Raw genomic sequence first — 144,179 nt, 5'->3', positions numbered from 1 at the left:
CATGGAACTCACGCACAAGTTGGGGGCCTGTATGTGTTCAGCCTCCACCCACTCTTTGTCCCCTATGGGAAACTCTTGCAAATCAACAAGGTATTGAAGCTTTCCTTGGTGCAGTCTAGAGTCCAGAATTTGATGCACTTCATAATGGGTGTTCTCATCCACAAACGTAGGGATGGCGGACCCCAGCCCCAGGGCACTTACATGTATCGTGGGGGATGTCAAGGGGCAAACTGCTGGCAATGCTGGCAGAGAGCCCCTGGCCAGCTGGGTGGGCAGAGAGTGGGCATGGCCTGTCCAAGGCAGGGCCCAATCGGGACACCTTGGATAGGCCACACCCACTCTCCACCCACTTAGCCCTTTGTATGTTATTTTAACAGCAAATCTGCTTTTAAAGAGTGTCTTAACTCAAAAGAGCAAACAATGTGAAACGTTAGTTTAATAGTACCTAATTTGATGGTTTACTGAAGTATAATAGATGTCTTAGATAAAACTCTGAATTAAGGAATTTATCTGTATCTATCAGGCCTATTTTATGTTGCACGTACTCTTCTCTAAAATAATTAAAATATTTTTAAGAGTTAGTTTATTTATTTTTTATTTTATTTATTTCTTGGATTTATATACCGCCATTACCAACTGGGCTCAGGGTGGTTAACAGAGATAAAAGAATAAAATACAATAAAACCCCGTAAATTCCCCTTAATAATAAATATTATAATAAATTAATATTAATAGCAAGCAGCTTGGATATTTGACTCATAGATAATGACAGCTACCAAACATGGTAAGCTTCACTATTAGTTTACAACAATATTCATGGAATCTCTAACCGGCTGTCCCTGATGAACAAAAGGCACACCATACGAGGTAGGGATCTCTACTTACTTGTGGGGGACTGCACTAATATGCCTCACCAAACAACCTTGTTAATTCATTTAAGTAATTACAAAAGAAGGAAAACCCCTCATTATATGACCTGACGGTTGAAAATGCTTCAAAACGGGGCAGGAAATTCAGGGGCAGTGGGGTTACTTAGGGCCATGGCTTGGATTCTTCCTTAGTTACATTAGAGAGGCTTGCATGGCAGGAGCTCCATATAGAATCATAGAATCATAGAGTTGGAAGGGGCCATACAGGCCATCTAGTCCAACCCCCTGCTCAACGCAGGATCAGCCCTAAGCATCCTAAAGCATCCAAGAAAAGTGTGTATCCAACCTTTGCTTGAAGATATGACAAAGCTTTGCTTGAAGATATGACAAAGCTTGAGAATTCCTGTTGTGAGACCCTGGAGGCAGTCACAGCTCAGTGAGGGCACACATGCATCTCAAGGACAAATTCCTCATGTGTCCAGTTAAAAGCATCATAAACATGTCGATATTTCAGGAAAGGCTTTTTTCTGCCTGAAGACCGGAAAGCCCTTGCCTGTCAGAGCAGGTTTCATTAGACTAAATCAGCCTTTTCCAACCTTTTGACCATGGAGAAGCTCCTGAAATAATTTTTTCAGACTTCAGGGAGCCCCAAACATGTCAGCTGGCCACAGCCCCTACCATGCTCCCAGAAGTGACATCGCAACTCACACTTAGTCCTGCTTTTGCTCCCTCCCATCACCTTTACTACTACTGTAGCAGTTCTGCCTCATAAAGTTTGGAAAAAATAGTAGGATCTGAGAATACAGTTCAACTCCCCCCCCATACCATGCCACTTCAAAGCGCCTGCAGACCCCCCTCCGAACTCCCATGAACCCTCAACCACGGTTGGGAATGCCTGAGCTAGATGGGGTTCGGGTGGCATACTAGCCAAAAACTTGAACTTTTGTTTGGGAAGTTGTTCATTTGATTTTCACCTGAGCCACAAGTTCATTAGATGGTGTTTGCATGAACAACATCAGGATTGTAATATCATCTGTTGTAAAGGTGACTTTTCTATTATGGGAAGCTTGGGATGCTAACAGTGCTGCACAAATATTACATAGGATGATTATTAGTTGGACTTATCAATTCAATATGTCTTCAGACTTAATGAGCATCAAATACATTGAACCCAACCCAGATAACACCTGCAAGGTCTTATCTACCTGCCTGGCCAATTAGAGGATACTCAGATATAAAATTCAACATTTCTTTGCTGCAACAGTCTGCAAAATGGTTCTGTTTACATGTCTGTTATTCTTGCTAGGCATTCATGCATAATACATGACATTTTTGCATGCTCCATGTGCATTCGTTCTGTTATTTTCTTCCTCGCTTTCTGTGTATATATTAACATGCTTATGCATTGCTTGAAATGTAGTCTGGAGTTACTACTGCTGCATTCTTTGTTATTAGATGGGTTTTTTTATCGTGTTTTTATTGGGTGGTGGTGGGAGTTATATTGTACCCTGCCATGATTCTCCAGAGAGTGGTGGGATAAAAATCTAATAAAGAAACAAACAAACAAATAAAAGGCTTAGGGCAGTTCACATGGAATGAAAGCAAGAACAACACATCAAACTCAGTGACTACATCAAAGGAAAGTCAGCAGTGATAATAATAACAATAAACAGAGAAAATAACATTCCAACAGAGTAAACAGTCTGACAGACCCATGGTTGGTCAGTTCCATCATGTGGGTTCAAGGGAGGGTGGTTCGGAGGCCCAGGAGTAATTTTTTTAGCTTCGTTTCCTGGTGACATGTCAATTTCAGGGAGCATGGCAGGGAGGCATGGCCAGCTGACATAACTTTGGAGCTCCTCAAAATCAGATCAAAAAGGTTGAGAAAGGTTGGCCAAAAGGTTGCCAAAGGCTGCTCTAAGAAGTAGGCACATATCAACTGTGTAGTTCTCAGACCCGGCCCAGATCCATTTGCAATTTGGATTTGTAGCACATTTTCTTCCCCACCGTGGATGACAAATTGATCACAACATTGTTCTCCCCTTCTGTGCTTCATTTTCCTAGCTGCAATTCTGTGAGGTAATGTCATGCTGAGAGAAAGTAACTGGCAAATCCTATGGCAGGTGACATTACTAAGGAAATATTTGCCCTGGATTGTTCAATGATTCCTCTTTAAAATGTTGCTGAGGGACTACTCAGGTTGCTCTTTCTGTTGGACCAAAATCAGATGTTCCCAGATTGCCTATTGTCTGTATTCTGCAGAGGCAGTGACATTTTAAACTCCCATCAGTTTACTGTATCTCTGGCAAAAAAACCCCTGAATTTTGGTTCCTCCACACAGCATTCCCAGGTCCCTGGATTCATGCTCCATCTTTTCCTTCTTCCACTCCCCATATTTTAGTAAAAAAAATGCCAGTGTTGTGGTCATCCATATCCCATGGACTTCTGGCAGTGGTAGCATTGGGTCCAATGATATATGGCCTCAACATGTCATTGGTGTATTCCCTGAGCCTATTATGCTGTTATATATAATCAGAGATCCATCTCAGCCAAGACAGATTATAATTATATATCATTAGAGCAATGGCAAGATGGAACAGGAGTCCCAAAACAGGATTCTAAAAGTTTTATAAGGAGAGGGAGAGAGAGAGAGAGCCTTTACTGGCATAATAAAAATAAAGAATAAAATAGTAGCACCATAAGTGTACAAATAAGAAGAAAATCTATCATTTTAGAGGTGATATGAAAATGATTTTAATATAATGGATGAGTCTAGTACTTAATCTCTGCTGAGAGAGTGACATCAATATTATCGTAGCTTATAATTACCTGGGACGGCAGAAAGGTACTACTACTACTACTACTACTACTACTACTACTACTACTACTACTACTACTACTACTACTACTACTACTACTACTACTACTTTGATTTATTACCTGCCACTCCCAAATGGCTCGTGGTGGGTTACAATAGTCTAAATAAAATCCCAGTAAAAACCCCCATTAAAACCCCCAGACATTAAAAAAGAACAAAAAACGTAACACTGATCCAACCAATCACAATAACAAAAAAGAATATACGGCAGAAATAAACTAACTCAACATACTATCATTCCCCAAATAACAATCTCATAGAGAGGGGTGGGAAGAGGGGTACAGATGGAACCTGCAAGCTGCCACTCACACTGCTGTATCCTAGGAGTGGGGCCATACAGATCTTCCTTACTGTGCAGGGCTCAACCATAGTCCTGGTGGAACAGCTCCATTTTTCAGGCTCTTCAGAACGCTGGATGCTCCCTCTGAGAGTTTGTTCCACTAGGTAGGGGCCAGGACCAAAAAGGGCCAGGGCCATTTTTGGTCCTGGCCCCTGACCTGGTGGAATGGGCCCCCGGATGAGCTGTGGGCACTGCAGGAGCTGTTGGTATTCCGCAGGGCCTGCAAAACTGAGCTCTTCCACCAGGTCTGCGGTTAAGGCCAGGGGCAGTGAGGAAGATTGACAGGGCCCCACGGGTGTTAAACAACAATTATTGTGATCTTGACCTTTTCCTTCCCTCCAGAGGCAGGAATGGGGGGGGGGGGAAGTTGGAGGTATTTCACCATGTATTCTGTTACTGTGCTTTTGTGGTCCATTTCAATGGGGTTTTAATGGGATGTTTGTCAGACATTGTAACCTGCCATGAGCTGGCTTTGGAAGTGGCGGGAAATTAAAAATAAATTAAATTAAAATAAAATAATACTAAGACTGCACATCATTCTCCTGTCCTCCGTTTTATCTTCATGTGTGGGAGGTTCAGTTGAGTGTGTGGGACTGGCCCAAGGTCACCCAGCAAAGCGGCACTTTGGGAATCTGAACCTGGACTCCCCAGAGCCAATCTTTCACTCTAACCACTATACCAGACTGGTGCTTCAAATTACATGTTGTATATAAACATGAATGGACAGTGCAAGTAAACTCATAAAATCAACATAAATGTGAATTAACATAAAACTCGGGAATATTTCCTAATATCAGGAATATTACTAATAACATAACCACCGCAAGTGCCATTAGACTAGTGCGTTTGAGCTCCACATTGTTGCTTGTTTGCTGTCACTTCAGAATTTTGGAGTAGATTCATGTCTGAATGTGTCACTATGAATCTTATCCGAATGACTCTGCCATGCTCAAAGGCATGTTAACTGTCTAGTGAAGATGAAGCCCAGTAATAAAGCCCAGTCAATTAATCTATGTAAAAGACTTGATGATCGGTGCAATGAAAATGCAAATTATCATTAGAGGCTGTTTACTGCCTGTGTTGTACACATGGAAAATTGATGCATAATGAAAGCCAAGTCAATAGGAACAAGAACATGGGAAATTATTGTATGTTTTGACTGTGCCTAAATGAAGAATTGGTGATAAGCAAGAGTCTAGCATCCATTTTTATAACCATGTGTTAATGTAACCATTTATAACCATGTGTTAATGTCACATTTAACCATTTATTTCTGTTCCATGTGACTGTTGAGGTACACTTGGTCATGCTGAAAACATTTCCAGAATTCAAGTGACACCATCTGGTGGCCAGGTTGTAGGCTCCATTTCCTTCCTTCCTTCCTTCCTTCCTTCCTTCCTTCCTTCCTTCCTTCCTTCCTTCCTTCCTTCCTTCCTTCCTTCCTTCCTTCCTTCCTTCCTTCCTTCCTTCCTTCCTTCCTGATATATCAGCTTTGAGTGCCTCCTAAAACATACAACTTTTCCTCATTTCTGCAGATTGTAATCAAGAGTCTCTGTGGCAAGACAAATATTTTACTACAAAATGTTCTAATGAAGAACCAAAGCAGCAGAGCAAACACAAGGATGCCTGACTTTGTCCTATTTCTTTCTCAAAATATGAAATGGGGCATACAGTGAGACGGTCCGCTTGGCTATGCATCTTTGATTCATGATACATAGATTTTTGGGCCAACCTAGAGGCTACCAGGGAGATTACCCAGTCAATCTTCTGCTGTTTCCTTCATAAAGAAATTCAGTTTCAGGAGCCCTTAAATTGTTTGATCCAATTGTACTGGTTGGGGACAGTGGGGAGCTGTTTCATTGCCTCCTGCCATTCCAGTTCCAAAACCACCACCACTCACTACAATATTTTTCACCTCTTGTGATGTTTTCTTTTCAAGGGAAAAATACAGAATGATTTTGATTGAGGAAGTTGAGCTCGGGAAATGTTAAGCCCCTACTGGGATAGCATTGGGAGAGGTAAATTTTGCACAGAACTGCAAAATTTCTTTGCTCTTCTCTCTTGAAATTCTACTTGAGGGGGAGCCTTCAAATTAGAGTCAGTGTTCCATGGAGTAACGAGTCTGGCTGAAGTCCATTGTCAAGTTCTGAAACCATCCATCTGAGCCAACCTCTCCCTTTTCCAGCAAAGGATTCTTCAAACATATTTCTTCTTTACTTACTTTTATTTTCTGAAGATAATGGATTGACATCTAAAACTTTCAAAGACAGCCATAAAAAAATCCCCTTTTCATCTTTTCTAGGTGGGAGGGGGTTTCCCATTTGATTCTATATCAGCCTTTTAAAAATTAATTTTGTTTTGGTGTGACTCCAAAAGTATGTATTGTTCAGGATTTGCTGTCACTTGATGACAGCCACTCTTGATCTAATGCATAACTTGAGACAGTGCTGATAAACTGTAAAACTTTTGGCATCCCTTAAAAAATGGATAGTGAAGGTAACAAAACCTAGCAAAATGGGGAAAAATGATGGAAATTAGGCCAGGGCATTATCTCTTCACCTAATCACTTCCTAGACACCCAGAAGATATATGCAGTTTTGTACATTGGATATACTTTATATACTTCCTTGAATTTGTATGTATATGCTTGTATGTATATGCTTTCAGTACTTCCATACATTACAGGGGCTCACTCTAGATTATTATTGCTCCCCCCCACTCCTGCCTTTCCAGTTTCTTGTGGCAGCTATAAAACAATGCATGCCATTGACTTTTAAGTGGGTTTAAACTGGTAAAGTTCTATTTCATCTAGGGAGCTGGAGACAAAGTGCAGTTTTAACCTTTGTCTACTGGTGAGCTGCATGGAGTTCTGCCACATGGTTGTTTGCATTATCTCAAATGTGGTGTAAAAATATAGAATGCTGAACATTCTACTAAGTGGTACAAGTTGATAGCTTTGGCAAGTGGTAATCCATCTCCATATTTCTAGTATCCTTGGACAGACAGCTTTATAGTAGTCTGTGACTGATAGTGTCAGGATTTGGTAGGATGTGTCCCTTTCAGAGAATAATAATAATAACATCAGCTAGTTTTATGTACCATGCTTTTTATTACCCAAGGGGGTCTTGAAGTGCTTATAATCAACTACCATTCTTCTTATCACAATAGAAACCCTCAAGATAGGAGCTCTAAGAGAGCTCTTAGAGAATGGTAAGTGGCCTAAAGTCACCCAGCTGGCTGCATCTGGAGGGTAATCTAGAGAATTAAACCCAGTTTTCCAGATTAGAGACTGTTGCCCTGAAAAACTACACCAAGCTGATGATGGTGCTATTGTAGTTAACCCCATGAAGGTTGAATGTCTAGCAGACCCTGGGGTTCCTAGGATGGGATGAACACACAAACAAATGAAGCTACCTTATACTGAACTAGATGGTACCTTATACCTTTAGATGGTCAGGCCCTGACTGGCCCTTAACTAACCCCACAGATGGGGCCATACGTGTTAGTCATTCTGAATGTTCATTCTCAAGCACTGTTTTACACAGTGTCTCTGTTAGCACTGTTTTGCCTGCATAGCCTGCATACAGAAAGAGAAAGAGAAAGAGAAAGAGAAAGAGAAAGAGAAAGAGAAAGAGAAAGAGAAAGAGAAAGAGAAAGAGGGGGGGAGGAAGGAAGGAAGGAAGGAAGGAAGGAAGGAAGGAAGGAAGGAAGGAAGGAAGGAAGGAAGGAAGGAAGGAAGGAAGGAAGGAAGGAAGGAAAACTTGCTTCTGTCCCCACAGTTGGGGAGAGCACAGAGGGTACTTAAACTATGAAACACACTCCTCCTCCAAGGCCTAACCATGAATTTATAGTGGAACAGATATTCCTTTCCCCCAAAAAACTTCAAGCTGTTTCTTTTTATCTTTTCTGCTTGAACTTGTATTTTCATATTTTAATTAACTTCTTTACACTGTATTAAAAATCCCAAACAGAACCGACTTCTTCTATTGCCATAAGAAAAGTTGAAATCTCTGAAAAAAATATTGGATTAATATGTTAGTCTTGGTCTAACATGCCTCTTGTGTGATGTTTATAAGGATAAAATTGCTTGTAAGGATACAATTAAAGAGGAGAGTACTATATATGTCACCCTAAACTCCTTTGTAGAACAATGTGAAAAACCCAACACATAAATAATAAAGTTGATTTCCTAATTACAACCTTATTAGCTTAATGTAACATTTATTTTTATTTAGAAAATTTATCTGCTACTTTTCCAGAAACCGGTTGAGATGCATCACAAAGTACAAATAAATACAAATAATAATGCATTGTTTATTACATTTATGACATTTAAAAGTATAAAGCCTTACAACATCAGCCTGTGCATGTTTACTCAGAAGTAAATCCCACTGGTCTCAATGGGATTTACTCCCAGTAAAGTATGCATAGAAATGTATGTTTTCTAATAGCAAAATGGTTAAAATGATAACAAACTGCTATAGCCTTTACTATTTTAACATGCATGTCTTAAGTTTTTGCCACTTGCGACACATTTTTAAAGAAAATACTAAGCATAAATTTGAACAGAAACAGTTTCATATATTCGCAGGTCTAGCAGTAGCATTATATTTGGATATAAAAAAATATATATAACATTAAGCACATTTAACTCTTTAATGCTTTCCCTGTCAATGATCTTTTTCTTCAGTAATTCCAAATCCCTAAATTCCAATCAATAAATTTTCACTTTTGTAAAAAAAAAAAAAAACTTTAAATATATAAGTGACGATGGAATTTGTATACTAATGGAGGGGGAAGAACAACTAACATTCTGCTAATATGGATCCCTGAGAGTAAATAAGTTAACAAGACTTTTAATGCTTCCCCTTTCAATATCCCCCCCCCCAGCAATCTAAGGTTAGCAATAAACTCACAAATAGGCACATCCTGCTTGCAAACACGCCTTCTCCCCTCTACAATAGTAGAGCTTGTACACTGATGAATTGGGGAGAACCACTAGCATTCTGCTAAGACGGCTATCTGAAAGTAAATACAGCTTGAAGAATCTCTAGCTACTATTCCAAAAAAATATCCCCAGTGCAAAACTGGCCAATATGGAGAGACCAACCACACCACACAAAAGTTGAAATTTTGGTGCTGAAATATTATCCATTTTTTCTTATTGGCATGCGGAATATATACTCTGTGATTCCCAAGAGAATAATTTGAGGAGAGGAAAAATTTGGAGTGCAAGAACAGCATTCAAAACAAATTCCTACTGACTGGATATGCATAATAGGCCCCAATCACCAATGGCTGAGCATAGACTTGAACTGAATCTGCTTACAAATTCCTCTCCATTAGGGATTTTCCTAGGAATGTGTTTTTCTGATGCAAGTTGTCCATATAAGCTATAGATCGCACACAGCTATTAGAGGGGAAGAATATCACCACCATAGAAGTATGGCTATGGATGTATTGAATAAAATTGTAATATGTATCAAAGACATACCAACCATGTACAAAGAAAATCTCAGACAATGCATCATATAAACATTCACACAAATGAAGTTCAAAGAAAATGGCACTGGATGGTCAGAAGGATGAAGAATAGAACATCTGAAACAGGAAGATTCCAGAACTCATAGGAAGTTGAATGGGTGAGCTGTATCCAATTGAAATTTAAACTCCCCTGTCCAAGTCTAGCACTGTTAATAATACCCCTTTTGCTTTTCTCCTGTCATCTCATTTGTTCTTTCCATGTGCAGCCTTAAGACTGCAATATATGACATCTGTAATAGGTGGTATAATGGCCATTGGGAACAAGTTGGAAGCATAAAGCTGAAAAAAACATAAGACATAAATAAGCCCTTAATCACATTATTGAGATGAGATCTAAATAGAATTTCAAAAGCAAGAATGTTTCTCAGAAAGATTCAAATGATAACTGGCATCATTCTGCTATTCCTGCAATTTCTAATACGGTTATCTTTATTTGCAGTAGTCATTGCTAAGAAGGTTAACTTTTCTAATCCTTTGTCTGACTCTAATCAGTGATTGTATCTTCTCTGAGCCAAGCTATCTTTATCTAGCAATCCCAGTGCCTGCCATCTTTGCCTTTAGTGGATTTCTCAAGCAATTTAACATGACAGACCACCCATTCTGGAATGACAAGAGCTCATGAAAGCTACTTGTTCTCTTAATTTTTCCTTGTCACAGAAGTGAGGGGGTGATCCTAAAAGGAGAAAGGCAGCCATGATTTATCTAACTCTAAAAGTGGGAGTTGAGATATTCCAGTTATATGGCATATACAGTTGGGTTACAGCAGGTATCCCAATGCATGTTGGTCTCTGTTGGCTTCTGTAAGCACACGTTATGTCACATAAGAAAGCTGTCCCTCTAAAACTTTTGCTTAGGACAAATTGTTGTGTATCATTGTGTTGGTTCTAATAAAAGGTATTACATGCAGTATCTTCATCGGTATGTGAAATTAGTTTTTTGGATCAACATGGTCTTCTAGAAAAGCCATGTCAAACTGTACCAGGTACAGAGCAGAGTATCTCTGCTCCCTATGGGTGCATCCCAAAGCCCATAATATCCCTGCCCTGTTGGGTAGGCCAATCTGAAAAGGGTGTGAATGTGTGCACTGGCTCAAGCAACTTCCCTGTGTCCTATTGTCCCATATATGCCTGCTGGGTCAATGGCATGCTCCCTCTTGCTGAGGTGTGGGCATATAGGGTGGAAATAGCTGCAATATTTCCTCCCAGGTCATAGACAGGGGTGACACTAGGGAAGATAATCTCACAGCATCTTGCCCTTATGTATGAAGTTCTGTAGGGAGCTGTTCTCTCCCCAGTGTTGTTTAGCATCTATATGCATCCCCCTCACCCATTGATCCAGAGTTTTGGGCATGTTATGAAATCCCCAGATGATTATGAGCATTTTGCCACTGTGATACTATAACTACTACAATGACAGTATATTGGAAGAGCAACCACTGACGAAGATAAAACAGAAAGCGGGTCACTTAACCTAGGATCATATGTTTGACCATTTAGACTTTATGTTATAACCTTTTCACTTATAAACATAGAGAAGACTACGATATCATTGTGCGTCGTGATTTCCTTTTTTCTTCTGTTTTTGTTATTCAGCATCGGAAATCACTCCACTCTCCACGAAATTATGACAGAGACTCACATTCTAGCTGTACTCACATTCTAGCTGTATATGAGGAAGTGAGGAGTTAAGGTAATTCCTAAAAGCTCATACCCTACCACATATTGTAATGTTCTTTAAGTTTATACTGGATTCTTGACCTTTTCTAATGAACCATCTTGTTTCCAGTTTAATTTTGGAAATTCATCTTTCTTTGCATGTTCTGCCTCTTAGGCATGGATGGCCCTGCTCCCACCAGCCAAAAGGGAGAGAGTACAATAATGTGGCGGTGTCTATTGCGGTAGGTGACGAAAACTGTAAACATAACCAGACAAGTGCATCACTGCGCATCATGTGACTCCTTACATTTCAAGCAGAAAGCATCCCTAGTCTATAAGCTATTAACATTCTCACAGACTGGAATACGCAGTGCAAAGATAGGCTCACTTTTGCTTACATTTTGAGGAACATCAAAACTCAATGGAATTTCTGTTGTTTTACAAGAAAGGCTTTTGTCAAAATCTATCAGCTTGAATTGAGCCATTTGAGCTGTATCGATTTGTCAGAAGGAGAGCAAAAAGATCCCAGTTATTAATGGATACCACATGCTATGGAAAGTTCCCCCCATATCTTTATCAATGTAAAAAGGTAAAGGTAAAGCAAGCATGTCTGACCCTTGGGGTGACGCCCTCTAGCGTTTTCATGGCAGACTCAATATGGGGTGGTTTGCCAGTGCCTTCCCCAGTCATTACCGTTTACCCTCCAGCAAGCTGGGTACTCATTTTACCGACCTCAGAAGGATGGAAGGCTGAATCAACCTTGAGCCGGCTGCTGGGATCGAACTCTCAGCCTCATGGACAGACAGCTTCAGACAGCATGTCGCTGCCTTACCACTCTATCAATGTATTTTATTTTATTTCTTAGCATCTGCATTTATCTTAAGTTTTTTTTCCTTTTTTTTTTTTTTTGCTACAGAGCTTAAATTGGTGTCATGTTAAATACCTCAGAGGATTATTCCTTGTAGTATGTATGACAGCTATGCAGCACATATGGTCTGCAGATTTATTAGTTACATGGGTGGTTGAAAGGAAAGGGGGACAATGACAACTAGCAATGGACTGACAGTTGAACACCTGGCACTCACCTAAGAGTGCTGAAACCTTTATTTTAAGATCCATTTTAATCCATGTTTTGTAGCTTACAAACTGGAAGAAACTGGAGATGGAAGAGTTTTGGTGGTCTTGAAACAACTAGGAGGGGATATACCCAGAACCTATCCAGCAGCAAACTTTGCCCCTGGAGCATGTGAAAGATTAAAGAATGAGCACCATAATTTTAAAGCAGAGCAAAGCAGACATGGAGCATCCTGAGGCTATAAACCCCAAATTATTGTAGTGAATAGTTGCTCCATTTTGAATGTTAGGGTATACTGTGCCTGAACTGATATTCCAAATGAATCCAAAGGATTTCCCTATGCTGGGGTATCACATGGCAGACTTTCCAGGGTATTTATATTCAAGATGAATGAAGTTTGACACTGTCTAAGATGAAAGTACTTGAAACAAACAAACAGAGCCATAGGGAATCTATAGAAATCTAAATAAATAAATAAAATCCTTGGACTACTGAAATGTTCTTGAGCTCTTGACTAATTTGAAATCTCAGCAAGAAGCAGCTTAGTGATATCATAGCTACATTTACCGCTACATATACATATATATACATATACATTTACCGCTACATATACCGCTACACTCCGCCTTCTTAAATGTTGGTCTGTGCAGGCTCCATCCCACAAATCTCCATGTATTTCCCAATCCAGAGTTCACATCCCTAAGAAAATACCTAATCTTCTTCCATAGGGCATGCAGAAATGGTTTTTCAAAACTATAAAGCAATCTTTTGTTTTTATCCTCTTTTCGAAGGCATGTGTACTAACTGACAGAAATGGTTTAGTAATTTTTGCAAAAAGAGTAGAGTAAATAAGTACATAAATACAATTACAAAGTTCCAAAGTGCCTACAAAATGGCACTCTTCCACTGAGCATTTGGGTGAGGCTAGTCCTCTACCATCTGCTCCCCCCACCCACCCTGAGCAAGGAAGGACAGTAGAACATCTTTAATTTGTGTGGGTTTTTTTGTTTTGTTTTCCTGTGTGGGGTCTAAGTCCAGTGGTTTGTATAAGGTGGTATTTGAGAGTTGTCTTTGAGCCTCCTGGATGTAGTCTGATATATTCATGGTGACAACAGCTCCTCCTTTGTCTGTTTCTTTAATTATTATATTCATATTGTTCCTGAGGTTCTCTCCTTTCAGCATATCATCTTGTTTTCTGTCAGACAAGCTTTGTCATGCCTGCCTGATATCATTTTGGTCTTTCCAATCAATCCTGTGAGCAATGGTTCTGAATGTTCTCTTTGTGACTAACAGATTGTTCAGGGATGCTTCTCAATTCACACTGACAGACCCCATTTTGTTCCATGACACAAATAAAGAAGGCAGACAACATACCACTGAAATCACTGTTTTTCTTTTCCAGAGGGTAACTTTCACTGGCTTGGAAAGCATTACAAATGCTGGATATGCCTTTAACCAAAAAACTTTTGTTCAGCTGCTGCCAACAAGCTGAACAGGCAACAGTCAAGTCTTATGTTTTATATTTGGAGCAGCAGGTGGCTTTGTTCCTGGAAATAAAGCAAGTGTGAGGATTGTACCAAGAACGACAAACAGTTTAACTGATTCATGGATTCAAATGAATTCAGCAAGTAATGCCCTCTGATTATATAGTACATCTGTTGTTGCAATGCAAGTGAGAAGGGTGGACAGACGTTGGTTGTTGGAGACCCAAACACAGCAGACTTCATTTGAATGAAAAGTGCCACATCCCAAATATAGCCAAGGTGGTGCTGAATAAGGAGAGGAACAGAAATAACATCTCTAACACACAAAGGTCCTGGTATGTATATTTCTAGTCCAGGTGTAAGTTAGGGTTGCCAACTCTGGGTTGGGCGGGGTCACCAGTTATGGATAGGGAAATACCTGGAGATAGAGCCTGGTGAAGGCAGAGTGTGGGAAGGGGAGGGGCCTGAGCAGGAGCAGTCATTTACTCCAGGTAAAGTGACCTCTGTTGGCCTGGTAATACAGGGGGATTTCCAGGCTCCATAGAGGTCAGCAACAATAGGATTAGGAAATTCTTGGAGGTTGGGGGTTGAACCTGGGGTGAGGTCAGGAATTGGGAAGGGTGCATTGGCATAAAACAGTATAGAGTCTACCCTCCAAATCAGGGCACCTGATCTCACTTGTCTAGGCTTCAATTGTAATTCTTAGAGATCTCCAGATTCTCCCAAGATGTTGACAGCCCTCTGTAAGATGAGGGTTGCCAGTTTTCACTTGGACTCCATAACTTTGCTTTTTTAAAGTGGCATGAAACATTGATTTCTGCACCATGAGCTGTTGCAGATGTAGTAGCATATTGGGCCTCCTGGTTTTCCATACTAGAAACTGTAGGAACAAGACCATTTTAACTTTCCATTTGCAGTTAAATTTCAGGGCCATTCCGCACGACTTAAATGTAGCAGAAGCCTTACCTTTGGTAAACGCTCTTAATAAAACGTTCCGCATGACGTCATACACAATCTGCAACACTCCCGCAAAAATCGCTTTGCTGTAGCGCTTTTCAGGAAATCCAGAAAAGTGGCATACCTCTTTAAAAAACCCTGCAACAGATCCAAAAAAGACACGTGCGTTCTCAATGTAGTGGTAGAAAGAATGTCCCGCCCTCGCTCTCGCCCCCGAGCTTCCGGAGACACGATTGCCATTTTTTTTTCCCTTAGACCGTCAAAAGTAACGAACAAGCAAGGCTTCTCTGGCTAAAGTCCCTCCACATAAGTGTTTAACAGTAAAACAAAGCTCCCTACTGCAAGTGTCTTTAAAATTCCCAAGCACAATACAGCCCCCTGTTCAAGACTGCCCGTAATTTCGGCCACAAATCGCGCCCATGGGGGGGGATTATTTTTTTACTTGAAGAGCATGTAAACGATTAAGCGCCAGCTCCTACACCAGCAAAAAAGGTCTTTCTGAGACAATTAATGAACAAATATTCGTTGCGAGTGGTTTATTTGGGTTTTTAAAAAACAGTTTTTAAAGGGAAAGGGGCTTTTCGGGAGCACAAACACAACAGTTCATTGGCTGTTCTGTTGGACTGACAGTCGGGGGCGGGAAGAAGTGTGGAAAAATATCGCTTCCTTTGTTGCGATTCCAGTGAGACAGGAAACATGTGGGGAATGAATAGACCGCTACTGGAACTTCAATATTCCACTAGAATTAAAGGTATGTGTAATGATGAAATTTCACTATTAAATATAGCATTTCTGCATACTGAAAACATTCAGCAAAAATGGTCCTTGTGCGGAAAGCCCCTCACTCTTCTTAGCAACTAGTTTCAGGCCAAGATTTCTCTTTCTGGTTAAAATAAAGGTCTGCTTGCACTCGAAAGCTCATGCCTTGAATAAATCTTTGTTGGTCTTAAAGGTGCTACTGTACTCTGATTTTATTGTGCTACTTCAGACCAACACGGCTACTCATTTGAGTCTGGTTACATATTATTGTTGTTGTTATTGTTGTTGTTGTTATTAGATTTCTAGCCCGCAGCTCCCCTGAGGGTCGCAGCGGGTAACAACATGTAAAACCCTCATAAAACCCCTAGTATATAAAACACCTAAAACAATGCCCAACCCACCCAACCCATCCTACCTGATGGCGGCGGAACTATCCGAAAAACCAGGGGTCACTGCTGATGTAGATGTAAAGGGGGGGCCGATCTAAAAAAGGGGGGGGTGCCGGCCTCAACCATAGGCCTGGTTGGAAGAGCTCCATTTTGCAGGCCCTGCGGAAGCTCCTATGAGCCTTCTAGAGGGTAAAATCCGGAATGACATGGCACAGCCTGGAACAGGCATTAAACAAAGAAGAATACCACAAAAACTAGTAGCATGCATTATAGTCACTTGAGAACAATATTTTAAAAATTAAAATGAGGAAATACCATACCATTATTGACCTCAACCAGCCAAACTAAGGGGCTGAGTCAGGTCAAGTCCAGGACCATCCTTGGTCAGCAGTGACAACATGCAGAAGCAGGGTTTGATCCCTCAATTAGACAAGCAGTGAGCCGGGCTGAATTCCAGGGGCAGAAAAGGTCCTGGACTCTTCTTTGAGACAATGTTTCCTATGGTCAACTCAATCTTGGGCTGAAGAAAGTTGGTTATGTTCAGGCACTGAAGCAGCAACTATAGTAAAAAGAAAATGTAATCAGAGTGCTTATAAGGGTTTCTCCTTGTTTGTGGGGCTTTGCTGGGCAATCAAAAAAACCTTTCTAGATACAGAAAGTGCACTGGAGTCTAATTGAAAATTGGATAAAGGAATCCATAGGCAGCGATCAAAGAATCTCATCGCTATCATAAGGCCAGCAATTGTATAGCGCCTCATGCCAATGCTTTGATCTACAGCATTGGAAAATTGGGAAGGCAAGCCAATGACACATCACAAATGATTCTTATCTTGAACCACAAGGTAGGAGCGCAAAGATCGCTCTGGTTCCTTTCAAGACTGTTCTGTTTTTCCCTTTAGTGCATTTGAAGCAGTGTGCTGATGTCTACGCTAGCTGCCTCCTCATAATGAATGTGTAAATTCTGCCACACAAGTCAGTGAAAAGCGGCCTCATGACACCGCCTTTCAAGGTGACAGGGTTGTTTCTGGCTCTTTAACATGTAACATTGTTTAGTTGCTTTCAGAAATTCCATTCCCTTTTTTTTTTAGATAATGCTTTTTAAGCAGTTGAGATAATGCTTTTTAAGCAGTTAAGCAGTTTCTTTTCTCATCTGCTTATTCTTGCATATTCTCAGACTTCTGACTGTATGATCTAATGCTGCATAACATGTATGCTTTTATTGGGTGTTTACCAGCTTATTTTTGACCACTAGTCCCTAGGTAAAGGTAAAGGTATCCACCTGTGCAAGCACCGGGTCATGTCTGACCCTTGGGGTGCCGCCCTCTAGCGTTTTCATGGCAGACTCAATATGGGGTGGTCTTGCCAGTGCCTTCCCCAGTCATTACCGTTTACCCCCCAGCAAGCTTTTTTTTTTTTTTTTTACCGACCTCGGAAGGATGGAAGGCTGAGTCTACCTTGAGCCGGCTGCTGGGATCAAACTCCCAGCCTCATGAGCAGAGCTTCAGATAGCATGTCCGCTGCCTTACCACTCTTTGCCACAAGAGGCTCCTCTTTTCCCTACAGATATCTTAAAAGAAGGTGGGATGAAAATGTTTCTGCCGCTTCCTCCCCTGCACATAATGCCAGGGAGAGAACCCACTATTGAGAGAAACAGTTATGTCTGGGCTGCAGAGGATCTGGGCATTTCCTGAGTGCCCCTCCTGTAAGGAAAAGAAACTGGTTGTGAGAACTGCAATTTCTAAATAAGTAACCTCATAGAATGAAAGTTTCTTTATTTAAGAAAATTAAAGCATCTATTTTAAATGCATAGTCAGAACAAAGGGAAAAAGCAGGGGAAAAGCAATATAGGGGTTAGCTTTCCCCTCCCCTAGGAATTCGAACCAGGCCAAGTTCAAAGAAGTCTAAACAGCGAGATAACCATTTACCCATCCAGGATAACAGGTCTGGGAACTATTGGGAACTACCACAAGTGAGGAGAAGGAATGTAGAAGGAGAAAGGGAAGTAATAAAACATAGTGGCAGAAAACGACCGTTGCAATGCTTCCATCTTCCTTTCTCTTCCTTCAAACTCCCCTCTTGTCTTTAGTTCATCCAGCATATCTGCTCTATCCTGCTTGTTGTGATGATGTTACGCCTTATTAAGTCTTTCCGATTTTGGCTCCTGTTTTGTTCTCTGCAAATCCAAAATTGCATTCTCCATCCCCTGATTGTGCCCTTTCTCTCTTGCCGATCCCTTCCACTGTAACATTTTATCCAGCTTGGTATAGCAGCTAAAAGTGGCGGCTTCTAATCTGGCAAGCCGGGTTTGATTCCCTGCTTCTCCACAGGAAGCCAGGTGGGTGACCTTGGGCTCGCCATAGCCCTTATAGTGCTGTTCTGACCAAGCCGTAATATCACAGCTCTCAGCCTCACCTACACTCACAGGGTGTCTGTTGTGGGGAGAGGAAAGGGAAGGTGTCTGTAAGCTGTTTGGGATTCCTTCTAGCCGAGAACATGGCATATAAAAACCAACTTATCCTCTTCCTCTTCTTCTTCTATCTCCTGGGCATCTGCCTGGCTCTTTTCCAGTTGTGTGCTTATGGCTATGTTCACATAGCAAGGATGCTCCATGTTACATTCATTGGCACTGCAGATCTAGAGTTGTTCACACTAGCGATGGACCATCTACATGGCAGTTTTTTACACACTTTCCTCTTGCACATATTGTCCTTGCATTTCCATTTGGGGTGGGCGGGGACAGTGGATTTGTCAAGTTTTTATCTGCTTTTCAGGCAAAGGAGGGACTATTTTCTAAAGGGGAATGACTCTATGTGCTAGTGGCCACCTGAGAAGAGCTGCTCATGATTTGAAGCCTGCAGAGCACTTTGGGTTTGTGAAAAAGCTTACATTTTGTGCACAGACATTACTGGTGGCAATCCCTGGACAATGATGTAGAGATATGTGAAGGGATGTTCTACATGCCTCCCTTTGTTCTGGCCCCATATTAAGCCAAATATTTTAATGGAGAAACTTTCCAAAGCTCTTTCCGTGACCTTAGAAGGAAGGTGCACACCTGGAGGTGCATCAGTATAATAATCATTATCCTGATTTCCTCCCAGATTTCCTCCCACTTTCCAGGTGCACAATCACTGCCCTGCCACCATAACCCATAACCTTTGCCTCCCAGCTAATAAAGGTGAAGGAGGGGGTTCCACTGCAATGCAGGCACAAGCCTCTCACCAACATTCCCAATGGAGCCTCAACCACTGCCTCCTTAATGCTCCAGCCTACACCCAACCATGATTGAACAGCATGCTGTCCAACAAGGTCTGCAGCAGAGAGGCTGGGCAGCTGCATGTGGCTCCTTATAAAGGCTCCCCAAGTCCACCCCTGCCGCCACCGTGCGCACTGATGCATGTACACATGCAGACAGGCACTGCAAGCTGCTTCATAATGGCCCTGCCATCTGCAGTGTCAATGGCGGCCCCATCATTTGAGGCCATGTTTTGACTATTTAGTTTATATATATCCTGCCTATTATATGAGAGATACATGGATCCTTTTCTCTGAAATCCTTCTTGAAAAATAAGTTCTTAAGATGCCAATGGAAAAATGATTTGAATGTCTTTTTCTGTAGTGTTATCAGGTTCAGGTGTTTGTTTTTGCATAAACTTCATTCTTTTCATCGAATAAAATTATCTGTTTCAGAATGATACTTCTTATCAGGCTCATACCGGTAGCTGAAATTTGAAAATAAATAACTTAGGAGCTGTGTTTGCATTGTTTAAGATATGACGTCTTCAGCACAGCTTCTCATCAGCCTCTTCTTTTAGTGAACTAAAATTCTCCTGTGAGACCTTGATATGCATTTTGTGTACAGATCTATGTGCATCTCCTCACTTCAATTTCCAAAGAACCAGCTGTATTAAAAGCAAAAACAAAACATGTCCTGTTACAGTGTAAAGTTGCAGTTTCTTTGTTTCTAGTTTTGTATACTAGCATATGTTGAAACATGGGAGATAAGCCTTGGTTGGTCAGGTGATGTGCATATGAGTTTAAACAACAGCAACAAAAATAAATCAGTAAAATTTGGATAGGCTGGAGTGGTATAGCAGCTGAGACCCTGAAAGTGCTATGCAGAGTTAAAAGGCTGGAAACAACCACTGGATACCAAATTTTACAAAAAAAAAATAGTACCTTGGAATGTTCTAGAATCATTAATTAAATTGATATATGTTGTACACGATGGATTGGGTCAAAACTTTATTTCTAAACAGGAAACAGATTAGTTAATTGACACCCAGTCATACCACATTTCTACATGTTACAAAAAATCCATAAAAGTTGAGTTAAGACCCCGGGCCGATCTATAATTGCAAAAATAGGTTCTGCTTTCAAAATTTATCGACTTTCATATTAAAAACCGTATTCCATCCACATCTGTCATTTTGAAAGACTCTACACACTTTATCATACCCATAGAGAATCTTAAGGTGAAACAACAGGCTTTCTTGGTCATCTGTGTTATTAAGTCTTTACATACCAACATCCCAGTTGATGAAGTGAAGGAGGTTACCAGTAAATATTTGGATTTGAGGGAGATTTAAAAAATGGGCTCAGCCCTTTCCTCACCCTTGGCAACACTGTTTATGTGTGAATTTGAAACTAAGTGGCTCAAAAATGAAGCATTAATCCATATTTCATGAATATAATATTTTACACTAGATTTTTGGATACTAATTTTGTTTTATTTATAATAATTCAGCTACATAACTTGAGTTTATTGCATGGGCCAACTCAATACATGAAATCATAAAATTTGAATGTAATTTTCATTTAACTAAGATCTCCTTTTAGGACATGCATGTACATAAAAATCATGACAATTTATTATATATTTCTACTTGCAAGAAACCTACAGACTGTGATACTTGATTAGAATTCAACTCTAACCACCCCAGACCTCCCCATCGGACAGTTTTTAAGACACCACTGTAAAAATACTTCTGATGGTGACTTTCATACAGCGGCTCAGAAACTCCGTGCCTCCTTAAGTGAGCAAAATTACCCTTTGTCAACTATTACCAGAGCTAAATATAGAGTGAGATCCATAAGCAGACACACTTTGTTAACTTATAAAGAATGCTCACCTCTTAACAAGATGGTTTGCGTGTTTGATTTTTCAGCTGATTCACATAAAATTAAGAACAACATGTTAAGACATTGGCATATGATTTCTCATATTAAAGGATGTGAATCTAGTCCCATTTTTGCATGGAAGTGAGGGAGGAACATTAGAGGTTTTTTTCAGATCATATCATCTCCAAATAAAACTCCAAATAAAAGCTGGTTGCTTTAAATGTGGGACATGTCAAGCCTGCAAGTTCCTGGAGGAAGCTAAAAGTCCTAATTTATGGGTTAGAAATTGTAACATCATTAATAACCAGTTCATAAATAATACATCTGGTGTAGTGTATTTAATTAGGTGTTCTTGTCCTAAGATTTATATTGGTACTAGAATTAAAGTCCGTTGTAGGTGATACAATTGGCGTTAGCAGGGGGGAGGGGGAAATAACAAAGAGAGAGGGAGGTAGAAAGGAAGAGAGTGATTAAGATAGAGGCATTCCGTATCTTCAAGGTTCTGGAGCTGCTCAAGGTAGACAGGAGACTCTGAGCTTGTACAGAGGGGCTGGGGGGAGGCAGGGCACCATGTGGGGAGAAGCAGATCCAGTGGGGGAACTTTTGGAGAGGAACTGGGGAGGACAGGGGATTCGGGGGGGGGGAATTCCATACAGTCTCTCTCCCCTTCAAAGCAGAGAAAAAGTATCCAAAAGCCTCACTGGCTGATTTTATTGAGTTGGGATGACCTGGGCTTTCCACAACTCTAGGGAAAATCACCACAAACCTGAGGGTGCCAGCTAAATTTATCTGGTTGAGAATGCCTGTGCTCTCCATAACACAGGAAAAATTACCAAAACCTAACACTCATGCTTTGTCCCACTCTTGACACATTAGCCCAGAGTCGCAGCTGCAGGAAGGTTAGGGCTAAAGAGAGCTACTCTGTTTGCACTGAAAGAAGTGGTAGGGGGATTTTCCGGTCCTATCTACAGCTGTGATTGATTTCCTATGTTGTCCAATGTCAGGGAGTCCCTAGAGTGTTGGGTGTGTATGAAACATCAGCCTGCCCTCTAAGTCTAGGAATCCTTTCAACTCGGTGTTCCTAGCCTTGTAAACAAATCTCCAAAAGGAGCTAAAAAGGAAAAGAGTGAAAGAAAACAGCCCACCCTTTAGAAAGAACACCTCCAACAGCACAGTCCCACAGTCTCAGAAAGTTAAGGGAGTCTATGTTTTGAATATTTTTTCTGTTCACAAGCATGGCCAACAGTGATGCAGAGGTGAATAGTGCCATTTGAAGCTCTTTTGCCCATGTCACACCTTTTCTGCTGCAGCATTGCCATGCTGGGCTGCTGTCAGGAGTTTGTGATAAGGCAGGTTGCCCCACCGTTTTCTGTATTCCCATGTGGGACCATTCTTGCTGGCACACCGCATCCATCCTAGATTTCTGCCTCTGTGGTGGTGTGGGACATTTATTTTGATTTTTAAGATAGTGGGATTGCATTACAATGCAATAAAAATTTGCAAAATGCCCCAGTCAGCTGCACAGCACAGTGCAGTTTCACAGAGCCAATTGGGGCATTTTTGTCCCTTCTAGAATGTCATGGTCAGGGGAGGAGCTGGGTCTGGACAGCCCAACACTTCCCTCTTCAAAAAAGGGCTGCCCTGACCCAGGCCCAGTTGGTACTTGGGGAGATATTCACATTCCCTTGTCATGGGGCACTGGCAGGCTTGAATCGGGCCAGACCCAGGACAGGCCTGGACCAGTGCGGACGGCAGCTTGAAGTGGGAATTAGCCTCGCAATCAGGTGAGCACCAGCACGGGCCTAATTCCCTGTGCAGAAAAGGTCTCACTGTTGACCTTCTCCTACCGAATGAATACATAACTACTTACAGAGAGCCAGTTTGGTGTAGTTGTTAGGAGTGCGGATTTCTAATCTGGTGAGCCGGGTTTGATTCTGTGCTCCCCTATGGGCAGCCAGCTGGGCGACCTTGGGCTCACCACTGAAAAAGCTGTTCTGACCGAGCAGTGATATCAGAGATCACTCAGCCTCACCCACCCCACAGGGTGTCTGTTGTGGGGAGAGGAAAGGGAAGGTGACTGTAAGCCGTTTTGAGATCCATTCGGGTAGAGAAAAGCGGCATATAAGAACCAACTCTTCTTCTTCCCCACCTCCAGAAGCATTTTGTTAGCTGACTAAAGGAATCTTCAACAGCTATATTCTGCTTGCTGTTAGTGAAGTTTCTGCCCACCCCTGCAGTTACTGATGTATTTTTACGTCTTGTAAACTGCTGTTCTTACAGTTTGAGATTATTTATTTGTTTTAATTTGTATGACTCTTGGGCACAGTTTATGGTGCCGAATGCATCTAATAAATTTTTAAATAAATCAAGTGTTAATTACAGTACAGAAAAGCTGATTCCTAGTTTTTGTTAAGCCCTCTCAAAGAAATCTTGAAGCAAATCTCTGCCCATTTTCTAATCATAAACAAAACTGGAGAAAGGGAATGACATTCTTTTTTTCCCCAGGTTCCCTGCAAATTGAGTGCAATATTGTTGATTCTGGAGGCTGCCTGATTCAGCTCATATTCCCAGTGCCCTTTAGATACCAGGATATGACAAGAGGTCAAGTTTTTGACCTGAAGTGGACTTAATTATTTTGCAATCTCCCATTCTAGGTCTCAAAGTAGCCAAACAGAGTTAAATCCAAAAAAGAAACAACAAAACACACAACCATCAATTGCAAATCTACTTACAGGGATGCCAGCCTCCATGTTTGACCTGGAGATTTCCTGGAATGTCAGCTCCTATGCAGACTACAGGGATCTCTTCCCCTGGATAAAATGTTTGCTGTGGAGAGAGGACTCTATGGCATTGTACTCCACCAATGTCCTGACTTTACCAGGCTCCATCCCCCAACTTGAATGGCACCCTCCTCCCCATCCCCTGTTTATGGCCAGGGGACCTGGCCATCCTAGCCTAGTAAGATATTCTAAAGATCTCCAGTGGGCAGTTGAGTAGCAATTAGAGTATTTATTTATTCCAACTATGTATACTTTGTCTTACATTTACAAATGCAAGGCAGCTAACAAAAACATGGATAAAAGGCAATATACACTTTAAAACAGGGTTAGTCAACCTGTGGTCCTCCAGATGTCCATGGACTACAATCCCCATGAGCCCCTGCCAGCATTTGCTGGCAGGGGCTCATGGGAATTGTAGTCCATGAACATCTGGAGGACCACAGGTTGACTACCCCTGCTTTAAAACACAAATGCCCCCCATAACAGGCCACTTTTACATAACTACCTGAGTGTGGCAAATAAAAGCACTCATTGCAATAATTCTGATAGGTAATTCCTGTTGTGTATAGCTCAATAGACTGGCATACTGTCTCCAGCAAACTGAGGCACCCCTCAGCCGTCCAGGCTAGGCACTGCTAAAGTCTGCCAAGACCCAGCTGGGCCAGACTCCATCTTCTCTCCTAGCTTGCTCCACGCCACAGGTCCAACATGAAAGCTGCAGCCTGAGATACATCTTGCCTTCCTCCCACCCCACCACATTGTATTGCTGACTGAGTGGCTGGCAGAGTCATCTCTTTTGTCTCTCACCTCTGAGTCAATTTAAGCCAATCTGCCAAGGTTAAATTGCTCCCCCACCACAACAACTAGACCTATTGAGACATGATGGTTCCTTTTCTTTGAGTTCATCAGCACACAACTCCAGACCCAGCCAGTCCATTTCCCAACTTTTCACCCATGGAAAATTCCATTTGCTACATTACTAACCTCTTACAAAGCAATTCCACACTGCCCATAAGCTGAGGTGGAGGGAGATAGCCTGCCAAGAAGCTGATAAGTTTGATAATTTCAAAGTCAAGAAATGTGAAATCTTCTTAACTATGATTATATTCTATCCAAAGTTGGTCAGTCGGGGCATCCAGTATCCGGTTGTGAACTCGGGACCTATGTTCCATAATTTGTACTTTTAAAGGTCTTGTGGACATTCCAATGCATCCCAAACCACACCTACACTTTGTCATGTAAATTACATGTTTAGATTCACTCGTAACAACATTTCTAATAAACACTGAGAATTGGTTGGAATGAATATACTGATCTATTTCCAACATGTATCTACAAATGTTACATTTCCCACAGTGAGGATTCACCAAAGGTAATGTATTCTTAATTTTTACTCTAGATGCCAATGTCTAAAAATAGTATTTTTAATCTAATGGGAGAGAATTCATAGGAACTAGTTCTTTTGAATTCTCTGACTTCTTCCATGAGATTAAAAATAAAATTGTATTATTGTATTATTCATGATAACATAAGGGGTGGCATTCAAAAGCACTATGATTCTATGATACTATGCATGATCATTGCAATGGAGAAGTACGATTTGAAAAAAAATTAGCGGGCATCGCAGGACGTTTAAACTTTGTCAGATTTTGGAGGAAGGGAATTGATTGACAAGGGGAAGCACGATATGTATAAGGTGTGTTGCTCTCTTCCACCTCTTCCAGCAGCAGGTGAGGAGGGTAAGATGCACAAAAAGAAGGCAGACAAAGGTGAGACAGCAAACAGATGCGGAGGGATGGGTGGGGTGCGATATAAAGTTGTGCTTTGCCATTCTGCAGGCATGATGCTATTTTTACTAATGTGTGGAAATGCCCTGAATGCTGCAATCACAGAAAGTGTTAAAGACTCTTACTAAGTTCATAGAATCATAGAATCATAGAATAATAGAGTTGGAATGGACCTCATGGGTCATTTAGTCCAACCCCCTGCACTATGCAGGACACTCACATCACTATCACTCATCTACTGTAACCTGCCACCCCTTTGCCTTCACGGAATCAGCCTCTCCATCAGATGGCTATCTAGCCTCTGTTTAAAAATGTCCAAAGATGGAGAAGCCACCACCTCCCGAGGAAGCCTGTTCCACTGAGAAACTGCTATAAATGTCAGGAACTTCTTCCAGAAGTTTAGATGGAATTTCTTTTGAATTAATTTTATCCCATTCATTCTGGTCTGTCCCTCTGGGGCAAGAGAGAATAATTCTGCTCCATCCTCCATATGGCACCCTTTTAAATACTTGAAGATGGTTATCAGATCCCCTTTCAGTCATCTCCTCTCTAGGCTAAACAGACCAAGCTCCCCCAACCTTTCTTCATATGTCTTGGTCTCCAAACCGCTCACCATCTTTGTTGCCCTCCTCTGGACACGTTCCAGTTTGTCAACATCCCTCTTCAACTGGGGTGCCCAAAACTGAACACAGTACTCCAAGTGAGGCCGAAACAGAGCCGAGTACAGCGGTAGCATCACCTCCCGTTATCTGGAAACGATACTTCGTTTGATACAGCCCAAAATCCCATTTGCCTTCTTAGTCACTGAGTCACACTGCAGATTCATGTTCAATGTATGGTCTACTAAGACTCCTAGATCCTTTTTGCACATGCTACTGCCAAGACAAGTTTTCCCCATCCTATATTGGTGTATTTGGTTTTTCCTGCCTAAATGCAGATCTTTACAGTTGTCCCCATTTTATTCAGTTTAGCCCACTTCTCCAGCCTATCAAGATCATCCTGTATTCTGTTGCTGTCTTCAGTTGTGTTTGCTACCCCTCCCAGTTTAGTATCATCTGCAAATTTAATAAGTATCCCCTCTAATCCCTCATCCAAATCATTTATAAATATGTTGAACAACACAGGGCCCAGGACAGATCCTTGGGGTACTCCACTTGTCACTCTTTTCCAAGAAGATGCTGAACCATTAACAAGTACCCTCTGGGTACAATTTGTGAACCAGTTATTGATCCACCTGACAGAATTAGGATCCATACCGCATTTTACCAACTTGTGAACAAGAATATCATGTGGAACCATATCAAAAGCTTTACTGAAATCCAGATAAACTATGTCCATGGCATTCCCCTGATCCAGCAAGGTAGTCACTTTCTCAAAAAAAGAGATAAGGTTGGTCTGACATGACTTGTTCTTGCGAAACCCGTGCTGAGTCTTAGAAATCAGCTCTCAGTTCCAGCTGCTCAAGGACTGAGTATTTATTCCAAAATTTTGCCAGCTACAGATGTCAAGCAGACAGGTCAATAATTATCTCGATGATCCAGGACAATAGTCCTGTGATTGACTAGCCACAGCTGAGTGGGAGTTGTGATATAGGCTGTACACTGGAGGAAAGCTTCTGCAGTCAGCGTTCAGTCTGAGACTGGTCAGAGGGATATCTGGTTCAAAATCTTAGGTGAAAAACTCCTCTGAAAGTACTGAGTTTTTGATAGAGAGCTAATCCATACAATATCTGGCAACTAAAGCAGTCATTTTGCAGAGAGAATTTTGAGTGTCAAGTGAATACTCACAAATTAGGCCAAGCCGTGAGGTGAAATGCTTTAGGGAAGGTTAGTTGTAAGGGGAAATCAGGGGTATATTTCCCAAAGTAGGTGTTCTATTTACCTCAGGAAGGGAGAAAGGTATCATTCAGGAAGGAAGGATGTTGAGGCACAAACTCAGTGTGCCCACATCTAAGAACCACGGGGTAGTTCAGTGGAATTTATCAAGGTCAAAGAAAAAACCATTTGGAATAACCCCAATAGAGAAACCTCTTAACTCAAAAATAACTAACATATGAAAGAAAAGTCTGTGATTAAGATTTAAAAGCAGTGAAACACCTGATTTATGAAAAATAAAGTGATTCCTCAATCCCAACATCCCTCATCTTTTTGAAAATAAAATGTTTTATTTGTTGGCTTATAAAAAATGTCTCAATGCTATTCTCACTGTTCCCAGGACTGAACAAAGCCACATAACAGTGAATGTATGGGATAGACCTATTATTCATGGTGGCTCCTTCACCGGGCGGCCGCCGTGCCGTTAGATCAAGGCAGGATGCCCCGCCATTCCCCATGTATGCACAGGGGCGGGGCTCTCCTGTGTATGGTGTGCCCCGGGGCCGGGAAGATGCTGCTGGGCAGTGTAAATGGCAGCTTCCGGGGGGAGTGGGGAGGGGCCGGGCCCCCACCGCATGCTGCTACGGGTAGGATGCCCCTGCCGGCTCCGCAGCTCTGCAGAGCTCACAGGGGTGTGCGGTGTCCCTACAGGGACACCGTAGGTAGGAGCCGGGCAGGCTGAAAGGCCTGGCACTGTCAATTATGTACAGCGCCGGCCAGCCCCAGCCCCTGCTGGCACCCATGGTATCCCGGGGTCCGTGGAAGTTTCAGGTTCAAGAGGGAACCTTGAGGAACCCCTTATACCAAAGGCCAAGAAGCAGGACAACAGTCCCCCAGCATAACATTTTGAATCCTTCCACTACAGAACAGTAACTCTGTTAGTGGCTCTCAGTGCCATTCTATGCAGGTCTACTGGGAATCCTACTCCATGGGGTTTACTCTCAAGAAAGTCACCTTAGAATCGCAGTGTGTGTGAAAGGAGGTGCAGAAATAAATGAACCTTTGGTCTCACATAGCATGGATGATCTTAATTTTGCCTGAGTCTTCAGAGCTCTTGGATGTGTGAATATGGGAGTGCCATTTGACAATTATTGCTATAAAATCTTCCCCTTTTAAAAAATACTTTAGAAACACTTACTTTCATTGTTCTTGATATACCTGCTACAATTTTGTCAAAATATACATTTCTTTCACTTAACCCTGTAAGTAGGGGGTCTTTCTAAAGGAGTGCATTAAGCTACAGGCTAGGGCACAGGTAACCTCTCCCCCTCCCCACAGAAATACACACACTCCAGCTATCTAGGTGGTACAGCAATAAATAACAGCTAAAGATATCTCAAAATTTTATGTTAATCAGCACCACGAAATAGAAAAAAAAGAGCTCAGAAATAAATTAGTTTGAGGAAGCAATAAAGGTTGGGTAGCTCAATATAGTATAGAAGACCTTTTAGAAATTCAGTGTCTTGCAATTAGTCTACTAATCAAAGCATATTTCACATTCATTAAGCTTATTCTTTCTTGAGTCTGAGCAATTATACTCTCAACATGAAAAGTACACACTAGCCCCACTGTGTTCCCTTGCTTCCAGCTAGTCAAATGCACACAATGAATGCAATGCAGTGCCACAGATAATATTATAAGGGACATAGCAATGAGGATTCTGAAACTATCCTCAGCTGAATTTCTTCCCAGAAAGAAAGGGCCTTTTTTCCAAAGTGTAACTGATAAATTAGGAATTCTGTACTGTTTTTTTTTTAATGTTCTGAATTTTGTGCAGACTGCTGCATAGTCATTCATTTCTTTCTCTTTACCTCTTTCTCCACTTTGGTGATCCTGATGTGATATGCATCCGTAAAGGGGATTATATTAAGTGTCATTATTGGAAATGATTGGAAGAAGTTTGTTGTGTGACTTAGAATCATAGATTCATAGGGTTGGAAGGGGCCATACAGGCCATCTAGTCCAACCTCCCGCTCAATGCAGGATCAGACCAAAGCATCCTAAAGCATCCAAGAAAAGTGTGTATCCAACCTTTGCTTGAAGACTGCCAGTGAGGGGGAGCTCACCACCTCCTTAGGCAGCCCATTTCACTGCTGAACTACTCTGACTGTGAAAATTTGTTTCCTGATATCTAGCCTATATCGTTGTACTTGAAGTTTAAACCCATTACTGCGTGTCTTCTCCTCTGCAGCCAACGGAAACAGCATCCTGCCCTCCTCCAAGTGACAACCTTTCAAATACTTAAAGAGGGCTATCATGTCCCCTCTCAACCTCCTTTTCTCCAGGCTGAACATTCCCCTCAACCTATCTTCATAGGGCTTGGTCCCTTGGCCCCAGATCATCCTCGTCACTCTCCTCTGTACCCTTTCAATTTTATCCACGTCCTTCTTGAAGTGAGTCCTCCAGAACTGCACACAGTACTCCAGGTGTGGTTTGACCAGTGCCGTATACAATGGGACTATGACATCTTGTGGGTACTTGGGTGGTTTCCAATGAAAAATGGGATCTTGTGACTTCCCTGTTCCTGATGTGGCTGCAGACAAAGTGTAGCAGCAATATGGCAGTTTTCCTCACCACTTCCCTGCTCCATTCTCCCAGAAGAGGCCATGCTCGCTTCCTAGGCTGCCAAGGTCTCCCCCCCAATTTTATGTAAAAATAAGCACTAGAATATTATTATAACAGGAAGTATGGCAGGTTCTTCAAATTCCCAGTATCCATTTTTTTTTAATTGCATTGCAAGGATATGCCTTTCCCTTATATTTCCACAAGCCAATGGGCTACAGACTGACTTTAAAAGTGGGGGAGCAGCCCCCAGATCTCCCAGAGAAATAGCATCCAGGAAAATGTCTGCCATGTGGGTCATAAAATGTAAATTTTCCATCCACATAGCAGCTGTCTAGTCTTTACTATGATTTCCCCCCAAATGTTGCAGCAAAGCAGATTAGAGAAAGATTGGAGAAAAACCACACACACACCTTTTTGAAGGTATATGACAATATGAGTACATGACAATACTGTGGAGAAGCAGGAAGGGGAAGAGACACTCTGAAAAGCATTGAATAGAATATCAACATGATTTGGCAGTTGTACAGACCTGTTGTTTAAATGAGGCAAAAAACCAGGACTCAAATGTGATCATGGTATTGCCCAGCAAACCATTTCCTGTCTGTCAAAGAAATTTGAGTGTCGTACTTTCTGGGAGGTTGTGACACAATTCTTTGAACTTTTCCCAGCTGTGATTGAGTGAATTGAAAATCTGAATATTAGTATTTAGGGGGACTGCCCATTTGGTCTCCTCACCCATTAATTAGTTATGTATTTTATATTATTATATTCTTCCTGTGTGTAACTCCGCCATATTGAAAGTAAGTAATAATGCTAGGGCATTCTACCCAGCAGAGGTCTTTGTCCAGGCTCCACCCCCAAAATTCTAGGAATCTCCCAATCTGAAATTGGCAATGCTGTCCAAAAGCCTGGGAGATCCCACTGTCCAACTGACTTTATTCAACAAGACCTTTAGGGAAACAGATGCTGCTCATGGGATTCTGGAAATGATAGTTGCTGCCTGGATAAAATGCGCTTATAAATATGTTTTTCATCTGCTTAAATCAAAGCTCATAATGCAAACTCTGAAGCTCAAGGATATCCTGTGGATTTTGTGACATTTCCTAGAGGAATTGCAAGCCATAAACCAGCAAAAGGATAGGTACAATGAAAACTATTGTAATTGCTGAAGTTTCATCTGTGACAGATAAAAACAGTCTCTCCTTTTGATTTTGTCATTTTTGTTTAAGAGAAAATATACATGATTTTGCAGGTTCTGTCACTTTTGTTTGTTTGCTTTTTTATTTCCCAATGGATCTGAAAGGGAATATATTTACAATGGGACACTTGAACATTTTTCTTTTAAATGTTACATTTTGTGTTGTAAAGGTCTTATTTACATCTGCCACAAAATTTGACAACTACGTTTCAGCATACATTATCATTGTACAAAACTGGAGAGCTATAAGGCAAGAAGAGAAATGTAAATAATCCGATCCTACTCCATTTCTTCATTGTTTTTCTCAGCTGTGGTTGATTAACAACAAATCCTCCACTCTGGAAACATATTTGGCAGAGCATGCAGTAGACCTGTCTTGAATGACTGATGCCTAGGCTAAGGAGGGTAAATTTGTTGCCTTAAAAATCTTGTCCCTCCAGATTTTTCTGTCGTTCATCAATTATGGACCTTGAGCTCCAGGAGGAGTAGGTGACTCATACACGGCACTCTCTGCAGCAAATATTCCAGGAATTGAGTGTGTTGGTCTTGGGTGGAATTTGAGTGGGATCTTGGCCATCTGACTGCTGTACCGCCTGCCTTCTGTAATGGTAGATTCCCTTTCAGGCCTGCTCGAGGTGGCAGCTGCCTGGGCAGCACTGCAAATTTATTATCTTGGGGGACTTCAATATCCATGTGGCTAAGTCTGCCTCAGGGCATGTCCCAGACCTGGTGCTAGCCATGGCAACATTGGGGCTCTCACAGATTGTTACCAGCCTGACCCACCAAGCAGGCCATACCATGAATTTATTCTTTGCTGCAAAGATGGGAATGGATTTGGTTGTGATTAATGCCATACCATAGTCAGACTACTATGTCCTGAAAGCCCGAAACAGGATTCCACCTCTCCCCTGTATAGGCAGGGGTTGCATTAATGCCCACCTGCAGAGAATTATGGATCCAGATGGATTCCTGGATGCTCTGTGGGAGTCAAACCCTCCTAGATCATTGGATGATCTACTCAAGAACTAGAATAGAGATTGCCCCCCAACATCCTATTTGCTCCCACCTCAAGCCTCTGGTTCATTGGAGAGCTGTGTGAGAAAAAGTAGGAGCTGCGGGTCTCAGGTCACACTCTTTCCTTTCTGCCATCCTTGGGTTGGTGGGGAGAGGCTTGGGACTGCTGGAATGGCATGCAGCCACTCCTTACAAGGGACTCCCCCAGAAGAGGACTGCTTTCCTTTGGGGTGCTATTTCCCTCCCACTGGGTGGGATGGCAGTGCTTGGCAGGCTTTGCTGTGAAATTTCTCTGGCCCCTGTGCCTGCTTCTGCAGCCAAGGCCCAGTGTCCATGTTGAGCTCACTGTGGCTTGGGGTTGATTGCTGCCTCATTGGGCCTCAATGGGGCAAGCGGGGGCATGAGGCAGCCCTTCTCAGGTGACCAGTAAGTGTTTGTGAGGTCAGGCTCTGCTTTCCAACTGGGACCGCCTTGGGGCTTCCCAGGCCAGTTGGGGGAAGTCTGGGTTGGTTGGGAGAGGACCTTCCCCTGGCACTCTGGCCCTCAGCAGAATCACATTGAAGACCCAGGACATATAATTGGCATTGGTGTGGGCTACCACAGGTCAGTGTTACATAGTGAACATAAAGGGAAGCAAAGACAAGTACCACTTTAGTACCCAAGGATTGTGGTTTTTCTTCCAGGACATCCATAATAGGGATGCATGGTATATTACCATGGTAAAGGGGTTATTGGCTAGGTAGTACTCCAGCACACCAATGGCCTACTTGACAACCAAGGTCTCCTTCTCTAGACATATTTCTGCTCTGCCGGTTACAGCTTCCAACTTAGGAAGAGGATGGAATGTTTGGCCTCCACCACCCTTGGGGTGAGAACTGCTCCCAGGCCAGACCCTTAGGTATCAGTCTGCAAGAGAAGCCTGGGTTGTGTAGCACATGCTGATGTGTTAGATTCTACCAAGACCACTTGAAGGCCCATAGTTGCTCAGGGTCCCATTGCAGCTGGTTGGATTGGCCCTTCCTCAGATTGTTGGTTAGGGAGCTGGCTATGGTAATGTGTGCCAGGATGAACCAGCTATAAAAGCCAACCAATCCCAGGATCTGTCAGAGTTGTCACTTGGTGGTGGAACAGGGAAACTCCTGCATGGAGGTTATCTTCTCTGGCATGGACCTCAGCTGGCCCAGGCCTACTATAAACTCCAGACATTTTAGTTCTTGGAACCCTAGATGGCTTTTTTTTTGAGTTGGCTCATAAACTGGCTTAGCTGATGGTGTGGAGAACCTGGTCCAGGTACTGAAGGTGTGTCTGACAGTTTAGGCTATAGATAATTATAATGGTGATGTAGGCCACCATGAAGAAGTAACATTGTGGGATTCCTCAGTATTCATTTTTTGAGAATATTGACACGTAGGCATCATCAGCTATGGCCTGGCAATAAATGGCCCCTGCCATGGATTGCTCTGGTGAGGGGTTAGGGCTTCCTGGCTGACTAGGTCTTTGTCCCCTGTCTGGAAGGCCTTTTCCTCCATGCCCGAGTCATAATAACACTACTGCACTTGCAGCACCTTTTCCAGGTTGGCTTGGATGCTGGCATGGGCAGTCTCGAGGCATTCTGGATCCTGGCCTATGTATTCTCCATGTTTGAGTACTGACTGTGGGGTTCATGGGGCCCACTGATTGTCAACAGCTCTAATATCTCCTTGGGTAATCTTCTGTAAAGTGGTTTTAACAGCATAAAACCCATAGAGGCCTGGGGTGCTTCTCAGATGGTGAGAAGGGGGTCTATGTACAGCTGCTAGGTCTAGAGATGGCTGTGAGCAGCTTCCCCATCATGAACTTGATGACTAAGTTCATGCACTCCACAAGCCTGTTCATCTGAGATGATGGATTGAAGTGAAGATCTGTTCAGTGTGCAAGGCACAGCAAACCTGCTTCATCAGGTAAGAGATTAAGGGCAACCCTTAGTCTGTCAGTATCTCCTGTGGGTTCCAGTGAAGACATGTATAGTCTCTTTCCTCAGAATAAGATAAAACTAAACTAATGCTAATCACATAGATATCTATATATTGATAGTAACATGAGACACAGCCTTATTGGGCGGGAGATGCAGCTTGAATGGGCTGCTTGGGCTGTTGGGGGCAGGTGCCAGTGGGGCCAGGCAAATTAGGACATGTGCAGGGCCCGGATAAGGCTGGACAGGGCTCTGACAGTCTTTGCCCAAGAGGGCTTTTCACAATTATATAATAGAGCAAAGTGTTAAAGATGTTGTTGTAATTCTTGTTTAATTTGCTGTCACTTTCTTAAACAATAGAAATGACTCCAATTCCTTCCAGGAGCTAGAGCTAATGTGTAAAGGTTAGCTGTTATATTGACAGCTAGTTTTGTATTCAATTAACTTTGATTTCTTATGAGACTGGATCAAAGTGGCCATGAAATTTAAATTAGAGTCATCTAAATAATACAACCCTAAATCTGGGAAATTGGAAAAAAGAAAAAAAATACACAGGTGACCTCTAGGAAACCAGCCCTAACCAGAAAGCCTCCAAGCAACCCTATATTAATGATTTGCTGTCACATCATAATAAAAACCAAAAGCCTCGCACCATTACTCTCTCCAATTAGAATTTACATGCAGAACAATTCTGCAGGTGAACTAATATTTTTCTTCCCTGTTGAATGCTCTCTCCAGGGGAGAGACATATCTATAAGACCAAGGTCTCATGAGTCATCTCCACCATTATGCCCTCCTAAAATTTTACAATCAGGCCTACTCACTCAGTCTATAGGCACATATAAAGGAGAATCTGGATTTAACTACCCTATTGAATTGTGGGAGACAACTTACTCATCTAAATAAGCAGGATTCCGAGGAGACCATACTTTCAAAACAGTAGCCTTTACTAACCAATTTGACACTAATAATTGGAGAAACAATGAAGATCATATTTTCCCAACTAAATATGATGCTGCTACATTTAGATGATCTGAAATATCAGGCTGACATCTCAAACACCAATCCCAAGAAAGCCCTTGCAAAGTGGGATGGAAGTGAGGCCTCTGGGAATAATAAAAGTCAACCTACCAATATGTAAAAGTAAATTAGCTCTTAGAATTGATAACTTTCACTGGAATAGAAGGAAATGGGATAACAGAGATCCAGTTGTCATGCCAATTAGTCACCCACAGGGCCAGGATTGATTTAAACGAGATTGAATACCTTCACAGGGATCACAGGACATTGCAATTGCTACTGATGTTTCACAAACCACAAATCCCTGATGCTCTTCATGCATGAACTTACTTTCTATCAACTTTTAATATTTACATTCAAAGAGTTTTTACAGACAGTATTAAAAACTTAGGACACTAACTTAAAATAAACTCAAAGGTAAACAAGGCTGAGATAACTCCTCGGATTAACATGAGTATGCTACCCAATAGTTCATACTACTCATCTAATAACACAAAAGAGTAATACTAAGAAAACTTGTATAAACTGTGCTGCACCACTTATTTCTTCTCATCAGTCAATCCATTCAGAGAGCTGTCCCTTTTCTGTTTCATGGTCTAAGCTGGTGAAAGACCAACATTCATCTGCAGTTGCTCTCCCAAACACTGAAACAAAACACATTCCATGTTTTAAAGTAATTTAATTCAAAGAGTGAATAATTTTTGTTTGATAAGATAATAATCTCTTTCAGTGCTATCTTCACTCTATTTGCTAGAATTCATGCAAAAATTTTATAATCCACATTTAATAGTGATATTGATCTAAAAATAAGAACTTCCCTTATTTTCTTCTCTCCTTTGCAATAAATTCTTCATTCCAGGAATCTGGTAGTGATTCAGATTCTAAAATCTTATTTACCAATTTCTGGAAATGTGTTAAAAGGTCTTCTCTACACAATTAAAACAACAGATTTGATAAACTGTCTACTGGAGTTTTGCCCTGTTTCAAATTCTAAAATGCACCTGACACTTTCTTAATATCCCAATTCTTTTTCAAAAATTCCTCTGATTTAGTATCGTCTACATGCTCTATCTTATATAAGCAAAAATATACACAAAGTATTTTGTATTTTCTTTGCATTTGTAATTATTTGTGTTATATTTTTTCTTATTATTATTATTATTATTATTTAATTTTTAGACCGCCCTTCTCCCAATAGGTCTCAGGGGGGTTTACAACATAAATAGTTAAAACACAATAAAATCCCCATAAAAACCCCAATTAAAAGTTACATATAACATATCACATAACATATAGCGGCGGTGGTCATAATTCTGATCTTAGTTCAGCCTGGTGGAGAGAATAATGTTCAGAAGAGGGTGGCACCAATACAATACATCTAACCATGATCTCGGTGTTAGAGATCTCAATATTGGAGGGGATCCTCTGATGGATTAGTGGGAGAGCTGCCGTGGCCTCAACCATATGCCTGGCGGAAGAGCTCCGTCTTATTTCTTCTCTTAATATTCATGCTAACTATTTACCAGATTTTGTTTGCCCATTCAAAGAAATCTCAATTTTGTAAATTTTATTTTTGTTTTTAAGCTTTCATATAATATTAAGAGTTGTTTAATCAGAACTTTTAACTTATTTAACAATTCCTTATTATCTAAATCCTTATTTATCCATTCCCCTGATTTCTTCATGCATTTTTTCTGTCTTTTTCTTTAATAATAAAAGTGGTATCTCTTAGACATCATGAACTATGCCAAGCACTACCCCAAGAATGTTCCACTAGGGAATATGTGAAGCTCCAGTGTTGAGATGTGGAGCTCCAATGTGGAGAATCAGAATCCTGATCTGATTATTTGGTCATGTGGGACTACCATGGGATATACTCAAATTCAAATTCAATACCTTTATCAGCATAGTTAAAACATGAAAACTAGGCCATAAATCAAAGTAAATCAGATCACAAATTCAAACTTGTACAGTCAATAGGATTTATCATGATGTTTGAGTAGGAAGAAATCTGAGGGTAATCATCTTGAAGAAAAAATAGTTATCTTCTTGGTTTCAAGAGAGTCTTCTCTTCTCATTGATGGCAACAAGAGTCATTCTTTATGGAGGTTGTCAGTTGCAGTAAAAGAAGACATGCTCAATAGATTCAGGATGTTAGCAGAGCAAGTACAGATTCTCTCTAGGGAAGGGACTTTTAGATACTGGCCTTTAGTTAACACTTTTTGATTGTGAGTCTAAATGTACCAACATAAAACTTCTTCAGTTGGGATAGACATAGCTGCCCATAGTGGCCTCCCGGTGCCAACCTATAGTGGCCTCCCGATGCCCGCCCACCTCATTCTACATACCATCCAATATTGCGCGGTATCCAGCGTGGCCGCGGCAGGTCATCGGCATGGCTGTGGCAAGCATCAGCAGTGAGATAGGGGTGCCAGCCTTTTCGGTGTGACCAGCCCGTTCTACTCAGCAGGAAGCAGCAGCACTCCGGCCCGCCCCTTGTCTACGCAGAACTTGCACTTGCGCACTTGCACACTAGTGCTGGTCACAGGGAGATGCAGGGTCGGGCTCAAGTGTTGAGATGTGGAGCTCCAATGTGTGCTGCAACCATACAATGGTGACAATGACAGGTACTGTAATGTAATGTAACAAACTATATTTTGAGTGGAAATGTTGGGCAGTCGTCTTATACGCCCAGTCGTCTTATACGCCGGCAAATACGGTATATCAATGGTTATCGGGGAGCTGTTTTTGTATGCTCCAACAACGATAGTTTGATAGTTTATGCCAAGGATTTACTGCTTGATGATATTATAATCCTGTCACTCATCCAAAATTTTAAATTGACCCAATGAGATCCCAATTCATTTTACTTTAAAGTTCTCATTTAACATCAGGTAGATTAAACTTCCTGCTGTGGCTCTATAGTGGCTCTATAACTAAAGAACCCTTTTTTGATATGTTTAGCATTTCTTGATAACCTAAGCTCATATTGAGCTTTAGCTTTTATAACACTCTCCCTACAATTATTGGTTATTTGTTTATACTCATCCTTGGTAATAAGACCTTCCTTCCATTTCCTAAATGACATCATCCAGTTGGCCAAACTCTCCACCATGCTTCACCCTACTCCAACACATTCCACCCCAGGGATCAATGGTGCCAGGAGAGTCCTGTAGAAGAAAGCCCCCCAGATAAGAATTGCCACACACACACCCCCACACACACACCATTAAGCAGGGACTGGTGAAGGACCACAAACCCAGGTGGAGGCAGATATTTTAGGATGACTGTTTTACTCTCTCTCTTCCAGGTTTCGGTCACACATGCCAGATCTACCACGTGCCCTGTGAAATAAGCTCAAAGGGTGGAGAAATTGTTGTTGATTGACCTGACATTGCACAACATCAGTGTCATCTCCACCCTAACCTCCACCCTTACATGCCTTGGAATGGGACAGTAGTTAGAAGACCAGTGATAATGTCCAGGTCCCAAGCTGTGAAATTTCTATCAGACCTATATATGTCTCTGCCCTTCTTTTGTCCAACCTCCTCCCCACATCATACCTCCCTTGGCCTATAATTATTGGGATCCCTGACCTATTCTGGCCCCTCCTCCAAGCTCTCCTCCTCTAGATGATCCCCCACAAGGAAAGCAGCCATCTCTATCTACCTACTAGCCCATACCTGCTATCTGCACTAAAAAAAACCCCCGCAAACTTCTCCACCCACAATCACCCCTACCCTAACCAATATAGATTTAATAAAAAAAGTTCTGGCTTCCAAGGAAGCAAGAACCAAATGTCCCCTCACAAGATCTCTGTGGGTCCACCATCCACCAAGGCCACCCTAGAGCTACCTAAAAACCTTCTGTTGCTTCCTCAAAATTTTCAAGGTAATCAGCACCACTTCACTCCAGCAGCTTGCACTACCAGGCTGCCACCACCAGATATCAGAAGAGTCCACTCTGCAGCCATCCTCTATCCCTCAGCCTCTGGCAGCTCAGCATCAGTGCCTCTGTGGGAAGGATTATCTTATCCCTGGGCCAAACCACCAGCGGGGTTCTTTTCCATCCCGGTCCCACACAATTATATTTTTGGCAGGCTATGGGATCCTTAAGTTTCCATGCATGTTTTTCTTTCCACCTTTCTGTGCTGTACAATGCAAATGCATAAAACCCCTGCCCAGATAAATTGATGCATGATTGTCTTCTTGACAAGCTGTCATGGTCAAACTTTCTGTCTTTTATAATGTTGCCCCCTCCTGGAAGCTAACTGAGGGGGGGCGGATTTCTCACTGGTTGATAGCTGACCTTGATGGAAGGAAAAGAATTGTTTGAACATGTGAAAAAGATAAGTATCTCTCATATTTTTGCAAACTACAGGTGTATATTTTGTATCAGAGTGGTATGACAAGCCTGTATGTTAAGAAATATATCTTGCATGCTTTGCAAATGAATTAGGAGTAAACTTTCCAAATGTCACAGGGTAGACTCTTATCAATATGTATCAGCATCCTCAAGCTACTTCTTCGCAGTAAATGTCAGTTGAAAATTTTATGGCTTTTACTGCTTCTGTACAATTTGTAATAGGCTTTGTGCATGACCCATTATTTTATGCATGGGAATAACTGCCAAATGAATGCATTTGTAATGTCAGGAGTTCCATTACAACATGACTGGGGGCTAAAGGCTAAGGTCTATCCTGCCACAAGGTTTATAACTTTTTGACTGCACTTCAGTGGAAAAAGACAAGGGGGATGGGTTTGTATCGCCCAACTTCCATTATCTTTTTTTGGGTTACCTTTTAAAAATTAATAATTGAACTTACATTTCATACAGCCTCATTACTACTTCGCTATTTCATTAACTAATCATTATGGCATCACAGTTTATAGCTTTTCTCCGGCACAGGAACCCGAAGCCTTAACTGATAGTTTTGAGATACATGGTTGCAACTCTGATTTGCAAGTTGTGCCTGCAGCAATGTAGATGTTATCTTATTAAAAAATCTTTATCTCTCTTTGGAGAGAATTTGGAAAAAATAATCTTCCATTTCTTATGTATTTTTCCTATTAGGCAATGAAGCTATATATTAAGCTCAAATACATAAATAATTCCTATAATTCCTGGGGAGGAAGTAAGTGAACTAATTAGCACCAGAATATTTCAATATGAATGGTATTCTGTCAAAAGTTTTAGAAGGGGACATTAATACAAATTAAAGTCTTAAGAGCCATTCTTTTAAAATACTTAATCCTTACTTTATGTGTCTCCAACACAAGGTTGTCCATGCACAAAATGAATTGTCTGGGTGTGTGTGTAAGAGAAAATTAAATATTAAAAGGACAATTTTTAGGTTCTGCATATATTTTATATTTTTGACTGTTGAATGAGATGGAAGGGATTTGTGTAACTTGCTGATCTCTGTAGAAATTTCTCAAGAAGGATGAAACCCAGGAAGGTTTATTTTATATTTACCTCTATACATGCTTTCCCAGAAGAACCTCTTGTGGTACAGGGTGGTAAGGCAGCCAACATGCTGTCTGAAGCTCTGACCATGAGGCTGGGAGTTTGATTCCAGAAGCCGGCCCAAGGTTGACTCAGCCATCTTTCTGAGGTCGGTAAAATGAGTACTCAGCTTGCTGGGGGGTAAAACAGTAATGACTGGGGAAGGGAATGACAAACCACTCTGCCAAGAAAATGCTAGAGGGCGTCACCCCAAGGGTCAGACATGACTCGGTGCTTGCACAGGGGATACCTTTACCTTTACCTTTTAAGCTTTCCCTAGAGTGTGGATAAAAAATAGGGGGGGGGGATACTTCTAAGGAAATGGTTTGTAAAAAACACAAAAAAAATCTAGAAAGTGAACAAGGACAAAGCTTTTTCTTTCTTTAATAATATTCTGAAATCCACAGGAAAATAATGTACACCTCCCGAAGACATCATAGTGAGGGGCAATATACAAACTGAATGAATAAATAAAATAAATAAAATGATCTCATGTTGACTTGTTGCAAAACTTCAGCTACCATTTTGGTAATTGTTCAGTAATCACCAAGATGCATTGATGGAAGGAAAGGGGGGGGGGGAGAAGAAGGCAGGCTGGGAGTACTGGGAGGAATGCTACTAGTAAGAAAAGCTCAGATGGTAGTGCTGCTTGTAGCAGCATGATAATATTCCACTAGCTCATGCTTCTAGTGGGGATTTTAAGGGTCTAGTTCTGCTGGTCTCTGTTTGGGGGGGGGGGGCTTGGGGAGAATGAGGAAACTGGGGAACATGGAGCAGCCTCAGAAAAAGAAGGAAGTGAGATGCTTAGAGTGAGTGTGGAGGAAGTCTTGTGACAAAGTTCCAAGAACACATGCTTATGAGGGTTTATGAGATGGTGGTTAGGTCAGCTAAACGTGAGTATTATGCTGCCTCTATCACATCTGCAACCTCTCACCTGGCCCAATTGTTTAGGGCAGTTCTTTTTTCCACACTCTTTCACAGCTTTATGCACTCTCTGGTGCAGTTTGTCTGGATTTATGGGCTGGGTTGTCACCAATATTTAGATGATAACTTGCTCAATCTCCTCATGGATGGCCTGTCATGCCAACATCCTCTCCGCATAACTCAGCACTATTGGAAACCAGAGGCATGGATTGTTTTCCAAGTGAGTTTTCATCAGTGGTTTAGTCTTTCGACTGAACTTCCCCGTACCTGTGAGCCAAAGGCCATATATATATTATTTAAATTCTGCCAAGAAGAATTGATTCTACTGAAGGATTTTACTAGCAAACATTTAGTTGAAAAACAACCACTGATGAAAACTCACTTGAAAACGGTTATAATCTGGAGGCCATTTTGGTCGTTCTATTAAAAGAAGAGATAAGACGTTTTTAGTTACATTTATTGTGAAATTGTTTATTATAGCTATTGAGTACTGGCACTGGTTTCCCAGTGCAGGCATTACAGGCACCCCTAAAATCAGTTGAAAATGTTGAGGGAGTGGAAGATGAATTTTCCAGGAAGTATACTCAGGCCATCTGGGTTCTTTCCCAATCCAAGCTTCACCAGTGCTCACCCTTTGGCCACCTTTCTCTTCTGGTAGAGGGAAGAGAGTTATTGGAAAGAGACTGCAGAGGTCTTGGGACAGGTAGAATAGTGGCAGAATTGGTGGGGACCAGCAGGGAATTTCATCTGCACATTTCTTGTGGTACCCTACTTCTCTTTGAACTATAGTCTATTCATTTGCTTTTTTATTTTTAAGTTTGTCTGCTGCAAATTGCTTCCCCCCACCCTGAATTTGGAAAGTCTTGTTTCAAAACTGGCCACCAGGATTCCTCAGAAAAAACAGACCATAATTTAAAGGCTGGCAGCTGGGTTGGATTAGAGTGGTAGCTCTCCATGGCAATCAGGGAGAGGGAAAAGAGCTGAGTATTCTGTAGCCAGCATTTGTTAGTCTCACCCTTTTTATTACCTGAATAGGGTTTATGACACTGCCAAGATTAAGAGTTCTGTGCCTTCCCTTCTGCTGTCTAAATACCTTGGGCAGCTATCTGTTCTGGTCTTATCCTGGTCCAGGCTTCTGCTAATCCCCACACCCCATTCTTCTTTGTTTTGAGAAAAGTCTGTAAGGGTTCTAGAGGTAGAGGAAACCCAATGGAGAGTTCTTGGTTCTCCATCTCTGCGGCGTCCTGGACTGAGTCACCTGTCATGTGTTGGGTATGAGACTTATCTATTTTGAAATACTCAGAGCCTTAGGCGTGAAAGAGACAGGGGTTGCTGCTCCAGGGGTTGCTGCTCCTCTGAGTAGACTCCATCCTACTCCAATAATGACCTGTGGTAGGTTGTCACAAATCGTTGCACATCCAATAAAGCAGGTTGGTCAGCCCCTTTGCCAATGTATGTAGAATCACAATAATAGAAGGGTGCAGCAGAGCTTGGGACTGCGGCCTGAATAGGGAAATTACAAAGGAGAGAACACATTCTCAACTATGAAATTAAGAAATGTGTCATCGGTTTCTTTTCTTTCCCCAGTCTTGCATTTTAATAATCTGTTAATGTCATCTATGGCATTAGCAAAGTCAAATAGAGCCACAGGACATAGATTGTGTAGAATCAAACAGCCCAGCAGGAACTGTGTATGGCAAAATTACTCAAGATAAGACATAACAAGGCTATTTTTTTTCAAAGAACATTGTTGTCAAATAGTTTCAGAACAGTAACCAACCATGGCTGAAGTATACAATAATCAAAGTTATAAATAATTATAGTTATGGCTGAAAATCCACCAGTTAGAGCTTGTTTTTTGACTGAATGCCTTTTTCAAAGGATCATTTACTGAAATCAGAGCAGGTCGGAGGTCACACTAACTGCAAAGGCTCAAAGCTGGCTCCAAGATACAGCAAGGCAGCCAAACGCAGGCTGCTAATATATGACTGCTTTCTTGCATGGTCAGTATTCTGAAACTATTTGACCACAATTTTGTTTGTATTTTTTAAAAAATCCTTGTTATGTCGTATCTATACCTTAGAACACGGGCAGTCAAACTGCAGCCCTCCAGATGTCCATGGACTACAATTCCCAGGAGCCTCCTGCCAGCATTTGCTGAACCATTCCTTGTATTCACCTGTCTGCTCACCTGTACCACTCTGCCTGTACCACCTGTACCACTCTGCATTCGCTGGCAGGGGGCTCCTGGGAATTGTAGTCCATGGACATCTGGAGGGCCACAGTTTGACTACCCCTGCCTTAGAACATCATATCTACCATTTTGAGATAGAAGCAAGAAGGAGGGAATGAGAGAAGTCACCCCAAAGTAGGAAATTTAGAGGGTGGAGCCTGGGGAGGGCAGGGACTTCTATATAATGACATAAAGACCATCCTCCAAAGCAATCATTTTCTCAAGAGGAAACAATCTTTATAATCGAGAGATCCATTGCAACTTGGAGAGATTTCCAGGCCTCACCTTCCAGGCCTCACCTGGAGGTTGGGAATACAAAGAGAAACTAAAGGAGCCACACCATCAATTCATCTAGTCACTCTGTTCTCTTTGTTACTTAGCTCTACGAACTCAGATGAGAGGCATTGTGGGCAAATGATGAGGAATGTCTTCAAAACAAGTTTTGGAAGATTGGTATTAACATCACCTTATCTGCAATGACCGCTTCTTTGACATGGTAAATGAGTGACTAGATGTAACCACAAGGCCTTTGGAAACAGAACATCTGGAGTTATCAACAACCTTTGGTGCCTTTGTGCTTGCTTCTCTGGTAGTTAATGAGTACCTCAGCCATTTCATTTCTTTGGTCCATCTGGTACAGCCTTTCAGTAGGCAGAGTGGTACAGGTGAGCAGACAGGTGAATACAAGAAATGGTTCAACTGATGAGAACTATCCACCTTAATTAGCAACCATCCCCATCCCTCTAAGACAGCCGTACTGTTGGAATAGTTTTGCCAGCTATTGAAATTATTTGTACAGTTCAGTGCATTTGTAATTTTAAATCTGACAGCTTCAGAGATGAGGTTGAGCAGGGTAACCAAGCTAATGTGGAGAAATTAGCTATTATACGTAGGGTCATGGAAAACCGTACAAATTAACCCCCCATAACTGCTGCATAGCATTGCATTAGATTAGATTAACTGGTGCTAGTAAGAGGTTTGTGTTTGAATGACAGGGGGAAATCACATATTGATGTGCAAAACCCATATGTATTATTTCTGTATTACTCCTGGGGAAAGTTTGAGAGTATTATGTTGCTTTGTCAGAAGAAGGAAAGTTAAGAGGAATTTAAAGTATTCTCAGATGTGTTTTTTCATCCCAAGCGAAGATTTTCATTACAATAAAATGGTTTCTCTGTGGCTTTCTCAGGGCTCTTGTAAAACCCTTTGTGCTCTGTTAATGTGCAGAGGCTCAGAATATCTTGGCATCACCTGGCACACTTGAGTAACAGACCTTCCCCCTCCCCCAGGCCCTAAGTGTAGATAAATTACAACCATAAAGTACTTTTAAATGAGAGCTGTAGCATATGGAGGGAGGGAGAAATTTGTACTTGCTTGCAAAATTTGTATTCTGCCTAATTGTCCTCCCCTTTCCAAGCAATTCTAATTGTGGATTTCATGCATTTAGTAATATTTAGAAATCACTTTCTGAATTACCAAAGTACTTCAACAATTAAAGATTTATGTAAACCCAACTTTTCTATATTTTGTTTTTTAATAAGCTAATACATTTTTTTAAAAATATGGACATGTTTTGTGTGCTGTCATGAATGTGGTTGTCCAAGTTTGTGTGCTGTCATAAATGTGGTTGTCCAAGTTGTCCAACCTTGTGGTTGTCCAAGGGATTCAGATTTGAAGGATTCCTCCATGTCTGTTCCCCCTTCCTGGACACAAGTCTCAACTAGCTTGCTTTGTGGAACAAAAAATATTATTTGAACTTGTTAGGAGCTGCATGTTATTGGACATTCATTATCCTAATCATTTACCTCTTGAATTTTCTTGCATGTAGTGAAAACTCAGGGGCATTCTGCACCAGGATCTATGTTGCAAATTGGTTGCGGGATGAAAAAACACCATTTAAATAGTGGAATTTGTCGTTATGCATACCTGCCTTTGTAGTGGAATCCAGTTGCGTTTCTATCATTTCTATCACTGTCAATCAAATGAGCAGCCAATGGGCGGCCATTACCATGCTCCTGAAAAGCCCCTTTCCCTTTAAGGCAGGTTTAAAAAAAAACACACACGTTGCAACAAATCTGCATTGATTCGTTGCAACGGAGAGACCAATCTAGCTAGCAGGTGGCATGTGAGCTGCCGTTTCATCGTTGCCACGCTCCCCCCAAGTGAAAAAAAATCCACATACACCCCCCCCCACCCGCGCACGGGCGTGATTTTCGGCCGAAAATAAAGGGAAAAATAAAGGGAAAATAAACCAGCAAATGGGGCTGCGTGGTGCTCGGTGACTTAAAACAGCTCTGGGGAGGGGGACTGCAGCCGGGAAAGCCTCGCTGGGTAAACAAAGGCTCGCCAGTTCATTGATCTCCGCTCGCTCCGAGAAAGAAAACTGGCGATGGCTGCTTTGGGGAGTGGACTGTTTGGCATTATAACCCTAGCAACTGGGGGGGGGAGGGCTGGGCTTAGGCCTGTGTCAGCACTGACACAGTGACATTTCGAATGCACATGGGAAATGGCAACCTTAATTCACTGCTGACATCAGGACACTCTGGTAGAAATAATTTTTACTGTTGAATTTTTGCCCAGTTACCAAGTGATCCTTGCATTGCTGGTGATGTGATGACATCATTTCGAGTGTGTACTGGAAGTTATATCACTGCATTACTGGCAATGCAGGACACAGCATAGCTGTCCTACTGGTAAGTCCCCAGCTGATTGGCACTCAGGGGAGGGCCCCAAAGTGGGAGATTCACCTGGCAGGCAGCCCTAATTCTCCCCAAACTCTCCCCTTACCTGACTTAATCCCGATATCTCCAGAATTTCCCAAACCAGAGTTGGAAGCCACAGGCAATGGTAAAAAATTGTGAATAGCTCTTTGTGAATACAAGGTAATTTATACATTTGTATTACAAATTCTTCCTACAACCATTATACAATAGGTCATTAGTACCTCCTCCCCATGGCGCCCAGCCTTAAAAATTTTAAAGATAGTGAACATCTCTGATTTCCATCTTTTCTAGTGCAACCTATAGTCATGTCACTTCAGCCTTAGTTGTTGATCAAAAATTTATAGCAGCAAACAGCAGGGGGGGGGGGTTACCCATTATTTTTGAAGTGTTGCTTAGGGCAACATTGTGCATAGTTCTTGCTTGCCTTTTCAAAAGGATATCAAAAATTTAGTGCTTTCTCTTTGTTCCTAACTTTTGGGTTCTGTGCTTGTTATCATTTTTGTGTGGACAGAATGGTTCAACAGGCCTTTAACTCATTCCAATGACAATACCGATGCTGCTGACAAATTAAGGAATTAAAAGACAATGCAAACAGCAAACTGCCTAAGGCAAGCTATATTATAAACAGCATAGCAAGTAGAATGACAAAGGTTGAAAACAATACAGTAAAAGCTGTAATACCTGAAATAATTATTGCAGTGGTTTTCAGTCCTATTCTGTTGACTTGCAGGAGAGCATTTTGGGCTGGAATAAGATGCAACACACCAATCTTGGGTATAAACAAGGCCACAGCTTTATTACCTACCCATGGAAGGGTTGGCACAGCACGGAAGAGGGAGCCTGAACTAACAGTCAGCAGAGTGCACCAATACCACATGGAGTCCAGAGATGCCCTGGTGATCCACACCATTCCCTGCTGGGAGAGCAGATTCCCTTGCCTATGGGAGTCCTCTGCTAAGGGAAGCAACCTATATTGGGAAGCCAAAGGGGCATCAGTCTCAGTTGGCTGTCCTCCAGGCCACTTAGCAATGAGCCCTTGGCTACCAAGTTGGGTCAGCCACACTCATTTACATGCAACCCCATATGGAGGCCCCAAATCCCATGCAAACCAACCATAGAATGAGGCCATATAACCTCATTCCCACCAACCTCCATACCTAAGCCGATCCAACAGGGCAGCCAAAGACCACTGCAAGCCAGGTTTCACCAAGACCCAATTAATGGACCCCATCCCTTGAGAATGACACTTCTGCAGAAAGTCCAAACACTGTGAAACTGCCATTCACCCCACCAAATTTGTTCTTTTTCAGGGAGACTTTTGCCACCAAAACTCCCCAGGTCTTCTGATATTACCTTAACAAGCTACAAGCTGGGCATCACTGTAATGGCATAATTGCCCGGATAAACTACAGTAGTCTCAGTGATGCTAGTCCATTTAGCATCCTGTACAACAGAGCCAAGAGTCCATCCATCTTGGGCCACAATGTCCCATGAAGGAAATGGAGTCAGTCCCTGAGACACCAGGTGGCACCCCTTTCTGTCTTGCTGCATGACCAGCACTGGCAGCTCATAGAAAATTCACTCTGGAGGCCAAGCACTTCCTCATCAATTAGTCTACAACCACTTGGACCAATGATCTCTGTCCCAGGAGCCTCTCCTGTGAAACAATCAGGGCTGCCAAAAGGAATGTCTGCAGCCAATTGCTGTTGATCCTCATTGGACACCGTCACAGGAAGCCTCTCTCAGAATGGTGACCTGGAATGTGAGCCACTTCTGTCATGACCTCTGGCCAGGCAATCCCAAGGTGGTCTCTGATACTCCAGTGGACATCACAGCCTGTGTTAGCAACATACCCAACTCCTCCAGTACACAATCTCCTGCCCCACAACCTGACCTGGCAACACCATTGACATCCAACCTGAAACAATTTGGAGGTAGGCCAACATCATACTCCCATACTTTCCAAGCCATTGAACACAAACCCTGAACCTCTGTTCTGCTGAAGGAACCATCCTCAAACCACTTCGCTCTCAAAGTTTGCCTGGCTTCCCTCTGCTGGTTAGAGGACCCCAGCAGAATAATCTTACTTCCTCCAATTTCCATAGCAAGTTTTGTTGCTCAGCTTTGCTGTGCATGTGACATAAGATGTTTCCAAATCAATAATTATGGATAGGTTATTCAATGAATGATATGATAGAGAACAATATGTATTTTTTTAAAAAATAGAAAATTGCCATGCTGCCTCTCCAGAGAACCTACTCTGGATGGCTTACCCATCCCTCCAAAATATATGAAATCTTACACCAAATTTTACAAGTTAGCTTCAACTAAATCTCCAGCAATAAAAATCTAGCCAGCAATGAATCCCTAGCCAACATAAAAACAACATTAAATATCTTTAAAAGTCTCATGAAATATGTCTCAGTCTTGAAGCAGACTGGGAAATCAACCCACCATTTAAAAGTGTGGGCAAAGAAAAATATCACTCATTCAAAACTGTGCCTCCTATATCTGCTGTTTACAAGGGATCAGTGCACTGAAGATGGAAAAGTAGAGTTTCCTGGCTCCCTACCAGGGGATCTAAGTCTCACCTTGGAAAGAAATTACTTTTTACAGGTTGAGTAATGTCAATGTTTTGAGCTATAACCAAATGTCCAATGAGTTTTCTCTTGCCTTCAGCTGCTCAAAATCCAACCACTGTTCATTGGGTGGTTTGCAGGGGTAAAAGAATATATATATTTTTAAAGCTGATAAACAGCATGATCTTGGAGAGCTCACGTCACCAGACATCTTCACTTGCTTCACTTAGAAAGGGCAGTTTTTAATCTCACTCACATTATCAGATCAAACAAAGTAGAGTTTGCCAAATTTCGGGAACTTTGGGTATATAATGGTTGAAAGAAGAATAAAAGCGTTGAAAGAACTGTCATTTTTAATGTGTTTATCCTATCTAACTGCCTAAGATTTACTTCTTCCCTTTGTTGGAAGTGTCGCTCAAATGTGTCAATTACTTCCAGCTGATTAAGTTTCATTGAATCATTGGTGTCAGAAGAGAGATAGACACCCAAACGTTTCCATGTGTCCTGGATCCAATTATAGGAAAATTTCTCAGAAACTCATTTAACCTGGATTGGAACATGTATAACTAATTTCTGATTTTTTTTACAATTACTCTTTTAAAACAAATAATGAGCCAAAGTGAACTCTTTTTTCTTTTTTGTTTATATATCCCATGGAGGTGAAGATTTTTTGGAAGCAGTAAATATCATCTATCAGAAGCCCTATTTCTATAGAGAATTGTCTATGTTAACACCTTTAAGTCATGGGCCATACTATGTTCCTTGAGCCACCAAAAGGGCAAAAGAAGTAATCAAAAATGACAACCTTGAGACTTTTTTTACCAATCAATATGAATGTATTTGAAGTTCTCATGTCTATTGTGCTTCTCTCTTGTATAAGTTGAACTCTGTCTTTTTAAAACATTTTGTACCCTTTGTTTTGTCACATGGAGATGGGATCATTCTTGTTGCTCTCCTCTGAACCCTCTTAATTTTGTCCACATCAATTTTGAAGTGAGATCTCCAGAACTATGACATCTTATGATTTTGATGTAAAGCCTCTGTTGATACAGCCCAAGCCTGCATTCGCCTACTTTACTGCCATGTATTTAAAAGGGTGCCATATGGAGGATGGAGCAGAATTGTTCTCTCTTTTTAACCAGTGTTCTTCATGAAACCCCAAAAGTGGCAGGATCATGCAGAATATGGTTGGGAAGTATAGCTGTGTACATACCGAAGCAGTGTCCCTCCCCCTCCCACCACCTCCAGGTCCATCACTGGCCATTTTTTGGAAAGAGACAATGTTCAATATATGGTCTATATATGGTCATATTTATTTATTTATTATTATACTTATTCCCCCCCCTGAAAACTTGGCTCGAGGCAGCTTACAAATAAAAGGCAAAGAGCCTTTACAATAATAAATCCAATAAAAACACTAAAATCAAGATTCCCCCCCTCAATTAAAACATAACTATCAAACCCCATGAATGACAGAGCAAAGCAGATGGCAGACAAAACCCCCCAATAACAACCCCCCAGTTCCCATCACACCACCCGTATCATGCTATTAATGGCATATGATGGGAAAACAGGCAGTCAGAAGTCATAGGGTGGGACACACAGATCAATCAATCAATCAGCCCCAGGATTCTCCCCCCCCCTCCGGCCCAACAAAATGTCTGGCAGAAGAGCTCCATCATATAGGCCCTGCGGAACATTGATATGCCCTCAGCTCTTCTAGGAGCTCATTCCACCATAGCCTGCTGCCATTGGGGGGTGGCTGTCAGAGGGGCTGTGTGCACCCATCCCATAAAGGAAGGTAGCAGCCCCGGGAGGCTGCTGGCTGCCACCCCTGTGGGTAGGAAGGGGCAGACCCATCTGCTGATAGACATTCAGAACTTGCCAGAGCTCACAGGAATGGCAGTGCACCAGGCATGGACAGAGGGGTCAACAAAGTGGGGGCCACAGGCTGTGTCTGCCAACACCCCACCCAAGAGTTCTTCTGGGCAGGCTGGCAGGTCGGTCTCCTGAGTGCCCTCCCTTGCTTCCAGTAAAACAGTGGTGGCAAAAATGGTTGCAGCTGGTAACAAACATTGTTCTTGGCAAAGCTCATGGAAGGAAATCATGAAGTCTTTGGGGCAAATCAGGAACAATCGGCAAACACACCATGTGGGTAATCTGTAGCAGGGAACACAACAGATACCTAGACGCTATGTGACAGCCATTTCTTTTGCATTAATTTCATCCCATTGGTTCTGGTCTGTCCTCCCGGGGAAAGAGAGAACAACTCTGCTCTATCTTCTATATGACAGCCTTTGAAGATGGTTATCAGATTCCCTCTCAGTGGTCTCCTCTCTACTCAAAAGTAGATTCCACAAAATGACCACAAGGATCCCATTCCTTCCTCCAAGGTGTTGACAGGTATTTTCCAAATATCCTCCAATGCAAACCACTTCAATGGAGACATGGATTAGTGGTAGAGCAGCTGTTTTGCAGGCAGAAGGCCTGGGTTGAATAGCGGGCATTCCTCACTGCAAAAACTGATCTCAGGTGCTCAGATTCTGATGATAGAGAGCCACTCCAGTGAAAGGAGACCATTCTAAGCTAAAGGGACCAGTATTCTGATGATACTAAGCAATATACAGCGTTCTATCAAAATTCCATTTTTCTTTCCCGTCTCTTTCTTCCATTGTTCCGGTAACACTTGTTTCATTATGCCCAACTTTGCTTTAATAAAGTTCCAGTGACTACAAGGTAAAGATCAATAATGACATGCCCTGGAAAGCAATAAGATATGTGAAATGCTGCTTCTCTTGCAGAAGAGAGTCTTCTGAACTGCTTCTGTAGAGTGGGTGGGTGGGAAAACAACAGCAGGGCCTTGTTAAAATGTCAGATCACAGTCTCTGAGTTTCATCTATACCACATGCCTTTCCAATAAAACAAATGTGATGATGTGATGCTATGCCATTCTGTCTCTTCAGAGGATCTTTTGCCAAACTCATTAAGTTGCAGAAGGGAAGATTCCTTTCAAGGCAGAAGCTATTTTCGAGCCAACACCTTTAACACTGTTTTCTTCAATGCCAAGACAAATGTTTGGTTTCATTAACAGATGTAAATTTACTGTTCCCACCTAATTAAAACAATTTAATTTCTTAAAACATTTGGATAATTGCTAATGCACTTGCAGATAAACAAAATCAGCTTCAACCTCAGATGAGCTGCAAAAAAAGAAGAAGAGTGCTTATTTTTCTGACATATTTTCCCCCTGAAGTGTCTCAGCTAAAAATACCTTTTTAGCATGTCATGTTGACATTTCTAAATATATTATGGATGGCCTTAATCTCCCTGCCCATCAGTTGCTACCATGACACATCTTTATCTACCACTACTTAATACCACAGCCCTTCAGTCATTGGCACTTTCTTCTGTATGACAGCAGTGCATCCAGAACTGCTCCTGGATCAGTGACCAAGAGATTGATTCTGCCATTACAATGATTCACAGTTTTAGCTTTTTTATCACAGAGAAATATTACACTAAGAGGGTGACTATCCTACTTACTCTAAAGATGGGATGGAAATGTACAAACTTGGTAGACAAGCAGTTTAAATAAGTTTTCAAAGAAAGCAACTTAAGAACCATCTGAAAAACTCTGGGAATTTTAAGAAACATGATTGAACTGCCTCTGCACCCGTTTTGGAAAGGCATCAATCAAACCGCTTGCCACTATAGCCTGTACCTTGAAAGAACAGGGGGTGACACAGAGAGATCTCATCCGAGTCTGCTTATTGGGAGAAATCAACCAGGAACTTCACAAATTGCTAAAACTCCCTTTTTTACTGTTCCTGTTATCTTGTTGTTTGTATCACCATGTCTGAGAATGAGAAAGAGGAGCTGAAGGATTCTTGTGATGAGCAGCAGATGGGGTGAATAAGTGACCAGCAGCCTGACTGTGGGTACCCCATCATGGAAGATGGGATCAGAGGCTATAGCTCCAATGTGGCTATTAAGCAGGTGACCAACCATTGCTACCAAGATGCCTCTGCCTATGATTGCAAGCTCATGGACTGGAATGAGCCAGCCAGTCAGGCCTGTGGCAAAACAGACCAGGAAAGTGAGTTTCTCTACCTGGAGATGGAAGAACTCTGGAACAAACTGCAGGAACTGACCCAGCTGATGTTAGCCTGAGGGGAAGAAGATCCATCCCAAATTCCCCTGCTACAGGGGGATGATGGCAACAAGCCCGCCAAGCCACTGTGTTGGGGACAACCCACCACTCTAGGTGCTTTAGCTGTGCCTGCCTCAGGAGGTTTGATTCTCACTCATCCTGCACATACAATGATCTGGGTGACCTTGGGCCACTCATGGTTCTGTCAGAGCTCTCTCAGCCTCTCTCATAGGGTGTCTTTCATGGGGAGAAAAGGGGTAGGTGGTTGTATGCTGCTTTGAAACTCCTTTGGGTAGAACTGCACCAAAAAGAATTCTCAAAGAGGCTGTTTACAGCCATGGTTTATTTAAGTCTTGGGGCAAGGGTGATGTGATGTGGCATAGGTGAGCACATGATGGAATTTTCTATGGGACACATTGTTGGGCAATTCCCTGGCAAGATCAGTAGATAGTCGCTGATGGGCTTAGACAAAGGCATTAATGGGTCTAACAGGGTTACATTATGGATTCCTGGGAGCTGGGAACCCACAAGGCTGGATGGGAAAATGAGGGACTTCAGAGCCGGTCAGGTGACTTTGGCTCAAGATGAAAAAGGGTAAATGGTGGGTGCTTGAAGATGTTTAACAGAATGAATAACAAAATTGCACCATGAGGAGTGGTGCAATTGATTATCCCCCACCACAATCCTCTATCCATGTCCACAGAATAAGGACTCCAGGCACTATAAGGCTGTCCCACATATCCCCTCATAGGTGAGGTGATGAGTGAGAAGCTCATAATCTACCATATCAAATACTGCTGTGAGATCAAACATCATGAGCAGCACCAACCCACCCTGATCTGACTGGTGCCAACTCTACCCTAAAGCTTGGTCGAAAGCCAGATTGGAATGGATCAAAGGCGGAAGTTTTTCTAGTATGCTATGAGATGAGAAACACAAGATGCGAGATTGGGCAGTAGCTGACAGGGTCCCTGGATACAATGATAACATCTTCAACAGAGCCCAAACATTATTAATTAAAAGTGGGCTCCCAAAGTTGCTCTTGCGAAAGGAAATCTAATACAAATGGCAAAGGTCATTTATTGCCAAAAGAACAGGGGTACTGATGGTGCTTTTTGCTGATACCCCTCTTCCCCACTCCACATGTGTCTTTGGTCCCACAATGTTCCTGAAACTCTCCTATCCCTAAGAAGCAGCTTATTCCTTTCTTTCATGGGAAAAAAGTGACTCATGGTAGCCTCAAACAGTTTTGCATTCAACTCAGTATGTTCTTTTGAAAGAAGTTTATTTGCTGCAGCTGAATCCAGTCATGATGTCTATTTGCTTTCCCTTCTCCATTGGCTATGGTTTCATCAAACGGCAGCTGGTTAATGAAAGGAAGTGAGTTGTCAGCTGGACTTGGATCCAGGTGCAATGGAGGAATGCCTTGTGACTCCTTGCCATACTTCTGATAGCCTTATAGCAGTTGGAAGCCCAATATATTCTGCCGCCCAATATGTTCATCCTATACCTACAGAGATGAACAGATTTCACCTTTTCCATTCCTTTGCTGTCCTGGAATTTGCCTCTGTGCTGCCTTCCAGTTTTCCTGAATATTGGTTAGCTGTCTAAAACTGAAGGTTGAAGCCAGTTTACTGTTTTCTATCAGTGCTTTTCATGTTGATAGTTTCAGGTACACAGTTCAGCCATGTAGGTAGAAAAGCTAGATTTAAGTCCAGGATCACTTTAGAATTCAAAAAGATTTCCAGGGTATGAAATTTTTGAGCATGAGATCTTAGAAAGGCAGCTTTGACTCTCAAAATTTTATGTGCTGGAAATTCTTAAAGTGTTAAATGCACAATTAGTTGATCTAGCAGGTCTCTTCTTATGTTCTTACGTGCATAGAGATTGTCTGTAGATAAATAATTGCAAAGTTCACCCCAAAATCAGGCTTCTTGCTACCTATTGTTTATTGTGGTGATGCTATCTGAGTTTCAAAGCCAATAACTTCATTTTCACATCTCCTCCACACGTGAACATAAGAAGACTTTATATTTTTTTGGAAAGGATCAAGAAAACTGCCTGGGTTTCTTCCCTGGACTCTCATGTACTTTCAGGACAAAGTTTTCATTCTGCATTTAAATTAATCCCAATGTTACAGCGGTAAAAAGAGATTTATGAAAATAAGAGAACTGCAGCTGACAGTTCTATTAATTCAGCGGAAATAAGATTGACATAATCTTCTTAATAAAAGACGACTTTGATTCATAAGCCACAAACAAATTACATAATATTTCTGTAAAACCTCAGTAGGTTTCTTGACTGCTTATTTTGTAATCAAAAGATCTACTTTGTAAACCATTGTAAACTATTGATAAAGTCACATTCATCCACAAAAGGAGAATGTAATTGAGAAAATGAGTGATGGCAGCCTAAACATCTCCCTCCCTGGTTTGATAAAGACTGTTTACAAACAAAAAGAATTTTGAAAAATGCCTTCAAATCCTTCCTTAGCTCTTGATTTCAAGTAGAGCTTCTATATTACCAAGCATGATTTTCACTCATTAGCCAAACATAAAATACCAATTTTCTACCAAAAGCTTTGGGATTCTCTTCAAACTGCGCTTAATTCTGCTGATTGCTGAACCCTCTGGAGAACTATAGCAAATGCATTAGAAATTAGTTACTGCCATTCCTCCTTACAAATAGGTTATTCATTTTTGGGGATGTTTCACTCATCCACTCCAGTGATGCCCCTGCAAAATCCAGCACAGTTTGCTGATTTACCCCAGTGGCATCTAATAGAAACAGATACAGTTATTGAATGGATTAAAATACTGAAGCCCCCAGGTCTGCATGGAATTTCAGCTGAAATCAATTCAAAATGCTGAATGGTGGGCTCCTTTATTATCAGGCCTGTTTATGCAGATCAACCACTCAGGCAAAATAGGTTTTCCATTACTGTCACAACCGTGCTGGTGGCCTTTGGGAAGGCAAAAATACATTGTGTGTACTATGTTGTCACACTTAGATCATGGGACTTCCTAATTGTACTGTTACACAGCAATCCTTTCCATTCTTGGGAAATTTGATTTTCAGGATCAGGTTGAGAGGTAGAAAAGGGAAGGGAATGAAATCAGCTCTGCCTCAGAAGGAACCACTGTGTCAGGAAAAAGAAAACAGGGATGACTCATGATTGTTATACTTCCACTGCTAGTTCTCTGGAACCAACCAACTTAGATCCCACCCATGGGATCCCTATGGCAGGACCATAATATACCTTCATAGCTCCCTGCCCTTCTCTAGTCAAAGGTCCTCCCCACGTGATGTGTCCCTTGGACTAAATTCTTTTGGATCCCCAACCTGAGTGGAACCCCTTTACCGGTTCTCTCTACCCATGGACTGCTGTCCTATGAAGTATGCTAAAAAAACACAACAACCCTGGATCTTAGATCCAAACTCCATGTTATATTTAAAATGAGATTCCAATGGGGACAGGTATCAGGATTCTAGCTTTGAATTCCCTGTGGGGATTCAGTTCTGAAGTGCTTTTGAGGCCTGATTTAGGCTATGGAATGGTGCAGTGGATATCTCCAGCCTCTCTCCTTGGTGCCTTTTTTCCCCAAACTGAAATACCTCAACTGTTATTTCTTATTTAAAGAGGAAGACTGCACTTGGAAACATATATTGCACAGGCAGATTCCCATTGAGGCTGTTTGAATCAGGATAATGGCCTAGGTGGAAGGCTGGAGACCTTCTTTTCACTAATACCACAGTAGTGAACCAAAATGGATCCCCGTGGCTTGTTAGAATTGAGTTCCCATGAGAAATTCATAGCTATGGTGTAGCTGTAAGTCTTCATGGTGATCATGTGTTAAATGAAATGTGCACCGTGGGTTTTAGGGGGGCACAGAACAAAGTATAGAATAAATTTTGGAATGATGAAGCAACAGAACTGGAGGTACTGTGAGTGCAATCCACATTAAATGACAGAAATCTCTCCCCCCCCCTCCCCGTTCTTAGTTTTAAATTCCTCAACTGAGTTCTGCGCACATTGTACACTTGTAGCCCGCACCTTTGAATATCCAATTTAACAGAGAAATGACTGGCTGTCATGTTCTCTATTATACTATCTTTAACATTAGGGTTCTGATCCTACATTTTGCTTTCTTTGAACCTGGAGGCTTTGCCAGCAATAGATTTGCCACCAGAGTAATTGGAATTGCCACACCAACAGATTAGCTGTGATACTGTTCATTGCCATCTAAGGAAAAGGCATCCTTCATTACTTAGTCCACAGTTCCTTTTCTGAGCAATGTCATGGAAACTGCAATTCTCTTTTGATCGGCAGCCTGGCCTTCTACAGTCTTCCTTATCTGCATTAATATTTTAGTGCTATTTCCCCCCTACTGCCAAGTATTTTTCTTTGGCAAGCTAAGATTGCCTTCCCAACCACTGGCAATAGGAGAGAAAAAGTTTCTTTGATTTAATGTCTTGCTTCCCTTCTCTCTCTCTATTTTTCTCCACCTCCTCATAAATTAAAGGCCATGGCTCAGTGGTAGAGCATCTGCTTGGCCAACAGAAAGTTCTAAGTTCAATCTCTGATATCTTTATCTAAAATAATAGGGTCTTAGGTGATGTGTAAGGCCTGTTCCTAAGATTGCTTGGCAGTGGGCCATGTTCTGAGGCATACAAAGGAACACAGACACAAATTTGTTTGCTATGGAATAAGCCACAGCTTTTATTGCTATGCATATGAGTATCAGTTAACCTGGGGCAGATCCTGCATCCTTATGGCCTGCTGACTGCAAAGGAACCCACCAGCAACCCATCCTGTGGGCACCAACTGATGTACCAGTCAAACTCCCCTTAACCAACAGGCCTGCTGGGCAATGGGAGGGTGTTATGTGTTAGGAGCCCTACTTCCCTTGTCCCCTATTTGGGCTCTTTTGCCACCGACGGTATGAGGCAATAGGATCCCAGCTAGCGAGGCACTGTATCTCAGCATGCACCCAGCCTCTTAAGTAGGCCAAGAAGCTGGAAGAATTTGGAATGTAGGAGTTGGCTCTGCTCCAAAGGATCTGCCCACCCTGCATAACCACCATTGAGCAAGAAGGCATGTGGATCCCCTCCAACCAAACCTGCTCCCACCAATATTCATTAACTAATGTAGCCAGGCAGCACAATATGCATATCATTCAGCCAAGAGTCCATGTCCCACTCTGAGAAGTGAATAGCATCATCTCTGAATGAAGCCAATTCCCTGAAGGATATCTCTGGGTACCCGAGAACAGAAAGATCCCCCTGGCAATATAACTTGGTCAAAAACTTGCACAATTTGCGCTGAGCCAGCTCTATCTTCTTAGGAACAACAGCACCCCATTAAAAATGCCACTCCAGCACAGCAGACCAAAAAAAAGAACCCAATAGTGTTCAAAAATACTCTCTTATTATTTGTATAAGTACATAATCACCTCTGTTGACAAGTTAAGACCAGATACTATGAAAGTGATAGTACCTGAATTGGATTAGGAGAATTAAAGGTGGGCCATCCTGCCAAAGTAAGACATTCGGTACATCTAGCAATACAGACAGCATACCCCCTGACTTCCATGCCAGCAAATGTTCATAGATGCCCTGAGTTCCAAGTCATGTTTCCACCTGGAGATGGCAGCATATTTCTCAGCCCAGCAGAAAATGTTATAGCCAATGATGTGAACCTGGAATAAAGACACATTAAGCAATAGTGTCAGAACAGACATATAGCCAGTAGGCATTAGAATGCCAGTGGCCCAGAGACATGATTTATTCAAGTGCTAGGCCATTGATAGCTTTGTGTCTAAAGGCCCCAATCCTAAAAGAATGCAAGCCATAAATTTCAGGTGACAACCCCAAAGCCCAAAACCTGAGACACAGGATGGAAGTAAATGGAAAACAACAAAAAAATGGAGCTGGGAAAAGAAAGAGACTGGGAGCTGGGAGAAGGTGGTAGTGGCATCTCAGGAGCAGACTGCTTGCTCCACCCTCTGCTGAGTTGGCCTTTGTGCTATAAAAGGCTCTTATTGCCAGTGGTGCACACTTTTGGTGTGCACAAAACTACAGAATTCAAGGGACTCTTGGGTTCTGGATTCAGCCGGAAGACTCTGTAAGGAGCCAAATACCAAGAGATAAGGGATGCTTGGCTGTTGGCTCTTTACCAGACAATCAAGCCAAAGGATTCAGGAAGTGCAGGACTGTTTGAGTAGCATTTTGAATGGATCAAAGTGGCATGACATCTGAAAAAGCTAAGGTAGTGACATGTACCTTCTGTGGCATATTTGTCTTCTTACCTGAGGGTGACGGCTTTTACACATGCAGCAAGTGAACGTTGGTGGCTCTGCTGGAGGAGAATGTGCGAGGATTAGAGGCACACTGGAATACAGTACAACATAAAGAGGAGGGCGAAGAGATCTTGGACAGAACTCATGAAGCACTCTTGAGAGAGTGCAAGAAGAGGGAAAGCCATCGAAACTAACATAGGAGCACCTTATAAATAGAGCACCCAACACAGGAGGGTAATGAATGGAGGTCTGTTAAACATAGGAGTAGAAGAATAAGGAGGAGGTCTGCTCCATTGATGCTCAAAAATCGGTTCCAGGATCTGCCTGAAGATGTTGATTCAGGAACACATGAGCATGGGCAATTCCCCAAGCTGCCATGAAGACCAGGAAACAAGTCAAGGCCCTCCACGGGTGAAAGTTTTGCTAGGTCTGCTCCCATCGGTAGAAAAATATTGGCACTGGTAACTGGGGATTCCCTGCTGAGAGGTGTAGAGGCCAAAGTGTGTAGACCAGACTTGTTGTCTTGAGAGGTCTGCCACCTACATGGTATATACATCAAGGATGTCATGAATGACTGGACAGGCTCATCAAGCCCACAGATCATTAACACATCCTTCTCATCCATGTAGGAACAAATGATACTGTCCAGCACAACATGGAACATATTAAGAAAGAATTTTTGTATCTAGAGGAAAATGTAAAGGACCAAGGAGCGCAGGTTGTATTTTCATCAGTTCTTCCTGTAAGTGGCCATGGCTTAGAAAGAGAGAGGAAAATCATGCAAGAAAATGACTAGCTATGTCACTGGTGTTGTCAGGAAAGGTTTGGTTTTCTGGATCATGGTAAACAATGTAAATATGAGGGGCTACTATCAGGAGATGATATGTACCTCACGAGGGATGGAAAAAGAATTCTTGGGAGAACCCTTGCACACCTGGTTAAGTGGTTTTAAATGAAATCCAAAGAGGGATTGAAATGCAAATTCAGAACATAATGTGATGACCCCTTATAAATAGTCTGTTATCTCAGCATTAGGGACCCTATGTTCATTATCCCTGTGGGATAGGGATTCAAATTATCCACATCCAGGCCAGAGATTTCTTCCAAAATATCATTTTAACAGCTGCAGCTAATATAACAGGTGGCATCAGCGTTCTGGTCCCAGATCAAATATCCCCAATGCTCTTTTGCCCAGAATTCTTATATAATCAGAATAACATACCCCAAATTAAGTCATAATCCAATCAGCCAATTAACAATAAGCATTGTTCAGTTAGCTCATGGTATCATGCCGTTCTCTTGTCTCCCATTTCAGGCCCATGAAGTATCTCACTTTGTACTAAGGTTTTGGAATGCTACCAAGACACCTGTACATACCTAACTCTGTGCAGAGATCAGCCTGAAACAAAATGATGCAGTTAGTTCTCTGTAGGGACAGAAAACTAAAGCTAACAGAAAAAAGCATTACAGAGAGAGACCATAAGTGTCACTCCATGAAGTCCAATTAGTCTGTTTGAGTAAAGTTCATCAAGACTTAGTAGCTAAACAAGATCCATCATGGTCCATACTCAGATGGAATGTTCCCAAATAAGAGCTGGTTGCTACATTGAGTAAAGGAATGGTATACCACCTCTGCTCATCTCATGCCTGGAATGCTCCATGGAATGGGCTGCCATGAGTCACTTGTGACTCAACAGGATCTTTTTCTGCTTCTTGGCTCCAAGTAGTGTAATACCTGCTGACCCCTTGGTTTTACTTATGTACAATTTTGGACTTTTGATAAAGAAGTTTGTCTTCTTCTGCTAAAAAAATGTTCTTCTGCTGAATTAATTCTGTGGGTTCACATAGAGTCCATTAACTATGCCCAGACCAGCATGGGTTTCCTGATTCCATGCAGTAAGACATAGGAAAGAGATACAGGGAAGAGATACTGTTCAGACCAAGATGAAGTAGACATGGAATTTCCAGCTACCAGGAGTAGTCTGAAGTAAACCTTGAAAAACCTTTGTAGTCTACTGGTTATTTTTGTATAATTTTACTTGTTCTTATTGCTCGTCAGTTGCCATAATAAAAGATTTTGTTTGAGTCGACTGGGGAGAAAAAGGCTGGAAGGAAAAGGCTTCTCCAAAGTTGAACCTCAGAACTGACAGCCTAACCATTTCCGCTATTAATGAAAGTCCAGGAAGAGTAGCTGTCAGTATGCAAGTATGATCCCCAAGAGATGCCAGAAAGCCTCAAAACAAATCTTGGTGTCTTGGAGTATAGCTGAGTGGAAGACATTTTTTTTACCATTGTGAGGTAGATCTTGGCTGGGTCTTCAGGATTGCTGTGCCATGTAAGAGGTCTGTCTGTCTGTCTGTCTGTCTGTCTCCTATTAGTGAAATAACTTATCATTCTTAGAGCTGTCTCAGCTTATCCCTTGTCAAGCCAGCACTGGTCCTTTACTTGATCTTGGCATCCTGCTTCCAAAAGAACATAGTCTAACTGCAGGACCCCCAGCATGGAGCCAAACTAGGATGATGAGAACAAGTTAACAGTGACTACACATTTTGAAGTAACAAATAAAGCAGGCAGGCCATAGGCTCAAATAAAATTTGTCACATTACAGGGAGCAGAATGACAGTCATTTGAGTTTTAGCCAATCAGGGTATATTGCTCCAGCACATATAGTTTGCTTGAATTTTTTTGAAGCTTGATGGTGAGTTGCAGCATCCATGAATGTTGGACACACACATATGCACACAATTTTAAATACAGATTAAGTAAAATATATCAGTAAGATAATTCCTTGGTGTGTTCACTATCATTCTGCATGAGAACTCTCAAGAGAACTGGAGCTTTTCCTTAGAACAAGTCCCCAAGTGGCTAGATTTATACTTAACCTAAAGAATGATTGAATGTTAATCTTCCTTGGGATGTGGTTCATTCTCAATCCAGGCAGGTAGAAGTATATATCACTGCCAGTGGGAGATATATTCTCCCAAATGGAGAAGGGGCATGCATTGTATAAATGAGGTGCCAAATGAACAAGCATACCTTGTTTCATTTCTTTTCACATTTTTGCCATTCTCAACTTTTCATTATTGGTTCTGTCGATTTGTACTGTGCATGTATGCTTTATGATGTTCTCAAGCTATCTATATGTTCAGTACCATTGAACACACGACCACATCTGTGTGCTCAGTCAATACACAGTGAGGTACAGCAAGCATGTGCTCATTCACCCCTGCATGCACATGGAGCCAGTGTAGACATGTGTGCCCCCTGCCCATGAGCTAGGATGCTGTTTTCCAAATGTTACTGATTACAAGATGGGAACAAAGATGCCCTTATTTTCTCCAAGCAAAGGCACAGGACATCACAGAACATATTGAAGGGCTAGTGCGGGCTTCCTCGAGCAGGTTCATGAAACCCTGGGGTTTCCTGATGGCCCTTTAAGGATTTTCTGAACGGGATGGAGTTAATTAATTTATATATATGTTTAAAAATTGTGAAAACATTTATTGGGTGATATGACCATATATGGTCATGTTGACCCACCCTCTCCTCCCCAAATGGCCAATGAAGGTGGGCATGTCCACAGCTGTGCTTCCCAGTCACATTCTGCACAATCATGTAACTTCCGGTGGTTACTCAAAGCCTGAAGAATGTTTCAAAAGTAAAATAATTGAGAAAGGCTGGGCTAGTGTGTCATTTATATGCATGATTCATAATACAAAAACAGCAATTAAAAGGTGAACAATTTATGGGGGGGGGAATCTGGATATGGAAATAAAAATGAGATAAAATTAAGAAACATGGGGCCATTTCGCACGGCTTCAAAGTAGCAGAATGGTTGCTATTTGGAAACGCTACTAATTTGCCATAACCCACGACGTCGTAGACAATCTGCAACAATCCTGAAACCAATCAGCAAAAAGCGCTTCGTTGTGGCGCTTTCAGGGGAATCCAGAAAAGTGGATTCACCCTCCGGATAGCAATACACTCCTGCAACCAATCTGCAACAGTAGCGCTAAAGACCTGTGCGTTACCATTGTTGCTGGTTCTTCAAAGTCCCTCCCCCTGGCTCTTTCCTCCAAACTTCCGGCGAAGCGATCGCCATTTTTTTTTCTCCGAGCGAGCGGGGATAAACGCACCGGCGAGCCTCTTTCTGTTTAGAGGCTTCCCTGGCTTCAGTCCTTCACCTTTAGTCACTAAGCACAAACCACTGAAAAGCCCGTTTGCTGAAATAAAGTCCCTTTATTTTTTACAAATAAATTCAGCCGAAAATGGGGCCCGTGAGAGGGGGGGGGGATTTTTTTTTATCACTCGAGGCAGCGTGCAAACGATCATACAATCAAACAACAGCTCACATTAGGCAGCTGGATGGGTCTCTCCGTAGCAACGAATCTACCTAGATTCGTTGCTATGGGTCGTTTTTTTTTTTTTAAACCTTTCTTAAAGGGAAAGGGGCTGTTTGGGAGCATGCTAACGGCTGCCCATTGGCTGCTTGACGGCCAGGGGCGGGACGAGCTTGGCAATAGCGCTTCCTTTCTAGCGATTTCTGCCGAGACCGGAAGCCTGTGGGAAACGCTAAAAAATGCAACTGATTCCACTACAAAGGCAGGTATGCATAACGACGAATTCCACTATTTTAAATGGCGATTTTTCATTCCGCAAACAATTTGCAACAAAGATCCCTGTGTGAAAAGGCCCATGGTATTGATGCACCCAAATGAAAGAGCAAAATCAAACCAGGGTTTGGCCCAGCAGCTCTGAGATATTTGAACTTTTCCTTCATGAGACCTCCTGCAGGAAAACATAGCACAGATCCAGTGTCAAGTTTGCATGGCATAATAGTTGTTTGGGACTTTTCAGTGGAAAGGCAAACTAATTTAGCTGTCCTTCCTTTACTAAGCTGAGAAAGCTAGAGCTTTCTACCTCTGATTAAGAACTTTGGCTGTTGGTGTGATACATATATATCAAAACTCACCAAAGAAAGCCATGCATAGTGACATTTGTTTATTTGAATTATTCTAGCCTTGGTATAACGGCATCTCTCTTTGACATGCATATGTTTAGCTCTTGCATTGGAAATACAAGAACATATTGTTTGCCATATTGCTGTAACTAGGGACTGGCCAGTACCAGTTGCTCAAGCCGTTGCAGTATGCTAGAGACAGATTTAGCATGACTTACTAGTCTTCTGTAAAAATATCCACAAATAAGGAGCACACATGTTTGGGGTAAATATTTTGATGACATTTCTCTTGAGTGACTCTTTAAATGACTTGTTCTTAGCCTAATGTGTCAGCAGCAATAAAGGATAGCTCTCAAGTTTACTGACATGCCAATAACCGGTATGGCTAGAGTATATAATAGCATTGATATTACACAAACTGGAAGGTCATGTTTATTGATAGCAATGTAGAATGCTCATGTATTCTCTTTATCTGGCCATAAATTTCCAAAGTAAGATTGGGAATTGCACCTTTATATTCAGGGGGGAGGGGGGTTAACTGAGTTTGGGATGGTCCTACACTGGGGATGTGGGACTAGTTCAGGGGAGGGTGGTATATAAATATAATAAATAAATACATAAATAAATAAAGCATGACCCTTCTTTCCATATTATATTGGCAATAATTTCAGTTCTTCCTTGCACTGTTCTATGTCCAGAAATCTTACAGTTCTTGATGAGTATTTTTTTGGTTTGGCAGATTTGTCCACTGTTATGGGGAGAGTAAAATTTCTTCAAAAAGGATGAGATGACTCAACAAGAATTCTAAGAATAATAAGCTTCACTGATTATTAACGAATTAGAAGAAAAGCCCGGGGTGTTCAGGAATGCACTGGGTGCTGGGTAGGGGCTTGGGGGGAGGACATAAAGGGAGAAGGCACAGAGAGGCCTTTTTCTGAACTCAGCAGAGGCAGGGGAGTTAAAGAGCCAGCCAGTATTTCTCTCCATCGGGAGAGGTGTGGGCTGGCTACCTGGACCCTGTGCCACCCTTGCAGGGTGCAGAGAGGCTTCTGTATTCACCCTGAAGGGGAGGGGGTCTTAAAGAGCTGGCCAACATCTCTCCCCATTGGACAAGTGCTGGCTGGCTCCTTGGTCCAAGTGGCACCCCTAAAGGGTGCAGTGATGCTTTTCTCTGCACACTTCAGGGGGGACTAAAAGAGCCAGGCAGTGCCTCTATCAGGAGAGGTGCTGGTCAGTTCCTTGGTCCCCACACCAACCCTGCAGGGTGAATAAAGTCTTCTCTCTAAACCCTGGGGTGGGAATTAAAGAGCCGGACAGAGTCTCTCCCCATTGGGAGAGGCATTGGCCAGCTCCTTGGCCCCCATGCTGCCTCTGTAGGAGACAGAGAGGGTTCTGTCTGAACCCAGCAATGGAAGGGGACAAAGAGTTGGTCAGCATTTCTCCCCATCAAGAGAGGCCCTGGCCCTGGCAATGCTCCTGTAAGGCCCTGGCAATGCCCATGGAGGGCACAGCTCCTGGAGGTAGGGAAGTGAGCAGTGCCTCTCCCCATTGTGAGAGGTGCTATCCAGATCCTTGGATCTGGATCATCAAACATTTGAAAGGATACTGGCAGGCATGGCTCACTTTGGAGTCTTTTGAATGTTCAGCACATTGTAGGAAGCACCAATCACTCTTTATAAATATAAAGGACAGGAATATGTATGTTTATTCGGTCAATTGACCCATATACATAATACATCTATAAAAACTGCAATCAAAACAATGCATTGTTGGAAACAATTGTAGGTTGGGGGGGGGGAAGGGTTATAACATGTAAAGGAGAAGAAGGAGGAAGAAACCTCAGAGAAGTTAACTGCAGGGACAAGGAATCTTCTTGAACAGTCCATTAACCCAAGTGATAAAATGGCCTATCCATTACCTATCCATTACTTTCGTTCGGACATACTTCTCAATCTAATTCTAGTTGAGATGTAAAGAAATTTGGCTACCATGTTAGAAATAAGTGGGTCTTTGTCCCTTAGGACAGGAATATGTATGTGGGTGGAGAGAGCTATTGTAAAAGGGATGCATAGATTTGTCAGTTTTTATTGTATGGGGTAGTTCATTAGTGCATCAGGATCTTTCCCTCCATAAATTATTTTCATTAATATTTGAATTCTACTGAATTTTAGTTGTCTATCTTCTACACACTTTGTACCTATAACTTTTAGTGTTCAAGATGTTTCCTATGAATTTTAATAGCACCTGATGGTATATTTGATTCTCATTTGTATAATTAATTATTAAATCTTTTTGAAGAAAAGGCATGTCACCATCCCGGTCTGACTGCATAGGCATTTCCTTCAAACCCTCTCAATTTATTTCAAAATGGAAATAAATCCTCTGGCAGAATCCCCCTGGAATTTCTGCCATGTAAATGCTTGTCCTGTGATGCTGCCCAGATGCCTGCTTTTGACATCTCAGGGTTGCATCCTGTTGTTTAGTTTATTACAGCTAGCTTCCCACACCTCCTTTTTTCTTCCTGCCTCTCTCTCATGCACACTTAGACCGTTTACGCACTGGTGGTTTTATGCTGGGCTGCAGGCTGGAGGTTTAGTTATGGCAAATTGCCCCACCTCTTTCTGCACCCACACGGGGGAGCATTTGGCCTGCTGCACCTCATCCGGCCCGGATTTGTGCTCCTGTACGGGAGCTGGGGCAGTGAAGTTTCCAGTGCCTAAATGGTCTTAGTCTCCCCTTTGTAGTTAGGTTACCTGTAGTGTTTTGTCGTCCTTTGAAATGCATTTTGTCACTTTCCCAAGGGAGGGGGGAAGATGAGTTCTCCTGTTTTATATACACAGCCCAGGGGCCAAGAGCCTCAGTTCTGTCTATGCATTTGTACCAGATGTCTTCATTCCTTAATAAAGAAACTTCCTTATACAGAAGTTTGGCTTATTGGGAAATTGAGTAATCTGACATCCTCCACCTTCCAATAGCATTTATTTTCTAATTTACAATCCTTATGATAGAACTTGAGCAATCATTCTGAGTCATCAACACAGCAAAAGCGTGATCAGCATGAAAAGCTATATACACATTAGGGGGGGGGGGGGAACCAAACAAACCACTATTTCAAACCAGCATAGCAGGCATCTATATTAATATCAGTCAAAATTCATCTTTCAGTTCACCGGTTCAAACATCATTATCAAATTAAAGAATGGCTTCTATACCGCCCCCCCCCCCAAATAAATCAGTTGGAAATTTCCCTACTAATCAAAGTTTGCTTTCCTGGGCTACTATATGCTTGTTAGAAGATAGGCTTCTCTGTAGCTCTGTTTTTGTTCCTCTCTGCCTTTAACTGATGCTCCAATGTCTCTACTTTCTTTTTCTCCTAAAGCATTTTTAGGCCTTTTGGAGGGTTCCCAACAGGTATTTAATTTACCAAGTGACATTTTTCTGTATATCAAGGGATCACCCCTCCCCTTGTCTGTGAATAATCATTCAACCATCAAGTCTGGTATCAGATGAAGTGATAATGATTTAGAAGCCTCTGAATACTAGCCATTTGGGGACAGCAGCAAAGGAAGGGTTAAAGCCTTTATGCCCCCCTCTTTGGATGTCCTGAAATCTGTTTGGCCAGTATTTGAACATGAGATGGGACTGAATAGACATTTAGTCAAATCCATCAGGACTCTTATGTTATGCAACACTGATGAATACAAGTTTACAGAATTGACCAGAGCCATGCAATTTAGTTTTCTATCCCTATAATGAATGCCCTCCTTTAAGCACACAACCTGTCTTCTATCTTGTCTTCATCTTCAGGAAGCTGAATCGCCATTTGAGAAACCAGCAGAAATTCTTAAATTACAGTGAAATGTAATTATTTTTGATTGTAAGTGTTTTGAGGCAGCCTAAACAATAATAAACAGTGGACAAAGAAAGGATAATTTTAGACCCAATCATGTTATAAAATAGAAAAGATTGCACAGGAAGTGGAAATGTCCAAAGTGAATGTACCAATCTTTTCATAGCATCAGGTTTCCTATTCTGTTAAAACAGCTACCAGTATTTGCCTTTGGCATCTCACCACCTCCACCTCTCCTGTCATGGGGTGACTTGCAAAGGGAGAAAAAAGTGACATTCTTAGAAATGTGGGGAGGAAAGAACTCTTACTTGATTAAAGTGCATCTGTGGCAAGTATTTGTCTTTCACATTTTCATAATTCTTTTCACTGTTTTACCTAAGCAAATAGATCTGTGAAGTAGGCTAGTCATTGGCTCAGGGTCACCCAATAAAACTGATAGCAGACTGAAGTTCTGAAATTCCTTAGCTCCAGAGAACAATAGTCATCAGGGTTTATTTCCTCCTGCCCTTCCTCCAAGAAGCTCAATGTGGTCACATACTTCTCACAATAACCACATGACAGAGGGTAAACTGAAAGTAACTGGCTCAAGTAATCCCAATGATCTTTTTGGATAGCATCTAACAAGAATGTAAGGATTTGAATCTGGCTTTTTTAAGGAATGTCTAGCACTCTAACCACATCAACATATTGGCTCATCTACCCAAAATAGCTTCCCATTTTTTTCCAGGGCTGTAGCTTATTAGTTAGGATGAATGCATAGCATCCGTATTCTAAAAGTTTCCTTTGCAACATGTTCCAATCTTGATTTAACTAGAATAATTCCTGATATTAATTTTGAACTTTGAATCTGTGCCGTTTGCATGTGCTTTTAATTCATAAAAGCATGAAGTGACCAGCTGCAACATGATGGTGATGTTATCCATTCAGTCATGTCGGACCCTCGGCAATTCTATAGGAAAGTTTTCACCATACATTTCTGTCAATGACTGCTTCTTTTAGTTGGTTCATGGTCATCCCTGTATCGGCTTTGATCGTGTCAAGCCAACGGATCCTTTGGCGACCACGTTTCCTTTTGCCTCTGACCAAGCTGAACATTAATGATTTTTCTAATGAGTTTGATCGCATTATGTGTCCAAAGTAAGTGAGCGTTAGCCATAATATCTTGCCTTCTCATGACATTGTTGGTTTGCTCCTCTCTAAAACTGTCTTGTTGGTAACTTTGGCTATCCAGGGTATTCGCAGCATTCGTCTCCAACACCATAATTTGAAAGCATCTATTTTACTCCTGCCTTCTTTCTTCATGGTCCAACTTTCGTATCTATAGGTTGTTGTGGGGAAGACAACCGGTGCTGTGTATTAAGGCTGATATCTTTGATTTTCCATATTCAGTTCATGCTTAACATTGTGTTCCAGCCCACTGTTATTCACCATTTGCCACTACCACTGCCTGGCCGTCTGTGGGTGGCATAGCTGCTGCCTCTTCTGGCACCACTGACATTGCCTCGGCCTGCACTGGCACCACTGCCACAGCCTACACCAGCACTGCTTCCTTGGCCTCCACCTATACATTGGCTTCCTCCACCATTGTTTCAGCCTACGCTGGTGACATGGCTGCTACCTAAGCCATGGCCTCAGCCTCCACCATTGGCCATCATCATGTTGGCCTCCTCTATGCCTCTTTGAGAGTACTACCTGGGTCTGTACTTTGGACATCATGTCCATACCCATTTCCATCCCAGGGGGTGTGCTAGAATATGTGTTTCCACATCAAAAACATTTGCTGTTTTGAGGTCATGATAACGTTTGCAGGTTAGACTTGCCCTCCTCTCAGTGTCTTGTTTTCTCTCAAGCTCAGCCCCCCCCAAAAAAAAGAATTGACAAAATTAGACAGTGAACTGTCTATGTTCATCGCATTAGTGAATTCTTAGTAGTTAGTATATGTTAGGGAGTTGCTGGGATTAGTAGTTCTCTTGGTATCAAGCAGTATAGTGGAGCAATAAATACTGAACTTATTGTATTGTGTTCAGTTGTGGGGGGACAAGTATTGAGGATAAAGGATACCTAATCATTGCCCTTGCCACAGAGCTGAGGGCAAAATGTTTAATGGGGCCAAAGTAAAGGCTCTGAAGAATTGAGGAAATTCTAAGGCAAAGAGAGCCTGATATGGATGGACCAGGTAAGCCCAAACTTGTCATGTCTTAGAACCTAAGGGGATAGACCACCAAAGAAGTCCAGAGTAACTATGTGAAGTCAGGAAATGGGAAACTACCTCTTAACATCTCCTGCTTTGAAAACCTGATGCTTTGAAAACCTAATTCAGCTGCAACTTAACATCATTTTTCACTATTACCACAGTATAGAGATAGTTTACTGGAATGAACTTTTGGACATGCTTCATTGCTGCTGGACGAATGTTAGCCTGAGCTCTATCCATCTGCAGGGTTGTGTTCCTGATTCCCTCTGCAGGTCAGAACAGCTGGCTCAGACTTAAATCTGCCCCAGAATCACAATTCATGGTCAGTTATTCCTCTGCCTTTGGAAAGGTTATATTGCAAGTTTGAAGGAACAGAAGTAGCAGGGAGGGAGATGGCATTGGCTAAAGTTGGCAGTCTGAGACTGGCAGCCAACAGGAAATTCACCTTGGGGATGTGTGCTCTCCAGCAACATTGAGGCATTTCCTGTGGCAATGCCATTGATCACATTAGAAGTGACCTCTCAGCATGGTTACAATGTCAGTCACCCCCACCCCTCCATTTACCCTGCTTCCCAGAACCAACAGAGGGGCGGGAGACCTCCATCCAGTTTGGTGAGAGAGCCAATTTGGTGTAGTGGTTAGGAGTGCGGACTTCTAATCTGGCATGCCAGGTTCGATTCTGCGCTCCCCCACATGCAGCCAGCTGGGTGACCTTGGGCTCGCCACAGCACTGATAAAACTATTCTGACCAGGCAGTGATATCAGTCCTCCCTCAGCCTCACCCACCCCACAGGGTGTTTGTTGTGGGGAGAGGAACGGGAAGGCGACTGTAAGCCGCTTTGAGCCTCCTTCGGGTAGGGAAAAGCAGCATATAGGAACCAACTCTTCTTCTTCTTCATCATCCACAGTGGAAGACTACCCTTCCTAGCATTGGGGCAATCACTTGTTAGTGTATGTGTGTGCTTCCACGTGCAGGCCCATTTTTGCAAGCATTAAATACTAAGAAATGACTCTCTGGTATTTTCATGTGGTCCATGGACATGCAAAAATATGAGCCACTCAGTGAAAGGACATTGAATGGGCCTAGCCAGTGGCTCCTGTGACCTAGTATATCCATCCAGAATATATTCCCAAATCCTCTGCAATACATAATCAGCTGTTCGACACAGAAAACTATTGCCTGAAAATATAACTTATTTACAGAACTGCTTTTTAGTGACCATATTCCAGGAAAATAAAAATATCTGCTGAAATGCTCTAAGTATGTTAATAAAGCAGGCCAAAATTGATTTGGAGCAGCAGTAAATTACAGAAATGAAAAAGACATGCAGGAAACTTTAAATTGGATTGAGTGCAGAGAGGTGGCCAGGGAAATGAGAGGACAAAGTTGTTAAGGTTTGTCCGGCAATGTCAATGTTTAGCATTACCCTTCAGTTTATGTTTAATTTTACACCATTCAATAAAAAATCTATTCTTCTTGATGGGTGAATAAATACTGTAACTATGTCATTTTTCTTGATTTGCTGGTCTTGCTTTTTCACTCTGTTCTCTTTAATCTTTATTGAGTGGCACATTAAGAGTTTGAGACTCTCACTTTGTCCTTGTGGCCCTTGCAATTTGGTCAGGAAAATCGATATGCTGTAACTAAAGAGACTTTACTAGCTTCTGCTTGCAAAATAAGCCAGCCCAAGCAATGACGATTGCATTTATAATTGGCTACATTATGGAAGTTAACCTGAATGGGCAGTTATTGAAATTCATGTAGAGGAGCCCCTCTGCAAGATTGCAACTAGGGCTACCCCTAGTGCCTGACCTAGCTGGTGTGGGCTGGCTCCCTCTTGTGGAGGATGCCAAATGGGAGGTGAGGAGGGAGTGTCCCAGTCTGAGTCATCATCTTCCTTCTCCCCCTCTTTCACTAGCATGGGGTCGGCCTCCAGTGTGGGACTGAGGTTCAATGCCCACCCTGCTAACCAATGGCTATTTCATCCAATTTAGGATGAAAAGTGGACAAAATAGCATATTATGTCACTTTAGATTGGATGTGATTATAGCTTGATTAATAGGGTCCAATTGTTGAGATTCTATCTGGCTAGGACTAGCTCTCTATGTCTGACCAACATCTTTTCCTGCAAAATAGTCAGAATGTGTAAAGCTCTCTTCCCAAGCCTCTGCATTTCCTGGCTCCATAACTTTTTCCTCCATTGGTCTTCTTCGCTGATGCCTAAGCTGTGCCATGCAAGTGGTCTCAATTTAACTCCTTTGCATTATGGTTTAATCCACAGTTTCAGTTCTCCACTTTTTGCTGTTGATTTTTGCTGGAGATCCGTGCATATTCTTTATGCTTTTTGTTGTAGATCTGTGTGTATTCTTTAGGCAAGCAGTACAGTTTGGAAGCATACAACATCTGTCATTTGTACATTTGTACATTTGTCATTCGTATAGGTACCAGAATGCTGATTTAATGGCACCAAAATATGATTTAGAAGGATAATTCAATCTGAGAAAATGCATCCAGGTCCAGTTTGCACAAGGGAGAAACAACATTGGCATGGAGGCTCTCAGGTAGAAACAGAAGAGAATTGAAAACAAAACCCATTCTCTGCAGGACTGATCTAACATTGGTTCCTAAACTCTGGCCCTTTTCCATTTGGATTTGTATGGCCAACTTCTCTGGGTCCCTGATTGCCCAAGCTCTAGCACTGACAGGTGCCTGAGTGGCTCATTCCCTGACTCTGGATATCTAAACCACACAAACAAGCTGTGCTTTCGTAATAGTAGGGGAAAGGACTTGGAATCGAAGCATGGACAGTTGAACACCTGCTGAGCTGGTAACAAATGGAAGGTTTTGTGTTGGGCAAGTATTTGCAAGGCAGTATATGGCAAAGCAAGCAAGGTAACTTCTTGAGGCTAAAGAAAGAGGGAAGAGCTGCTAGCAACAGTTGCTAATAACTGTATGTTTAGCTTGACTTCTGAAACAGAGATTCTCCCATGGAGCATTCCTGTTGTTCCTACTGTACTGTCTTTGTTTGAAGGTAAAAAGGGATTCGGCACATGCTGTGAATAAAATGGAAGTGGAGGAGTAAGAGCTTCTTGTGAGGGCATTCTTGTCTATCGCAGGGATTGGCTGGCTTAATGTTTTGAGAAGTTGTGAGAGATGCTCCCATTTCAGGTCCTCATTTTGCTTTTCACCACAACACCGCCCAGTTAAGTGAAGGTGAATTGCTCTGGAATCCTTAGCTAAGCACAGAACACCAACCTGTAATAGCCACAGTGGTGGACACTGTTCTGTCTGTAGGCCAGCTGAAGACCGAGCCTGAGGTCCAAAGCAGGATTGTAAGCCTGCAGTGCAATTGAGCAATGTGTGGCAGTGAAACTGACCAATGGCATGCACTGGTAGGAAGAACTACTGTGTAGCTGGTGTATGTAAGTGTATATAAGTTGGGGTTGGTTGTGCCCTTCTAGAGATCATTACATCCTCTGGAAACAAATTCTGCATCTTAATCACTCTTTGTGTAATCACTCTGTTGTCCATCTTGAATCTACTGCCCACCAGCTTCATTGGATTCACTTGAGTTCTAGTCTTTTGAATATGTTCTGCCACTTTGACAGGTGCAATGCAATATTCTTTACTTTTGGCATGATCTGGCTGGCAAGAAATCTGGCAGCTAGAATACTGTACATGAGGAAAGGGAGGGCAATGGACAGGTGTGTCACACCAGGGAAGGAGAATGAGAACATAGATTGTGACTCACAGTGACCCCACCTCCAAACAAAAGCATATCACAAACGTAATGCCATGTTCCATCATTCGTAATGTCATGGATGTACTTGCTAGTATGAAAGCTAGCATGATTTGATGGTTAAGAGTAGTGGACTCTAATCTGGAGAGCCCAGTTTGATTCCCCACTCTTCCTCCACATGAAGCCTGATGGGTGACCCTGGACCAATCACAATTCTCTCAAAGTTCTCTCAGCCCCGCCTACCTCACAATGTGCCTCTTGTGGGAAGGGAAAGGGAAGGGAATTCTAAGCTGCTTTGAGACTCCTTAATTTAAAGCGGGGTATAAAACCACCACAGAAGAGCAAAATTCAGTACGAGTATCTCAACTTCCATTCATGGGAGGGTGGGATCCCAAACATTTCTAGCCCTCAGCACTGCAAAGAACAGCCTAGAAGTGTGTTGGTGACAGTAGCTCATGAAAATAAATAAATCAGAAGCTGTGGGGAGGGGCAGGTGGTGGTTGGGTGCCCTAAATATAACCTTATGCACAAGTCAATACAAGATGTCTGCAGCATTACAGCTTCGCGAAAGGGAGGGAAGATTTTGCTTGTATTGTATTTCAGTGCTATTTATTGAGGAATGGATGAGATACTGTCAGATATGCCAAAGATATTCACACTCAAGGGCTGAAAGCTCGATGGCTTTCTTCACTGAGTTACTTCACAAGCCTGTTTCTGAAAACTGAATGTGATAGTGATGATTGCATTCAGATATTCAGATATATACCAAAAGGGATAATAGTCTGGATAGCAAAACATTTCGGGGTGGGGATATGTCTGACAAGCATAAATGCTTCAGTCTCCCTGAAGCATGTCCATATCTCACACTGACTATCTTGAAAGCAGCTGGCTGATTTAGGGAGCAATCATAACAGCTCCACACAGATATAAGTCCCATTTTATTCAATGGGGTTTTCCCCCCATGAAAGTTTAGGATTGCAGCCTTAGTTACCTTAGAACTGTCCATGGTTCTACAAGCATGTCCTTCTAGCTTAACAGTTAGAATAGTTGAACATACTATGACCTCCTGGAAGCCCAGCTAATAATTGTAGGTTGATGAATTGCAAGTGCAACTTTGAAACTGAGCACAGCTGATCCCCCCCTGAAGATCGATTGGTAGATTGCTCAGCAAGTAATGCTATTCAAATATCTAATTTTTTAAAAAAAAAATTGTGGATCTACTAGGGATTTTATTTTCAAATGAAATGAGAAACATCAGAAATATACTGTATACCTTCTGGATTTCACACTAATTTCTATCCAAAATGAAACAATCCATATTGCTTAATCTAAAGCTAGAAGAAAGCAGATGAGTTCCCATGGAGTTCTCAGAGATTGTTTGGGAGGAAGGGAGCAGTCTCATCTGGTGATTAACCAGTTCCAGAATTCCATCTATTTGTCGGACTTGAGTTGTGTTCACAAAGAAACAGAAGCTGGGATTTTCCTTCTGAAGGAAGGGGAAAGAAAGGTAATACATTAAATGAACAGGTTTTGAATAGCTCTTGAATTGTGAGACTATGGTCTTCACGGTTATGGTTTGAAAAAAAATCTGCTAACAGCCTGACTCTCAGTGGGTATGTGGGACACTTCCCTGTTCTGACACTACTTGGTCAGGACCCCCAGCACCCCCTGCAAACACACATACACACAAACATGACTTTCTTCTCTTCCTCCCACTCCCCCCAACCTCTTGGTTTCCTGACCTCCTCCTTGGTTCCGCCCTCCTCCCTCAGTCACAAATACACACACACAGAAACAAAGAGACTCCCGCCTCCCATTTCCCACCCCTTAACTCTTGGTTTTCCAGTCTCCTCCCCTTCCTCCCCTCTCTCCCTCCCAAGCAAACACACACACAGAGACTCCATTCCCTTTCCCCTTCCCATTTACCTTTTTACCTTGGGGTTGCCCTGACAGCTTCCTCTGCCCCCACTGGTGTTTTAGATGCCAGCTGGGCTCCATGGGGAGTGGGGTGGCCTCTATCTCACAGGTAGCATGGCTGCTTCCTCATTCCCCACTGACATCACAGGGGCTGGCTGGGCCCCCGGGAGACAGTGCGGCCTCTGCCTTGGCCTTTGAGGAGCCATAGTCCCTTGAGCAGGAAGAAGAAGAAGAAGAGTTGGTTCTTATATGCCGCTTTTCCTTACCTGAAGGAGGCTCAAAGCGGCTTACAGTCGTCTTCCCATTCCTCTCCCCACAACAGACACCCTGTGGGGTGGGTGAGGCTGAGCGAGCCCTGATATCACCGCTCGGTCAGAACAGCTTTATCAGAGCTGTGGCGAGCCCAAGGTCACCCAGCTGGTTGCATGTGGGGGAGCGCAGAATCGAACCCGGCATGCCAGATTAGAAGAAGAAGAAGAAGAAGAGTTGGTTCTTATATGCCGCTTTTCCCTACCCGAAGGAGGCTCAAAGCGGCTTACAGTCGCCTTCCCATTCCTCTTCCCACAGCAGACACCCTGTGGGGTGGGTGAGGCTGAGAGAGCGCTGATATCACTGCTCGGTCAGAACAGTTTTATCAGTGCCGTGGCGAGCCCAAGGTCACCCAGCTGGTTGCATGTGGGGGAGCGCAGAATCGAACCCGGCATGCCAGATTAGAAGTCCGCACTCCTAACCACTACACCAAACTGGACTATGGATATCATGTTCATATTCATATCCGTTGGATGAGGCACGCCAGATGATGTGTCCCACATCAATAAAGCTTATGCTCATCACAAAGACCTTCCTCTTTTTTCTTGAGCCAGGTATTTCAGGCATTTGTATTCATGATTCATTCTCAATTGGCAATTATTGTATTTGCATTCGTACAATTGGCAGCATTCATAAGCAACAACCAGTAGCTGTTGTTAGTATATCCTCAGAACTTAAGTGAATCGTGTGTGGTCATTGGGCACTGTAGTTATTATTTTGATACTGTATCCAGCTATAAAATAAATAGAAATAAGACAAAATTATTCTACAGGGAGAGACTGCTGAGTTGAAGAATGAGATCAGCTATGTGACAAATTTTGAAGTTAATCCAGAAAAAGTTAACTGTCTCGGTATATATAGATAGGCGTAGGCAATTGGCTTCAAGATTAAAAGTAGAATTAAAAGTTTCAGGGCATCTTGGGATCTTTTACAAAACAAACCACATCTTATTGGTCAGTGGAAAAAGGAAATCAGGATGACAAAGAGCATGGTAATTGGATGCAGTCAAAATAGACATTGGCCAGTACATTGCACAGCTGAGGGAAGCTGAGAAGGCAAGATGGGATCAAGGACTGTGGCAACAGCTGAGCCATGGGACTGCCAAGAATCAGATAGGACTGAATGTCTGATAACAACAACAACAACCCAAAGACTTGTTTAATCTGGAATCTGAAATAGGACAGACTTTCCTGTATGGTAAAATGGATGCAAACATTTGATATTACTATTTCAAGTGAGGATTGGGAGCATTGATGGTGTAAAACTGTTAAGTTGACAAAATGTCAAATATTGTGGGAGAACTGGTATAAAATATTTTATAGATGATATCTAACACTGAAAGTAATAAGTAAAATGTCTAGTCAATTTGATGACAAATGTTAGATATGTTGTAAGACTACTGGTTCCTTTTTTTTTTTACAAGTGATGGAAATGTAATGTTATTTTAAAATTCTGGATTAAAGTTCATGATAAATTATATCCTTATCCATGGTTCCTCTATATATTTGTGATACAGCCTGGGGGGTGGGACGTGTCTGGCTGTCCAGGTTGGAATAGGGCCAATCAGGGTGCAGCTGGCTACACCCTGATTGGCCCTGCCCCTGCAGCTCCCGCTTTCTGTCCCTGGACTCTAGCCTCTTTGCTCTCAGACACACCTCAGTGCCTTGAGCCAGCAGCAGGTAAGGGGACAGGGCCCAGGGGAAAGGGTCGTGGCGGAAGGCTTGCTAACAAGGGCCTCTTGGCCTGCTAGGCTGGGCCTACTCACGAGGGCCTCCTGGCCTGCTGACTGCCTGCTAAGGAGCTCTGCCTTGGGCCTACTAATGAGCTGGCCAGCCCCCACCTTAAGCTGCCTGGCCAGGGACCAGGGGAGGGGGCCCTTTCAAGGCCCATTCTTAGGAATGGGCTTTGAAGCTAGTACTGTTTATAAATGCAAATTCACTTTGGATCCAAAAATATGTTTCTAAGTGTTTTTCCTACAGCGTTACCAAAACAAGGAAAATAATTCTTTTTGCATGCAACTACAACTGCAAGACTGTAAATTGTTTTATGTTGGAAACAGCAAGAAACCCTATATATGGGTGGGGGAAATCAGAGGACTTATTGTTATGGCTAAAGTGACTAATTTGGTTAATCAGAGATCACCAGAAGAATTTCAAAACTGTAAAGGTAAAGGTATCCCCTGTGCAAGCACCGAGTCATGTCTGACCCTTGGGGTACTCATTTTACCAACCTCAGAAGGATGGAAGGCTGAGTCAACCTTGAGCCGGCTGCTGGGATTGAACTCCCAGCCTCATGGGCAAAGCTTTCAGACAGCTGCCTTACCACTCTGCGCCACAAGAGGCTCTTTTCAAAACTGTTGGGATGGTTATATGAATGTGTTGTAACTTTCTTTTCTTTCTATGCAATTCTTTCTAATGTTTAAAATTAAAAATAAATTTTGTATATAATTTTTTTTTCATTATTGCCTCTTCAGAATCCCACTCACGGTGGTTTACAATTTAAAAATCCAGCCACTGTTGAGAAGGAATGTTTAAACCTGTTAGTGTGCCAAAAATAGAGATACCAGCAGACTGGACTGACAATATATTCTTTTTCTTCAGTTTAGAGGCTGGTCAAGAAACGCACAAAACACTATTGCTTTGCTACATTGTGGACTCAGTTTGGAACTGAAGCCCTTCTGAAGTGTCAAGTTTTTCAGAGAGTGCAGGATATTGCAGTAGAGTTCTGCGAAAACAAGCTTGTAAGCCTCTTGACTGTTTTTTAAACCTCAGGCACAAACTGATACAAGTGTTCTCACTCCTTTACTGGCTTATTATGTCCTTTTCAGTCCTTGAGCACTTCTGAGGAATAGTTTAGGACAGCACAAAAATAAAAGTGAAACAGAGAAAGGAAAAAAAATGCATAGTGACTCTCTGGATCTGCTCTGCTTCCAAGAAAAGCAATGAATATATGGGATGCTATGCAGCTGTACTCCAACAAGGACCTGTGGGCTGAGTGATGGTTGAGGAACGTGGCATGGAGGCTCAGCACTCCCCATGGCTTCCCACCTTGCTGCTGAGTGAGATCAAGCTGAGCCCCAAACACAATACCTGCACTGTAAAGGCTTGCCTTGGATATGTCCAAATAGTGCATAGCTAGGAAGTAAGACTCAGCATAGGCTACATCAATCACCTCCACTCAGGCTTGCCACCATTTCTCTAAGGCTGCCAACTTTCAGGCAGTGTTTGGAGATTTCCTGGGATTACAGCTGATCTCTAGATAACAGAGATCTGATTCCATGGAGAAAATGGCTGCTTTGGATAGTAGACTGTATACCATTATACTCTAGTGATGGCTTTCTTCTCCCCAAACTCTGCCTTCTCTAGGCTCCACTGCCAAATCGACAAGAGTTTTCCAACTTTGTTGGCAACCCTACATTTGGAATTGGGCTGAAATTAGCCAGTTCCTAATTGAGAACAAGCTGATCCCCAGCGGTGACGCCATCACCTTGGTTCACACCAGGCCAGCTGTGGCATGAGTCCAGGTGAAAGCAGCAGCAGGAGCCCAGATTCTGAGACAGCAGCAGCAGTGGTTGGGATTGGGAGCAAAAGGATATGCATTAGTGATGGAGGCAGAAGCAGGAGAAATCAAGGCAACAGAGCACATTAGAAGTGTGAGAAGAGGGACTCCAGAATCTGGTATTGCCTTGAGCAGGGAGTCATCAACATAAATCTGTTCCTTATCAAGCATTATTCTATTTGTTACTGTGTCTAGTCTTCAGGAGTCCAGTAGACCAGATAATTAGTCCCTGAATTTGGGGGGAGAGTCAAGTAACACTGCTATATAGAAAACAATGGAACCCATACAATTTCACTCCTCTGCATTTTTCTTTTAATGGCTCATCATGAGACGGTTGGGATTTCCTTGCTTAATGCCTCTAAATGCTTCCAGATACACGGATGAAAGGTGCTGAATATTGAAAATGCTACAGCAAGCGTAACCGGAAATAGGATTAGTTTCAAGAACTGTATTTCATTTACAAATTGAGTCATTATCTTGCTGTGGAACTGTGCTCCCTTTTTTACCCTCTTTGAGCTGTGAACACGCACACACACATCGAATAGCTCACTTCCCTCAGCAAAGCCACATTTAACCACCAAGTGTGAATATTTTATAGAACTAGAATTCAGGAAAGAAGGCGGAGGCAACTGGGCCTGTGATGTTCGTAGCCTCCAGTGGGTCAGTTGCAGACAGCGATTCTGTCATCATGGTGACCCAAAAAATACCAAGCAATTTTCAGCGGATAAAAAGAAGCCAGGGGTGGGGGCGGGGAGAAGGCTGGGACACCACAAATAAATCTGTTGTTGGGAGGATTGTTCACCTTCAGGGATAATAAGTGCAAGCAGAACAGCAAGAGCACGACATTTGGTGACAGGCCTGTGTCTTCAAATAAAAACTGCCCTGAACAACTGTAAAATAGCAGTGTTTATGGCTAACTGAAAGCACAGCAGGAAAAAGGGAGGTCTGAACATTCACATTGTCTGTTGATTTTCGTCTGCAGCCCTTTCTCCTTCCTCCTCTCCACTTAACTATGCTTCAAGTCCATCATGGATCCCATTTTGGGGAAGGGGACGTACAGTCAAGAGAGACTACTGAAAAGCAAAAAGAGTTCAGTATCCCCTCAAACCCCCCCCCCCTCCTCCTGGAATCATCTGCCATTTCTTTGCTTGATTACCTGGCTTTTTACAGCTCTTGGATGGAGAGTTCCCTTTCCCATATCCTGTACTGCCCTGTTATTGTATCTAAGCTCTGGTGTCTAAAAAGGCCACGAAACATAGAAGAAGAAGAAGAAGAAGAAGAAGAAGAAGAAGAAGAAGAAGAAGAAGAAGAAGAAGAAGAAGAAGAAGAAGAAGAGTTGGTTCTTATATGCCGCTTTTCCCTACCCAAAGGAGGCTCAAATCAGCTTACAATCGCCTTCCCTTTCCTCTCCCCAGAACAGACACCCTGTGAGGTGGGTGAGACTGAGAGAGCCCTGATATCACTGCTCGGTCAGAACAGTTTTATCAGTGCCGTGGCAAGCCCAAGGTCACCCAGCTGGTTGCATGTGGGGGAGTGCAGAATCGAACCCAGCATGCCAGATTGAAGCCCGCTATCCTAACCACTACACCAAACTGGCTCTCATGTAGCATGTTTTTTCCTGGTGCAGCTGTTTCCCCCCCCCCCTTTGACTGCAAATTCTCATGGCTTGTCTGAACAGGGAGTAGTGTTACCAGCCTCCAGGAACAGCTGATCTCCAGCCTTCGTAAAACAGTTATTTATTTTTATCTATATATGTGATTTTTAGGCCGCCCTTCTCCAGACTGGTCTTGGGGTGGCATACAGCAGTATTTCATGCTTAAAATATTTATTCTGCTTCTCCTGAATAAAATGATTGCTTTGGAAGGTGGACTGTATGGCATTTATACCCTACTGAGGTCCTTCCCTTCCCTACATCCCAGTCTCCACCCTCAGATCACCAGGTTTTTCTGAAACTGGAGTTGGTCGCTGCTGGGGATACTCGACTAAATATCATGAAAGGAGGCTCCACAGAAGCAGCACACCAACAGTTCACTTCATTGTGATTGCAAAGATACTTGGGAGGAAACCATGGACTGAAAGTGGGTGTCACTAACACTAACCTGCATTGGACCATGGAAAGTTAGAAATGCTTCTTTCTTTCTTTCTTTCTTTCTTTCTTTCTTTCTTTCTTTCTTTCTTTCTTTCTTTCTTTCTTCCTTCCTTCCTTCCTTCCTTCCTTCCTTCCTTCCTTCCTTCCTTTCTTTCTTTCTTTCTCTCTCTCTCTCTCTCTCTGTTTAAACTTATCATTAATTAAAAATTTCTTGACATCACAGGATAAAATCATCAGTGGCATTTCATTTCTCAGAGCAAGCAAAAGTCTGGCAATAATTTGCGGCTTCTTCGTCTCAATAATAGTAAGTAGTAGACCGAAAAGTGGAGCCATGAAATAGGTAGATGTTATTTAGCTCCCTCTTATAAGCCCTGCAGAAATGTGCTACTTCTGACAGGGATTGGATATGTTCTGGGAGCTCAATGAATTTCAGCAAGCTAAAAGGGCCCAGTGTAATGTGTGCTTACGCGTTAGCGTTCTTGGCACCATGGAGAGCCACAAGGTGATTAGAATAGCATATGCTCCCTTTGTCCCTTGACTTCTGCAGCATGAAATCATGCCAGGCATGGAGACTTCCCATGAAACATATGCCTAAAGAAGTGTTGGAAGAACAATTGCTTTTCAGGCTAAACATCTGAAGGAAGCACAACGTTTTTATTTTAATTTTAAAAAGCCAAAATGTGTAAGAAATGTTTCATAAACCCCCGGTAACGCCTACGGGAAAAGGATATATGACTAGAGTGGGAGAATGGCCCCAGAGATCCTTTTCTGGTCAAAGGCTCATGCAACAACTTTGGGATCAGAGACTATAGACTAGAATTGAACTTTCCTTGTCCCAAAAGCAAAATAATAATAATAATAGAGTTACAATAACATTCTGAATTATTTCAATATAACAAGGCATGGCTGGGACTTACTCAAGACCAACTGTTGACCCAGCAGAAGGCTGGCAGAAGGGTGAATGTGACCACTCCAGTTGCCCCTGAAACCATGGGTGGTGTGTGATGATGGCGAGTTTTGCTGTGGGGGGGGGGTGGTGGTAGGCTGGTCCTGTGGTGCCTATAAATGTGCCAGGTGCAGGGGGGCCCAGACTCTCATCCCTGGAGAGCTGAGCAGACAACATGCTTCACCCTGAAAAGAGGCCAGCAGGCTGGAGGAGGGGAGAGACTGTCAAGGCCCAAGGTACCATGTGGCAGTGGCTAACAGGTGCCCAAGCAGGCAGTATCTTTGCACTCCTCATTAACAGCCCCCACTGGGAGTCAGGGTACAGTAGGTGCTTTGCTGGGGGGAGTGGCCTCGCAGGGACCCTCATTGTCCATCCTCCATTTTTCTGTCCTGTGTCTTGGGAAGCCATGGCACCAAAGTTGTGCACAAAAGGGGCTGGCGGGATGAACCATGAGGATCCAGTGGCTGAGCCACCAGAGGAGCAATGGAGGTGGAAACAACAATGGGAGAGCATTTGGACTCTGATCATCTTGGTGGCTGCTGTCCCCATCATGAAGCAGGGGCCAGCAGGGGCTGTGGCTGATGGGTTTGGGGGAATATGGAGGGACCAAATAATAGGTTAACCTTTTTAGGAATCTTGTTGGATTTGGTCCGGGGTACATCCCAGCTACCTGAGGACAAGCTAAAGTCCTTACAGAACCTCACTGACAGCATGCTGAAGCAAAAACAATGCATGCTGTGAGAACTGTAGTTGCTGCTAGGCTACCTGAATTTTTCCTGTAAAGTGGAGCACCCAGAAAAGATCAATCGAGTGAAGTGAAAAGTTACCAAAGCAGTGGCTAAGGCCATCTTGAAGCTGGGTGAGCAGATCATCACCAGACATTGATTACTGCTTGGAAGCCCTCTTTTGGGAGGATGGGTTCCATCTACCTTATTGGGCATATGACCTGTGGCTGAATGGCATGCAAGACACACTGCTAGGCTGGTTGGAAGGCCATTGAGAGATGGCAGGAATGGGATGGTGGCACAGTTTTGTGACAGGGGTTTTGGCCAAGATGGATCCTGTTGGCAGGGAGTCTGGGCTGCTTTAACATGTGGCATGTAGTGGGCAATGCCAACCCATCTGGGAAGGTATGGGTAGGCTCATCTACCAGGTGATGTAGGAGTAGTCACCCTTTGTCTGAGATAGTAATAGTGAGTAATACAACGTGACAAATATATGTATGTGATTCACACAATCTTTGTTTTCATTATTGCTGCATTGGGCCTTAACATTTTCCATTGGTGACCATACCTAAATTAAATTCCTAAACCCTATTTGAAAAATTGGCAGATGGTGTCCAGTTGGTTAGTTGAAGTTGTAAGCAAGTATCCAGACTGGGTAAAGAGGAAATGATGCATGATTTACTATGGAATGACAAAATATTGTGAGCTGCCTGATACTAATGCTTTTGCATGTCCATGTCACATACACACACCACAAACATGCTTTTATGATGGTAAAATAGAACTGAAATCAAAGTAGAACTTATTCTGTCTGCGCAGTGTAGGTTTATGTTTTTTTACCCTCATGTTGCTATTATTTTCAGTCTTGAGTTCTTCTCTTCCTCCCAGAGTCTCCTAGTTTTGTGATCTAGACAAAGCAAACACATCTTTTTCCAAAAGTAAATATATAAACAGATGCTTTTAGACTTCCTCTTCCATTCTGGGCCTAATGTGAATGTCATTTAGTTCAAGCTGATGTTTTTCTTTCCAAAGAAAAAGAGGGTCTGGTTTCTCGCTATGCTTTTAATTCTCTAACCAGAACTCTCAGCAGTGGCAATTAGCAGTTATATCATGATGTATTAACTTTCTGCAATGTTTGAGTGATTTTTCATGCTTAGGAATCATAGAACAGAAAAAAATAGGTTATTCATTTTGGTCTCCCATTCTTGACCTTAGAGAGCAGTGATATATACTGTTGTGTTTGAAAGAAGGTTGTTCTTGTTGTTGTTTTTGTTGTTAGGTGCAAAGTCGTGTCTGACCCATCGCGACCCCACGGACAATGATCCTCCAGGCCTTCCTGTCCTCTACCATTCCCCGGAGTCCATTTAAGTTTGCAAAAAAGAAGATGCTGTGGATTAATTTGTGTTTTAGTCATAGTAATTGCTGAAGAGTGTTTCTCCTGGGGAGGTGGCTTCAAAGAAAGTAGCAGCCAAGCTGTACAGTCAGCAAAAACATGAAATACAGCTGTCACTGTGGACACAGCCTCTTTCAAACTGTATGGAGGCTGGTTGGTAGGGAGAATAGGTGGTCCCTATGTAGTTATGGAGTATAGCAACATAAGTACTCTGCGTAATCAAGCTTGGCTTTAATCTTGACATACTTGTTTTCTATAACCAGGGAGTCTCTCTCTCTTTTTTTAATGACAATGCATTCAGATAGCTTGTAGTCTGAAAAGTCATAAGGCCAGCCAAATAATTACATATAATCATAGAATCATAGAGTTGGAAGTGGCCATACAGGCCATCTAGTCCAACCCCCTGCTCAGCGCAGGATCAGCCCAAAGCATCCTAAAGCAACCTTTGCTTGAAGACTGCCAGTGAATTCAATTACCATTGAATTGTGGTGACTGTATAACTCAGGTACAAATCTGTAACAATGGAAGAACATTGCAACAAAAATGACTTTTAGGCCTTCATCCTCCCAAGAACAAGCTTGATCTCATCCTCTACAAGAAGCAGAATGAAACAGGAGTTCATATAATATAGTAGCTATTAAATAGTGCGTTCCATGAAGACTCAAAAATGTTATTTTCCAAAACACGGTTATTTTATTGAAAAATAGCAACTGAACACAGAACAACCAACAGCACAAACATATATATTTGAAAGCTCCCACCAAAGCCTGTAATTGTCCAGTGGCGGCTAGAATCTGCATATCAGCAAATTATCTTTCTCTGATACTGGGCTCAACATCTAAGTATACTGCCTCTGAATGTCTGTATACACAACAATAGACTTGTGTGAGAATAACATCAGAGCTGTCCAAAGTGTGTAAAAATAAGGGCAAGATAAAAATCTAGTTAGTTGAACATACTGTAGTATTTCAAAGACCAATGGGATTGTGTCTCCCTGCATTAAACACATGCAGATAGAAAACAGGAATACAATTAAATATGCTGATCCAAGATACTTTCCTCTGATTTACTTGATTTCTTCTTGTTGTGAGAGCCTTCTCCCCATGGGGGAGTGGGGGGCATATGTTCAAAACTGAATTGCTACATTCTACTTGAGCATCTAAAAATGTTGTAATCTCATTCTGCCATAGGTATAGCATGTAGAGCTGACTCGTTTCATAAGAAACTTCAGAATTCTTCCTAGTAGGTCTGTTCTTGATATGCACTGTGCAGGTTGGCTTTGAAGTTCCTATGCCTTCCCATCTCTCCCTGGTTGCCCTCTTGAGCATGCCTTCGCTACAGGTAAATCTACACACAGGTCCTGATGTCTTCCTATTGTTATAAATAACCTATAGCCCATAATACTGTAAAATACAAATGATTAACATGCTGGCAATTTCAGTGAGTGCATGCATGATGTGTAATAAACAATGCATTATGAGAACCACGTAATCTGGGTCAAGTTCCTAATCCTTTCTTGTATTCCTTACTCTCCGATATGCATGTTGAAGCCAAATGTTCCTTTAGTATGATCACCTGCTTACAGAGTTCTGTCCTTACCAGCTATAAAGTGCTAGTTCACATCCATTTCTACCATAACTGAAACATCTAGTGGGTTTTCTATAGTTGGAATTGGCAGAGACAATTCTCTTAAAAATTGTTTAAAGGGATGTCAGTTATGTGCCTGCTCATTACTCTTAACTGTCCACTTCTTCAAGGAATTATTCAACTGATCAATTATGTCTCAGTCAAGTTAAATGCTAAGATGGTTCTGCCTTTAAACCAAGATTGCACCTTGAGTAATTCATTCATGATGGTTTCCCCCCTCCTCTTCCTCCCTCTCTCTGTGCTTCAAGAAATAGCAGTTAATATCCTGCCTGGTATTAGCTTCCATTCCAATTGCATCTCTCTTTTAATTTATTTGTTATTCAAACAAATCAGGTTATTTTATCCTGTTGCGTTGTGTATTGTACCTTATAAGATTTGAGCAGTGGCTGATGATTTGATTACAGTGAACACAAACAAAGATGAATGTTTTAAGAGAGAGCAATGATTTCATACTGGGTGGCTGTGCCTAAGCAGATACAATTCATTTCAAATGTTAATAAACACTGTAGTCCAAATTCATTAAAGTGGTGCTAATGGGGATGAGCTTTGGCACCAGTTTCTGGACTTTGAGTGTAATGTAGTATTGCTATAGATGGGGAGAAACGTGCTGGGAAAAGGAAGGGATTAAGCTGTGAATGAACTGACACTGCACAGAGGGCAGCAATGCCTCCATTCACAAGATGCACTGTGACAATTGCACAATTTATTCCAATCACTGGAAAGATAAATGCCAAAGCTACTGAGATGTCCTAGATTATGAACTAAATATTAGTTTGGAGGATTAAGATCAGGAGCAGAGGAATTTTCTGGTGGTGGAAAGAATCGTTGGAGGACTAAGGCCACCTGAGGATTTGGGAAGCCTTCAGTTCTTGTGATTCTCCACTGACTTGACTTAGGTATTCTGAAAGAACCCTTATCTTCTATACATTTCTGTATGCGCATGCACACACACACACACGCACATACACACACATATTTGAAGTGTTTCAAGCTCCTTAAATCTAGAAATAGATTAGCTGAAAAACTAGTGTGATAGGTAACAATCTCAAGATCTTGGGTTTGATCCTGTCTTGTATGACTTGTTGGCTTCCAGTGTCATGTTACAGCAGCTTTCTAATTTCCAAGAACAACAAGGCCAAAGGGAGTTTCAGAAGTCCAGTATCAATGAGCCAGAGGTCAGTTTTCTAGAAAAATGAAGGCACTGTCAGTAGGATCAGTGGCTGAAGAACAAATTATTTCCATGCCACCAAAAAGCTTCTCTTGGGAGACTTTATAGCCATGAACCAAGATGTCATTGGGCAGCCAGCTTCTCAGGAACAATCCTTAAAAGATTCATCTTCAGTCAGTAGGCAGCTGGCACTGACCAGTAAGGTGTCAACTATGTGCCTAGCCTGTAAATTTGTTCTCTGTCTTCTTCTGTGGCATTCCAAGGGTGCTGGTGTCCCTGGAGAACTGTGTACAGTTGGCTGGCCTTTGCCTGCTGGATTAGAGCTAGAGGGTGGAGGTGATTCTGAACCAACTCTTGACTGCAAGTCAGGGAATGCTTGCACCTCATTTCCCTTCCGGTTGGCTTCTCTTGATCATGGGCTACACAGAGCATCTCTTGTAGTCACACTCCCACCAGGAAGGGCCAAGTCTGCCGACCCGAGCTGTGGGAGCATCTATGAGATGGACAGAATACAATAACAAAACCCAGGAAGTTGAATACTCAAAATTAGGTAAGCTAGCACCACCTCTGAATGGTTCCCTAGCCTCCCAAAACCCAGAGGCAGTTTTGGGGTCTATCAGGGACTTAAACAGGCATCAACTTAATTCAAAACTAAGAGACTACAAAAGACTAAGTGATAGAGTGACACAAGAAAGGCACAAGGTTTTTGGCTAAGCACTTTTATACTCACTTAAGCACAAATGAAATGCAAAGTTCAGAAGTACAAAATTCAAAGTTCAGAGTCTAAAGTTTCCAAATGGTCAGCCCAAACAAGGCAGGCATAATTCAGGTCAGATAACATATGTGTGACAAAAACATTACAAATTGAATTATTTTATGGAAAAATCCCACAGGGGATTCCCAAAACAGAAAGCCAATACTATTCATTTGACAATTAATTAATAAACCAATGGGGTCCCTGATGCTGGGGAAGAATACCTTAGAAAGAACCAATCAAAAGTTTTAGGTTGGAATGCTGATGTCATTAAGATTCAACTAGCATAACAACTTCTCATAACACTAATTGCTTACATCTGTAACTTTTTAGCTTATCTGTTAGAGCTTCAAAAAATCATGGCGCCCAAGGCCACAGATATAATATTTCAGAAAAACTGATAATTATGACCACATACTTTCACAGTGAACAAGATTTTTGTGACCTGTTCTGGGGGAAGCAAGCCTGAGACTAAGTTTGCTTGTTTACATTTATATACCGCTCTCCCTGAAGGCTCAGAACAGAAGCTCAAAGCAAAAAGCTGTTGACTGGCAGGGTGGACTATGGGCAAATCAATATGTGAATCTTTTCTTTGGCAACAAAAAGGTCACCGTTTGAATAACCAACATGAACTGAGGGTTGGCCTGGCATGAGGTATAGAGTAACCCCCATGCAGCCATCTGGCTGCTCACATGGTCTCAAGGGGTGCCCTGGGTCCCCTCCCTCCCATCGAGGAGGAAGGATCCCTTGCCCTTTGATATCCTCCTCCAAGACGAGGCCAGTTAAATTATTGTTGGGCATCCACCTCTTTCTCATGGCTACAAACCCCTGACCTCCCCATGATGGACAGTTGGCTGGCTGCCAGGGCTGGGTGGAGAGAAGCAGCAAAAACTGCACAGATCTTTTCAGTGGGATCCAACTATTTATCTAATAGATCTCAGAAAACAAGAAACACTTGTTTCCTAGATTTCTACAAAGTAGATAAGGAATAATCATGAGTACAGAGAGGTAAACAAGCAACTTTTCAACTATTTTGTGCTACCTTCTTCTTCATAGACTAACTTCTTCTTCATGGAATCATCTTCCATCAGAATTTGAAGAGTTAGTTGTGTAATTCTCCATTGGAGCTGCCTTGTGTTTCTGAGTGCAGAGGTGGATGAGGCAGTCACAGGAATAATAGAGTTGGAAGGGGCTATATAGGCCATGTAGTTCATTCCCATGATCAATGCAGGATCAGTCGATTTAACAGGTGTCTTCTAAGACTGTTGCTTTTTATATTTTTAATCCTGGGACGTGTTGCATGTTTGTTATTGGAGATAAATAGTGTTTGGGGTATAGTTGAGAACTCATAGCAAATGTGCAATGCAACCATATGAGAAAATGAACAGGAGAATGTGACTAATATAAACTGAGATATTCATGCTACAAAAACAAGGATTAGCTAAACCAGACAGAAACTATCTCTGATGTTTCTAAAGATATGATTGGTTAGTGTTTACAGTATATGCTTGAAAAGTAACCATTGTGGTTTGTTACATTTTGTAAAAGAGTTATCTCATGAACCATTGATCAGCTTCAGTGGGTTGACTTGCAGGAGGGCATTTTGGCTGGAATAAGAAATGAAAAAAAGCAATGTTGGGTATAAACAAGGCCACAGCTTTATAACCTCCCCACAGGAGGCTTGGTGCAGCCTGTGAGAGGAAGCCTGACCTAGCAGTCAGCAGACTGCATCAAAACCTGCAGTCTTCAGAGGTGTCCTGGGGATCTGTACCATTCCCAGTCAGGAGAGCAGATCCCGTTGCCTACTGAAATCCACCCTATAGGAAGAGATCTATGTGGGGGAGCCAACGGGCATCCACCTTCTTTGGCTGCCCTCAGGCTGTCTTGCAAATGATCCCCTGGCTACCCAGTAAGGTGAGCCACACTCATGTATGTGCCACCTCCTAGGGAGGCCCCGAACCTCAGGGAGTCCGATCACCCACCAGACTCCCTGCCAACAGGCTCCATCCCATGCAAACCCTCAGCTGTGACAAATCATTAACCAGGAAACATCCTCCTCAAACACTGAACAAGGCTGTTTTCACATTAACACAGGGTGGGTGGGAGGGAAGTGGCGTCTGGGGCAAAAAGGCCTGTACACGTAGCACCTATATGGATGCCATAGGTCCCACCACGCCCCCTGATGTCACATGCACTGCACGCACACAGCATACACTGAGGCAGGCCACTGGGGCAGTCGCATATGCCTTCAGCTAGCCTTCTGCGGGCGTCAACAAGCAGCCCAAATAGGTCTCAGCCATGTTTTAAGAATATGATCCCGTTTAGCCTGTTTTTGTCCTGAAAGGTTTAGCATTGCTTTTGGTATTCCAATGAAGGTCCTGTTGATGTTGTTGTTGTTGTTAAACAAAAATAAAAAAATAGTTTCCTGCTGTAGAGTGAGGTAAGTAATTCTGCTGGGTAAATATCATCAACTGGTATTAGTAAATTGCTCAAGGACATGTTTTCATGTGCAGCGTTCAGAGTAATAAACTGTATGCTGACAAAAAGAAAAAGTATTTAAATAAAATGTAAGACTTTGTTATGAGATGAACGTTTTAAATAAAATATGCCTGTTTACAATATCTTTGCTTCAGGGTGTTCAGGCAAGGCATAGAGTGTCAAATGCAGTCACATGCTGCCATCTCCTGGCTTACTTAAGTTTATAGTCTTCAGTGCTCTTTGTTTACCTGTCCTGCTCTCTGGCAATCTGCAAATTCAGTTCTCTGCTCACATGAATAGTGAATTAGGATGAACACTGCACTCCCTGAAGATGCAGAATAAATTGAGAACTAGTGATTGCGGTGGCAATGTACCAAGAGCAGGTAACCTGTGTGTTTCCCTTTGCACAAAGCTCCTTCTCTAATATTTCTCATGAAATGTAAAGAGACACTCTGAAACAAGGCCACAGCTGCATCTGTCCCTGCACAGGTAACACTTTCACAATGCAAACAGTTACATCGAATCAATGATTCATAGAGTAGGAAGGTATTTCCAGGGTCATCCAGTCCAACCCCCTGCAGAATGCAGGAAATTGAGTTCAGTTTATATGAGGTTTGTATTCTGCCTGATTTGAAGCACTGGCTCCCATGGTAACCTGCAATGCAGATTGAAGATTAAATACAAATAACAATGTAATATTTTTTTAAGGCAAGTCCAACATGCTACTCTTTATTTTTGCAACTCTTCTGGAGGAAAGTGATAGTCCTCGCTCCAGCCCTCAGAGTCCTACAGTTCTACATAGTCTCTTTAGAAGAAAATCAGGAGCTGGCAGTTCTTGGGCTGCATCTGACCTCCCCAAGCAATATACTGATTGTCCCCCCCCCCCATTTTTGCAGGCAGAGTATTTTTTATGAAAAGAGTAGCAAAGCACCGGACTACTTAAAAGAATAAGTTTTATTGTGAAGATAAATAACATTGTAGAGAAAGAGGAGACAGAGAGTGAGATAATCCTAACAGCCTAAGTCAGGAGTAGGCCGCAGTTTGACTACCCCTGGTCTAACTATTCTGTTCTATCTGTTCAGTCTGTTCTGTTCATTTTGGAGACAAGCAGGGAGGGAATATGATCAAAGGAGCAGGAAGTCTCCAAAGAGCCCATCAGGACACTAGAGATTATTATTGGGGGGGGGGGGGAGTAAACTGACTGTGCATCTACACATTTCCTCTGATGCCCCTGTAGGATTTCTGCTCACATTATTGATTCATGCATACTACAGATTTTGCATATTCCAACAATTTCCCCATTTTCAGCAAGCATGTTGGTGTTTTGTTGGAATGACACACACATATAAAGAGCTGGTCCAGCAAATCCAACTCCCGATCTCCCTGGGAGGGCAGTTTTATTGAAACATAAGATTTACAATTTCACCAGGTGCATAGTTACACAGGATGCTTCTTTGTGCAGCTGTAAGATGATACATTGTCAGCCACAAGACCCTATTGTATGACAATTAGATGCTCATGGTAATTACATCATGTTAGCCACAAGTCCCTATTGTCTAATGTTTTGAAGGTTAAACATCAGGAGGTGATCAAACAGTGATCTCATGCCGTTGTTGGCAACCAGCCAGAAGAGTTTGCCATCACTGTAGCTGAGTAAGCACAAACACAGAAGAACCCTACAGTGTTTCTGTGTTTGTATTGCAACATCACCCTGAGCAGAGTTACATCCTCGCCAGCCATGTAGTTTAGCACAGAAGGGTACTTCTGCAGGTGCTGCTGTTTGTACAAAAATGATCATGAGTAAATTCCACCTCTGTTCCATCACAAGTTTTCTGATTTTCTCCATGCTGACAAGGGTGAACAGGAATCACCTGAGGCTTCTTTTGATGCCACGGGGGACTCCACGCCTGAAGACATCAGTCCTGGAGTGGAGGCTGGAGACTACTAGCCCCTGAAGCAGTGGGGGGGGGGGCTGAACTTCACTCTCTTCAAAAGGGGCTTGGCATGGTGTGTGGCCTCTTTCCCGGCCTCACCTTTGAGGCTCATGTGGGTGCAAACAGAAATGCTGCTTGCACATATTTGAGCACTGGATTGGTCACCTGGGACAGCTTCCATGTGATGCAGTAGGGTGGCCTTCAGGAGGCTGCAGCCCCAGTCCTTCACCAGAAGCAGTGTGATGGGAGACCAAGCAGCTAGAGCTGCATCCATGGCCCAGCGAGTTAGCTGAGGAGTACTAGCATGGGGTTCCAGCTCTCTGGGCTTCTTGATGTTAGGGGAGAGATGGAGCCGGAGCAGTTATGCAGGGTGCTCAGACCCAGGCAGGGCAGGAGGAGCTGAGACCTTGCAGTGAGCTCGAGGGGGCAGCAGACCCTGGGAGAATGCACTTGGGTGTGTAGGAGGAAGGAACAGCCCTGAAAGGCAAGAACATGCCAACATATCAGAAGCAACTCTTCTTCTTCTTCTCTTCTTCTTCTTCTTCTTCTTCACGAGGTGGTAAGCCCCAGTGGTGTGAGGATCAGGTTGAGGACCAGCAATGACAGGCTTCAGAGGCTCCCAGGCACCAGATCCATTCATAAGGGACCCTTTGACCTGTGGAATCAAGTATCCAATGGGCTGTGGCGAGTTCCTGGGAGCCAACCAGGCAGCAGAGAAAAACAGAGGGCAGGAATTGGTCATCTGCCATCCTCCAGATGGCGGAATTGGATGATCCTACTGACAACACAATGGGTTAGGTCTGGCGGAATCAAGTTATCCAGTCTAGCTGACTACATCCAATCTTTGGGGTACAACTTTAGGGGTGCCCTGTGAGCAAGGGTCAAAGGGGATGAAATCCAGCCACATCACTTGACTTGCAGTGTGACTGCTGGCTGGAGTGGTTTTCCCCCTCCCTTTGCTTGCAAATGGATTTCAGTGGGCCAGTAACATTTGCCAGCTACAAGTTGATTCAGGCAGCCACCTTCCTCAAAGCAGCATTCAAGTTTAACGCCACCATGCAGAGAAGTTAACTGTGTTCAGCTCTAACTGCATAAGTCTTGTGCTTGCAGTCTCATCGGTAACGGCAAGGACAGGGCCAGGTTCAGGCCACTGGCTTTACAGCACAACTGGCTGGGGGAGCAGCATGGGTCCTACAGCTGGGCCCATTCCACATACAGAGGATAATGCACTTTCAATGCACTTTGGCAGCTGGATTTACCTGTGCAGAACAGGAAAATATAAAGTGCATTGAAACTGCACTATTTATTGTGTGCAGAATAGGCCCTGGTTAGAGGTGCCTGGCTGGTAAAACAAGGTACGTGTTGGTGGTCTTGTCTGACCCCACATATGAATTAGTTCAGTGGGGTGAACTCTGGACATAGTACTGTGGAGAGGAGAGAATGGCCCCAGTGGTGTCGTGGCAGATGCATTTCCAACTACATCATGGGACATGAACATTCCCCAAAAGTATCTGCCAGGGCTACATTCTCTGGGGTCGCATGGTGTGGGGGATCAATCAGTTGAAAGGCCAGTGGGGTGGCCAAGCTGTTGGTAGTCAGTGGGGAATGTTTGTTATAACCCTGACACTGAACACCAGTGTAGGGTCAGCATCCCCCTACTGAGTGTTTGGGTTATTACAGCATTCCTGCATTGCACTGTGTGTAATGGCCTCCTGGAAGCATTGGCAGGAGCATGGAAGGGAATACCCCCCCCATGCTCTATGGTGGATTTGGAGCTTGGGGGTGAATCTGTTTGGGTGGGAGGCTGAGCCTGCATGCTGGCTTCCCCATTTGAAGGGGCTTCAATAAGAGGCTGTGAGGATACAGAGCTGCTCCCCACATGAAGGGGGGAATTGATGGCTGGCGTGCATTTCTAGGTTGCAGGGGCTAATACCCAATGGGTCCGCACCCTCTTCCACCTCTTGTGGGTTGAGCAGCCTATGAGGGGCCCTGGGATCTAGGCAGGCTTGCCAGGGGATGCTTGTCAGTGGCCTGCTGATACAAAGGGCTGTCTGACACCAAAAGGACAGGATCCATTCCCCATGCTGTGTCTCGCTCAGTATAAGAATAAAACTGTAGTCAAGTTTATGACAAAAAGAATGTGGTGCCTATGTCTTTCTTGGGCATGGGAAATTGTCCCAATGCAAAACAAGTGTCTTTCTTCTATTCCTTTCATTAGACTTTTAAAAAAGGCTTCCCCAAACCATGCATTTGAAGACACTTTTAATGTAGCTATTAAGTATGGAATTTCCTATACGTTTAACTGAATGAAAACTGCAGATACCGTTCCCCCTTGAATTCAGAGTCCTGTAGCACCTTTAAGACCAACAAAGATTTATTCAAGGCATGAGCTTTTGAGTGCAAGCACTCTTCGTCAGACTATGAACTGACCATCGTAACAGTAGAAATATCTAAGCAAACGTTAATCCTATTACATTAATAAACTGTGTCACAGCATCCAAACACAGTCACATGAGAACTCCCTGCCAAGCCAGCCAATCAGACCCCTCAAATCCATTTGTAGTTCACAAAGACATGTCAGAAATAAAACTGTCAATGCCAGTGGTCCATGGCTTACACCCTACTATTTACTGCCGGCCCCATATGTCTCCATACCAGTGTGAAACATTCCTACAAGTAGAAGCTACGCTGGCAGCTATCTTGTCCTGGGACCAGAAAGTAGAATTCAAAATTACATTATATATTACTAAAAGTCACATAATCCCTATTAAACTAAATTGTGAGGAATGTGGATACACAAGGTTAGTATGCATAGTGAGGGGGGAAAAACTTTGTCCTTGTTGAGTCCAGGGTATGTCAAAGTATTGAGTGTTGTAATAACTTGCATTTCTGCAGTCTCCCTTTCTAGCCTGTTCTTGAAGTTCTTTTGCAACAAAACAGCTACTTTCAGGTCCTTTATTGAATGTCCTGGAAGGTTGAAGTGTTCCCCTACAAGTTCCCCCTTGAGATCATGTATATGCGGGGGGGGGGCAGGCAGTTGGATGAGTGGATGAGATTGAAGTGGATGAGATTCAAGGTCAAAAACACTAACCTCAGTGAACAACCACTGCTTCCTAAGTTGCACAGTGTGATGGCTTCTTTCGATTCTGACAAATTCATCAATAGGTACATATATATATATATATGTGTGTGTGTGTGTGTGTGTGTGTGTGTACATTATATATATATATATATATATATATATATATATATATATATATATATTAATAACTCTACAGACAATAAAATGAGGGGAGCAAAAATTTCATGACAAAGGGTATACAGAGGAAATCTGGGAAGAGAGTGGATTCTCTTCTTGTTCCAGAAGATCACTCAGCATGGCCTTCCGTTTAGTTACAATTTAATTAAGAGAACTTTTAGAATTAATTCCAGAACTGGAGTGTGGATAGCATACTGTAGCTTTACATTCACTTGTACTTTAACACCTTCTTAACACATTGATAAAATACTACAGAAATGCAGTCTTGAGATGGACATGCAAATACTTTTATTAAGATTTCATGATGTTTTACCGGTAATCAAATGAATGGTATTGTATTGGTAAAATAACTCTCAAAAAGAATCTGGGATGTAACCTTATACAACTCTCATCAAGAGTGTTTTTTTTTTTCAAACAGTGTTTAATCGGTGTTTTTTTAAAGGATGTAAATGTAAAGAAGGGAAGATAATGAAGTTTTTTAATTATTATTTTAAGGCTTGTTTAGATGGCATTAAAAGGATATTAGGAAAATCCATGGATTACAGCTGTCCTTGCAATGGAACTTCTATGTTCAGAGTTGGTGTAGAGCTGGGGTCAAGAACTGGAAGAGTCTTTGGGTTCCAGGCCTCCCTTGACAGAATTCCAAGGCAAGTGGCTGGCTACTGTGCTAAATAGGATACGGAGATTGATGGAGCATTCCTCTTATCTAACCATCCTCTTCTTGTGAAGCAATGGCAGATTCCCAGCAAGTTAGTTCTACTTTAGAAACAAGCCCATGTGATTCAGAACCAGGAAGGTGGATGAGAATTTCAGAAGTATCCTTAGTGCCCTGTCAGCCACCTGTAATGCCAAGATTTCTCCATACCTCATGAAAGCCTCCCCCTACCTCATGAAAGAACCTCTTGTGGCGCAGAGTGGTAAGGCAGCAGACATGTAGTCTGAAAGCTCTGCCAATGAGGCTGGGAGCTCAATCCCAGCAGCCGGCTCAAGGTTGACTCAGCCTTCCATCCTTCCGAGGTCGGTAAAATGAGTACCCAGCTTGCTGGGGGGTAAATGGTAATGATTGGGGAAGGCACTGGCAAACCACCCTGTATTGAGTCTGCCATGAAAACACTAGAGGGTGTCACCCCAAGGGTCAGACATGACCCAATGCTTGCACAGGGGATACCTTTACCTTTACCTCATAAAAGTTGCACACACTGATCTGTGTAAACTACTTTGGCCACAGAATTTTCATGCTGCAGCTGATTCTACCGTTTTTTTGCTAGCCGCAGAAATGCCATATAAATATTAGTTGATAAAATCTACAGGGTGCAGGAACTGGAAAACAAGGTTAGCAGCACTGTTCAAGCTGTGTTGCCTCTTATAGAAATGTCAATAAAGTTGTCCTAGTTTCTCTTTTTTCCCCTCTCTAAACCCTAAGAAAAAAAACGTCATTCCCATGAAGCTCCTTTATATGAAGCCAGACCATTGTCTGTCTGCAATGTGTAGTTGTGGCTGTCCCAGGTTTTGGCCAGAGAAAGTGCTTTCCAATTCCTGCTAGCAGCTGATATACTGGGGCTAGATGCACCAGGGATTGAAACTTGAACATTTTACATGTAGGATACAGCTAAGATGCACTACCACTAAGTCAAGATCCCTTCCCTGGCACACACATACATAAGATATAAGAAGTTGCCTCTTATCAGTTTGGAGTACCAGTTTTAGCTCTGCTGACCCATTGGCTTTTCAGGGGGGCTTTTCAAATACCTGCTTTTCAAATACCTCCATGGATCTGAGATCTCCTGCACATAAAGTCTATGATCTGCTACTGATCTACAGTCCATTGTTCACCAGCCCCTTCTGAGTTTTGTTTTCAAAATTCTCCTGTTTAACATACTAGTCACCTTTCAGTAATTTTTTGATCCAATCTCTTGAATAAGCCAAGACAACAAGAGGAGAAAGGCAAGACTTGCAATGAAATATTTTTTAGTGGGGTTGGTCCAGCCAACATAAACTTAAGGTGCATATGGGAGGCTGTTGTAATTTTTTCCTCATCATGTAATTTCCTTAAGAGGCCTAAACACCTACAAATGTTTAGTGCATGAATATGCCTTGTAGTATGGAAAGTATCCATGGGAATGCCAGGTGTTGCCAGGATTATTATTATTATTATTATTATTATTATTATTATTATTATTATTTAATTTTTACATGGGCTTTCCATGCAACCATGGATCACATGGGCTTTCCATGCAACCATGCGGTGGCGGCCTGCAAACATTGATCTAATGCCTGTTTTCTGCCTTGCACTGGTATTTCCATCAAACACAAGAATCTGTCCTGATATTATAGTCCACTTGTTTCTTCTTCTTCACTTTCAAAATGGACCCATTATTATCTTATTTGCAATCCCATCAATAATAACATGTGGAAAAGTGAAGGCCCACTTGCAAGAGAGTAAGGGTGAGACCACTGGGACAAGATGGCTGGTTCAATTAAAATAGCTTATTCATTTATTTCAATAAGTAGTACTCATGATTTTAGCAAAGTCACCTATCTGTTATCAGATGTCAGATGTCAACCCCCATATCTCATATAGGGTGGCCCTTTTCACTCTGGCTGCCAGGAAGATCCAAGCCAAAGCATTTTTACAGGAGCCTCCACCTTGATACACCATTTTATCCCTCTTATTGTAACTCAGTAGTCCATGTTTACAAGTTTATGTCACAATATTGGAGAAATATTGTTTTATTCGTATTTGTACCATATTGTTGTAATTGTGTTTTGTAATGGCCTTTGGCTATATACAATAAATGTTATCGTATCGTATCAAACTGCCCATATTCAAACTTTATATCAGTTCAACAGTGTGAAGTTACATCTTGTAACTCTCTCTGCAACTCCTCTGTTCTGCCACCTCCTCAAACGCTCCCAGCTCATATTTACTTATGGACATATGGAAGTTTTTATTTTAGAGCACCCAGAAATGTTCTTGAAAGAATGAATTAAAGCTTGTGTTCTATGCAAGAAACCGGGTGTCAGCACTCTGCTAATTGCAAGAATAGCACATTATAAATATGCTAATAAGAAAATTATCTTTAGTGAGCCACAAAGTGCAACTGAAAAAGTAAGGGTGAATACATTAAAATAATACAAGGGATACAAACTTGTGACAGCAGGATGGGCAGTGTAGGACATAATTGTAATGCCCTGCTCAGTTGCAAGCCAGTATCCTTTGGGTCATAGGAAAACTTTGAGAAAATGTGGAATAAAAATTGAAATAAATATTATTGAATGTTAGCAGAGGAACCATGATATGTCTTTGGCAGGTTCCCTTCAAGTTCTCAGTGTTGGCAATTGCCTTTCTTTGCTCAAGAACTTGGAGACCTGCTTTTAATCAGAATAGACAAGAGTCTAGTGTTGTGCGTTTCAGTCAGAATCATTCTGAAGGGTCCCCACTTGGGAGACAGGTCAATCCAAGGCAGTCCGATCCGCACCAACCATCAAAAAACGGAGCCAGAGCAGCCTGCTTCAGAGCCTGATTCAGAGCAATTTGGACCGCTTCAGTGGCGGCCATTTAAAATTTAAAGGGACACTTACCTTTCCCTCCAGGCCCCCTGGCTGTTCCCATTCTTTCCCACTATTTACCCGGGCAAGTTTCCCCCCCAAAAACTATTCTCTTTGGCTTTCTGTGGGTAGGTGTGTGCATGTTTTTTTTTTTGGGGGGTGTTCTGGGGTTCATTGTTCATTATTGTTTTTATTGCTGTTGTTTGAGGTGCAGGGGCAGGGCAGGTAATGTGCCTGGTTGTTTTGGGGTGCTGCTGTGAGTTTAAGGAAGGTTATTTAAAGAGTTTTTCCTTGTTGTAGGTTCTGTTCTTGTTTGGGGGACAGGGAAGATTTTGTTTGTCTGGTTGGGGGGTGCTTCTGGTGTTTTCACAATGGAAATTTGTGAAGCTTCCTCAGAGTTCTTACAAACAATTTGTGAGTTGGATCTCAGAATTAAGCATGGTTCTCACATGTATGTTCCTGAATAGCTTTTGAGAAGTGATGGTTTATTTTCCCTCTGAGGCTGCTGACCTTTGTTGTTGCTCATTTATACCAAGAATCAGAATCAGGTCATAGCCCTAAATAATACATTTTATGATAGACCATGTTATTGCAATGTTGCCAATAGTAGGCTAAGCAAATCATTTTAACTGTTATCTACAGCACAGATGCAAAAAAAAGGGGACAAATAGAATCATCTGTGGTCTATAATGTCCTAAGGGGGAGATTGATTCTCTCTTGTAGATGCAAAAGGGATCACATAGCATAAGGCAAGAGACGGACCAACTACTAGTACCATGCAGCAGTATAGCTACCCAACTAGGTACTTCAATCAAGTGGTTAAAAGTAAGGCAAGGTAAAGAAATCTATGATTGTGCTTGTGGATAATGCACAGTTGCCAAAGTAGACATTTTCATGTGGTGAACATGTTTGAGAACAGCATGCCTTCAAATCAAAGTTGGCTTCTAATGCAATTTGGTGGTGTCATGGGGTGTATAAACATCACTAATAGATGCCGGGAATTCTGTTTTATAGAGTTCCCAACTTTGTTTCTTAAGCTTTTTATGGAGCTATTATATAGGGTCCCAATTCAAATCAGAATGACATGATACGAAGCTTCCCCTAGGCTGTTTTTCTGTCCTGAAATGACCTGGACAGTCTCCTCCTTTGGATACCTGAGAAATTTTAGAAGTATCTGCATTTGGTAACTATAAAACGCTTTGAGTCAATCTGAATTGATGATGAGGGGCCTGCTGAGAAGAGGGGTTACAGGAGGCCAATGAAGTAACTCTGCTGAAAGGGAAATTAAACCAACTCTGTGAATGAATTATAGGTTAACTGGTATTCTGTTCAGAAGAACCCTTGTCGGTGTTATTTATATCAGTTTCTGAGGAGGAAACTGTAATAAAATGAACTCTCTAAGCATAAAAAAGAATACTACCTATCCCCCAGGCAATCAGAATTCCATGACATTTTTTTTCCAGCAGGGTTCTTTAGCTCTCACCTTTTGAAATAAAGTTAAACAGTGCTTTGATCAAATTTTGATCTACTTCCTTTGCGTGTTTGTGCTTGAATTCTTTCTAAACTCCGTTTTGCAAAATTACACCAGGATAACATAAGTTACGGTTGCCAGGACTGTTCCGGTAACTGGCAGGGTGTATGTGGGGGACTTATCAGGATACAAAGGAAGGCCCAGACCACAACACCAGTGTCACATAGGAAGTGATGTCATCATGCTGCAACATAACTACAATGCTCTGATCTTTGGTAAAATCTCTACTGTAAAATGGATGGAAGCTCTAAGTCAGGGGTAATCAAACTGCGGCTCTCCAGATGTCCATGGACTACAATTCCCAGGAGCCCCTGCCAGCGTTCGCTGGCAGGGGCTCCTGGAAATTGTAGTCCATGGACATCTGGAGGGCCGCAGTTTGACTACCCCTGCTCTCAGTGCTGATACAACAATAGCAGTCAGTGAGGGATTCTAAATCCTCACAAGGCAGTATAAACAAGGGCAACAGGCTCTGAGCCCTGTGATTGGATAGCAACAGCTGAGCAGAAGTTGTTATACTGGGTGTGGACTGGAGTGAATTTGATTCAGTCCAAGTTCATCCTGTATCTGAGCCAGAGGGAAATCTGACAAATCCTTAACTGACAAAGTCATCTGAGGAGAAACTCTTGTGAGAATACTGGGTTTTTTGACTGGCAGAGCTAATCCACACAGTGACTGTGTACCACAAAGTATGCATTGTGCCCTGGTGATGCCTGGTTTTTGGTTCAGAGATGGTTCAGAGCTGGTTGCCCATGACCACGCAGGGTAGCATTTGGCCCACTCCCACTTGTCCAACCAAGAATATGAAATAATAGCATAGATGGCGAGAATAAGTATCCTATACTAGACCCTTACTCCTCAGCTCACCCATTTCCATTTGTATTCTCTAAAAAAGATGTTAAACAAGGTAGTGATGATTGGCTCCAGGAGGTGGGGCTCTTGATATCACAAAGGACAGGAGAATGCCCACTTTTATTAGCTCAGTGTTCGGCCCAGCCTCAACCGAAAGCCTGGCAGAAAACTCTGTCTTGTTGGCCCTGCGGAACCCAGAGAGCTCTGACAGGTCCTCAGATCTTCCAGGAGCTCATTCTGCCAGGTAGGGGCCAAGACTGAAAAAGCCCTGGCTCTGGTCGAGGCTAGGCGCACTTCCTGAGAGCCCAGGACCAGCAACGGATTCATTACCACAGAACAAAGTGCCCTGCTGGGAGCAGAAGGAGATAAGCAGTCCCACAGATAGGAAGGACCCAGACCATGTATAGCCTTAAAGTCAAAACCAACATCTTGAACTTTATCTGGAAGCAAACTAGCCAACAATGCAGCTGTCTCAAAAATGGCAGAACATGGGCCCTCCAAGTTGACAGAGTGAGGATGCATTCTGTACCAGCTGCAATTTTTGGGTCAGGGACAAGGGTAGGCCTGCATAGAGCAAGTTACAGAAATCTATTCTGGAAGTGACTGTTGCATGGATCACTGTGACTAAGTGTTCTACCAAAAGGTAGGGTGTTAGTAGCTGTGCTTGGCACAGGTGGAAAAACACTGTCTGGGCTACCTTCGTGACCTGAGCCTCCATGGATAAAGAAGCATCAAGAATCACCAAGTTCCTGGCCATTGGTGCAGATGTAAGTTGCACTCCATCCAGGCAGGAGAGAAGCACTTCCTGATCCTGTCCCCTTCTCCCCAGCCACAGGACTTCTGGCTTGGAGGAACTGAGTTTCAGATGACTCTGCCTCTCCTGTAGTGAGATGTTAACATTTCAGGTAACTTCTACAATGTAGTGGTGTTTCTGACATCAAAGAAATGGGTAGTGTTCAAAACCTGCATTTTTAAAAAAAGATGTATGATACACATCAAGAGAAAATATCTGTGGTGAGGGGCAGGGAGCAATATTAAGTGCCACTTGATTATTGTCTCTTCTGCTCTTCAGCAAAAGCTATTCATGGGAAGCGGATTATTTGGTTCAGAGGTAGAATTGTTTACTTTTAGCACATGAACAACACTTTACAAACTAGACCTTGAGCTGAAGAAACTTAATGTTCACAGTCAAGGTTCGTTGTGAGTGATTTCTCCTTCCCCTGCTTCCTGGTGAACAAAAATATCTCTCCTCAAAATAGTTCTAATAGGGAGAGAAAATAGAGTCTCTATGTGGATTGCAGAGATGCTTCAGGCAACAGATATAAAACTGTAGATATTTTACCAAGAACAAAAGTCTCTAACTACCAGATGGTAAAATAACATTTTCCATCCTTTTAGTTGTTTGACTCAGAATGTCTCCTTTTGTTTCTTGCTTCCTTACTATTATATATTTCAATGTCACAGAGGAAGGACCTCTGGTTGAATCTATCAAATAAACCATCAATTCAAATAAACCATCAGTTCAAACAAAAAGGAGACTATAGAAGGGGGAGGGTCTTAGGTGTTGTTCTTTCAGCATATTAATTCAAAATAACAAACCAAATCCCACATTACAGTTTTGTAGTTTAAATAGGACAAAATTACACCTGTCAAGGAAGTTCATGATTAGGCTTGTGCAAGGGAGGGGCTGAAAAGCTACAAGTATTCTGATTGGCCACTCACTCCTCCCTCCTCGGGTGCCATTTTAGGCGCCAAAAATAAACAAAAAAAAAATCCCAGGAGCAGCCAGGAGGCTGCAGCAGCCACTAAAGTCCCAATCAATTCGATTCAGCCATGATTCAGCCAAATCTTATTGATTTGGCCATTTTAAAATGGCGGATGGTCCGGTTCGGACCATTTTAGGCTCGGAAACGTCCGAATCGGCCCCAATTCAGCCGATTTGGCATTTCGGAGCCCAAAATGCACATCCCTATTCATTTGGTTGTTTGGGTCCAGCCCTGGATATCTCCCACCCAGCCCTACCCACACCCAAAGACCATCCCACCCATACATGAAGACCATGACCATGGCCCCAATTTACCACTGTCCAGGGAGGGCCCCATGTCAATGCTGCTGATACCTCGACCACCAACCTGCTGAGTGTCCCCATGCCATAGAGACAATGAGCCTTGGTAGCATGTGGTGGAGAAAGGGCTGGTGAAAAAAGTGAGAGAGGGGGATGTAGCCCTGAGAAAGAAAGAGAAAAAGACAGCTGGAGGTCCGGGGGTGCCAGGGGCAAGAATGGAAGAACCACAGGAGGGTAGCTAGTACCCCTGGTCTCCATACTGGTTCAGAATATGATTGAAATGTCCAATTTTGAGAATTGCAAATCAAGCATTTCCACAAGATTTTTTCCATGATAGAATGTAAAATGAGGTTCTGCAGGTTCAAGTAGGGTTTTCAATTTTGGGTTAGAAAATTACCCTCCAAAGCTGTCCTTTTCTCCAGGGCAACTGATCTCTGTAGTCTAGAGATGGGGTAATTCCAGGAGATCTCCTGGAGGTTGGCAAACCTACCTTCAGGCTTTCTCAGTACTTGCATAGAAAAAAAACTTCAATGATCAACATCACATCCAGTAATAACCTGTTTAATTGTTGCTTATTACAGAGTTTGCTTACCATTTGAACTCTGGCCGTTTTTCCTTCTTGTTGAAAAAGGGCTAAAAATAATTGCATGAACAAAGCAGAGCATTCTTCTGATATGTTATTGGATGATAGATGTTCTGGTTCAGTGTTTCTTTTTATATTGCATTTAATATTCCAAAAAGACATTTAAACTATTGAGGCATAAAATCAATCATGATTATTATGTGGAATAAATAGCTACGTTTTACTGAGATGGTAGTATTTTTTAAGGTTTTGGTAAAAAATGTTTTAGTTATAACAAAACTAAATAGTTGTGCAAAACTTTTAATTGCTTTGATCGTCTCAGGAGAAGGGGGAGATGTTAAAGCATCATACGCTATATACCTGTGTTGGCTGTTTTGTGACAAACCCAGTAATGTTGAAAACATTGCTGCATTAAAAAAACATCTCATTTATACCTCTTTATTTAAAATATTTAGGTACCACATTCCAAATCAATATATCCAGAGTAGTTTCCAGCAGAGGTAGGGTTTTTTTTAGAACATATTAAAGAGCAGCTTAAAATAAATGCCACAGTTAAATGGCTGGATAAAATTTGACTTGCAGGCATACAGTTGGGCTCGAGATGATGCTCACCACTTTTTGATTTTGGCAAACAGGCAACAGCCTTATTATTTCAACAACAGAGTGTTGGCCAACAGGGGGATAGGAGCCTAACCTTATTTCCTGGGTCATCTGACCATGAGCTACCCAACGACACCCTGGGCATCCCATCCCAGACCCCTGCCATGCCATGAGATCACTTGCCCTGGGTATGCCTGAGCATAGGTAGCATGGAATGCTTCAGGAGGCACAGACCTCCCTCACCCCATTCCAGTCTTTCTGACCTTGAGCATTCTGGCCTACCATTCGGGTTGGCCTCGCTCGGTGTTGTTGCCTCTTAGATCTTTAACACACTGGAGGTTTCATGCCAGGCTGCAGGCTGGAGTTTTAGTCATGGCAGGTTGCCCCAACTCTTCCTGCATCCACACAGGGGAGCATTTGGCCTGGTGTGCCTCATCCACCCCCGATTTGTGCTCCTGCATGGGAGCTGGGGTAGTGAAGTTTCCAGTGTATAAACAGTCTTACTGAGGCCCCACAATAAGGGTTTCCTATCCCTCTCTCTTTGCTCTCCCGTTACCTGTTTAGGCTCCTTTCCCTTGTCCTCCACCAGCTGTGACAATGAACATATACACCAAACCCCAACTCCAAACAAATGTACCAACACCATGATCAACAATCCTTCAAGAAAAGGAAACACAGGCACAAACAAAAAAATATAGGAATCTGAAAATGCCTTGAAAAATAAGGTCTGCCACTAGAAAACACAGCCAAGACTCATTTCATAGAATCATACAATCATAGAATAATAGACTTGGAAGGCACCTCGTGGGTCATCTAGTCCACCCCCTGCACTATGCAGGACACTCACAACCCTTTCGCTCATCCACTCTAACCTGCCACCCCCTTGAATCTTCACAGAATCAGCCTCTCCATCAGATAGCTATCCAGCCTCTGTTTAAACATTTCCAAAGATGGGAAACCCACCACCTCCTGAAGAAGCCTCTTTTCCTGATGTTTAGATGGAATTTCTTTTGAATTAATTTCATCCCATTGGTTCTGGTCCGTCCCTCCGCAGCAAGAGAGAACAACTCTGCTCCATCCTCTATATGGTAGACTTTTAAATCCTTGAAGATACTTGAAAATACTTGAAGATGAGATCAGGCATACATTTGTGTGATGTTTTACTGGTGTGCAGCTGTGCTCCTGTACAGTGATATGCAAAAAGTACCCTGGAACATTGAAGCTCATTGGACTAGATTCTCAGTCAAGCCTTCCTGACAGGGTGGTTGTAAGGAGACAATGTTCTGCTTTAGGAAGGCTTGACACTTAACTGGATAGAATAGTAGACCCAAACTGCTCCATGTGGAAAGCTAATTCATTAAGGAAAAGGTTGGAAGACAATAAAACAACTATAAATAGGCAAATAAATACAGATATAAGCAAGTTTTAAACATTATTATATTAAAAGTACAGTCACAATTAATTGCTTCAGTTGAATCTTGGGCCTAATTTTTTTTTGAAGATTGTGCTAACAAGGATACTCTATGTGACACATAGGCATCAACATCAGAAAGCAAAAATACCATCTTCCGTGTCTGAGGTAGTCTATGTACAGTGACTACTTTTTGTTTTATTCAAGTCTGTAGTTTCCTTACCGCTGTCATATGCAGTTCATGCAGTAGTTGCTGGACGGTGACTCACTAGAACAGGGGTAGTCAAACTGCGGCCCTCCAGATGTCCATGGACTACAATTCCCAGAGACCCCTGCCAGTGAATGCTTCTGGGAATTGTGGTCCATGGACATCTGGAGGGCCGCAGTTTGACTACCCCTGCACTAGAACAACTCATGGAGGGGAATGGTGGTTTTATCAGTGTGAGAATTCATGCACCATGTGCTGCCAGCAGTTGTGCAACTGCTTAACTGGACTATGATTTGCTTTTGATGTTCGGAGCCGGCAGCTGGCAATGTGAACCACCACATCAGATAGTATTAATATCACCTTAAGATTGCAGAAAGTGGCCCTCCTGACCATCCCACCAATGAAAGAAGCTCAACGTAGGCACACAAGAGAGGGACTTTGTGGTGGCAGCCCCTTAGTTGTGGAAAGAAGCTATCCAGGGAATTGTGCCTGGCTCCCTCCTTGTTGATGTTCAGGAAGCAACTGAAGATTATTTTATTGAGGACTACATTTACTGTTTATCTGTTGATAGTCCTAGCTGGTTTTTAAATTGTGTCTTCTGATTAGTTCTTTTATTTATATTGTTTTAGTGCATTTTTATAATCATCTTATTTATGTTGTAAGCCTTCTCCAGTTCCTCTCATTAAAGTTAACATTTCTTCATTTACCTCTGAACATTTACTTTTGATCTAAATAAGTAGGGTAGTAATTTTGTTACATTCAATCAAAGTGGTGGATGCAGCCGTGAAATCAAACGATGAATAACACTGGGCCGGAACGCAATGTTAGGCATGAACCGAATATGGAAGAGTAAGCATGTCAGCCTTAATACAAAGTGCCGGCTAGTCAGTGCTGTTGTCTTCCCCATAACAACCTATGGATGTGTAAGCTGGACCCTGAAGAAAGAACACAGGAGGAAAATAGATGCTTTTGAATTATGGTGTTGGAGATGAATGCTGCGAATACCATGGACATATAAGTTACCAGCAAGATATTTTTAGAGAGGAGCAAACCTGCTATGTCATTAAAAGGGAAGATATTATGGCTGAAGTTCACTTACTTTGGACACATCCTGCGATCAAACTCACTAGAAATATCATTAATGTTCGACATGGTCAGTGGCAAAAGGAAACGTGGTCGCCATGATCAAAGCTCAACATGATCAAAGCTGATACAGGGATGACCATGAACCAATTAAGAGAAGCAATCAGAGTCAGGGATGCATGGCAAAGACTTTCCTATAGAATTGCCAAGGGTCAGACACAACTGAACAGATAACATCATCATCATCATCATCATCATCATTGTTAGGCACTGGGCATGCTAATGTGAGCCCCATGTGCCAGAAGGTTGGGGACCCCTGCTTTAAGCTGATCCTTCACTGAGCAGGAAGCTAGACTAGTTGGCCTACATGTCCCCTTTCACCTCTGTGATTCTTTGATTCTATATATTATAATTTTTTAATAAAAATTAAATACTGGGAATATTCTGGGGGAAATACTGCCCAACATTGGAGCACTTTAGAGATTTATACTTTAATCCTCTTAAATGCATTAAACTGAAGACATTAAAAGTTAAAGACATTAACTTTGTAAAACAGCTCAAAAGATGTGTCCTTCTTGTAACCTTGAGGGAAAAAAAGAAAAAGGAAAACTCTCCAAGAATTTTCAGTAAAGGCACCTATGTTTTGATGTTGATAAATAGCACAAATTAATATTCATGTTGAAGTTCTTTTTATTTTTTCCCCAAAAAAACAAGTGTCGGGGTAATAGTCATACAAAGATGGATTTCTTAAGAAGTTAATTATGAGAGAGTCATTTCAGTACAGAATCAGAGGTTCATATAGGACTCAGGATATTTTGGTGTCCATGTTTTTTAAATTGAAAGGCAGAAACTGAAATAAATCAAATGTAAGCTTATAACCTCTACTCTTTGATTCCGTTGTGGAATGTTATGTCTGATTTATGCAGACATTATGAAAACACCTGGTCATGTTTTTGAATAAAACTAATGTGTTACCATCGATGGTTCTGTTTTGATTTTGAATTTTGCCCAGAACTCTGCATAGTCAGGTTGTTATCGCTATCAATCCATTTGTTATTGTTATTGCTATTGCTATTGCTATCGTTATTGCTGTTGCTATTGTTATTATATCAATCAATTTAGATCAATCATGTGGTACAGAGAACATGAACTCCTGATGCCTAAGGACCCACAAATATCAGTATTTGTTCCTGTGTACTTGACAAAGTGAGCTTTTTGTTAAAAGTTTATACCCTGAAAATCTTGTTGGTGTTTAAGGTGCTGCTTGCTTATAGGAATTAGTCTGAGGATCAATTGAGGATAACCAAAAAAATATTCCTAACATTCATTCTGATTGATGGTTGCTTAATGGTGGGCCTGCTGTTGGATGTTTTCCTACTTCCTTATCTTTCAAACTCCAGAATTACAGCTCCTGGCAGGATAAAGCTATAAACTGCATGTAGAAGATTCTGTAGTACTTTAATGCTTCAGTAGTCCTTCATTGCTGATTCCTAGGGATTGTGGAGTTCTTTTGTCCTGGTAGGCAGAAATACTTGTGTTCATTTTGTTTTTCAAAGACATCCTCCTCCTTGCTTCAGTGCAAGAGATTGGGGAGGCTCCATTATCTTATTTCTCTGGGCACAAAAGATAGGACTGGATTGAATCTTCACTGGAGTGGTGTGAAAAGCACAAAAATGAAGTCTCTTTCTTTAGGAGTTAATGGTTGATTAAATCTATGGGCATCTGTAAGGTAATTGAAAGCAGGAGGATAATTTTGCCCTTCAACCATCATTAAACCTTGAGCAGAGCAAAGAAGAGTGGATTCTCTTGGGGGGTTCTGAACCTGCTGGAAAAGTGGGGAAATGAGAACAAGATGCAATTCAATAAGGAAAGGTGTACATCTGGGTCATAAAAATGTGAAGCATGCATACTGGATGAGAAATCCCCTTTTGGGTACTTGTGGACTGCAAGCTACATATGAGCAGACAGTGTGGTGTGGTGGTAAAGAAGGCATACGCAGTCTTGGGCTGGATCAACAGAAGCATCACATCAAAATCAAAAGATATCATAGTCCCACGGTATACCACACTGCTCAGGCCCCACCTGGAGTACTGTGTGCAGTTCTGGAGGCCTCGCTTCAAAAAGGACGTGGATGAAATTGAGAGGGTTCAGAGGAGAGCAACGAGAATGATCCGGGGCTGGGGGACCAAGCCCTATGGGTAAAGGTTGAGGGACTTGAGAATGTACAGCCTGGAGAAGAGGAAGTTGAGAGGGAACATAATTGCTGTCTTTATGTATTTGAAAAGTTGTCATTAGAGGAGGGCAGAGAATAGAACCTGCAGTAATGGGTTTAAACTATGCAGAGAACAATATCAGCTAGATATTAGGAAAATTGTTACAGCAGTGGAATTGACTTCCTATGGAGGTGGCACCTCTCACTTTCACTCTTCTAGCAGTGGCTGGAAAGATTCTTATCCTGAATGCTTTAGGCTGATCTTGCATTGAGCAGAGGCTTGGACCAGATGTATGGCCCCTTCCAGCTCTATGATTCTATAAGTAATTTTTTCTTAGCATCTTGGGTTTCTCTTTGGTTTACATCCCCCCACTCAGTCTTTAATTATTGTGTACTTCATAAGTTGGCTTCTTTCTTAGTCTTTGACTTACAGCAGGACCTCATTGACTGTTTTAAAGAGCAAAACATTTCCATTCCAGACTGTTTCCTACCTTGGCAATAGCTTGCTTAGTCACCTTCAGGGCTGCCAAGTATCACGGTCTCTCTGTGTGACACATAGCTGCCATGCCATCCACAGTCATCGAGTGATACCCTGCTTCTTCTGTTCCCTTTAAAGATCTCTGGACTGCAACACTCTGTCACTTCCCCAGCGGCTAAGCCGCTTCTGCGTGACACAAAAACCACTGAGGCAGCAAAGTGTCTGGTAAAAATTCTTTTTTTTCCAGTTGGCAGCCTGTGGGCTATTGAACAGCTAAGAAAATGCTTTTATATAAGGCAGAGGTGGTAGCTGTGTTGTTAAGCAGAAGAACGATTTAAAAAAGAAAACAGAAACCATCAACATTGTTAAACATAGCCGGGCCAGGTTTCTGGATATTGTGCACATATTGTGTAGTGGTTAGGAGTGCGGAGTTCTAATCTGGCATGCAGGGTTCGATTCTGCACTCCCCCACATGCAGGCAGCTGGGTGACCTTGGGCTCGCCACGGCACTGATAAAACTGTTCTGATTGAGCAGTGATATCAGGGCTCTCTCAGCCTCACCCACCTCACAGGGTGTCTGTTGTGGGGAGAGGAAAGGGAAGGCGACTGTAAGCCGCTTTGAGCCTCCTTCGGGTAGAGAAGAGCGGCATATAAGAACCAACTCTTCTTCTACTTTGCTTGCAGATGCCCCAAGTTCAGTCACTGTCATCTCTAAATGACTCTCTGGTAGAATTACTCAGAGGTACCTCTGTTTGGCACCTTGGACAGCTCCTGGCATTTGGTGAAGATAATACTATGCTAGATAGACCAATGGTCTGGCTCAGAATAAAGCAGCTTCCAGTTCTATATCCATCTGAGCTTTATTTATAATGTCCATAGAAATTTGTGTTCCGATTCCCAATGTTCAACTGGGATCTCTTATCATTTGAGAACAACCACTGTGGTTTATCTTTATGTTTGAAACCATTGTTAGTCAATTGCTTAGAGACTGTTATAAGAACGCTAAATTCTAAAATAATTTTTTTTAAGTCAACTTCAAAATACATTATCAATGTCAATAGCACAGGGTTGTATTCTGTGTCTTTTGCCTCAACTCTCCCCCTCCCCCATTGCTTTTAGTTGACTTCTCTAGAAAGGACACTGCTGAGATTTAAAAGAAACGGTTTAACAGAATAAGAAAAAAACACAGACGATTCAGAATTTCCATCTGTACGACCCACATAAGAGTCACTGACCTTGAATGTTGAGGACTCACTCTGTGTGCAGTGGTGTAATGTGCAGTTACTAACAATTGTGCTATAAACACAAGCGTGGTGAGAGATCTTAACGATAACCTATAATTCATACAGAAGGACATTGAATGTTTTCCTGGGGTCTGAAGCCTTACCTGCACAAAATGTCCTGAGTTGAGGGATAATCCTCGCTTTTCTCTCTAAGCACAGCAGCATGAAGGCTCAGAATATATATCATGTTTCAGGTCATGATTGCACAGCAATAGTCTAGCCTCCTGGGTCTCATGACATATTCTCATGCCAATTTTTGGACCATAGAATCTAAAGAAAGCAGAATGCATAAAGTACTGCATACGTACTTGCCCAACATGAAGAATATCTTGAGCAAGGCTAGTCTGTTAGGCAATATTTGTTTCTTTTCATCAGTTTCTGATTATGTGCTTACTTGATATGTATCATCTCCTCCACCTTCTTAAGGAAGAAATTAGTTTTAAAAGGCATCTGTGATCTTGGTACATTCCCTGCACTCCTGTCAGTGGAGCCAAGCGAACACTATTTTGTGTGTATATGAATAATGTAGTAGTATCTGGCTAGAAATTAGAGATGATTACTAATGTCTCATCCCTGCTGTGTTGACTCGGAGATCCCTATTTCAATAGCAATTCTCTCTCATGCAAAATGAACCTGAAAACCTTTATTATTCTGCCAGTTGTCTTTGCATTTCTCCCTTGAAATTGGATGTAAGAAGGAATCTGTAGAAGAGTTGGTTTTTATACGTTTCAGTACCTGAAGGAGTCACAAAGTGACTTACAATTGCCTTCCCTTCCTCTCCCTACAATAGACACCCTGTGAGGTAGGTAGGGCTGAGAGGGCTCTGGCAAGACTACTCTGTGGGAACAGCTGTGCCAGGACTGTGGCTAGTCCAACGTCACCCAGCTAGCTGCAAGTTGAGGAATGGGGAATCAAACCCCGTTCACTAGAGTAGAAGCCTCTGCTCCTAACCATTACACTAAGCTTTAGAGGGCCAGTATGTATAGTGGTTAGAGTAGCAGACAAAGATCTTTGAGACCCTGTTTCAAAGTTGTCCTGTGCTATAAGGGTTGCTTCTATTGGAATGTGCAAGATCTGAAGTGTGCACAATTCTGAATCATGACAAGTGTCCTGAAGGGGGCATCGGACATAGTAATTTAGGAAATAACTGGCATGTTTCAAATACCCTCCAGTGTCCTGATGGGCTCTTTGGAGATTTCTTTCTCCTTTGAGCACACTTCCTCCCTGCTTGCCTCCAGAACAGAATGAACAACAGAGCAATACAGTTAAGGAAGTTAGGAATCCCTCTCTCACTTTCTGTACAAAGCTATTTCTCTTCATAATAAAACTATTTTATTCTTTTAAGCATCCTGGTGATACATATTTCTCTAACATATTTTGCCAGCATCTCATGATCATGGAACAGTGATTCTCTCACATTCGTAGCTCATAGCATTGTTGGGAAGATTTAATAGGTAAGAGAGAAACATTTGCACTCTTGCAGGAAAGATGAGTGTAATAGTATGCCAGAAGAAATGGAGCCACTGGAAAAAATGGCATTTCTTCTACATTAGTCAAAAGCTTTACAAGACGTTCTGGATGGAAATAAGGTTCTGCTGTTGACAACCACAACAGGCTAGTTTAGCCTGAAGTTGACCTGGAGGTGTGATGGATCCATTGATCCAGGGATTCATAACTGGAACTATATATCTCCCATGATAGGAAGATCTAAACATTTAGGGGGAGGTACTCATTTGAGGGGAGGGCTTTAGGATTTTAGACTGGCCATTCTTCCCTCTTGTTTCTGCTAGCCAGCAGAGGAGAGATGTTTCATACTGCTAATTCTTCTCATTCTTCAGGCTGGAGCTTCACCTGACTCTCCCCCCCCCCTCCACACACAATGAAACAGGAAGGACACCAAAAATTGGGACAATGCAAATGCAAAAGGGCAACATGTTTAAAATTGGGGGAAAGGGAGGCTGTAGATACGGGCTCAAATGAACCAGAATTTGTTTTATAGTGGAAAAAAATTGTGAGTCCAGAGTGTACCCAGGTATCAGTCCAGAAACTCTGTCTCCCCTGCCTTTTTAGAATGTCTAACTAGAATAAAAGAAGAGACTCTTCCACAATTTTATTTATGAAGTTAATTTCATTTTTGAAGTACTGAGCCATCATGGGCTGTTGCTTAACTTAACTGCTAGAGCAATCATCACAAGATTTAATACCATCACCTTTTCTGCATGGAAGTTTTGCAGCGTCTCAGATATCACCTGGTTGTGGGTGTAATTCCCGCTTCCTTATGATAACGAGCATATACCAGGGCTGGCACGAATCTGGCCAGCAGTCGGCTCACGGCAAGGGAATAGTGAAAAACCAGCCCTTTTTATTTATGTGAGCAATTGGAGAATGTGTTGGCACTGAGCCATCAAGAAGCAGAGAATCCAGACCCTTCTGTGGTGTCTTGGGGTCTGCCCATTTTGACTCCGCCCCCTTCAGCTGTCTTGCTGGGGCTCCCTCCCATCGCCCACGCAAAGAACTCCAAGGCAGTTTGCCACCCGTACAGTTTAATCACGCACCCCGACAATACAGTGCAAATTTCCTCTTCTCCCTCCTTCCAGTTGACTTCAAAACAACCCATACCCCATGTCTCCATCTCCCCTTTTGCCTCCACCCTTCTCTACTTAGACCTCTGTCCCCACTTTCTGTTCCCTTTCCTCCTGTCTCCGGGCGTTGGCTGCTTCCTCAGTGTCTTCTGGTAAGTAGGTTTCTTTTCTTCCTTGCAGGTTCCAATTCTGCCAATGTAACTCTCTGGCCCTTGCCTGGGGAGTTGTGGGAGGGGTGCTGATTTCTCAGTCCCCCCTCCCACCTTCCCTTCTACAGGCTGGGTGAGGCTCCGCATCCACTCCGCATCCAAAATTGGAAAAGGATTTTGTGTTATGCTTTTTTATATCTCACTTGGTGCCTTTGCCTGTTTTACATTGCCATTCTTTAGAAAGAAAGAAAAAATCTTCTCACTCAAAATAACTTTAATTCACAGGGATTTAGATTCTCAATTCTATCCTAGCTGTTTGCATTCTTAATTCTATCCTAACTGTCTGCATAATACTTTGAATTCCCCCAGAGTGGCACTGTTGCATGTGGTATTCACACTTGGTGGGACTCATTCCAATATATAGTATCAGAAATTTGATATGAGACTATACGTTAGTTCTATTATGTTACTGTTCTCCTGTTAGGACTGTTTCATTATTGTTCAATTTATCATATTATCTGTACTGTTTTTTTCTCTCCAGTTCCATGTAAACTGCCCTGAGCTTCAGGGGAAGGTGGTATATAAATATAACAAATAAATAAAATAAATAAGTGGATAAACATGTTGGTCTGAAGTAGCACAACAAAATTTTAGTCTAATAGCACCTTTAAGACTAACAAATGGTTCCAGGCCATGGCACCATTTTAAAATGACAAGAAAGGCAGCAGTCTCAGCAGCTGGGATCAAATTGGCAGTGATGCCAGATTGTGCCATGTTGGATGTGCAGAGAATGGGTGTAGCCTTTCCAAGTTAGGGCCCAATCAGGACATGCTTTGCACGTCCTGATTGGGCCTTGCCTCAGACATTCCATGCCCCCTCTCCACCCACGGATCCCTTAGGCTCTTATTTTAACAGTGAAGTACTGTTACATATATAAATAAATAACTTACATAGATACTTACATCACATTACAGTCTCATTGTCCCCAATGAAATGAAGAGGGGATTGTAAGGAATATAGCTATAAGAGCTGAGCAAGCATATGTAGTGAGATAAGTAACCCAGTTTTCTCAGGTTTCTCAGTCCTGTGATTCCTAATGTCAGAGTTGTGTTCGTTTTATTCTTTAGCTAAGGGTCTGACCTGTCTGCCTTATGTAGAGAACAGAGGCCCATTACATGGTCAGAGGGCCATTAAATGTCACTAATTTAGATAGGAATAGCAACAGTCTCTTTTAATTACTACTTTCCACAACTGGGAAAGTACTTGCCATTAATTACTGACCTTGACATTTTTATATCTCCTTTGTTTCTTGTTAATGACAACTGAACACAAAGACAAATTCTGCTATTCTAACAAAGAACTAATCAATCTTCAGCTGTTTACTAATTTACTAATGATTTACGCTCTCCTTATATGTGTACTGTTATGATGTTTGCTCCATTGTCTGAGGAACTGTTCATGCACACGGAAGCTCACATCTTGAATAAATCTTTGTTGGTCTTAAAGGTGCTATTGGACTCAAATTTTATTGGGGCTTACAGACAGTGACATGTATAAGAAATGGAATTTCAGAGGAAGCAGCAGCAGCCGAAGCAGAATAGCTCCCTGAAGTGGGAATTTGTGTCACAAGGAGGATCAGTAGTTCTTGAGCCACCACAAATTGTGACATATTAGGAGACTTCCATTTTGCAAACCTAATAATATTTTTTGAGGAATTAATGATGAGGTGGTAGAATGGCTATGCAATTGTTTATTGGCCAATATTGCTCTTTTCCCCTCCCTTATTTTTCACTTTCCAGAGTTTTTCTTTTGTAAGCATGCTATACTGGTACAAAAATAGTGCTACTTCAAAAAAAAAATTAAATACTCCTTGACAGTTTAATGACACTGATTATTTCTGCCAATTGAACAAAAGATAACAACATAATCCAATTTTCTGTTCTCTGTCTAACAATCCTTTGAAATAATGCAACTCTGGTTTTCTGTGTTTAAATCCTGTGTTTTAAATACACGATACCCTTAGCCTTAGCCACTGCTGTCAATTGCTAATCTGTTATTATTGGCTGTGGGAAAAGATGAAAGGGAGAGCAGAAATGCAGCTGACAGTTGAGTTATCACATCTGGAAATAATGAAAAGCATGGCCTGAATCCATCAGAGACGATTAGGTAAATATGAAGAAATTAGAGATGTTCTTTTATACATGTAAATTTGAAGTCTGCCTTTTATTTATTATTTTATTTTTAATTATGTTTCTCATCAGGGACAGATTTCCCTCTTATTTTACCAATTTCTTGCAAGCTGTGAGCTGAACAAGAGGCATTTCTTCCCATCAGCGGAAACAATTGCAATAACATCGCTTCTAACATGAAAATGTCAGCTGTGGATAAAATGTACAAACTTGTTAAGTGACAAACAAGTCTGAAGAATGGCTGGCTGCAGTTTCTATTGGATCAAACAATTAATCAAAGGAAGGCAGAACTCAAACCAATACAGAAGGCCTGATACTGCTTGCCTTCTCATACTCTTTACTCAAATACTTGAGGTTATGCTCACCGTTCCAAGCCACTCTTTAGAATGAGGCTAAGATGCATCTTGCAGTGATACCTTTGTCCCTACTATATAATGACCCCAGCCTCTGATTCATGCAAGGCTTTTCATGTGTAGTTAAATCAGCACAGCATTTACAGACAGTGTGGCATACTAACCCATAAGTGTTAGCCTGAGAAAACGTTGGCTCAAATTACTGCTGGGACTTGAATCTCACTGGGTCACCATAGGGAAGTCATGGCCCATTTCTGCACAAGGGATATGTTCCTGGACAGCCTTTTAATAGCAGTAGCTTTTAGAGCCCCCACCACATGGTATCTGCATCCCAAGGTTGTCCAGTAGCCGGGTCATGATTTGGCCATTTTTATCTTGAAATTTTGGCATTGCCAACACTGTGGCCCATTCTGCACAAGTTAAATGTAGCAGGAGTGTGGCAAATTGTAAACGCTACTAATTTGCAGTTATGCACGACGTCGCACACAATCCACAATTTTAGATTCCGTTATTTCTTTCTGCATGCAATTTGCCACATTGATCCTTGTGCGGAATGGGCCTGTATATACAACCCTAAATTGTATGTCTCACTGGTGAGCAACCAATGCGCAACCAGGGATAAAACGTTTGGAGGGGGAAATGTGTGATAAGTGATGGTTTCAGCAGCTTTGGCCTGCCCTCACACCTGTCCTCCCCTCTCCATTTCCTGCTCCAAATAATTTTTTTTTAATGGCAGGTCAAAGGTGAAATAAAGCCATCTTTAAAGTGCCCGTGGTCTTTTGGGATCAGGCAGACAAAACACAAACACTGGTGATGGTGGTGGTGGTGATTGGACTTCCTTCTCCCAATAATACAGGGGTCGGAACACCTTTTAAAAAATGCCAACCATTTACACAAAATGTTTTTCTTTTTTTGGTTTCAGTTTACTGTCCAGCCTTCTAACAACTTGGGCAGGCAAAAACAGCCCTGTTTGCATTTTCTGGAGGTATGAAATGAGCTGGAAAGGGGGGAGGGTGATCTGGCAGCCTTCTCCCAATTATACAGAGGTCTGAGCATCTTGTTTTAAAGCCAGCTAAAGCCAGCTATTAGCCTCTTGTGACGCAGAGTAGTATGCAGCAGAAATGCTGTCTGAAGCTGTCTGTCCATGAGGTTGGGAGTTCGATCCCAGCAGCTGGCTCAAGATTGACTCAGCCTTCCATCCTTCTGAGGTCAGTAATATGAGTACCCAGCTTGCCGGGGGGGTAAAATGTAATGACTAGGGAAGGCACTGGCAAGGCCACCCTGTATTGAGTCTGCCACCGAGTCACACTGCTGGTCTACTAAGACTCCTAGATCCTTTTCACACATACTACTTCCAAGACAAATCTCCCCCATCCTATATTGGTTTCTATGGTTTTTCCTACCTAAATGCAGAACTTTACATTTGTCCCTATTGAATTTCATTTCAGCTAATCCAATTCCTTGCTCATTATAAGAATTCCAAAATTAGAACATCGTTGACAAACAGCTGTCCAGTTTGGGAGAATTAACCCCCTCTCCCTGAGCAAATGTTTCCATAGCTGAACTTTCCATAGCTGAGCTGATAGAAATTTTTTTCCTAATGTTCAGCCACATTCTGCCCTGCCCACTCAATCTTGCCTTCCATCTGAAGCTCCAGAGAACAAATCATCCTAATTTCCCCCCATTGATGCTATCAAAGCCTTGCTTTTTATATATGCCATTTCCTCATCCCTTGTACTGAATCCCCCCCCCCATTGAATCTATTTCCCCCCAAGATTTGTGTGCATGTGCAATGTAGTTCTTCGGGAATACATAAAATTCAGTTCTTATACGTTTATGTGAATGGTTGCCATCTCTAAAACCATGGCTGAGGCTTAATAAAGTAGGTTAACTTGAATGTTGCAAAAAATGTCACGCCAGCAAAAATGTACTTCGTGATGTGACCAATCCTAGCAAAGGATGACTGAGGTGGATCATCTGAATTGGCCAGATTTGCATACCAAATATATATGTAAAGCTTAAGAATGCTTGATGCCATATGACAAGCTGACAGCCAAGTAAGGGCTTTTTGGCATCCCTCAAGACTTAGGTAACAATTGCACAAGCTGACTAGAGACGAAGCAAAGTCTGTATCATCTTAAGTGATCACTGGCATACAGGTGCACTTGATACATCTGTGGCACAAGGGTCATAATTTCTGATGACTGCTTACACCACGATGTTAATTAAAAAGATTTGTAATGATCATCTTCTGTCATCATAAGAGAATACATGGGAAACACATTGTACACTCTGAAAAGTATATTATAAATGCTAAGCATTTTTTTTTTTTTTCAGAATGAATGTTAGGGAATCAGGGTGACAAGGGCTGTAAAGATACTGCGCTCAGCTGCACATTCAAATTTTTCATTTTCAGAGAGAAATTCTGTTTGCACTTTCCTGTTATAATTCATGTATGTTGGTGCTGTATCAGTATTAAAATGTTCTTGTTTTAGTTAAAAGGCATCTATTGTGATGATCACCCATTGTATTAAGAGAATCAAATTGTTCTCATTTCTCTTGGTACCATGGAAAGCTTAAGCATGATGAACATCACAATTAGTCAAGCTATTAAGATAAAGCTTCGGTGAGAAATACAATACCTCTGCCTTGTGGTCTCCAGTACTGGCTGCCTTTGCAACCAACAACATGAAGTTTAGCAAATTAAAAAGGGCTTAGAAAGATTTCACCATTTTCAAGGCCATGATGCAGCTTGCTTAATCTATATTGGAAGAAAGATACTGGCAGTAAGTGCATTGATACACCTGGTATTGGTGCCATTTTTACCATAGAGTTTCTTTTTTATTATATAAAAATGCTGATATTGCCAGCTTTTATTGATATTTATGAGAGATAAAGTAAGAAAATAGAAAAGAATAAGAAAGTACATAAAAAGACTGAAACCATGTACGATAATTCCATTACGTATTCAACTAATACATTTATTTACTGTCTGTCTATATAATCTGTATAAAAATGCCATAGTTCTTTAAACTCTTCTGTAGGTCTATTATTCATTAGGCTGGTCAGCTTGGCCATTTTGGATAGTCCTTCAAGTTTGTCTAACAAGTCCATTATCTTTGGTATCTCCTGCAGTTTCCAGATCTTTGCTGTCACTATTCTTCCCGCGATGGTTGCATGGAAGATGTCTTCAGCCTTTATCTTCCCTGCAATTCAGGTCAGACTCACTGGCCTGTAGTTTCCCAGGTCATGTCTCCTCACTTTTTTGAAGACTGGGATAACATTCGCTTTCCTCCATTCTTTTGGAACTTCTCCAGTCTTTCAAGTGGCCCTAAAGTTGATGAACAGGGGTTCCACAAGCTCTTCAGAAAGTTCTTTGAGCTCTCTTGGGTGCACACCATCTGGCCCAGGGGATTTAAACTCATCCAGTGCAGTCATGTTGCCTCTCGACAACATCTCTGTCCATGTCAACCTGCCACCCAGACACAATACGTTGCCTACTACCATTCCTAGATGTGTCCATATTCTTCTGGGATAACACAGAGGCAAAATAGGTACTGAGCCTTTCTGCTTTCTTTCTGACCACTGTCAGAGTTTCTCCATCTAGTTTCTCGTTTACCTTACATTTGCTTCTGATATATATGAAAAAGATAGCTTCAAGTGGGTACCTGTGTTTAAGACCAACAAAGCTTTATTGAAGATATGTGCTTTTGTGTGCAGGCACACTTTCTTAGATAAAATATTATATCTGAGGAAGTGTGCATGCACATGAAAGCTCAAACGTTAAATAAAACGTTGTTGATCCTAAAGGTAACATTGGATTCTAAATTTATATCTGAAAAAGCTTTTCTTGTTATAGTCGGCTTCCCTGGACAATCTCAGCTCACTCCCCACTTCAGCATCTCTGATGGATGTCCTACAGTGCCTAGTAACCTGCAGATACACTTCTTTAGAGGTCCATCCTTTCCTCCACTTCTTGAACATATCTTTTTTTTTATTAGCTCCTCCTGAAGTTCTGTATTTGTCCAAATAGGCTTCTTGGCTCTCTTACCATGTTTCCATCTTGCTGGAATACTCATGGCTTGAGCATGCAATAACTCTTTTTTAAGGAGAGCCTACCCATTACTTGCTCCATTCTCTGTCAACATTCTAGTCCAGGGGTAGTCAAACTGTGGCCCTCCAGATGTCCATGGACTACAATTCCCAGGAGCCCCTCCCAGCGAACGCTGGCAGGGGCTCCTGGGAATTGTAGTCCATGGACATCTGGAGGGCCGCAGTTTGACTACCCCTGTTCTAGTCCATGGGATGATTTTCATCACATCTCCAACTTTACTAAAGTCTGCCCTATGAAAGTCTTACAGACATGTCTGATTACAAACATCCTTGGCCCACCATTTTAAAGAAATTCTGGGACATGGTCACTCCCCCCATAAGGGTTCCCATCTCATTCACCCCATCCACCAGCTCTTGCCTCTTGTTCAGTATTAAGTTGAGTATGATGAGTCTATTGTAGGTTCTTCCACTGTTTGAAATACATTTTTGGAAGCCTGTCAACACACCGCATTCCCAGGTGAATGGAAAGTCCACAATTAAGGACATGAAGTTTCAGATCCTAGCCATAGTGTAATTCTCCAGAGGTGGCAATGATGCTCATAAATACTTGAAATAGGCCTCTTTTAAATGTGTTGCGTCTAATCAAAGTGGCCAAAATGTTCCAAGGTTATATAGTGTTAACATTTGGTGATTGTTTGACAACACAGTTCAGTCATGTGAAACCTTTACGTTCTCTCTGCTGAGCTCAGATATTACCCACTTCATTCGATTTACATAAATTTTGTTTGGGGAAGTTTGGTGTAAAATTGAAAGTATCTCAATAGAGAGAAACAGACACAAATAACATCCCAGGCAGAACATTCATCTTTAATGTATTAATATGTGTTATCTAAAAAGAAACATTTTTCACTGCTTGATTTAATTATGGTTTTCATGACTTTAGCATTAAAAGCTGGGTGGGAGAAATGTCTGTTTAAAAGTTTTATGAGAAATGAAAATGTGTCTAATATACTCTCCAGCACAGTTTTCCAGCAAGAATGCTAACTTTTTGGAAACTAAAAGTGCCATCCAGAGGACAGTTATGCTCTTCAAAGTCCAGTGCAATTTACTAGTTTAGAAGCATGTAACTCTGGTTGGGTTGGCCCTGTAAGATATAAGGTAAAGATAAAGGTATCCCCTGTGCAAGCACCGAGTCATGTCCGACCCTTGGGGTGACGCCCTCTAGCGTTTTCATGGCAGACTCAATACGGGGTGGTTTGCCAGTGCCTTCCCTAGTCATTACCGTTTACCCCCCAGCAAGCTGGGTACTCATTTTACCGACCTCGGAAGGATGGAAGGCTGAGTCAACCTTGAGCCGGCTGCTGGGATTGAACTTCCAGCCTCATGGGAAGAGCTTTCAGACTGCATATCTGCTGCCTTACCACTCTGCACCACAAGAGGCTCTAATGTAGTATATACAAACTTTTTAAAAAATGAGTTTAAACAGGCATATTGTGGGATTGGCAATTATTCGCTCAAGAAACAGTTTTCCCACTTGCAAAAAAATGGTAAGAGAATCCCAGTTTACCCATTTCTATGCTTTGGAAGCAATTGTTGACAATATTAAATCAAGTAAGCTTTGATTCTCTCCAGGCTGTGGGCCTCCCACTGCAGGCTGTCTCGGGAAAGCTTTCCCACTCAGGTGAGTGTTTTCGTGGCTTCCAAAATCTCTGCAGTTGAGGTGCGGGGGTTCCTATGTTCCATCCCACTTCCTCTCCTTCCCAGTCTCCCTTCAAGTTTCCCGCTTATCTTCCCTCCCTGTCTCCTACCTTGCTCATGTCCTCATCCCACCTGGCTCTTTCCTTGCCCTGGGCATTAAGAATCTGGTTGGGGTTGGTCCCATGGGGTCTTCTGGCTCCTGGAAGCCCCAGGGTTCCTTCAGGAGCCTGGAATGTGACTGCTTTTCCAGCCTCTTTTCCCTCGGGGTTGGCCCCCACTCCCAGAAAGCTGACTTTGAGGTGGGCCATGGTCCCAGCAACATCATCCATTCTCAACACAGGGGTGGGAATCTCTTCAGCATCTTTGGGTTCAGGCTTTGGCTGAGATGGTCATGTCTTCAGCCTGGTGGCTTCTGTGGCTGCTGTGAGTTGAGGTCATTTCCCTGTACATTGAGGGTGTCTCTTGGTGATTCCAGAAGTCCTGGGAGGTCCAGGAGTCCTGGACTCATGGAGACATCCCGACAAGCAGATGCAGGTTAAAGTTTCCATATGTAGGTTAAGAAACTCCTGGAGATTTGGAGGTGGAACATGGGGAAGGCTGAGGCCTCAGTTGGGTACAATGCCATAGAGTCCATCCTCCATTTTTAACAAAGGAACTGAACTCCATAGTCTGGACATGAACAGCAATTCTAAGAGATCCTCATGTCCCACCTGGAGGTTGGCATCCCAAACTCAGCCTCTTCTTTAAAATGTGTGCAAAGTAGTGGCATGTGTTTGGATGTGTACCACAGTTTAAATGAGAGACTGAGTCCATGCAGTGCAGTCTAAGGTTGGTCTTTTGGCTAAACAGCATTATATTTAAATCAGGCCTAATTAAGGGACCTGTGATAAATTTGGAGTTGATCTCACAGTCCCCCAAAATACAGTTTTAAAACTATCTTCATAAAGCTTGGGTGCATTCAGAGAATAGAAAGTGCCTCCCCATTGCAGAACAGCTCTGCCATAGAAACTTACCTTTCATCTAGTGAGAATTTATTTCTTGATTAACCTGGCTGCCTACCTGTATTACAGATCCCATGAGATGTCACTGGTGGTCTTATCATGCTTATCCCAGATGGCAGGAGGTTTCAACCAAGATGGAACACATCTGTATAATTACCATTGCCTTGTCTGTGATATTAATCCTGCTCAGAATTTCATTGTGTCCTCTAAAAAAATTTGGAAGACTGATTATTTTTGGTTTTAAAAAGTCGGTGTTAACCTCCAGCTTCAAAGACAATTCAGATCCTCATTAATTACTCAAATAGACAAGCTGCAAGGGGGTGAGTAGATTCCTGTTTGCATACTTTTGAACATTTGTGATAATGTGGGTGGCAAAAGATAGTAAAATAAAATATTTAAAACAGTTTGAGAATGAGATTCTCACATATAATATATATGTGAAACATCTTATGCAGCAGCCCTGGTTTGTCCCCTGGCCTATCATCCCTCCCTTCAATCTTCTTCCCCCCCCCCCCAAACTGTATAATCGGAAGGAGGGAGAAGTAAGGGATGAAAGCCAGCAAGCAAGAAGAATAAAGAAGAAAGAGAAAGGAAGAAAGAGAGGAAGGAAAGGGTTTCTCAATGGTAAAAAAAAAATTGCAAGGATCCAATTTTCAGTTCATATTATTTGAAAACATCAAGGAAGGAAGGAAGGAAGGAAGGAAGGAAGGAAGGAAGGAAGGAAGGAAGGAAGGAAGGAAGGAAGGAAGGAAGGAAGGAAGGAAGGAAGGAAGGAAGGAAGGAGTGTGCAAAGGCTGCGCAGATAGGAAATGAGTGTGTAGCAGTTCTTCTCTTCTCCTTCCTCCCTCCTCCCTGGCACTAGGACAGTGGTGCATTTCACTGGTCTGAGGTCACAGAGTGTGTGTTCACAAGTTGATCACTCTCAATGGACAATGTTGCACTGGCTCCTGGAGCTGGGACCCATGTTGGTGGTGCCAGCTGAGTGGATCCTGAGAATGGAGTTCTCAGCACTCCAATGGGCATTCATGCTTAAAAACCAGCTGGCAGTTAATGAGGTGCCTCTTTGGATCTTGGTGGGGGGAAAGCACAAACTCGTAGGTTTGCCACCCGCGAGTGATATGATGGAACCTCCCAGCCAAGCTGAGACTGTCGAGGAGGAAGGCATCAGCAGTGACTGATGACATTGGATCCTGCAAAGGACTTTTGAGACATGGTCATTGAGGTTTGATTGCTTCAGGTGCAATTGAATGCACAGTTGAAGGCCCAGTTGGAGGCAGCCCAGTTGCAGTTGAAATATGTTCTTTCTCTGCTGCCCAGCAGCCAAAGCAGCACTCAGTCTCCTCATTTAGCCATAGCACTAGATGAAGTGGGGGAAGGTACCCTCAAAGGACTCTACCTATGGACTCTACCTCCTGGTCTCTCTGCTCAAGCTTATGCAGGACGGGTGGGGATACAGGCATCAGGAGGTCAATCCACAAGTCCACAATCCTGACTGGGTCCAGGGATTACTCTTGTCCAGGATCACTGCAATGAGACTCCCACCTACCCATGTGGCTTTCTATTTTTGATGAGGGAAGACCACATTGGCTCCTTCAGTTCGACACCTGATTTCTCATTTCCTCATTCTTGGGAGGTTGTGGGGGGTCAAACCAAATGCTAGATCATGGTTGAGCCCCTCCTGACAGCTTTTGATTGCTGTCACTTCAGCCAGACCACTGAGTGAGATCACTGCGCTGAGGGCTGAGTCCGCCTTTTTGCAAGTTTTTCCCTCAAAGGTTATCCTTCGGCTTGACCCGCAATTCCTTACTAAGGTTGCATCCAGTTTTCACCTGGTCCAAGTTATCACTTTGCTGAGTTTATTCCCTTGCCCAATCTCCGAGAGACACTGAGAGGCCCCTCCATTTTTTCGATGTTAGACAGGCTTTGTTGTATTATTGGAATAGGACACAAGAATTTAGAAAATCAACTTCTTTATTTCTTTACTATTGGGGTCCCAATAAGGGTAACAAGGCTTCCCCTAACACAGTAGCTAGATGGATGGTTTCAGCCATTAAATCGGTGTATTTGGCAGCTAAGGTTCCTTGCCCAGTGTACATTCCCTCCATGCCATGGGATCGTCACAGAAAGATTCCAATGATGGACATCTGTCGTGCAGCCACCTGGACAGGAGAAGAGACATTTGTGAAACACTACACCTTCCATCTCCAAGACAACAGAGATTCAGAATTTTGCAGAGTGGTGTTACAGTCCTTATTCTCTTAAGGGCTCATCCCACCATCCTTCAGGTATTAGCTCGTAAAGGTCCCAATGTGGTTGCACTTACCATGGATACACATGGATATACATTCCCTCCCTCCATCACCACTATGAGCCTTTTGTCTTGAGATCTTGGCCGTGATGCTTGGCCGTGGGAAACCGCATGCATGCGCATCATGTCAGAATGGTAGCGCCCCTATAGGGCTAGAGCTAGAAAGACTTCTGTGGCTGGTCTGCGCATGTGCACAGTCCCCAATGTGTGTCTGCACACAAGACCTCAATGAACAATGGTGCAAGTTCGTTTTCTCAGAGGTTCATTCCACACTGGCAGTGCCACTTTGGGGTGCCGCCAGTGTATTGGCAATCAGAATGTTGGCCTAGATTTCTGATAAGTTGTTGTTGCTGTTGTTTTATTAAGACTTCTTTTTAAATTCATGCATTTTGATCTTGTTCATTGGACTGGTTGTGTTTTGTGTCCTTGCAACTGGGTGTTGCATTGTTAGCCATTTGGAGAGTCTGGAGAGATAGGTGGAATAACAATTGCTTAATAAATGTTTAAAAAATTAATTCCGGTGATTTTTTTTAATCTCTATCCATTACTAAGGTTTCATCCACACAGCCTGCATATTGTGCTATCATAGACCTACAGCAACTGAGGGAGAAAGTTGGTGTCGTATATGCTTAGGCTTTTCTCTATAAAGTTACCAGTCTCTTGAACTTCCTTAGGCATAGATGTTTTTTTCTTGATTCTGATCAATCATTAATGAATAGAATTTTCACCCTAGTGGCTAGTAATAATTGGATCTGAACCAAGCTGGAAAATGTTTTTTTTTCCTGTAATGTGTCAGCCTTTTCATTTCACCCAAATTCATTACTGGTCATTTTAATTTGTTTATTTTAAGACATTTTAAAACTGCTTACATATTCTGTGTATAGCCAACTGATGTCAGAGCTGTGTAAAAACTACATATACCTTGAGGAAAGAGAATTTGGCACAAGGAAGGAAAATGGCACAGGAAAGAAGTGAAGAAAATGAAGGCATTCAAGTAAGAATGGTGGATTTCAGGGATTTAATAATATTGGTTATGATACTTAATCAGAATACATTTTAACATTTCTGTAAGGTTATTTACTTACAGAATAAATGTGCTATTTATTCTAACACTGAAAACACTAATATGCTACTAGCAAACCATTGCAAAGAGTGGCTGTGAATAACTGGGCCACAGTTGATTCTGCAGAAGGTGGGGCCAAGAAGGCAGGCCTGGCAGCAAGTGTGCACGCCCATTGGCATGCATGGTGGTGTGATTGGTTGGGCTCCCCAGGTGCCACGTGGAGCCTAGTGGCCTCTCCACTGCAGATATCCACCAGATAGCAACCTCCCCGTCCACCAGTTTTTCAAATTGTTAAATATTTGTTAAGATTTCTGTGTTATAGTCACAGCTGTGGTTCAAGGGGGGCATGAGTATGGCCCTTTGTACAGGGTTCCAGTTTGCATACTGGAAACCTGTGGTTGAGGGGTCTCAATAAGAGATCAGCCTGCCAACAAATGCGGCTGACACGGCTGGGAATGCCAGGGGCTCAAGGCCAGGCAGATGTGGTGGCTGAATGAGGTGGGCACCCATCAACCATCACAGGCTTCCTCCTCATGGAATGGGTTTCCTGGGCAAGGGACCTGCCCTCTTGGCTGGGAAGGTGGCTGATCCCAAGGCACCCAATGATCCCAGCAGCAAGTTCCTGCCATACCAACCCTCTGGCTGCAGTGATTTGTGGCAACTACATATATTAAAGCTGTGGCTTTGTTATTGCCAAAAGAACCCCAAGTCATGTATTGATTGACCCCATGCCATCTTGCCAGTCAACATCTTTTCTCTTTCCCCCTCTAAATTTTTAAAAATGTGTGGTAGGTAATTTTTTTTATAAAATAAAAAAGAAACAAAGCTCACTATGTACCTGTCTTTAAAACAACTCCTTTAATTCATTAAGTAGCTTTTGTAGAATGAAGCTGGAGTTGTTTAGTTATTTATAAGATGTTCTTTCATTCTTTGCTGGCATTAATGAGAATGAAGTGATTTTGAGATAACAAGCTATCCATTTTGGAGAGCAAACCTTTGATTTAAACTGTCATTTCAAACGCTGAAAGAAATTATTTTGAAATGCCATTTTTACATTTCAAAACTTTGATGTTTGACTACTTAATGAAGGGGAGGGTGCATAAAAATGATAGTTGTAGGAGATCATAACATAATTCCTAGGATAACCCCTGAAATCTTTAAGGTCCTACTTAGTCATTAACTAATACAGGACTTCAGTCAGAGAGAATAGTTAATTGTGTGTCTGTGAGCGTACCCTAAGTATTGAAAATGCATTGGCCTCTCACCTAGGATACCAGATTGCTGTGGCAGTGGACTCCTTACTGTGGTAAGGCATATCACCCTGAGGTGGGAACAGGTGTCCTGCACACTAGCCACAGCAGGGGGGCATGGCAGGAGAGGTGAGGTAAGGAAGCTGAGCTGGATGGGGCCCTTTAAAGAGGCCTGGGTTGTGACCTGCAGCCTTGTTTCCTTCTTCCTGGCCCGTGAGAAAGCTCCCCATTCCCACCCTTTTTTCATGTTTTGTTATCCTGTTGTTGTTGATTAATCGTTTCATTATATTATCGCAGCTGGGGGTGGGGTTCAGTAGTTCAGCAGTGGAATAAGCTGCCTAAGGAGATGGTGAGCTCCCCCTCACTGGCAGTCTTCAAGCAAAGGTTGGATACACACTTTTCTTGGATGCTTTAGGATGCTTTGGGCTGATCCTGCGTTGAGCAGGGGGTTGGACTAGATGGCCTGTATGGCCCTTCCAACTCTTGTGATTCTGTGATTCTATGAGTATGTGGGGGGAGGCCAAGCCTGCATGGTGGCATTCACCCATTTGAAGGTGCCTCCATAAGAGGCTGTGTGGATGTGGAGCTGTGGCCTTCCAGGTTCATTTCCAGATGCATGGGTACTCAGTAGAAGCTGATATCCATTGAGTTCTCAAATGAGATGCTACCTCTAATTGGCACAGAAGGCCAGGTGATCTTATTATCTTAATAAAAGTTGTGGCCAATTTATACCAAAAGAAATTAAATGGTGGAAGAGTCTTCTTTAGGTGTAGGAACTTGTCCATCCTGCCAAGCAATCTAGAAGAGGAAGAGTTGGTTCTTATATGCCACTTTTCTCAACCTGAAAGAGTCTCAAAGCAGCTTATAGTTGCCTTCCCTTTCCTCTCCCCACAACAGACACCCTGTGAGGTAGGCGACGCTGAGAGAGCCCTGATATTACTGCTGTTCTGCTTCTCATCTCCAGTTGGGGGGGGGGGGGCAGCTTGCTGAAGCAGGCTGGGAATGTCCTGGGAGGAGTGTAGAACTGTGCAGTCACACATTCTTGCTGGCTGTAGAGCTGTGCACTGCATTGCTGCTGCCAGCACTCAGCACCCATGTATGTTGTAGTGGGGTTGGCTGGGCCATGGAGACGTAGGTAGAGATCCCAAGTGGGGTGGCTGAATACCTCAACCTGGCCACATGTAGCCTCCTGCTCTTCAATAGCAGAAGCAGCACCACAGCTAGGGATGATCACGATGACCCAAGAAGGAAAGTATACCATCAAGGGGGAGGGGCCTGGATACAGAGGCAACCTGTGGAGTGCTCTGTGAGTAAGGGAGTTGACAACCAGAATGTTGGGGGCAGAGAAGAGGTCCTGAAGGACTGGGGCAGCTGGACTGCTGAACTGAAGGGATTCCTACAGCAAGATCCACACCTGGCATTCTTCAGTAGAAAGTCAATACATGCCACCATGGTTGGGCATTCATAATGAAGTTAAGTTCACTATGTTTTATGATGGGTTGAAGGTGCTGAGTGTGGATAATTTGATAGTGCTTGTTCATGTATACATTCAGTTCTTTAAAAATGTTGTTTAAAATAATGTTTAAAAATAATCTTTTATTATTTTTAATGCGCAGCACTATGCAGCACAAGCTGTTTGTTAGTGTGGGGTGTCAAAACTGGTGTTTCCAAATTTAGGTAGGGGAAAATACACAGAAATACACAGAATTTGAGCCAAAGGGATACAAGGGATTTTCTCTCTTCCCCTCTCCCTCTCCCTCCCCCCCCCCTCAGACTGCCAGTTTGGTGTAGTGATTAGGAGTGTGGACTTCTAATCTGGCATGCTGGATTCGATTCTGCATTCCCCCACATGCAGCCAGCTGGCTGACCTTGGGCTCACCTCAGCACTGATAAAACTGTTCTGACCAAGCAGTGATATCAGGGCTCTCTCAGCCTCACCCACCTCACAGGGTGTCTGTTGTGGGGAGAGGAAAGGGAAGGCAAATGTAAGCCACTTTGAGCCTCCTTCAGGTAAAGAAAAGTGGCATATAAGAACCAATTCCTCTTCTTCAAATGTAACATTGTTTCAGCCCTCATGGCTCTTGCATACTAGAGTGACATGGGCACCATTCTCTGCTACTACCACAACTGTGATTTGTCAAATGTACAGAAAACTCACAACAGGCTTCTTATTAAAAGAAAGCTTTATTGGAAAAGTACTATACGCTAAGGACTGAAAAGTCAAATCTGACCAGAGTTCAGATTTGCCTCTGCTTATCAATACAATTCTCCCGCCCAAAACTTGACAGTTCCCAAGGGAGGGGGAGCAAGAGAAAAGACATATGTGTAAGAAAAACAGGAATACATTCTCACAACCTTGAGGAGGTGACAACAATCCCAAGAGCCCACAACATGTGATAAGGTTAACATAACAACTATTCACTTTTATGGCTAGCAAGGATACAGGGCCTGGAGCAAGGAGGCGCCAAGCAATATAAAACAATATAACTGACATGGAGGAACTCAAGCTAATTTATGACAGAGATTCTACAATCCTGACATGATTAGAACCTGAAATACCTTGTCCTACTTAGGAGCATATGCCAAAGTAAACTTGTTTATCAAGTAAACTTGTTTATCTACAGGAACCTGTTGGCTCTTAATTTCGGAGTCTATTTTACAGAGCTTTTGAATCTTTAATTAGTCACATTCTGCTTACTGACTCTGCTCAACTATATTATTGTGTTAAGCAAGCTTTCTCAACCAGGGTGTCCTGAAATCATGGGGTTGACAAAACCTGGAAAGGTTTCCCAAACGGTGGGAATTTATTTGTTTTATAACATTTTAAAATGTGTTAAGCATTTATCATGATATGACCCTATATGGTCATGTCAGCCACCCCTCCCAAAATGGCCAATGAGTGGTCTGGGGAGGGGGGTGAGAAGGGTCCAGGGAGGGCATGTACACAGCTATACTTCCCAGCTATATTCCACACAATCATGCCACTTCTGGGATTTTTCAAAGCTTGGTGCATGTTCAGGGGATTCTCAACAGTAAATAAATTGACAAGGTAGGTTTACAGTAAGTTCCATTTGGGTGTTCAATCCCCCCCCCCTTGTTCACTTAGTAGTTAGAGGTTTATGCATTATATTACATTAAGTATGGTTTCCTGAGGCTCTGGTAATATTTTCTTTTAGTAAAGTAAATCCTTATGGTTCTTCAAGAGGGAGTATTAGAAGTTTTCTCCTTTCAGACACTTTTAAAGGTTCTATCAGTAAGCATACAGGTCCAGCTTGCTTCTGGGGTTGCAGCCTGATGTCTAGTTAGATTACTGGAAGTTTTTAATTAAATTAATAATATTTTTTAACGAAAAAGAAGAAAAGAGGAAAAATCAGAAGATGAGGATTTCAGGGTGCAAATTCCAAGAGAAAACACCTTTCCTTTGCCTGGCACACTGACCTTTTGATATTCTTGCCTAGTTTGTGGGGAGGTGGAACTCAGTCCTCTCTGAGTAGGGGCCAGCTTACCTCTGAAAGTTTCTATTAGTAGATCAAGCTTTTGAGAGTTGAAAAGATTTTGGGGTAGGCACAGGTTAATTTTAGAGCCTCTTGTGGCGCTGAGTGGTAAGGCAGCCGTCTGAAAGCTTTGCCCATGAGGCTGGGAGTTCAATCCCAGCAGCCGGCTCAAGGTTGACTCAGCCTTCCATCATTCCGAGGTCGGTAAAATGAGTACCCAGCTTGCTGGGGGGTAAACGGTAATGACTGGGGAAGGCACTGGCAAACCACCCCGTATTGAGTCTGCCATGAAAACGCTAGAGGGCGTCACCCCAAGGGTCAGACATGACTCGGTGCTTGCACAGGGGATAACTTTACCTTTACCTTTACAGGTTAATTTATACATAGGAATGGGGGAATCACACAGAGCTAGAATACGTGTGGTGGGCCATCCAGTTCATACTCACCACACCTTCTCTTGCATTAAACACTTTTGACAGGTGCTCATCCAATCTCACCTGAAAGTTCCAAGGAAGAAGGATCCACCACTGTATGTATTGCAAGCATTGTAGAGACCCAGCTCAGTGTACTGGTGTAGAGTAGCAGCTTTTAATCCAGTGGATATGGCTTATAATAATAGCCTTTCTTTTTACTTCATGCAGTGCAGAAATGTTACACTCCCAGAAACCTTTCTAATTTAAGACTTCTTTGTAAAGGATGGCACCTTTTTAATAATGATTTTTTAAAACCTGAAGGCTGTGAAAAACAAGGCTGAGAAATACATAAATGTGGAGTTGCGAAAGAAGGTGTGAAAAACTTAATGGAAGGCAAATCAAGCGGACCAGAAATGTGAAGGCTTTTTTGAAAAAAGAACAGGCTTTCTATTGCCAGAGATGTAAGCTACTACATTTCCAGATCAGGACTTAGATAACCAGGTCAGATTTAGGAGGAAGGCAGTCAGACCACTGGGCTTCTGGGTACTGAACTCCATGTATCCTTCTCACAGAGCTGCCTACTCAAGTTTCCATGAATGGCTGAAACAAATAACTCCAACAATTGTTCATCTTCTTGTGTAAGGCAGGCAGTGTTAATATGCTCTATTGTGCCTTTAACATTCTTTTAGTTGCTCACAGGAAGATGCACAGCATCACCGCTCATTCAACAAACTGAGCAAGTGATTATAAGGTCACGGACACTATACAAGTGAAAGATTATCACAAGATTAGAATGCATGAAACCCACATTTGTGCAATGTTCATTGGCTGGTTTCAGTGGGGAAACCGTTCATCTTGCGTAGGATAATAAAGGGCCTTAAGTATGATCTGCTTATTTGCAAAAGGACAGCACTGTGAAAAATGCTTGAACTGCAGCCTTTGGATTTATGACTATAAGATAGTGTCATCTAATACAGATCTTGATTTGTGTTAGATGGTTAATTAGTTTGTTATGTTTTCTGGGTTGCATGGTTTTAGAGATGTGTGATTACTAATAGATAAACTTATAATTTGATATTTCAATAAACTGTATATATAATTTTAAAATAATCATAAATATTACCATGCAGTCTATAACTGCTTTCTGGAGGCCAGGATATCAGACTTCCTTATTTATTTTTATTTTTTAAAAATATTTATTCCTTCTTATTTATTTAACCCACAATTTCAGCATGCTTGTAAAACATATAACACTATCAACCACTGTGCCTAGAAGGCATTTTGCATTTATGCATTTTGTTTTGAATCTTTCAGATGGATTTTTCAGTGGATTTTTTAAATCCAACATCATGTATGATATTGGTATATTCATTCAGAACCTACTTGTAATGCTTTTGTGACTTGCAAGGGGCTACCCAGTTGATGACATACACATCCCAATTGCAAAGGAAGTCTCTACACTGATGTGCATTCGCAGAATCTCACAAAGACTTTGATTGTTATGCCCTCATAGACAGCAGCTAATTTTTGCTGAGGTTTACAGCTCTGGAGTTGCATCCTGATCCAGCCAAGTCTCTGGAGGGTTATGTGGACTGTGGCAGGAGATCTATGGGCAACTTGTAAGTGTGCTTGCTTTCTCTATGTATGTTATGTGTGTTTGTATATTATACTTAATATATTTTTACTAAATGAAATTCATTCTGGTTCTGAAATAGCAACTAAGCCAGTTTATTGACTTGAATGCAGAACAGGGTCACCTGTATACGGTATATGTTGTTTAATATGAACAACCTTAAATTATTAAAATCCAGCAGTCTGAACTGGAATCAAGGACATAATTCCTCCCAAGCTCCATCATGTATTTCTCATGCCAAGTAATGATAATCCAATTCTTCCATGAGGAATCTTTAATAATATAGTGTCATGTCTCAAAATTTTAAAATTTAGTGAGAAAATGATACAATCCAATAGTTTAAGGAACCCCATTAAGCAAATCTTGAATTGTCAAAGAACACTGTTCTCTTGGTTAGCCGATATCGTCCTTCTCAGGCAAGTGATTTATAGGAGGAGATCATAATAGTTAACAACAGCTTATGGTAGCAGCTCTGTTCTGAAAGCAATCACAGTGACAAGTGATCCTCATGCTACTTTTTGGCAACACAATGGTTCTCCAGACTCATTATTTTGCCTTCAGAAGTGTGAATACATATGAAAGGTCAAGGCACAAACCAATCTCTGTCTAGTCCCTACCAGGATGGGTATTTTATTGCACATGAATATGCAAGGGAGTTACTTCTCACCTACAAGAATACATACCTGTATGTATATGTTCTGAGCCTGGGTCACCCACAAGACAAGCAGGTCCCAACTGTGTCAACAAGTTCAATTTTCTGCTGACAAGCTCAAGGGTTAATATTGTTCTGGAGATCCTACATTTCTGAGCAAACTTGAATCTTGTCTGGTAAATAGTCAGCCTATATTTACTAGACAGAGAGGATAGGATTCTGAATAACTGAGAGCCTCCAAATTAGAGCCCACCCAGATCCCCATGGGGAACACAGGTATCCTTGCTGCTGGGATCCCACCCACAGGACAAGCCAGTGACACCATGGGGACCACTTGGTTCCCCCACTGGGAACACAGGTCCCCTTGCCATTGGATTCCCACCATAGTGAAGTGTCTACCTAGGGTGCCAAGAGGAAGCACCCAACTTCCCTCAGCACCTCCACAGGCTACCTGGCACTGTAAGCCCTGGAGTACCAAGGAGAGACACCCTGGGCTACCTGGCACTTTGAGCCCAAGCCTCCCCAGCCATGTTTGGTCCTGCTCACAGAACTGCATCATCATAGGGTGGTCCCTAACCTGGGGAAGAAGAGGAGGAGGAGGAGGAGGAGGAGGAGGAAGAGGAAGAGGAAGAGGAGGAGTTGGTTGTTATATGCCACTTTTCTCTACCTGAAGGAGTGGCTTACATTCACCTTCCCTTTCCTCCCTCCACAACAGACACCCTGTGAGATGGATGAGGCTAAAAGAGCCCTGAGATTACTGCTCGGTCAGAGCAGCTTTATCAGTGCTGTGGTGAGCCCAAGGTCACCCAGCTGGTTGCATGTGGGGGAGCGCAGAATCAATCCTGGCTCGCCAAATTAGAAGTCTTCACTTCTAACCACTGCGCAAACCAAACTCCCCCCAAACAGGCTCCATCCCATGCCAAAATCACCAGCTGTGATGAAATGCAATATAAAGACATCAACCAGTGTCCCTACAGACATAAGTTTTAACAGCCAACAAAACAGGGTGGGTGAGAGGGAAGCTGCTCGGGTGGCAAGCCTGGCGCAAGAGGCAGGGCTCCTCCACATGGTACCTTTTAAGGCACCTTGAGTCCATGCCTGTGCAGCACCCATCCTTCCTGCCACCATCGAACCTCCCCCCCCTCCAGCGCATATTCCCGCCTCCTGTGTCAATGGTGGCTGCAGCTGGGTCTTCGCCACTTTTTATGATTGTAACCATCACCACATTCTCTGACAGTGAATTTCACAATTTTAATTACACATTAAGTAATAGTACTTCTGTCCATTCTGAATCTGTTGTCCATCAATTTCAGTACATGCCCCCAAGTATACTCCCATCCAAAATATTGGTGCAGTATGTATTACAATTCTTTGCCCATTCCTTCTACAGCAGTTACAACTTAGGCATCACATCTACCCCAACTTTAAAGGCTTTGGGGGAGTTAGCATTCATTAATTTATTTACCTACCCAAATTTATGCAAGGTAAAATCCTATCTTTGCACAATGACAGAGCCATTAATTACAGATTGAGAGCTCAAGTGTTACGCTGTTCAGAACTTTTCACAATTAAAAGTTTTATTCCTAGCGGAACTGGAAAACAAATGAAACACCACCAGCAAATTAAAGGCTTTATAGGTCAGCCATCCCATTAGGTCTCTTTAGGGATGGTGTTCTCACATAAAGTATGCCATAACCTATTTGCATAATGATTCTATCTTAACTGTGCCTTCTGCTCATTTATCGTGTGTTGTTTATTCTTCTGTAGAGCTGATATTGTAGGAATTCAGGAAATGCAGACACTGTGCTATTTATGGCAAGTAGAAACACGGCCATGTTCAAATACATTTATTGCCAACAATAGCAACACCAAGAAAACAGCGACAAATTAGCACACTGCAATCAATTTGCATCATTGTAATAATTTTATCACAGTTTTCCTTTTCCCCTCCACTCTTTTTTTTTTTAATTGCATCAAGTTAGTTTCCCAATAATATCAAGGCCAATAACCATGGTACTGGAGCACAGAAAATAGAAAGGCCAGTGTTTGGTGACACCAGAATTAGTCATAGAAATAATGTAGAAGGTATGAAATTAAAAGATAACAATTTTCCTTAGTCATTTACCATAAGAGTCTCAGTGTTAGAGCAACAGAGCTCTCTCAGCCTCACCTACCTCACAAGGTGTCTGTTATGGGGAGAGGACAGGGAAGGTGATTGCAAGCTGCTTTGACTGATTATGCATGGCAGCAGCCATACTGGGCTGCTGCAAGGTCCTTATAGTGCAGTGGCATGCCTTGCTGCTTCCCATGTATATACAGGGGAAGGAATCCTCCAGCATACACACTGTCCCATCATAGCATGAGATTGCACACAATGCTGGTGCTAGAAGAGCCTGGTGTGCTCTGCAGCATCAGGGGGAGCAGGGCCCCCCCTGCACAATGGCAGGAAAGCGGCATGTTGCTCTTCCACCAAGGTTGGCTCCGCGGAGCTGACAGCGATGTGTTGTGCAGCAAATCTTCTGATTATGCCTGGGGCTAGTGCGGGAGGGCTGCGGATAGTGCCCATGGTATCGTGGGGAATGCAGGAGTTCCCACATTCACATACTGCAGCTATCCAGGGTGCTGTGCCGAGCCAGGGCTGGGATGGTGGCAGCATCATGCATAATTGTGGATTAGCCCCACTGACCTGCTACCACCACTCCAGACTACACACCCAGTGCATAATCAGTTCTTGAGGCTCTTTCTGGTAGAGAAAAGCAGCATATAAGAACCAACTCTTCTTCTTCGACAACAATTGCTAGGTTCAGCTAGTTAAATAGAACCAGAAATGTTTTTTTCTCTGAGTCCCTGGAGAACCTCTGCCAATCAGGGGAGACATTCCTGAGCCAATGCTCTGACTCAGAATAACAAAGGCCCATAATCACACATATCCTTGATACTTCGGATATTGTGCATTTCTATCTGTAACAAGTTTGTACATTCACTGCTAGGAACTGGGGACTGAGGGCTACAGTAAACATTACCACTGACACCTTTCAGCCTCTGACTCTAGGAAATGCTTACATAAATAAATCTTGGCATATAATCACTATTCTACTGGTGAGTCCTCATAAGGCATCACAAAAGAGAATGAACTGGAAGGGCTTAAGGCTTTCAGCTGTGTCTAATGCTAGAGGAAAAATTAACTAGATTTATTTAAATGATTGCCCCTCATTTTGTATCCCCCCCCCTTTCTTCATATGAACAACAAAGAGTGTTTTCCTCCATCTCCCATTAGAGCTAATGCGGCAAATCCTTTACTTTGAATGTGGGAAGGAATCTAATTGCTGGTCTCACAACCACACAAGTTGAACAAAGACATAATATCTGACTGCCCTCATGAAAATCCAAGTTTCTTTTTATGGTTTTATGCTCAGCCAAAAAAAAATATTTAAAAGGAAGGAAGAAAAGAAAAGAAAGAACAGTGATAAAATAAGCTTTTTATCTGTTTTTTTTTTTGTATTCTGCCCTTCTGCCAAAGATCCTAGAGTAACATGGATGGGTTAATTTAAGTGTGTTTACTTGGCACAGAACCATTGGGTGAGTTTCATAAGAACATGAGAGAAGCCATGTTGGATCAGGCCAATGGTCCATCCAGTTCAACATTGTGTCACAAAGTAGTCAAAATGTAGGTGCCATCAGGAAGTCCACCAATTTGTGGCCAGCACTACTTCCTGCAGCAGTGAATTCAGCATATTAATTACTCTTTAGGTGAAGGAGTACTTCCTAAATAGGGATTCAAACCCTGGTGATAGGGATGCCAGATTCCAGGTGGGACCTGGGGATCTCCTGAAATGACAGTGAATCTCCAAACTATCAATTCTCCTGGAGAAAATTGAAGCCTTGGAGGATGGACTGTATGGCATTATATCCCATTGAAGTCCCTGTCCTCCTCTGGCTATACCCACGAATCTCCAAGAATTTCACAACCTGCAGTTTACAATGGTTGGAGGAACCTGACGACTGAACCTGGCCTCCTTGGTTTAACATTCTATCTCATAAATTAGGTAAATTAGATAAAATAAAAACTGCAGGTAGATTGGGGCTGATCTTGTTCTTTCTTCCACCTGTTCTCCCTTCCCCATCTTAGAACCATTCTGATGTTTTGTGCTGCTATAATGTGTTGGAAGTCTGATTAACAATAGTGGAGGGACTGGATCACTCAGTGGAATTGACATAACCAACACAATTGGACCCTTCTTCCCTGGATGCAGGAGCTGTTGGTTCCTTTCCTTCCAGCCCCTGCCAGACAGCAAAGGATGGAATGGCACAAGGGCATCCTCAATGGGCTCCCAATATTAATGAGCACAAAGAGGCAATATTGTACACTTAATTGGGGAACACCATCCAGGGCCTTCCATAATGGTTCACTAGCCCTGATGTTTAGCTCTGTCATATTTCTCTTAGTGCATGCTCTTACAGATTTCATTCCACAACAGTTCTGGAGAAGAAAACATATGCTGACTCAACAAAAAGCCCAGTGGTTTTCTTTAACATATGTACCAAAATACAGTACATTAATATTTTTCCTATCATTTAAATGCTTGTTACAGCATGTGCTCACTAATTTCTGCCTCCCAAAATGAGAAACCCCTGAAAATGAGTTGCCCATGAATGTTGGATGTTACCGGAATCGCACTTACACATTCCCTGAGACATGTGTATTAAGTCATGGGGAACTAGCAGAGCAGGAGGTCGGTAACATAGTGAAAATGTCTAGATTTTGACAGTGTTTTATGAAATAATTGTACCCCTAAGAACTCAAGGCATACAACATAGGTAAATTGTAAAAAAAAAACAGTCCTTATTAGAAAGAAAATAATAAAAGCATATAAATATATCTAACACACCTAACAGTCATATAGAGAAAAATCTAGGTGGGAAAAGAGGGGTCAGTATAATTACCATTCCTGTAGAGTAGAGAGTCAGAGATCAGTTACATGAGCCAGCGTGAAGGGAGGTTCCAATGGATCCTGAGTTGGAAAGCACTCAGAGCCACTGTTCATATATGTTTTTGGGGAGGGGGGCTACATATGATACAGGTGAGCACATGATGGAATTTTCCATAGAGCAGGATGTTGAGCAATGCCATTGCCAGGTCCAGAGATTGCCATTGATGGGCTTAAACAAAGGCATTAATGAGTCTATGAAAAGGGACCCATCGTGTCTCAATAGATCTAGCTGCTGAGTTTTGGGAAGAGATTTCCTGTGGCATTGGGGCCAAGCATGAGTCATATGAAAGACAAAAAAGCTTGCCTATGAGCCCCTGGGCAAACAGGTTTTAGCCAGGCCACTGGATTAGCAATACAATGGGGTGGGGGTTAGGAGGAAAGCAATATTTTAGTCAGGGGATGCCTGTGTCAGGCAGAGGCTGCCATTCTGAACCTGTGGCTGAGAACACGCAATTTAAGAAGGAGTCTGACCTGGCTTGGCAGACTTTAACAATGTCATGACTCTGGATTTGCAGGCCATCTTGGTGTAGGGACTAGGAGTGCAGACTTCTAATCTGGTGAGCTGGGTTTGATTCCACACTCCCGCACATGCAGCCAACTGGGTGACCTTGGGATCACCACAGCACTGATAAAGCTGTTCTGGCTGAGCAGTGATATCAGGGCTCTCTCAGCCTCACCCATCTCACAGGGTGTCTGTTGCGGGGAGAGAAAAGGGAAGACAATTATAAGTCAAATTGAGACTCCTTCAGGTAGAGAAAAGTAGCATACAAGAACCAACTCTTCCTCCTCTTCTTCAACATGGAGAGGATCAAGCCTCACATGACTATTACAAGGATGATTGAGGTTATTACATCAAACAACTACCTAAGTACCTTGATCATTATGACCTTGATTTGTTCAACTCCTATCATACAACAAAAATGCTAACGTAAATTATCACCCGCTGTTAAAGTCTGCCAAGCTAAGTCAGACTCCATCTTAAAGAGCTAGTTCCCAGCCACAGGTTCAAAATGGCAGCCTCTGCCTGACAAAGGTATCTCCTGCATTAAATGTTACTTTCCCCCCCACCCCACCCCATAATCCAGTCTGCATTTTTGTTGTATGATAGGAGTTGAACAAATCAAGGTCATAATTATCAATGTACATAGGTAGCTGTTTAAGAAGAAGAAGAAGAGTTGGTTCTTATATGCTGCTTTTCCCTACCCGAAGGAAGCTCAGAGCAGCTTACAGTCGCCTTCCCATTCCTCTCCCCACAACAGACACCCTGTGGGGGGGTGAGGCTGAGAGAGCGCTGATATCACTGCTGGGTCAGAACAGTTTTATCAGTGCCATGGAGAGCCCAAGGTCACCCATCTGGTTGCATGTGGGGGAGTGCAGAATCGAACCCGGCATGCCGGATTAGAAGTCCGCACTCCTAACCACTACACCAAACTGCAATAACCGCAGTCATCCTTGTAATAGTCATGTGAGGGATGATCCTCACCATATTGAAGAAGAAGAAGGAGAGCTGGTCCTTGATCCAGAGATTCCATCTGGTACAAAACGCAGCTGCTAGGCTCCTCACAGGAATACTGTGGAGGGCCCACATCCAGCCTGTGCTTAGGCAACTGCACTGGTTGCCATTTGCTGCCTGGATTCAGTTCAAGGTTCTGGCTTTAACCCTTAAGGCCTCACACAGGTTGAGACCCACATACCTGAGGGACTGCCTATTCCCCTACTTTATATTTTTGTGTCCATTTTAATGGGTTTTTTAATGGGGGCTTTTAACTGGGCATCTGTAACCCGCCACGAGCCTGTTTGGGAGTAGCAGGTAACAAATTAAATAGCAGCAACAACAACAATAAAGACATTAGTTTTTTACATATATAGTTTTTCCGATTCTCACCCATCCCCCATTGTCTGCTTTAAAGTTGATGCTGTTCCTGGAAATGGAATCTTGCAACCTATATTACAACCACTTTCAGAATTCACATTACAAATTTCATTACTGAAACACACTTCAATGGTGCTAAAGAGTTATGGGCTAAAAAGCAGTGTATTAATTGTGTTATGTAGCATTGTCGCACTTCATCCAGCAGACACTACACTTATTATGTTGTACTATCCCCTGCCTCCACTTATGCTGGTCCTCTCTGAATGGTCTTCCATCTGTGTTTCCTACATATATGGACTAATGGATTGTGCTCATGAGCACTTGGCACTTTGTGTCCCAAGTCATACAAGCAATGGAGAGAAAATTCTCATCCCACCTCAACAAAGTGATGCTTGCACTCCAAGCTGTTTAATTTGTTTCTTGGAAATGCCGACCGTGACCTCAGTCTTTGTGAACAAACACTCTCCAGCATTTCCTCAAGTGCTCTGCCTGCACAAGACACTTTTTCTCAGTATTCTTTTGCTCTCAAAATGCCAATGATCACAATGCACTTCATGAGACTTGCATTCTGAAAACCACCATCTCGGGAGAATTATTGCACAAGGGGAGAACCAATGCTACCAGGAAACAAAAGGAAATCAAGAAAAAAATATTTTACATTTCTTCCTATAAAACACTTTTCCAAACTTTTTTATGTCACAGAGATGGTTTCTAGATGGTTTCTGGCATCGTCAGCATACGATCTAAGAGGCACTGAGTCCCTACTTTGCCATGGCATCTTCCAGATGTCATGCCAACTTATTGGCACCAGTGCAGTTAGTCAGGCCCCTCCCCTCCTTCTAGGGTTCTCAGGGGGGTTCTCAGGGCCATTTCGCACAGAGCTCAAAGTTGCTATTTGGTTGCCGTTTGTGAAAGCGCTACTTCAAGTAGCGAAATGTAACTAGCCGTGCCCGTAACGCACAGCTGCGGTTTTTGCGGAATTTGGCACTTTCACTTCTCGCCACTTTCGTAACCCACAGGCTTCCGGTTCTCCGTCTTATCGCTACAAAGGAGGTCCCTTTTTAGCGCTTCTGGCCTCCCGTGCCCGTCAATCAAACTGCAGGCACACCTTTGACCTCGACCCTAAAGCCGGACTTGTCGGGGTTCCCTTTTTTTTTTAAAAAACCCAGGAAACCCCGTAGCAACGCGTTATCGTCCAATCATTGGCGCCCTTGGAACGTGTTTTCTATTGTTTTCTAGGAACCAGATGCATTGACATGTTTGATTGGTTAATCCCCGCCCACAGTACACGCCCACAGGTTACCTGCTTATATGCACCTGGGCAGACACGCGGTCGGCCTCACTCTTTTGTTTGCGTAGCCTACTGCCCGCAGCACAGGTCAACGTTGCAATGGAGAGGCTTATTTTTCAATTGTTGGCTCACATGCTCGCGGTGGTCCAGCGCATGAATACCGCCTTGTCGCGTCGGACGTCTGCTATCGAGGAGTACCGAGAACGTGTGGCCGGAACGCTGACCAGCAGCAGAAGACGTTCTGTAAGGGCAACCATGGCGGCCAAGAAACGCTGGCAAGCTCTGGCAGAGGTCCGGTTCCCCAGACAGTTCTGGGTGGACGAACGATCCTCTGACTGGTGGGAGAATTTTGTGTGGACTCGCTGGGATGATGACCACTGGATTGCCAACTTCAGGATGTCGAGGGGGACATTTTTTGAACTAGTGGAGGCTCTACGTGGCCGCATGGAGAGGCAAGTCACTGGCATGCGGCGCCCCGTTCCAGTTGAAAAAAGGGTGGCTGCCGCATTGTGGTACTTGGCCACCCCTCAGTACTTCCGGACAGTAGCCCAGCAATTCGGACTCGGAGTCACTACGGTTGGCGATATCCTTAAGGAGTTCTGCCTCGCCATGGAGGCGGAATTGTTCAGCAAAGTCGTGTGCCTCGGAGACCGGCTTGGAGCGGTGAGTGTCATTCTATCTCCTTTGCCCCTTAATTTTTTTTTTCTTGTTTGACAGGTCAGCAACGAAGACGCGATACACCC

This window comes from Paroedura picta, chromosome 13, assembly GCF_049243985.1.
Source record: "Paroedura picta isolate Pp20150507F chromosome 13, Ppicta_v3.0, whole genome shotgun sequence".
NCBI classification, from domain to species: Eukaryota; Metazoa; Chordata; class Lepidosauria; order Squamata; family Gekkonidae; genus Paroedura; species Paroedura picta.
The sequence above is the reverse complement of the archived record's forward strand: the minus strand, read 5'-3'. Positions refer to the sequence as shown.